Source organism: Dromiciops gliroides, chromosome 3 (genome assembly GCF_019393635.1).
Source record: "Dromiciops gliroides isolate mDroGli1 chromosome 3, mDroGli1.pri, whole genome shotgun sequence".
NCBI lineage: Eukaryota > Metazoa > Chordata > Mammalia > Microbiotheria > Microbiotheriidae > Dromiciops > Dromiciops gliroides.
Genome location: NC_057863.1, coordinates 307435333 through 307579511, shown reverse-complemented (window position 1 = coordinate 307579511; position 144179 = coordinate 307435333). Strand labels below are relative to the sequence as shown.

General features: G+C 38.4%; 2 protein-coding genes across 11 annotated transcripts; both read right to left on the bottom strand.

Moving 5' to 3' along the window:
- Positions 1-47517: 47517 nt before the first annotated feature.
- NXPE3 (neurexophilin and PC-esterase domain family member 3) lies at positions 47518-83297 on the bottom strand. 8 transcript variants are annotated; one of them, XM_043998890.1, is made up of 8 exons: positions 82763-83152; positions 80432-80512; positions 78888-79135; positions 75486-75765; positions 62822-63576; positions 60910-60983; positions 54281-54487; positions 47518-48205 (listed from the first exon to the last, which is right to left on the bottom strand). In XM_043998890.1, exons 4-8 carry the CDS (start codon positions 75576-75578, stop codon positions 47655-47657), a joined length of 1680 nt encoding a protein of 559 aa, XP_043854825.1. In that variant the 5' UTR covers positions 75579-75765; positions 78888-79135; positions 80432-80512; positions 82763-83152; the 3' UTR covers positions 47518-47654. The 8 variants fall into 8 exon arrangements, with proteins under 8 accessions (XP_043854825.1, XP_043854828.1, XP_043854827.1 ...); XM_043998893.1 differs by lacking the exon at positions 80432-80512 and adding an exon at positions 78831-78833 and having other exon boundaries at positions 79001-79135; XM_043998892.1 differs by lacking the exons at positions 80432-80512; positions 82763-83152 and adding an exon at positions 83184-83297.
- Positions 83298-94460: 11163 nt separating this feature from the next.
- On the bottom strand, positions 94461-128544 carry CEP97 (centrosomal protein 97). 3 transcript variants are annotated; one of them, XM_043996680.1, is made up of 11 exons: positions 128435-128489; positions 122047-122183; positions 121283-121441; positions 119817-119918; positions 118050-118163; positions 117302-117468; positions 109508-109672; positions 108348-108481; positions 105972-106749; positions 103272-103347; positions 94461-100716 (listed from the first exon to the last, which is right to left on the bottom strand). In XM_043996680.1, exons 1-11 carry the CDS (start codon positions 128478-128480, stop codon positions 100009-100011), a joined length of 2586 nt encoding a protein of 861 aa, XP_043852615.1. In that variant the 5' UTR covers positions 128481-128489; the 3' UTR covers positions 94461-100008. The 3 variants fall into 3 exon arrangements, with proteins under 3 accessions (XP_043852615.1, XP_043852614.1, XP_043852616.1); XM_043996679.1 differs by having other exon boundaries at positions 94462-100716; positions 122047-122189; positions 128435-128544; XM_043996681.1 differs by lacking the exon at positions 128435-128489 and adding an exon at positions 121643-121688 and having other exon boundaries at positions 94462-100716; positions 122047-122170.
- Positions 128545-144179: the final 15635 nt, after the last annotated feature.

Genomic DNA, 144179 nt, shown 5'->3' with positions numbered 1-144179 from the left:
CCAATATATAATTGTCTACCTTATCACTTTGTTTATGGAACTGCAACATTAAGACTTTCCTAAGTCAAATCAGTGTCTGTCAATAAGTATTGATTAGGGGCAGCTAGGTGGCACAGGTGGATAAAGCATTGGCCCTGGATTCAGGAGGACTTGAGTTTAAATCCGGTCTCAGACACTTGACACTTACTAGCTGTGTGACCCTGGGCAAGTCACTTACCCACCATTGCCCCATAAAAATAAAAAAATTAAACTTAAAAGAATAAATATTGATTAAGCACCTATTGTTTGCCAAGTACTTCATTGAGCTCAGTGGATACAAGGAAAGGCAAAAGATGGTCTCTGCCCTCAAGGATCTCACAATCTAATGGGAGAGACAGCATACTAACAACTAAATACAAACAAATATATATGGTATTTATTGGAGATAATCGACAGACAGAAGGCACTAAAATAAAGGAAGCTCAGTAAAGACTTCCTTTAAGAAGATAGGATTTAGGGGCAGCTAGGTGGCACAGTGGATAAAGCACCGGCCCTGGAGTCAGGAGTACCTGAGTTCAAATCCTGCCTCAGACACCTGACACTTACTAGCTGTGTGGTCCTGGGCAAGTCACTTAACCCCACTGCCCCACCAAAATAAATAAATAAATAAATAAAAAGAGAGGATTCAAACTGAGGCTTGAAGGAAGCCAGGGAAGTCAAACAGTGGCAATGAAGAAGTTTACTCCAGTCATGAGGGTCAACCAGTGAAAATGCCTGGAACTGAGAGATGGAGTATCTTGTTCATGGAAAAGCCAGGATGCCAGTGTCACTAGATTGAAGAGTATGTGGCATGGGGGCATAAGATATGAGAAGACTTGGGAAAGGTCGGGACGGGGAAGAAGAGAAGGGGAATGTTTGCAGGTAAGAAAGAGCTTTGAATGGCAAACAGAGGATTTTCTCTTTTATCCAGAAGGTAATAGGGAGCCACTGGAGTTTATCGAATAGGGAAGTGATGTGGTCATATCTTCACCTAAAGGAAAATTATTTTGATAGCTGAGTGGAAGATGGTCTGGAGTGGGGAGAAACTTGAAGCAGGGAGACAAACCAGCAGGCTATTGCAATAGTCCAGGCATGAGGTGATGAGGACTTGTACTAGGGTGGTGGCAGTGCCAGAGGAGAGAAGGGGGCATATGCAAGAGATATTGAGACAGTAAACTGCTCTGTTTCAATTAGAAAATATTAATACGCTGGTCATATATATGAGACACATATTGAAAATGAAAATGTGTTATGATTAGCCTTAGCCTGATGAGCTAATGTTCAGAGTTCTATCATGAAATGTTGCAAATAAAAGAACACACCTACTTGAGGTATGACTAGATTTTTCTATTGCATCTTTCCTGAGATTGTATATAAAGCAGTGTAGCAAACTCTTTACTTTTCATTTGGGTACTTCCTGGTCTTTAGTTTACAAAAATGAACATTAAGCATAATAGTGTTCACTGTGTCCAAGAGCCCTGATTTCATCTGTGTGTGTGTACTCCCTCCACTAATGCAGATTACATTTTCTTTCTTGTACCCTTCCCCACCCATCTGCTCATGGGAAAACAAGAGACTGTGTGACATAGTGGATCATGTGCTGGGCTTAGGTCAAGAAGCCTTGGCTTCAAATTCTGCCTCTTACACTTATCAGCTCTGTGGACATGAGTCCTCAGTTTCCCTATCTGTAAATGGGGGATAATATATTAATCTTATTATAACAACAATATTAATAATAGTATGTAGTACATAATAATGTGTAAAATTAGGGCAATATTATCTACTTCACATAGTTACTGTGAAGCTCAATGAGATGATAGATCAAAAGACGTTGAGAGCTTTGAGATGTTATATAAATATCAGCAATTATTGCAGTTATATGGCCTCAGGGAAGACAAGAAATCTCCTTGAGCCTCGGTCTCTTCTTCTTTAAGATGGGGATAATAGGGGCAGCTAGGTGGTGTAGTGGATAGAGCACCGGTCCTGGATTCAGGAGGACCTGAGTTCAAATCCAGCCTCAGACACTTGACACTTACTAGCTGTGTGAGTCTGGGCAAGTCACTTAACCCCAATTGCCTCAAAAAAAAAAAAAAAAAGATGGGGATAATAATTGCACTAAGTGCCTCATAAAGCTGTTTTGAAAATCAATGAGATACTGTACATAAAAGCTCTTAGTAATTATAAAGTGCCATACAAATGTCAACCTCTACTGTTATTATTTGTTACCTTTATTAAGAAAGTAAAGGTTAAGTTTATCTTCAGTGTCTCATCTTTCTTAAGTTCTCCATTTCTTTCACACACACACACACACACACACACACACACACACACACACACGCACACACACACCCCTTGCTGGCTGGCCCTTTTCTCATGTTGCTCTCTGCACAACCTTCCCAGCCTGCCAGTACCAGCAGATAGATGTTCAGCAACTCTATGTGGGTGAGGAAGGCTTAGTGAACAAATGACTCCATGTAGTCCTTGTGCAAACAAAGTATCACTTTGCTACTTGGGAGCTCCCTGGAATCCATGTCCGTCTTCCTTGCTTACTCATTGTTTTGTGGCCCAATGCTTGGCTAACCAGTTACAGCTCCTGTTCTAATGCTCTCAGTGTTTTGTTCCTCATGTTCCACACTCCACTATCGTGACTGAGATTTGGTGAACACTCCCTGCCCTGGGATTATGCAGTCATTTTAGAGCCAGAAGGAACCTTAAAAGGCATAGAGTCCAACCTTCTCATTTGACATGTGAGGAAAGTAAGGGATAGAAAGATTAGGTAACTAACTTAAAGTCACAGAGTTAGAAGGTCTTTCTGACTCTGAGTCTAACTAATACTCACTCTATCCACTGCACTACCTTATTCCTTCTTTGGTATTTCAAACCCTTCCCTACTCATTCAGACCCAGACTCTAAATGCTCTTTAGATCTTGACATAATTGTTTGTGCCTCTTCTCCACTACCTTCCTTATATCTCAAATCCATTTCCCTCTCTGTAGTCCTTCCCTACCAACAAGATGGTGGGAACTGCGCCTTTCCTCCTGAAGCTGCCAGTGAGGGGAGGCTAATTGCCTGATAAAATAGCATAAGTTCAGGTTGAAATAGCAGTCTGCAGACAAGAGGCAACACTATAAGCTGTACTGTGGCTACCATGACTTGAAGATGTCAGCTTCCATGGACAAGCTGTAGCTGTTAAAGAAGAAACTGACTGAAATAAAATAAGTCTGAGGTTTTACCTCATGCCTACCAGGCTGGCAAAGATGACAAAAATGGAAAATGATAAATATTGGAGAAGTTGGGGAAAGACAGGCATACTAGTATATTATTGGTAGAACTATAAATTAGTCCAGATATTCTAGAAAGCCATTTGGAACTATACTCAAAAAATTATTAAGCTGTGCATATCATTTGGCCTAATAATACCACCACTGGGCCTATACCCAAAGAAGATTTAAAAGAAGGGAGAAAGAACCATGTGTACACCAATATTTATTAGCTGCTCTTTTTATTGTAGCAAAGAACCTGAAACCAACAGGGTGCCCATCAGTTGGGGAATGGCTGAAGAAATGGTATGTGAATGTAATGGAACACTTCTTATGCTGTAAGAAAGGATGAAATAAATTGTTTTAGAGGAACATGGAGAGACTTATATTTACTAATGGAGAGTGAAGTGAACAGAAACAGGACAACTTATACTATAATAATTGCACTATAAATAAAATCAACTTGGAATGACTTGAGAACTATGATTTGTGAACAGTGACTGACCACAACTCCAGAGGACCAATGGGATCAAGGGAAGGAAGGGAAGGGAAGGGAAGGAACTGCTTGAGTTCTCAAAGGAAGAAATCTAAACAATCAATAGCCATATAAAAAAAAACCTTCTGATACTAATAGAGAAATACAAATTAAAACAACTCCAAGGTTCCACCTCACACCATCAGATTAGAAAAAAAAAAGATTTAAAAAAAAAAAAGAAAAGAAAGTGACAAATGTTGGAGAAGCTGTAGGAAAACAAGCCCATTCTGCATTGTTGGCAAGCCTGTCAATTGCTTTAGCCATTCTAGAAAGCAAGAGTCATTAAATTATGCATATTCCTTAATGTAGCTATACCAAGACCAGGAATATACCTAAAGAGATCAAAGGGAAAGGATCCATATGCATGAAAGTATGTACAGCATCTTTTTTTTTGGTGTGTCTACAAAAAACTAGAAACTAAGGGAGTGTCCATCAATTAGGAAATAAAATGCTGTTGTGCCATAAGAAATGATGAAACAGATGATTTCAGAGAAAACTGAGAAGAGTCATATGAATTGATACAGAGTAAAGTAAGCAGAACTAGGAGAAAAATGTATACTATAACAACATTATAAAATAAACAACTTTGATAGACTTAAGAACTTTGGCCAATGTAATGACCAGTCATAATTCCAGAGGACTGAAGAACTGTGCTACTCACCCCCTGGCACAGATGTGATGGATCCAAGAGAAAGTCAGAAACATACATTTTTGGACATGGTCAATGGGAAATGTGTTTTGCTTGGCTATGCATATTTGTTACAAGAGCTTTCTTTTTCCTTTTTAATTCTTATTCAATTGTGGGGAGAAATTAGATGGGAGAAAAAATAACTAACAACAACAACAAAAAAGTACTTGTGTTTTCAGACAGCTGACTTGATGACCTTTACTTGTGTACAGCCTAATTCATCTCCCAAGCTATCAGGGAATGGGGTGACTGGGAAGAAGGTCTCCCAGAGTTCCTGAAATCACACTCCCTAGTAACCTCCTACTCTTCCTACGTATAACTCCCTGGCCTGCACTTGTGTTAGCAAAGTATAATTTTGGGGTTTGTTTCTGACCCATCATTAGTGTATAAAATTACTAATAAGGACACTTCCTCTACCAATACAAATCTGCAATTGCTCTGCAAGTTATAGTATTAGAAAATTACCTGGGATAATGATTGCCCCAGATACACACCCAGTATTTATCAGAGATAGGAGTTGAACCTAGGTCTTTCTGACTTCAAGACCAACCCTCTAGGTACTATGATAGTTCAGATTAAAAAACATTCTAAAATAATTTCTACTTTCTCTTGGATATCATGCCAAACTCCCTCAGTCATGGGTTAAAACCTCCTCTCTAAACTGAGGAGAAAATTTTAAATTAGAAAAACTAGCTAATCTGTGTTGAATACATTTAATAATAACTTGTACTCATGTGTGGGCACATGTGTATTAAGTAATGTCCAACTCTTCATGACCCAATTTGAGATTTTCTTGGCAGAAGTACTGGAGTGATTTGCCATTTCCTTCTCCATCTCATTTTACAGATAAGGAAACTGAGGCAAACAGGGTTAAGTGACTTCCCTAGGGTCACTCAGCTAGTAAGTACCCAGGGCTGGATTTGAACTTGTAAAGATAAGTGTTCCTGATTCTAAGATCAATGCTCTATCCACTGCATGCCTAGCTAGGCAGAGAGTAGGTACCTAATAAGTTTTTGATTGGTTGAGATATAATATACATATAGTTTACTTATATATGTGTCTGTCTGTACATATATATGTACATAGCAACATTTGCTTTTCAAAGAATTTCTACCCTATTACTTTCTCCTTTTTTGCATATGTTTCAACTATCAAAAATAAGAAAAATATTTTTCAAATTGAATAAGAACCCCCCCCAACAATTCATCACTCCCTTATCTTTAGTAAACTTGACTAAAATGTCTGATTAATTATAAAATTACAAAATCACAATGTTTAAGAGATTACGATAGATTTCTTTCTCCAGACAATTTACTCACTGACAGCAAGTAACTCTACCTGTCTGAAACTGTTGGCTCATCTCCGAAAAGAGAAGTTGGATTAGGATAATAGATTCAGCGCTGGAAGGAATTTTGGACATTATCTAATCCCACACCTTCATTTTACAAATGAGGAACCTGGCCCAGAAAGAGAGAGAAAATCGCCCAAGGTCACACAAGCAGTTAAGCAGCAGAGTTGGGCCTAAAAGACAGCAGCTCCTCTGATTGCAAATCCAGTCTCACCACTAATCACATTACAATAACTGAGATGATCTCTCAGGTCACATTCCATGATATGATATGATATGATGATATAAATATATTTATACTTATTTTAGTTTTGAGCTATTGTACAAGTAGATTACCTGTTTCATAACTGACTCCGGAGTGAGAGGAGCTAGGTTCAATCCCACCTGTGACACTAACTCATGGGCTAGAATAAATCACTCAACTGCCATAGGCCTTCCTTGCCTTATCTATAAAAATGAGCATATTGAACTAGATGTGTTCTGAGGTACCTTCCATTTATTTCTATGTCTATGAGCCTATTATGTGTCAGGCCACTTGTTATAATGCTAATGGTTGTAATGCTTTGGGGGAAAAAAATCTCTGCTTTGGGATAGGAGGGTGCAAGATTTTCTTGCACCAGGCTGTCTCTGCTAAAGCCACACTGCATTACTTTTCAGAAATCTTCAATACGACATGATTGCTAGTCACGTGTCATTTTCTGACCACTCCCCAGCATCTCTAGACCTCTGGCATCAAGAGATAGGAAAGAAATCAGCCTGAGACACTATCCCTTCCTATAACACCCCTGGGCCTCACCTGTTTCACAGCTGACCCAGAGGCTGGCTGCTCTGGTTTGCCCTAGGGTGTCTACGTGGGTGAGTGAGCAATGTACCCATACAGAGCCAGTGTTCTGGGTAACTGTGTTGCCCTAATTTGGGAGGTGTCACCTCCTAGTCCCAAAGTAAGGGTTTGGCATGCCTCCATAGTGGAGGAGGTGAGGTTCAAGGCATCTCCCATGCAAATGGATGGAATGACCACAGACTAGAAGCTGAGGGTGCCAAAAGTAGACTAGCAGCCTCTCAGGACTATCATTCAGTACTCTTGCTATATAGGCCCAGAGACTACAAATTGCTGCAATGGAGTAAGACACCTGGTTGAAGATAAAAATCCATCTCGAAGGTCAACTCACTCCTAAAAGTCAGCTGTTGAATCTGCTATGACCACTGAATCTGATATGAATCGGGAGTCAAAGCAAAAAAAAAAAAAAAAAAAGGCAAGTAAGTAAGCCAACAAAAACAGGGACTGCAGCTTGTTATCTCTGCTTCCTGACCCTTAGAACCCAGCACAGTGGTTTGCACAAAGTGGCTGCTTAATAATAAAGTTTTCTAGCCCTTTTAGGGTATGTTGAGTGCTTTCTTTATAACAATTCTGAAGCAGGTGGGGAAATTTACTATTTTACCCCATTTATAGATGAGGAAACTGAGGCTCTGAGCTTAAATAACTTTCCTATCATCACCCAGAGATTCCTCGTACTAGATTTCTGAACAAAAGCAGGTACTGTCTCTGTGCTTTGTACAAAGTAAACATTTACTAAAAAAAATAAAGGAGAGAAAAAAAGAAAAAGAACCACTGAAGCATTTTATTTAAAAGGACAGAAGAGAATAGAAGGAAACAAATAAACTGGGCAGCTTTGAAAATTACATGTTGAATTTAGTATAGTTGTAAAAAGAAAAGCAAGCTCTGCATAATAGAGATTTTCAGCTTCATGTACAATAAATCCTCCTTTGGGGGCAGCTAGGTAGCACAGTGGATAAAGGACCCGTGTTCAAATCCAGCCTCGGACACTTGACACTTAATAGCTGTGTAACCTTGGGCAAGTCATTTAACCCTCATTGCCCCACCAAAAAACAACAACAAAAAAACCAAAACAATGAATCCTCTTTTTCTACTTTACCTTGTATTATATGGAAATGTTCATTTTATTTGGTGTTTGTTAAGTTGATTAAAAACCAAATTTAAAATTAAGTAGAAATTTCAAGGTTTGTGTATTTTAATTAAATTGAAGGGCAATTTAATACTGGAATGAGTTAACAAAGGAATATGGAAGCTCTTTGTTTTAGATCTGTGTTTTATTTACAAATAGGAACCTCAAAAGATACAGGAGCAGTGATGGAAAGGTGAAAAGATGATAATGAAAAAGGACAGAGAACATATAGTCTGTCTAAATCATCATGATTCTGTCTCAACTGTGAGCTTCAGACCTATAGGAGAGAGACACATATTATTGTATTTTATAAACTTCCCAGAACACAAATGGATCTTGTCCTTTGGTTTTCCCCCAGGTTAAAGGAAGTTTTAATTGTGGTTTGGGTGTTTTTCAATCATGTCCTACTCTTCATGACCATTTTTCTGGGGGTTTTCTTGGCCAAGATACTGAAGTAATTTGCCATTTCCTTCTCCAGCTCATTTTCCAGATGAGGAAACTGAGGTAAACAAACAGGACTGTGACTTGCCCAGAGTCACATAGCTAGTAAGTGTCTGAGGCCAGATCTGAACTCAGGTATTCTTGTGCCACCCAGCTGCCCAAGGGAAGAACAAGCTTAATATTAGCAATTAGCTGTCTAATGTGGGATGAGTCTCAGTTCATGCGGCCTTCTCTATTGCTTCCCCACCTCCCAAATGCAGAGAAATTCCTCTGTTAGAGTAGAGCTAAGACAGCAGAATAAAAGTAGGTCCTACCTGGTGGGAAGAGAAGGGCTTTACTGGATAAAACTCATGATGCTCACATTTCAAGGTGGGGGCCAAAGAAACCTGAATCTATAGCCTTCTTTTCTTACAGTGGTCTAGACCAGTAGTGTCTAACTCAAATAACAGTATTCTTTCCAAGCTCTCCCAACACAACCCTCAATAGTAACTTTTAAAAAATGCATCTAACTAAATTTTGAGCAAAAAGTGATATTCAATCATTTTTTCCATCCAAGGGCAGCTTAGGAAGACAGAAAGGTATACAGACACTGTGGTGGTAAAAACTAGCCAGGAGTCTGATGGTGTGGAAGTGGTACTAGCTATGTGGGCCTTGGAAATGGTGGTAGCAATGGCAAGGGTGCACTGGAAGACAATAAGGGGTTCTGAACTCATGGTCAGAAAGAGGTTCCAGGGGATGCCAGTGTTAGCACTGGGTGCAAGATCAGGCACCATTTGGTGGTTCTATCACCCAGTACCCAGTACCAGGTCATTGTTGCAGCTCAGAAAGGAACAGTTGCAGTCATGAGGGAGCAGGGGTTGTACTTGGGTAAAAGCCAAAGTGCAGAACAGGAAAGCAATGCCAGACTGCTCCTCAGATCATACCACTTTAAAAGCCTAAATCTTACAGGCTTCCTGACCTAGCTGTGAAAGCAACATAAGGGCATAAAAGGCTAAAGCTAAGGCCAGTCATCTTCCCCAGAGGTAAGCAGACCCCAAATCTAACATAAAATCCAAAGAACTAGGATGGGGGAAAAATGAACAAACAACAACAACAAAAAAGAACCTTGACCATAAAAATCTTCTTTGGCAACTTGGAAGCTCAAGACACAAACTTGGAAGAAGAGAATGACTTTAAAACATTTACAAGCAAAGCTTGAAAGAAACATGCAGATTGGACACAAGCTAAACAAAAATTCCTAGAACTAAAGGAAGAGTTTGGTTGTTGTTGTTTTTCTTTAGGAGCACATAAAAAATAATTCTAAAAGTCAAATAAAAATAGAATAGAAAAAATGATTTAAAAAGAAAAGAAAAAGAAATTTTACTTATGAAAGAAAATTGCAAAAATGTCATTAACTTGGTAAAAGAAACACAAAAAATACTGAAGAAAATAACTCCTCAAAAGCAAAATTGGTCAAATGATAAAAGAGTTACAAAACCTCACCAAAAAAAAAAAACCCTTCTTAAAAATTAGAATTGGTCAAGTGGAAGCTAATGACACCATGAGACATCAAGAAATAATAAATTTTTTTTTGAAAATCAAAAGACTAAAGAAATGGAATAAAATGTGAAATGTCTCCTGAGGAAAAAACAACTTACCTAGAAAACAGATATAGAAGATATGATTTTAATAATTGTAGGGCATAAAAACCTCAAAAACAAATGAAGAAAAGCAGAAATTTCTTTTAGACAATAATGTAATAAAAATTACATTCAATAAAGGGACTTAGAAACATAAATTAAAATTGTATTGGAAATTAAATAACCTAATCCCAATAACAAGTCAAAGAACAAATCATAGAAACAATAAATAATTTCATTAAAAAATGACAATGAGACAACATTCCAATATAGGATGCAGTCATAGTAATACTCAAGGGAAAATTCATATCTCTAAATGCTTATATCAAAAAAAGAGAGAATAGATCAACCAATTGGATATGCAACAACAAGAACAAAAAAAACCCTTAAAAAACAACAAATTTTAAATCCCCAATTAAACACCAAAATAAAAATCCTGAAAAATCAAAATAGAGATTAATAAAAATTAAAGTACAAAAAACCACTGAGCTATTAAATGAAACTAGGAGTTGATATTATGGGGAAAAAGTAATAAAATAGATATACTATGGCTGATTTGATTTTTAAAAGAATATCAAATTGGGGGCAGCTAGGTGGCACAGTGGATAAAGCACTAGCCCTGGCTTCAGGAGGACCTGAGTTCAAATTTGGCCTCAAACACTTGACACTTACTAGCTGTGTGACCCTGGGCAAGTCACTTAACCCTCACTGCCCTGCCAAAAAAAAAAAGAATATCAAATTATCAGAAGCAAAAATGAGAAAGTTAAGTACACAACCAATGAATATTAAATTAAAGCAATTATCAGGAGCTATTTTGCCCAACTATATACTACCAAGAATAATCTTTACAATCTAAAAGAATATAGGCAACAAGGAAACAAAGCTATCACTCAGTGTAGATGATATGAGGGTTTACTTATATAACCCTAGAGAGTGAACTAAAAAAATAGTCAAAACAATTCATGCCTTTAGCAAAGCTGCAGGATAGAAAATAAATCCATACAAATCATCAGCATCTCTATATATTACTATCAAAACCGGTGAAAAAAGATAGAAAGAGAAATTCCATTTAAAATAAATTCAGATAATGTAAAATACTTGGGAATCTACTTGCCAAGGCACACCCAGGAACTAAATGAATGCAATTACAAAACATTCTTCACACAAATGAAAATAGATCTAAATAATTAGAGAAATATTAATTGCTTGTGGGCAAGCCAAGCAAATATAATAAGAATGACAAATACTACCTAAATTAGTTTCTTTATTCAGTCACATATAATCACACCACCAAAGAATTACTTCATATAGCTAAAATAATAATAATAAAGTCCATTTGGAAGGGGAAAAGGTCAAGAATATTAAGGGAATAAATAGAAAAAATGTGAAGGAAGGGAGCAAGGCAGTACAAGATCTCAAAGTATGATACAAAGTGATAATCATCAAAACAATTTTATACTAGATAAGAAATAGAGTCGTTGATGAAGCAAATGATTAGAAGCAAATGAACACAGTAACCTAGTGTTTGATAAACCCAAAAAGCTCCATTATTTGGGGCAAGAATCCACTATTTAACAAAAACTGCTGAAAAACTGGAAGGTGGTCTAACAACAAAATGGACATTTGAAGGGGAAAGAATTATTTATATTGGGGGAAAGAAGATCAAAGACTATTGTCTGAGTTGGATGGGATCATGATAACTGACAAGAGAAAGAAGGAAGGGCTACTCAATGCTTATTTTGTCTGTGTCCTTTGCCAAGAAGAATAACCGTTGGACACGAAAGGAAAGAATAAGTATGACTTGAAACCAAAAAATAAGTAGAGTGATAGCAAAACAGCACAAACAGGTATCAAGTAATTAGGTCCAGATAAGCAAGATAACCTCAGGTACTGAAATAATTGATAGCTATGATTATTAGAGCCTAATCAATTCTTTTTTAAAGATCCTGAAGAAGTGAAAAGGTTCTACAGGATTGGAGGACAAATAATCTGATTTTTTTTCTAGTGAGAATAGTCTGCATATTAGACTGCAGATTATGTTAGGTTATAGAGCCTGACTTTGATTCCTGGGAAAATTCTAGAACTGATTATTAAGAAATGACTTGTAAAGATCAGGAAAGGAATCAGAGATCACAAAAAGCCATCACAGATTTAGTTTCCCCTCCAAACTCCCTCTTCCAAGACACTCCTTTTCTAAGCCTTCCTGTTTCAAATGTGTCACCAGGGGCAGCTAGGTGGCACTATGTATAAAGCACTGGCCCTGGATTCAGGAGGACCTGAGTTCAAATCTGACCTCAGACATTTGACACTTACTAGCTGTGTGACCCTGGGCAAGTCACTTAACCCCAATTGCCTCACCAAAAAAAAAAGCAAATGTGTCACCATTCTAAATCCTCACTTTCCCCCATCCCACATATCCAATCAGTTGCTAAATCTTGCTCTTTCTGTTTCTTCCACATGTCTCACGTCCAACCCCTTCTTTCTATTTACCTCAGTTTCTGGACCTCATCATTCCTTGCCTAGATTATTGCAACAGCCTCCTAATTGTTCTCCCTGTATCACATTTCTCCCCATTCTAGTCTATCCTACACATTGCTGCCAAAGTGATTTTCTTCCAATGTAGATCTAACTATATAACACCCCTACTCAACTTTGGTGGTTCTAGGATAAAATATATTCTCCTGTTTAGGTTTTTTGTTGGTTTTTTTTGAGGGGCATTGAGGGTTAAGTGACTTGCCCAGGGTCACACAGCTAGTAAGTGTCTGAGGCCAGATTTGAACTCAGGTCCTCCTGAATCCAGGGCCAGTGCTTTATACACTGTGCCACATAGCTGCCCCGTCCTGTTTAGTTTTTTAAGCCTTTCCCTTCCTAGCCCCAGCCATCTTTCCAGCCTCAATCTTCATTCCTCCCTCCTTCCCCCACACTCTGCAATCCAGCCAAACTGGCTTTCTTTCTGTTCTCATACATGACACTCCATTTCCCATCTCCATGACTGAGTACTGGTTGTTCTCCCATGTCTGGAATGCACTTCCTCCTCATTTCAGCCTCATAGAGTATCTGTCTTCCTTCAAGATTTAGTTCAAGCACCATCTTCTATGATAGCAGCTCTCAAAGAATAGTCCTGGGACACTCGGAGGTTCCTGAGATGCTTTCAGGGGATCGATCCACAAGGTCAAAACTATTTTCATGATATTAAGACATTTTAATTCATAATTCAGTAAATATCACCAGATATAACCCACATAAACAATAACTTTTGGTGGGTAGGGAATCTTCAATAACTTTTAAGAGTATAAAATGGATACTGAGACCAGAAAGCTTGACTGCTGCTGATCTAAATCATCCCCTCTTCCTGATTATTTTATTATTTTTCAGCTTTCATGACATTACTATCTCTTGATCTTCCTGACTATTTGACCATTCTTTTTTCAGTCTCCACAGGGATACCATTGAGGACCCACCTTCTGAACATGGGTAGCTAAGTGGCACAATGAATAGAGGGTTGTACCTACAGTCAAAAAGACCTGAATTCAAATCCAGCCTCAGACACTTGCTACCTGTGTGACCCTGGGCAAGTCACTTATCTGCCTCGGTTTCCTCAAAATGAAGATAATAATGGCACCAACCTTTCAGAGTTATGAGGATAAAATTAGATAATATTTGTAAAGAGCTCTGCAAACTTTAAAACATTATAGAAATGCTAGCTTTTATTTTGGATATCCTCCAAGTCTCTATTCTGGGCCTTCTTATTTTCTTTACATTCTCTCCTAGTGATCTCATCAGCTCCCATGAATTCAACTCTAATCTCTAATTAGACGATCACCAAATTTATATGGGTTGAATCAAATATACATTTAACTTATGCAGGATCTAATCCAACCACATACCTTGAATGAGAGGGGGAAAGGAAAATGGAGAGGAGAGGGGACCATCATCCCACTGAGTGACCATATGATCTAAAGTAGAATGAGAAATATGAATATGGAATTCCCTCAGTAAATACCAAGTTCCCACATTTCTCATAGTGTGAGCATCTCAATTATCTGAGAGTGATACCAGAAACTTCTATTCAACATATCCAACTATAGTCCATTCTTCTTAGGCTAGTATAGCTAATGAGAAGGACAGCCTTAACTGGCTTTCTGAGCATTCCTGCTCTACAAGAAGGTCCCTGCTAAGGTTCCCTGTGATTTCTTTATGTTATCTCTTGCTTCATCAGAAAAAAAGAAAAAAAGCTATTATGCTGCACTGTAATCAACCACTAACATAGATTGTCCCTAAAGTCAATGCTGCTTTAATATTAATTATGTGATATTAAATTTTAATAATTTCAAAAGCATAAATGCTATAAATTTATTTTTAAAATTTTTAAATGTTAATTATTTAAAATTGTATTGTCTTGTGCTATAGATTTCCCTAGTCAATTTTTGAACCTCTTAAAAATTTTCATCGGATACTGCTTAATGACTAAAAGGATTACATTTATAATCCTAAAATAAAGATCATCCAAAGGATGAAGTTTTGATGTATACGTGACAGTTTTGAAATTAGCACAAAAGAAAAACTCAAATAGAGATAGATCAAATGACCAAGGTAGCCAAGCAAGCTCATCTCTTGTGATCCACTTCTCTGAAAAGCATCATCCAGAAAATTTTATTAAAATTAAAATTTTATTATTCAAAATTCATAAAACTAAGTAAGTATAAATAAATTTCAATAATTAAAAATTAAAATTACTTGTCCAAGTTTGTAACATGTATACTTCTGAAATTATTAATGCTTGAAACTGCACTAAGAGTTTTGGGACAATGTGTACAATCATTATCATAAGTATTATATAATCAGTTATATATGAAGTGCTGTTAAGAGTACCCCCCCCCCGCCTTATTTGATATGTCTAAGTCTTCCATTTGAAGAGCAGTAATGGCCCCTACCTGTCTCTTGGTCAATAGCTTAGCTGGGTGTTGTGAAAAATAAAATTAATATCCAATTGTTTCCATAAAGTTCATCTGCTCTCCAATAGACTGTCTTCTTTTAATTCTCACCTTAATGACCTTGGGGCAGCTAGATGGCACAGTGGATAGAGCACTGGCCCTGAAATTGGGAGGACCTGACTTCAAATCTGACCTCTGACACTTACTAGTTGTGTGACCCTGGGCAAGTCACTTATCCCCAATTGCCTTAAACATCCAGGGCCATCTCCAGTCATCCTTTTATATATCTTGCCAGTGAACCCAGAAAGCTCTGGAAGAGAGATTGAGGTTGGTGACTTTGCACAGCCCTCCCTCACTTAAATCCAATTCACTGTAAGTCATGACATCACTTCCCAATGTCATGGTCCTCTTTGAGAATGAAGGACAAACAACAACAATATAATGCTTTCACTTTAGAAACTCTCTATATATGATCCAACTTCACTTTATCTCCAATCCAGCATCATAAATTGCCTGCTAGACATTTCCACCCAGATGCCCTGTGAGCATCTCAGACTCAATGTGTCTATTACTGGACTCTGAAATCTCCCCTAAAACCACCTCTCCTCCAAGCTAGGGATACCATCATCTTTCCAGTCACTCCAGGTCATAACCTCAGAGTCATCTGCAAATCTTCCCTCTCACCATCCATATCCAATCCCAACTCTTGTTGGTTCTTCCTCCATACCAATTCTTGCATCTAGTTCCCCTTACTTCTCACATTGCCTCCACTTCTTACCTGGATGGTGGCAAAGCTATGCTCTCTCCAATCTGTCATCCACATATCTCCTAAAATAGCTTAAGTTAGAAAATGTCAGTCCCCTGCTCAAAAATTTTCAGTGTTTCTCTATTGCCACTAGGATAAAATATAAATTCCATAGTTTGGCATCTGACTTCAGTCTATCTTTCTAATCTTATCTCCCTTTAATCTCCTTCTTATATTTCCTTTTCCTACCAAACTGACCTATTTGTTGCTCCCCTTACAGGGTGTAACTGATTGTTTTCACAAAATTATTTCTATGTGTTGTCATCTGCTTACAGTCAATGACCAATATATTCAGCTCCTCTCAAAATGATTAAGGACTTGTTTTATATTTGTTTAATATAAACCTTTGATTGTTTGATTCAAATATTCTGAAAGCTGGACCTTCTATGTTTACATTATTTAGGGTAAGATTTCTATCCCCACATTTTCACCAGTTCTTACCACTCAATAATATCCCATTGCATTTACATACTACATTTTGTTCAATTATGTCCCACTTAGTTTCCAGGTATTTGCTACAAGTGCTGCTGTTAACATTTTTGTAGATAATAGTTTTCTTTAACTTCTTTTATCTCTTTTGGTTATAAACCTAATAGATGCATTATTAGAACAAAGAATATGCAGGTTACTGACTTTTCAAGAAGAATTCCAAATTGCTTTCCAGATTGGTTACATAAATCCAGAGCTCCACCAGCAGACCATTAGTGAAAAAACTTTTCAATTTTTATGTAATCAAAATAAATATAAACAAACCTGAGATCAAAATTATTGAAATCAAGTTATTGACTTTACAATTGCAGGTACATTAATCATTTTCCTATATAGTTTTGATAATAGAACTTTATGAGAGAAACTTGCTGCAAAAAGTTTTTTCCCCCCAGGTAACTGTTTCCCTGCTAAATTTAGCTGCAATGATTTTGTTTGTGCAAAACTTTTTCAATTTTATGTAATCAAAGATTGTAAACCATCTCTATCCCTTACTTGATCAGGAACTCTTCCCTTCTTCAAAGTTGTTAAAGGCATATCCTTTCCTGTTCATCTAATTTGTTTATGATGTGACCTTTTAAAGCTAGGTCATGTATGGATTCGGAGCTTATGGTAGTATAAGGTATGAGATATTGGTCTGTACCTGATTTCTACCTAATTACTTTATAGTTTTCTCAGCAGTTTTTGTATAATACAGAATTCTTACCCCAGTATTTGGGTTCTTTGAGTTTATTAACTCAAACATAACCTTCTACAGGAGGCCTTTAAGGTTCCTTCCTCCACCCCAGTTCCTACAGCCTTCCTTTCTCACATTATCTTCCATCTACTCTGCATGTATCTTGTATATAATTATTCACATTTTCTCCCCTACTATAATGTACACTCCTTTGAGGAAGAGATTGCTTTTGTCTTTATTCATCAGCACTTAGTGCATTGTCTGGTATATACTAAGTACTTAATAAATTCATTTTCATTGGCTAATTATTGACCACAATGCTATCATGTTTGTTCATTTATAGATATTATGTTCCTAATCTGATCCACTGGTAAACTTTTTTACTTTTTTTAACCAATAACAACCAGTGTTGATTACTCTTTCATGGTATAGTATAGTATGTCTAGACCCTCATTCTATCCATTTCTTTTTATTATTTCTCTTGAGATTCCTGACTTTTTGTTCCTCCACATTAATTTTATCCTTCCTGGGCCTCAATTGATTAGCATAGTACTGAATAAGTAAATTAATGTAGGCAGTATTATCATTTGTATTGCACTAGCCTGGCTCAACCATGAACAATTAACATCTCCAATTATTCCGGTCTGTATTTATTTCTGTAAAGAGTGTTTTGTAGTTGTAGTTCATTTCATTACTGCATGTGTGCCTTGTTTGAACTCTCAAATATTTCATGTAGTTTGTAGTTAAATGAAATTTATCTTTTAGTCTTGTACTATTGGGCTTTGTTGATAATATACAGAAAAGAGGACAGTTAGTGTGGGTCTACTTTTTTCCATCAATTTTTGAGTTGAATGTCTAAGGATTTCTAGATAGATAACTATATCATTTTCAAAAACTAACAATTATGCTTCTTCTCTGCCTAAGCTTGTTCCTTCAACTCCTAAATGAGGTTATAAGAAATTAATTTTATCTTGTTATTCATTCTTGTCTTTCTTCTCTTGTATTGTAGCTAACCTTTGTAGTAATATATCAAATAGAATTAATGATAATAAACATTCTTGCTTTAACCCAGATGCTATCAGAAAGGAGTCTAGTATTTCTCCATTGCCTATAATGCTGTCTTTTGGTTTTAAATAGAGACTATTTGTCATGTTAAGGAAAGGTCTATTTATTCCTATGCTTTTTTAATGTTTTAAAAAGAAATCGGGGCAGCTAGATGGCGCAGTGGATAGAGCACCGGCCCTGGAGTCAGGAGTACCTGAGTTCAAATCCGGCCTCAGACACTTAATACTTAACTAGCTGTGTGACCCTGGGCAAGTCACTTAACCCCAATTGCCTCACTAAAAAAAAAAAAAAAGTAATCACTTTTACATTTATTTTTCCTAAAGTTTTTTCTGCACATATTGGTATAATTGTGCAATTTTAATCTCTGATAATATAGTCTATTACATTTGTAGTTTGGGAAATATTAAACCCACCTTGCATTCCTGGTATAAATCCAACTTAGTCATAGTATATGAGGGTTTTTTTATATGTTTCTGTTGCTAATATTTTATTCAGTATTTTTGCATTGGTATTCATTAGCAATATGGTTTTATAATTTTCTTTTTCTTTCTTGTCTCTCCCTGGTTTATGTATTACTACTACTTTTGTCAAATAGAAAAAAATTGATAGTATCATTTCTTTTTCTATTCTTACAAATAGTTTATATAATATTGGAATCAATTATTCTTTCAATACTTGGTAGAAATCATTTATTAATGCATCTAGCCCTTGAGTTTTTCTCTTTGAAAGTAATCAGTTTTGTTGGCATTTAAGTGGACAAAAGAGTTTATAATAATTTCCTTTATTTCATATTCATTTATTGTGAATTCTGCATTTTTATTTTTGATACTAGTAAATTAGTCCTCTGTTCTCTTCTTTCAAATCTGAGTAAGTCATAACCTATCTATTTTTTTTTTCAAAAATTTCTCCTAATACAAGTTTTTTGTTTTAAAATCTCTTCTCTGATTTACAATTTTTCTATTTTGGTGTTCTATTTGGAGCTTTTGATTTGTTGTTTTTCTAATTTATTAGTTATATACAACCTGTACAACTTCACCTTTCTGTGCCTCCATTTTCCTCATTTATACAATGAGGGGCTAGATTAGATGGCCTCTAAGGTTCTTTCCAGCACTAAATCTATGGTCCTATGAATTGAGTCAAGATTAGTCATTTCTTTATGTTTAACATGATTGCATATGTACAACCTATATCAGATTACTTGCCATCTTGGGCAGGGGGAAAATTTGGAATTCAAAATCTTATAAAAAATGAATGTTATGGGGCAGCTGAGTAACACAGTGGATAAAGCACTGGCCCTGGAGTCAGAAGGACCTGAGTTCAAATCCAGCCTCAAACACTTGACACTTACTAGCTGTGTGACCCTGGGCAAGTCACTTAATCCTCATTGCCCCATAAAAAAAAAAATGAATGTTGAAAACCATCTTTACATGTAATTGGAAAAAATAAAATTCTACTTTGAAAAAATATTGGGGGGGGCAGCTAGGTGGTGCAGTGGATAAAGCACTGGCCCTGGATTCAGAAGTACCTGAGTTCAAATCCAGCCTCAGACACTTGACACTTACTAGCTGTGTGACCCTGGGCAAGTCACTTAACCCTTATTGCCCTGCAAAAACAAACCAAAAAAAAAAGAAAGAAAAAAAATTGGTCATTTCTTACTTTGAAATATCTCTCATATTATCTCACCTCTCTTTTTGTTAAAGAATAAAATCATTCTATTTAGTTGTAGATTGTACTATCTTAACCCTGAAAATTAATTATAACTCCCTCTTTCCACCTCTGTTTAAAAGGAGATTTCAAAAAACTTCTTGACTTACTATCAGTGAATCAGACATCTATAAGTTTCAGATATGCAGTGTTATGCTTTAAAAGCTTTTAAAGCTTAAAATCACACTAAGACCTTTGGGACACCCTCTATAAACACTATGAGGGGAGGTCAAGAAAAAATGTTGGACCAATGTTTTTGGAAATTATTATTTTCTACAGATCTAGCTATAAAATATTGCACCATATTATCAAGACAATACTAGGAACCTCCTTTTCAAGTACACTCATCACCAGTGAAGATTATACTCCATCCACGCTTTTTCTGGCATGATTCTTATCCATGACCTTCTATAAATCTCCAGAGAAGATCTATCCAATATACTTGAGTCTTCTAGATTCCTGAATGTTTTGTAGAGATCAATGAAATACTCAGACTGTTCCAGTGTGATTTCTCACTCTTACTACACGACCTCCTTTTTAGTCATACATGAACTTTATTATGTCTTTTATACTACTTTTTGCTTACATGTCACCATTGCTAATTTGCTGTAGCCTATCCCCATCGTGTGTCTTCCCATTGCCATTTGAGACACCCACAGTTTTGACTCATAAAATTACGGTTTTCCAGGATAGAATTATATAGCATCCCTTGGGGAATATTCATATTCAATGTTCTGGTGACAGTACTGAAGTCTCATAAAGCTCCAGTCCCTGACATACATCCAGCTGCTCACAGGACAGCTCACTGTCATTTCAAAAATAAATTCCCAAATCCAATCCAATCCGGATAGCCTTTTGTGATTACTAAATAATCCCTGAAAATGAAATGTGATTATGGAAATATAATCCTCTATCATGAATTTTAAGAAATGGCAGCTCTAAAATGAGAAAGCTCTCCATTCTGATTATATTTAATATTCATAAAATAAATTCCAATATTTTTTTCTTTTTAATTCCTCAAAATATTATAAAATGTTACCTATCATTAGCAACACACACATATTTTGCAGTGGAGTTAAGGAACACTTGTGGCTCACTCAAAAAAAATTTGCACTGTTATTTATTGATAATTTATAAAAGTTTGAGGTTTAATTAGCATCATTACCCAAGTTTTTCTATTACAGTAGTTCTAACCTCAAGTAAAAATGTGAAGTAAGCTTTTAGCTTATCTTTAACCACCCTCACTCTCCATATGCTTAATATAGGAGCACTGGACATGGAATAGGAAGACATGAGCTTGAGTCCTGATTCTAATATTTACTTAACTGTGTAAGCATGGGTGAATCATTTACCCCTTCTAAGCCTTATAGGAAAAATGGGTATAATAACATTAACAATAACCTGGAGTTGTTGTGAAGATGTAATAAGATAACATGTATAGAAGCACTTTGTAACCAAAAAGTACTATGTAAATGTAAGTGATCATTATTGATATCATCATCATTATATGATACCACTTCCCTTTTCCAGGTCACATTCTTGTTCTATCTGATCCTGAACACTGTACAATATTCTTAATATCTTTTATATTAATATATTGTTCAAGTGTTTATGTTAATATTGAAAGCATTTTGATAGGAGCTACAAATAAAGTCCCTTCTTTCTGAATTTAAAAGAATCATAGGAATGAAAAAGTCCCTGAAAAGTCATCTAATATAGTTGTGTCAAACTCATATAGAAACAGATCCCTGATGACTGCAGATTGGCTTTGAAAACCACAAACTAACATTATCTATGTTGTATTGTCTTTATTGCTTTTGTTAAACAATTCCCAACTGCCTGACATCTCTGATTTGGTATAATCATCTCCATCTTTGGGCAAGGGCTCAAACACAAGAACTAGTGGTGTTTCCAAAGACCCCAGAGAAGTTAGGAGTGTTATAGGGAAAGATTGAAGTAGACATTGGCATAGGTAACATCCATGATCTCGTCCCATTCTTGAATTTTCTATTCTTTACAACCTTTATTACTGAGAATCACAGAACAATAGAATCTCATATTTGGAAGGGACATACATCATAATCATCTAGCTCAACCCATTCTTGAAGCATGGGAAGTGATAGTCAAGCCTCTACTTCAAAACCCCTCATGAAAGGAAACCAATTCTCTCCCAAGGAAATTTATCCCACTCTTGGAGAGTTCTGATTATTAAGAATTTTTTCCTCATATCAAGTATAAATCTATGTCCCTAGAACTTGCATCCATTGTTCCTAGCTCTGCTCTCTGGGGCTAAACACAATAAATCTAATAATCCGTATTGTACATCTCAGCCTTTCAAATGCTTAAAGCCTACAATCATGTCTCCCTCCACCACCACACCCCCCCTACCTCTACCAGCCTTCTCTTCTTCAGGCTAAGCATTGTTAATTTCTTCAATTAATCTTTCTATTCCATGGATCCTAATCTCCTTAACATCCTGGTGAAATTCTTCTGGACATGCCTAGGCTTGTCAATGTTCCTCCTAAAATGTAGCTCTCAGAACAAATCAAAATAATTCCACATGTGTTCTGACCAGAATAGATTGCAGCAAGATCACATTCTCCTTAATTCTAAACTGGTCAGCTTTAAGCTGCTCTGTCACACTGTTGATTCATGATGAATTTGCAGTCCGCTCAGATACCAAGATATTTTTCACACAAAGAAAACCATGAGACTTTGCCAAATGCTTTGCTAAAAACCTAGCATTCTATGTATGTCATTTATTATAGCAACCCTGCCTAAAAGGAAATGAAGTCAATCTGCCATGACCTGTTCTTGATTTTTAAACTTCTTTTCCAATTAAAAAGCATTTCTTTTCTCTCCTTCCCATATCTCACCTCTCCGGTCCAAGGACTAATTAAAATAACACCGTTGTAAAAAATATGCAGAATCAAGCAAATTAAATTCCCACATTGACCACATCCAAAAATGTATGCTTCATTCCACATTGAGTCCATCACTGCCATGTCAGGAGGTAGGCAACATTGGTTTGACCACCTCACCTCTTGCTTTTCTAAATAATCATAAACCACTGTAGATTAACCATAATGACCTGCTGTTGGGCCCAAGGAGCTGGGGAATGACCCCACTTCCTCTCTATATCTGTTCTGGATTCCAGACATGCAGTTTGCCTGAGCTCTAGCCTCTAATGAGAGTGAGGATGAACTCTTTTTTTATCACACTCTTGGATTCATTAAGTCCCCTACCCTGCAAGGGGGAAAATTACTTAATCTTCAGGTTTAGACTCATGACTAGGATTTCCCCAAAAGAGGGAGTTTAAAAGATGTACAATATGACTCAGATATGGGATGGGAATTTATACACAGAAGTAATGCTAAACAGAACACTCACAGAGTGTTACATTTGGCAAAAACAAAGTAGGATTCAGTAACACCTTATAACTACTGTTGAAGCCCACTGGGAGGGTGAGACTTACTCCTCATCAGAAGTCTGGAGGCTGCTGGTTAGGCATTTTACTTTTTACCTCAGCTCTATGCTGAACTCCATTAGGTAACCTTATGCCTGGTCCCAAATTGGTGGCAAAATGGCCAGACTTGGGCTAATGTTTTTGTTGATGGCTGGTCTCTCTAATACAAAAGCTTCCCCTGCCATGCCACCAACCAGCTCCATTCCACTAATCACCAATCAATCAGTAAACATTTATTAAGCACCTACTATGTGCCAGGCACTGTGCTAAGAACTAGAATTATGTCTACTCAGTCACATCCAACAATTCTGGGGGTGCCAGTGCCATTGGGTATACTTTATCTGGGCCTGGTGATTTGAACTGACTGAGGACAGCTAAGTGCTCTAATCCTGAGTTTCAATTTCTTCATAATCATTATTGCTCTATTTTTCCAGGGTAACAATAATTTTCTTTGGTAGAAAAAAACAAAAGACAATGACCAATATGGTAATGTTTTACATATTCATACATGTATAACCCATATCTGATTGCCACCCCAGGATGGGGGGGGGGGAAGGGAGGGAAAGAGGGCTAAAAATTGGAACCCAAAACTATAAATAAAAATGTTTATTATTTTTAAAATAAATTAATTTTTATTTTTTAAAAAAGGGAAAAAAGTGAAAAATTGAGTAACTCTGCCATCATGGCATCCACTCTGAGCAATGTCCCTTCTTTGATTTTCCTCAAAAATAGTCCTAAAAATGTGTTTAAATCTCCCTCTTTTTCTTTGTCCTTTGTGTATCTAGGCTCCATCAGATGCGTGAGACCTTGTGTCTAGACTAGATAGATCATCTATAGTAAATGCCAGACAAAGCAGAAGACAAATACAAAATTCTAGCTCAAGAGGAAGCAGTCCTTAAAAAAATTAATTAATTAAAAATTTTAAAAGATGAAGCAGTCCTTCAGACACTGTATAGGAAGACATCATTTTTTTTAACTTTGTAAAGAATTGTTATTTGAGGTTTTTATGACCCCATCTTTTGGCTAAAATTTTTTTTAAAACCTCACCTGGGGCTCCACAAACGGCACGGTGCTCCACCCACTGGTTGTAGCCGTTGCCATGGCTTTGGCACCTCACATCATCACCACTCACTGATGCCTACATGGGCCTGGCAAAATTATAATTATTGGAAGCCCAGTGAGGGCAGTCATGTGACTGTCAGAGCGGCCAGCCAATTGGCCAGCCTGGGGTCTGCTGGGAAGAAGGGAGGTTTTTCGCCATTCTAGCTTGAAGCTGGAAGGCAACAGGACGTTGCTGTGTGTTTTCAGCTGATTCCTGGGCGGTGATATTGTTCAAGTTGTATAATTTCCCTTTCCCCATTTTATTTCCTTTCCCTTGATCCTACTGATCCTGTTTGTGTTTTTTTAAGTTCGTTCTTGTTAAATAAATCCTGCTGTTTTGAGGAAGGCTGTCTCCTTCCTTGCCCCAATATTGCAGCAAGCCGCTTAGCTAACAATCCCCAATTAAAAATTGGTCCCTACAAATTCCCCATTCTCCTTCATAAATAGAAAGTTGGGAATCAGGAGCAAGCATTGGGTAAGCTATCCACAGTTTATGCTCAAGGAAGCTACTATGTGAGGGAGGTGGCCCACTCAACCCTGCAACAAGAAGTATGGAACTGAAGAAACTCTCTCCCAAGCCCTTAGTTCCTCACAGGGAAGCAAATGGATGGAAGAATAGGGGAAGGTGGGCTCAATAGAGTAAACATCTCTGTCTACAATTCTAGCTGTTATGCCCAAGCTGGTACTTAAAAAGAGGTGGTCCCTGATCAAACCAGTCAAACAATCAAACATTTATTGAGTTCTTCCTATGTTTCAGGCTCGAGATACAAAGAAAAAGCAAAAATAATTCTTCCCCTCAAGGAGCTTATATTGTAATGGAGGAGATAACATGTACATAAATTAGTATATAAATAACAGATAAAGCAGTTGGAAGATCCAAAACATTGAGCCACCACTATCATTATACCATCATAATTTGAATCATTTGGGTTGAATAGCTTATCTATATTAAAAGTCCCCTTTAATGATGTGGGCACCAATATGTTAAAAATCAGTATACATATTTTGGGGAGTAGAATTATCAAGCAGTAAATAACAATATAGTTAACAGTTATTTACAATTTCTTGGAGCAGCTAGGTAGTGCAGTGGATAAAGCACTAAGCCTTGGATTCAGGAGGACCTGAGTTCAAATCCAGCCTCAGACACTTGACACTTACTAGCTGTGTGACCCTGGGCAAGTCACTTAACCCCAAATTACCTAATAAAAAACAAACCTAAAACAAACAAAAAAAAATACAATTTCTTAATGGGTACTTCTGTTTCTTCTTGCATGCTTCTTTTTCTTACTTTTCTTATACTGTTTATACTACTAGAACCCTACTCCATTCCTTGATTTTGATATAAGGTGACCCTGGGTTTTTGAAGGCTGTGCCTGTGAAGCACAAGCTATGGCAGATTCTGCTATGCTAGAAAGACTTCAAATGCAGTCCTTGAAACTCCTCTTCCTAATGTCTCTTTTGACGTGGAAGGCACCTCCACATCTATGTTCACAGTCTGAGAAGCAGCTTCACTCTTCCCTCTCCCTCATCGCTCACCAATTGCCATTGTCTATCCTTCGTGTCTGAACTGCACTTCTTCCTCATCTCTGCCTCACGGATCCTCTAGCTTCCTTCAAGAATCTGTTCATCCGGCCTACATGGTCTTTTCTGATCCCCCAGCTACTAGTTCTCTCTGATCCACTGAAATTACCTTATGTTTACTGAGTATAGACTTTGTATTGACTTACATGTACATATATTGTTTTCCCCATACTATAAGTATCTTGTAGTCAGGAAGTGTCCAGTTTCTATATTCATTCTCCAGTACCTAGCACTGTGCAAGGCAGGCATTTGATAAAGGAGGCTTGCTGATGGATTGATTAATTTACTTTAATTACCAGAATAACAAAGGACAGAAAGGCTTAGTGCCAGTAGGCTAGCCACTAAGTGACAAATTCTTGGGCTGTGCCAACACTATTAGCCCAGCCACTCAGTTTTGTAATGAAGGAGTTGATATAGGAGGTAAAGAAGGGGTTAACAGACAAACCTAAGATCTGAGCTCTAAGAAGGATTCAGACCCCAGTTCTGAAAGAGATTAATGGATAACTTAAGACTTGGGCCCTCATCAAAGTCAGGGCCTAGGTTCTTGTTAACTGGTACCTGGAGGTCTGGCTCCTATTAATTACCCCCATTAATCACCACCCACAACAAGAACATAAAGAGACAAGTTATAGAGATCCTAAGTGATAAATGTTAATACCCAGAAACTAGGCCAAAGAATGAAAAACACAGGGATACTCTGAAGTTGAGGTAATATGTCTAGGAAAGGCCAAATTTGTCCCCAGATTCACCTTATGACATGTAAACCCCCAAAACACACCTCCAAGGAAAAAGGTACCTGCCTCGGGGGTTGGCTTAAGCCCCCAGGAACTCCAAATTAGGATAAGCCATCCCCTGTACCTCCATAAGGTGGAGATTATTATAATGAGACTAATAATCAATTTATCTATACTATAAATATAACTCTCTTTTCTTTCCCTATTTGAGAGACACCTCCATGGTGTTCTCCCTGTGGTCACTCAGAGTATTGCAATAAAACTTGGGAAACTGAGTCACTGAGTCTTTTAATTCTTTTGGAACTCCTCACAATCAATCTGATCAATTAAACTCACCCCGCATCAGAGTCATCCTTACTTTTTACTTTCTCTTAGACTAATCGGTTTCCACATCTTATCCATTCTACCACCATCACGTTTCAGATCTGTCTCCTTCTTTCCACTTATGCAGTCACCCCTCTGATACAGGCCCTCATCACCCATCACCAAAATTACTTCAATAGTATCCTAATTGGTCTCCTTGTCTTAAGCTTCTCCCTTCTCTAGTCCATCTTCCACAGTTGCCAAATTGATATTCCTAAAGCAAAGGTTTGACCACTTCTCTGCTTAATAAGCTCCAGTGTCTCACTACTGTTTCTAGGATAAAATATCATTCTTGCATTTAAAACCCTTTATCATCTGCCTCCAGCCTTCCTCTCCAGACTTATGACAAATTACTTCCCTTTATAGACTTTGTTCTAGTTGACCTGGTCTGCTCACAGTCCTTCAAACACAACATTCCATTTCCCATCTTTCAATATCATGTGCAGCTTTGCAAAGTCTGTCCTCCATGTAGGATGGTGCAGTAGAAAAAGTAAGATGGGTTTGGGAGTCAGAGGGCCCAGGTTCAACGCCATTTACTACCTCTGTGATCTCAGGCAAGTTCCTTCACTTTCTAGGGCTTAGTTTCCTCATCTGTAAAATGAGAGGGTTGGACTAAATGACCTTTAAGGTCCCTTCCAACTCTAGATGTATCATCCTGTGCTTGAAACGCAGCCTTTCCTTACTGAACCTCCTAGAAACCTTGTTGATGTTGTTGTTCAGTCATTCAGTTCTGTCTCATATTTTCACGATCACACCAAGCATTATCAAAAGTTTTACTATCATAATAACCTCAACTTATGCACCAACATCTATTGCCTAGGTCAATAGTTGAAAATATAAGAGAAATGCTACAACAAGCTGTTAGACCCTCCCAATTAAATCAACATAGACTTTAATTCTCAGAGACTTCATTGTAAAAGTATACATAAGATGGCAAAATTATGTTGGAAAATATGGCTTATAATTAGGAAATGAGAGACCAGAGACTTATAGACTATGCAGTAGCTTCATATTTATATATTATGAATACTTTCTTCTAGAAAAGGATTGAGGTGCTGGTCATGGCAAACATAAATAATATCTTCAAAAATGAAATTGGTTACATATTAAGAAAGAGGAAGGAGCAGCTGGGTGGCACAGTGGATAGAGCACCGGCCCTGGATTCAGGAGGACCTGAGTTCAAATCTGTCCCAGACACTTAACACTTACTAGCTGTGTGACCCTGGGCAAGCCACTTAACCCCAATTGCCTCACCAAAAAAAAAAAAAAAAAAAGGAAGTGATTAGTCACTGAGAAGGGAGTAATTTATGAATCATTTGTGTACTGGCATCTCCTTATTGAGGAAAAAAATGAAACCAATGCCAAATTATAAGAGAATTAAAAATCAAAAGTTATAACATGCAATTAAAATAGTCCCAACCTGACCTTTAAAAATAAGCTATTGTTGCTGAGCAATGGGAAATGGATAAAAGAACAGGCACTAACAGAGACTACCATTTCATCCAGAAGAAATTTAACCAATGTTCACAATGTGGGTATTTTTAAAAGCCTGGAAACAACCACAGCCAGCAAACACTTAATCTGCTTACCAGACAGAGATAGCACCAAAAAACAACCCCAGTTTAAATTACAAAGTCTTGTTGAATCTTACAGAGGTGAAAAACTATGAATAGTACTGCCTTATAAAACAGAAATAAATGAGGAGAAAGAGTTTACTGAAAACTTGCTGAGATCCAATTAAGTCAAGTCATCCCAGGATCATGTAAGAATGAAACTATAAGAACACAGAAAATGAAAAAGATCTTTCAATATTTCTATGACTATTTTATATAATCATGACAGTAAAGACACCTCATTGGGATTATAACATCACAGTCCTAAATATGTTATATGAGGAAATAGAAATGGCAGTAAAGACAATAGATACAGTAGAAACAGCTAAACCAGACCAAGTTTACACAGAGGATGTCCTCGTAGGAAAGGATATACTCTGGAGCTAATTCAAGGACCAATTCTCAAGATATCTGAAAAGGAGAAGGATAAGAAATGCTTGGAAAAAATCATGGACCTCAATACTACCAACAAAAGGTAAATGAGGAAATATCAGTAACAGACCCATATGCCTACTTTTTATCTCTACAAAATTTTTGTGATAAAAAACTACTTCAGTGGTGTCAAATTCAAAAAGAAATGGAGGCCACTAAACCACATATGAGGATTCCTGCAGTCACATATTGATTTAGAAAACCATATATTAACATTATCTATGTTCTATTGTATTTTGACTTATTTTGTTAAATATTTCCTAATTACATTTTAATTTGGTTCTGGGCAGGGATGGGGCCATAGGCTGCATATTTGACACCTCCAAAATTCTAAATATATGTTAAGAGCATATTTGATGAAAATATAAGCAGTAAACAAGTATTAACAAAATTCAACAGTAGACCACATCTTTATTGTCACACAATTGACCAAGAGGAAGAAACTACAAATATCCCACTGTGTTAGTAGTTCAACTTTTTTTTTTTTAATGATTCAGTGGAGCAAAATGCTTGTTTTCTAACAAGACATCTTCAATGTATATATTAATATCGTACCAGTTTTCTTGATAGATGCTACAACAAAAATAATGCCACTTTGATTGTCCTACGATTATCAAAATCAAATGAGGTAGGGGGCAGCTAGGTGACGCAGTGGATAAAGCACCAGCCTTGGATTCAGGAGGACCTGAGTTCAAATCCAGCCTCAGACACTTGACACTTACTAGCTATGTGACCCTGGGCAAGTCACTTAACCCTCATTGCCCCACCCAAAAAAAATATATATATATATATATATATATACAATGAGTCATAAGGCAGGACAACACAACTTCAACAAAAATATTTGTCCTATTCATAGGGATATTTCTGCACAGAATCCAAATCAAAGAGAGATTTCCTAAATTTTCACTTTCCCATATCGAATCAGCTACAAGTCTTGTCCATTCTACTTCCACAATACTTCTCACATCTGTTCCCTTCTGTGCACTCTCATAAGTCTAATTCATCTCTCATCCAGACATTTTAACAGTTATCTAGTTTATATCCCTGGAGCAGCTAGATGGCAGTGGATTGAGGGCTGGGCCTAAAGTCAGGAAGACGCAAGTTCAAATCCAGCCTCAGATATTTACTAGCTGTGTGACCCTGGGCAAGTCACTTAATCTTGTTTGCCTTAGTTTCCTCATATGTAAAAAGAGTTGGAGAAGGGAATGGCCAACTACCCCATTATCTTTACCAAGAAAACCACAAATGCAGTCATAAAGAGTTGGACATGCCTGAAACAACTAAACAACAACAATAAAATTGATATCTCTATGAACAACCTGTCCCTTCTCTCCTTTCCAACCTATCCTCCACACAGCTGATCCAGAAACTTCGGGGGCTCCCTATTGCCTCCAGAACAAAATACAAACTCCTCTGTCTGGCATTTAAAGCCTTTCACAATCTGGCTCCAACCTATCTTTCCAAGCTGACTTTCCTTCATATACCCTTTCTGCCAGCCAAACTGCCCTATCGGCCATTCTACATCCATGACATTCAACCTCTCATCACTATATCTTCATACAGGCTATTATTCCCTGTGCCCCCAATGTTCTCCCTTCTCACCACTGCCTCTTGGAACCCCTGGACTCATTAAGGCTTAGTTCAAGTACCATCTCCTAAAAGAGGCCTTTCCTTATTCCTTATTCTCTCCAATACTACAACCAGAAATTGTTTTGCATTCATTTAACACTATACACGCCATTACTTACAATAAAATGAAAGGTCTTTGAGGGAAGGAACTGTTTAGTTTTTATTTGTGTATCCTCAAAGCTTGCCATAGTGCCTGACACATAGTAGGTGTTTCCTGAATTGAATTCAATTGAACACCAGAAATGTCAGTAACTTGTATTAAATTAATGAGACAACCTAAGGTGGGTTGAAATGGTTAGGAATAAAAGAGCATCAGAAGTGAAGATAGAGGGAAATTTTATTAAATACTCATGTGCCAGGCACTATGCTAAGCACTTTATAAATACTGTTTCAGGGCCAGCTAGGTGGCGCAGTGGATAGAGCACCAGCCCTGGATTCAGGAGGACCTGAGTTCAAATCCAGCCTCAGACATTTGACCCATACTAGCTGTGTGACCCTGGACAAGTCACTCAACCCCAACTGCCTCACCAAAAAAATAAAATAAAATAAATCCTGTTTCAATTGATCCTCACAACAGCCCTCTGAGGTAGGCTGGTATCATTATCCCAATTTTACAGTTGAAGAAACCGAGGCTGACAAATTAAGTGACTTGCCCAGGTCACACAGCGATTGTGTTGCTGAGGCCATATCTGAACTCAGGTCTTCCTGACTCCTGACCCAGTGCTCTATGCCCAGCTGCCTCCAAGAAGACAATAGGAAAAGTTTTTAAAGAGGGTGTTAGACATTGACTTCCCAGTTTTGCCTGAGGGCAGCATTGATTGCAGCACTGTAAGTTCAATAACAACAGAGACTATGGCTTCTCAAAATTTCCCATCTCCCCCAGCACCTAGCACAATGCTTTCTTTCTCAAAAACTCAAAAAACACTCAAAGACTTATTTGGATTTGTGATCTCATCAATTCAGGACTTCCCTCCAATAATGCAGATAGTAAATCATCCCTGCCTGCCCTTTCCACATGACTCTTTTCTATGTCCTCCCATAAGTTCTCCAGAAGGGGTCCACCCAATATGCCATACATTCCTCTGACATTTTGAGTACCAATGGAACGCTCAGGCTGCCCAACTGTCATCCTTTGTTCTTGATATGAACAGCCTGTCTTCTATTCTTATCATACAGTTTCCTGATTGAAATCTTTTTCTTTTCTTTTTTTATGACATCTTTTACTCCTCTTCTTTGGAGTTTCCGTTTGCTGTTTCAGCCTTTGTTGGATCCAGTCAATACTTAATACACGTTTATTGAATGAGTTGAATTGAATTTCACAGGCACTCATGCCATTGGCTGTAGCTTCCATGACTCTTGGATGTTTTTATAAACTATGTTTCAATAATCAAACAATAGCAAAGAACATCAGTGAAGAAGAGTGGTATTTCATAAGCATTGGTAGAGATAAAAGCATCATCTTCATTTCACTAAATGTTTAACAACCTACTCTCCAAAAGATGTGCTTTTAAATTTCAGTTGCATTATTAACATCTTCTCCATCACTTTAAGCCCAGACAACAACAAACTATAAATCAAGCCCTGATTTGTAGCTTTTCCCTTGTGTAAATGCTCACACTAGAATTTTAACAATCAGCTCTCCTGCACTAGTTCAGGCTGCCTTCCTACAGGCCTTATTGATTCTACCTTCACCACTTCTGTAGTATTCATCTCCCTTTCTCCTTTGAAACTGCCAGTGCTCTGGCATAGGCCCTCATCTCCTCAGGCCTGGCCTGTTGCAGTAGCCTACTGGTTGGTCTCCCTCTCACAAGCCTCTCCCCACCCCAATCCATCCATCACTCAGCTAGCAAAGAGATATTCCTAAAGCTCAGGTCTGACCATGTCATCCCCTTCCTGAATAAACTCCAGTGGCTCCTTATCACCTCTAGGATGAAACACAAAACCCTCTGTTTGACATTCAAAGCCCTGCATGATCTAGCCCCCTTTTACCTTTCCAGGCTTCTTCCACCTTCCACCCCACCATGTATCAGTCATCAATTCACCAACAAGACACTCCATTCCTCAGCTCTTGGCATTTTCTCTGACTGTTTACCCTGCCTGGGAAGCTCTCCTCATCTCTGCTTCCTAACTTCCCTTGAGTCCCTGCTGAAATCCCACCTTCTAGAGGAAGTCCCTCCCAATACTTAACTGCTTCACTCTCTTAATTATTTCCTATTTATCCCGCATATAGCTTGTTCATACATATTTGTCTGTTTGATGTCTCCCCCATGAGTTCCTTCATAAATTTCTAGTAGGTGCTTAATAAATGCTTATGTACTGGCAGTTTGACACATAGTAAGCACTTACTAAGTGCAGCTGGGTGGTGCAGGACTTGGAGCCAAGAAGATCTATCATTGAATCCTCCCTATACAATTAATTGCTGTGTGACCCTGAGCCAGTCGCTTAATTCTTCTGTGCCTCGGTCAGTTTCCTCATCTACAAAAAGAATAACAACACCACCTACTTCACAGGCTAGTCATGAGGACCAAATAAATGAGTTAATAAATGCCATGCATTTTTTTGAACCTTAAAGGGCTCGCTAGCTGTTAATACTGTTGACTTGATACATCTATAGAAGATACTCAATTCTACTTCTACATGTGTACATACATGTACTACTCCTTCAGAGAGGAGTAGCTAAGAATATACATACCAGAGTGAAAATTTAACCAGTATTAAAGGTAAGAACAAAGTCATATCAAGTTATATCTCACTGAAAATATTTACCTTCCAGAAAATACAGAATTTTGGAGTTGAAAGGTTATCTCAGCAGCCATCTAGTCCAACTTGGGCCCCAGAGGACTCCCTGCTATAACATCCTGGATGAGTGGTCATTCAGTTTCTACTTAAAGATCTCCAATGAGAAAGAACCCAGCACCTCTAAAAGTATCTCATTCCACCTTTAAACAACTCTAATTATTCAGAAGTCTTTCATGGGATCAAGCCAAAATTCTTCTTGTTTCAATTTCCATCAGCTAATCCTAGGTTCTACCTTCTAGGGGAGGGAAGGGGAAAGGGAATAAACATTTATGTAGCACCTACTATGTGCTAGGTACCTCCAATAATGCAGATAGCGATCCATCCCTGCCTGCCCTTTCTACATGACTCTTTTCCATGTCTTCCCATTGTTCTCCAGAAGGGGTTCAACCAATATGCTGAAGGCCTTACTTTCTTCTGACCTTTTGGTTTGGTTTTTTTTTTTTTTTTGGTGAGGCAATTGGGGTTAAGTGACTTGCCCAAGGTCACACAGCTAGTAAGTGTCAAGGGTCTGATGCTGGATTTGAACTCAGGTCCTCCTGAATCCAGGGCCAGTGCTCTATCCACTGCACCACCTAGCTGCCCCTCTTCTGACCTTTTGAGGGTACTGATGAAACACTCAGGCTGTCCAAGTGTCATCCCCTGTTCTTGATATGAACAGCCCATCTTCTATTCCTATCATATAGTTCCCTGATGTACTTTTTGGACAAATATTATCTCATTTGATCCTCACAAGAACCCTGCAAGGTAAGCACTATTATCATCTCCATTTTAGAGTTGAAGAATCTGAGGTGAAGTGACTTGCCCAAGGTCACACAGTAAGTATCTGAGACCAGATTTGAACCCAGGTCTTCCTGACCCCAAGTCCACTGCTGTATCCACTACACCATTACTTGCCTGAATCTCTCTAGGGTTAATCAGACCAAGTTTAATATTTCTTCTGCAAGGCAGCTCATCTATGGTTGAAGATAGCTAGTGTAATCACCACCCTGCCTCACTCCCTTATCAACTGTTCTTTGAACTAATCCTCATATGACTTGGATTTAGGGCCTTTCACCATTCTGGATGCTCTCCAACTTCTCAATGTTATCTTCAACTGTGGCGCCCAGAACTAAACACAATACCCCAGATGTGGTCTGAGCAGTCTAGTGTACAGAGAAGGACCTGCCTCCCTTCATACAGTCCAAGATCACATCAGGGTTTTGGGTTTTTGGTTTTTGGTTTTGCTACCATATCACAACTAAGTCAGACTGAGTTTGTATTCCACTAAAACCCCAAGATTTTTCTTTTCAAATTGCTATCTAACCATTTCTTGCCTATCTCCTTACCAAGGAAGCTTCTAGGTCTGGGATGGCTAAAGGAAGATGGTACTAGTTGGGGGGGAGGGGGGAAGCCAAGAAAGCTCCCTCCTCTACATGTCTTTTTCCTTCTTTCTATTACCGTTTAACCTTCATGCCAACACACTTTCAGCTTTCCTCCTGAATGAATGTCAACCCCCATCCCTACCCTCAGGGGAGGAAGCCTATGCTGACCCTCCATTCTTCTCTCCCTTCCCAACGGTCATGGAACTAAACCCCCTAGCCCCTTGACTCTGGGTAGACATAGCTACACACAAGCTGGCAAAATGGGAACTAGCCACAATGAACCTTTTTTGTTGAGGTGGGAGTCACCAACTATGATTACTCATTCATAATGCTCACCCTTCACACACCTGGGTCTTGCCATTCACCCTGCAGCTATGGCCTGGAAACCCAGGTTGCCATCTGTTCTACCACTCTACTCCCCAAACTGCTAGGTTTTACCATCTGTCCTGAAGTAGAATCCTTTGAAACCCAGGCCTTTCCCTTGTGCTCTCCAAAATGCTGTAATTTGCCAGCCATGCTAACCATGCACACTAAGTAATTCTGGACCTTGACACCTACCCTGCAGCTATACTCTGCTATATTTATTGTCTTTCCCTATTAGAATATAAGATTCTTGAGGGCAGACTATCTTGCTTTTATATTTGTATCTCCAGGACATAACACAAAATAGGCAACATTTAATAAATGCTTTCTAATTCATTCATTCATCCTTTACATCTGAAGCCGATTTTTTTCATCCAAATGTAAAACTGTATGTACATTTATCTCTATTGAAATTAATCTGATTATATTCACTCAGATGCTGCAACTTGTCAAGATGTTTTTGGATCCAGTGTGCAGTTACCTATCCATCCCAGATTTGTGTCACAGGCAAATTTGATGAGCATGTCATCCATGCCTTTATCCAATTCACTGATTACAGTGGCACAAGTCCACAAACAGATCTCTAACCACTGATGAGTATGTACTCTTTGGGCCCAAGCCATTCAACCAGTATTGAATCTGTCTATTCATATTGTTGTCTGATCAATAGCTCTTTGTTATTTCTAAAAGAGTAATATGAAATATGGTCATATTTTACATAATTGCACGTGTATAACCTATATCTGATTGCTTACCACCTAAGGGTAGGGGAGGGAGGGAAGGAGGGATAAAATTTGGAGCTGGAAATTTTAAATAAAAATGTTTATTATTTTTAAAATTTTAATTTAATTTAAAAATTAGTATGAGATATTTTATCAGATGCTTTGCTAAAACCTACAACATGTCCTGATTGATCTCTTCGTTTAGTAAATCTATTAGAAAAGAAAATAATGTTACTCTGGCATTGACTAGCATGATAAAGCCATGCCATGCTAACTTTTTGTAATCACCGCTTCTTTTTCTAGGTGTTCACTAACCATCTCTTGGAAGAATGCCCTTTAAACATTCACAGTAAAATTTATGACTGTGATTGTTTACAAAAGTTATGATTTATTAAAAACTATTCCCAGTGTTCATTTTGAGGAATAGACCAACAGATACCCAGGAAGTGGCCTACTCTGGCCTGATTAGAAATCATCCATTGCTTTCACCCTCAGAAGTTCAGCAACAGGCCAATCAAGCCACAAGATGAAGATCTACTGTAAACCTTGGGGGAAACCACCATGTGAAAAGCAGTAGCCAGCTGTTAACCCAAGGGAAGCAGATCTTATTTCTCAAAAACAATCAATTTTTGGTCTAGGAATAGTCTAGATTAACAAAGTTCTCAATCCCATAGTTCTCCCATTTATTTTTCCTATCCCTTTAACTTCTCAGATTCCATAAATCCAGATAGAAGGGTTTTCAACCACGAGGTTATCCTCTATTGATAAACAACTAAGCTACACTGGAGATCCTCAGCATCTTTATTCTGAAATGAATGCTGTAAAAAACAAATTATCATTATAGGATATGTTCAGAGAATTTAGACAATTTCAGCATTAGAAGGGCCTACCCACAAAGGCCATCTGCTTAAAGAGGAGGAACCCAACTCCTGAACATCTGTGAAGTTCACCCACCCTGAGGATTGATTATTCAGAGAACTTTTCATTCCAGGATAGTTTCATACCCTGCCCTATAACAAGAATTCTCCTTGGCTGCTCATTTCTATCCACTGTCTACATGCTCATTACTTTAAGCAAAATTTCATTAGAAAGATAGAAATGCTGCCCCCCCAAATCTTATAATGCTGTTTACATTCAAATTTAAATGATTTGGGATAATCTAAAGATGTGAATAACTATGATTTTTCTCCTCTATTAATGTGAATAATTAAGGTCTTAGAAATTCTGTTCCCCCTCTAAGCCACCAAACTATTTATTGCCTGCCTTCATGAAGCAATAATACTTTACCTAGTCAGGAAACTTCTCTTTAGATCCCAGTTTTAACATTAGCTTGTGTTTGTTAGCCATGGTGGTCATGAGTTATTATGGCAGCCAGGTGGTATAGTGGATGAAGCACTGTAAGTGGAATCAGCTGATCTGATTTCAAATCTGACCTCAGAGATTGTACGACCTTAGGCAAGTCACTTAACCTCTGTCTGCCTCAGTTTTCTCAACTGTAAAATGGAGATAATAATAGCACCTAATTCCCAGGGTGGTTGTGAGGATCAAATCAGATAATATTTATAAAGTGCTTAGCACAGTTGCCTACACATAGTAGGTACTTATTAAATACTTGTTCCCCATCTTTCCCCACCCCAACAATTTTCATTTCTTGGGCAAGGAATCTTCCATCCAGGAAATTCTTCCTTATTTTATATTCTTATTATAAAGGCAGCTAGATGATATAATGGATAGAGCATTTGACCTGGAAATAGGAAGACCTGAGTTCAAATCCAGCCTCAGACACTTACTGGCTGAATGATCCTGAGCAAATTACTTAACCTCTATCTTCCTCAGTTTTATCACCTGTTAAAGAGGGCTAATAAAGGTGGCACAGTGGATAGAGCAGTGGCGCTGGATTCAGGAGGATCTGAGTTCAAATCTGGCCTCAGACCCTTGACACTTACTAGCCGTGTGACCCTGGGCAAGTCACTTAACCCCAATTGCCTCACCAAAAAAAAAAAAAAAGAAAAAGAAAAGAAAAAGGGGGGTTAATAAAATATCAACTTCCCAGGGTGATGAGGATAAGATATTTGTAAAGCATTTTGCAAACCTTAAAGTACTATATAAATACTGGCTATTATTATTTTTCAAAGGATAATTTAATGAGGAACGTGTTCATATAGATTATTGTCATGATTGTGAACTGGTAAATCACAATCTCTCTTATTTATAAAATAATCATGGGGAAATTTGTCTCAAACTTCACAGAAGGATTATAAGATTTATATAATAATGCCAGTAAAGAAAGCACTTTTAACTACTCAATTTTTTTAAAATTTCTCCAAAAATTCACACTTTTTCAAATTACCACACACTGTACAAAAAACAGATGTCTTCCTGTATGGCTATGTCTAAAGACATTAATTATATCACTTAATATAAACAAACTATTACGTTATTGTACATTCATCCCATTTTCTTTCAACCAGCTTCCACTGTCTCCCATCTTCCCATAGCCAATAGGAGCAGATACAATTGGAAACATAATCTAAAATGTGAAGTCATTCGTTAAGCATTTCCTACAAGTCTGCCTCCCTTAAGTCTTCTTTTTACACACACACACACACACACACACACACGCTCTCTTCAAGTAACCATTATTATAGGAAAAGGTAGAAAAAGATTAGTATTTAAGACATTTTTAAATACTTGCTCTATATAAAAACAAAACAATACCTTCATGTCTGAAGAGTCAAGTCATAGATATACGTAAAAACCAAGAATGTGTTTCCAGGTATAATCAGCGATAATAAGCCAAATATGTGCCAGCAAGAAAGATGATCTGAGTTTCCTTTTGAGGTTACATGATAAGCGGCAGCTGAGCCCTTTTCTGCTAGTCGGCTCGCTTGCCTAACCTTGTGTCAAGAAGAAACTGATCTCTGTTTCTCTTTATATTATAGAACTATCTTAATTCACCAGAAGTTGTAAGAACGGGTCGGGGTAGGGGAAGTTCAGGGTTAGTCTGTACAACAAGGGGCATCCACTTATGTATAAATTACTGCGTGGGCTAACAGGACGGGTATGGAAGGGAGGAGGGGATGCGATAGACTCGGACTTTTTCAGCTAAGTGGAAATTCCCAAGCTGGTACTGAATGAGTATTGGACATTCCCCCGTGGGGCTTGCTAGAAAACCTGGACTGGAACAGGGTTGCAAGGGAGTCAAAGAAAGCTATTGTTCAAAGTATTTTTAAACTGTCAAAATTTGATAGTATTCATTCATCACAACTTCATTGGGATTCACATTCATTTTGAGTTTCATTATTCTGTACATCATTTTGAGGTTGCCTCTGAAAGTCTCTGCATATCATTGCCAAAAATATCTAAATATGACTGAATGACAAGCAAAGAGGACTCCCTTCTATGCCTTAATTGACAATAATAATAGCTAGCCTTTATATAAAGCTTTACGGTTTGGAAAGCATTTTGCATATGTTATTTCATATATATTAGAGGTGGTACACTGGATAGAGAATTGGGCCTGGAGTCAGGAAGACCTGAGTTCAAATCCAAGCTCAGACACTTACTAGCTGTGTGATCTTGGCCAAGTCACTTAACTTGTATGCCTGAATTTCCTCTACTATAATAGGGGGACCAAAACAGCACCTACTTCACAATTGTAAGGATCAAATGAGATAATATTTGTAAAAGTGTTTAGCACAGTGCCCAGTACATACTAGGGACCATAGGAATGTGTATTCCCTTCACCTTGTCTCATTTGTTCTTTGTGACAACACTGTGAAGTGTATTGTAACAACACTGTGAAGTGAATATACTATCATTACTATACCTATTACAGATAGGAAACTAGGGAAGTTGAAAAGTAGAAGACCAAGAACTTTTTAAGTGATTCATAAATCAGTAATCCTGTTTGTGATACATAATAAAAATAATGTTCTTCAATAGTACCCACTTTTCGGAGTCACAACAATTATAGATCAGGGCTTGATTTGGCTAGCATAGAAGACTTGGGAAGGGACTTCTTGCTAAATTTGTTTCGGTGCTGTTTCTTTTTCCTTTTGGAGAAGGAAAGAGGTTGGGGGGACTTGATACTGTAATATATATTGTATTTCCCCCTTTTTCTTAAGGCTGGAAGTAGGGTCTTTTTTGTGTTGCAATCAGGCTTTGTAACCACACAGGAAATGATGCTGGGTCCTTGTACAAAAACGGTCATCAGTAGCTGCTTACTGAGGCTTCCTTTATACTTGAAATGGGCCAGCTTCCTCTTATTTAGCCCAGGAATTTTAAAGCAAAAGATGGATTCAACTATTTTCACTGTTTAAATATAAAAATATTTCAGTTGTACTGTCGGTCAACAGGCTAAATTATCCAGTAGGTAATATTTGTCTTTACTGTTCCCCACAATCCTTTAATGTGCCCCTCCCTAACACATCCCTCCCTCTCCCCCTACCCCAAACCAGGGCTCCTTCTTATACCCTCCAACTGTTCTCCCTCTTCTGAAAAGAGGGGGAAAGGTCAAAACTAATTTATACTAAGGTGCTAATGATTATGTGTTACCTCTACCAGGAGTAGATCCTTTTTTTTTTTTTTAAGTGAAGCAATTGGGGTTAAGTGACTTGCCCAGGGTCACACAGCTAGTGTTAAGTGTCTGAGGCTGGATTTGAACTCAGGTACTCCTGACTCCAGGGCTGGTGCTCTATCTACTGCGCCATCTAGCTGCCCCAATCCATTTTTAAATAATAGGGAGACACCAATGTTTAACACAATTCCTTAGAGTAGAATTTCAAGTACTGGAAACAAGACAATAGAAGAGAGGCTTGATAACAGGGGTCTTTCTGTTCTAGTTGCTCTCTCAGCTCTAATCTTGTCTCTGTCATATCCTAGCCATGTGATAGCAAACCAGTAATTCCATAGCTCAGTGTCATGAATTAAAGGATATAAAAATAGATCTTTTAAAAAATATGGGGGCAGCTAGGTGGTATAGTGGATAAAGCACCAGCCCTAGATTCAGGAGGACCTGAGTTCAAATCTGACCTCAGACACTTGACATTTACTAGCTGTGTGACCCTGGGCAAGTCACTTAACCCTCATTGCCCCACAAAAAAAGTTTAAAATATGGTTTGAGAAAGATACTATATTTGATGCCAGCTTAAACAATATTCTCTGCACATATGTTTTTTTTTTCTTTTCACAATTTCCCTACTGGAGGTAAAAACCATCAGAGATATTAAATATTAGAACTGGAAGGGCCTTTAGAATTCATCTAGTCCATTCCCTTTATCTGACAGACAAGAAAACTGAGTCCTAGAGAGGAAATTCAAATGACATACCTAAGGACACACGGTTAGATAGTGGTAAGGCTAAGCCCAGAACCCAGGTCTTTTAATTCTCAATGAACTATACATTGAAGAATACCTAAAAGAAATTTGAGGTAGTCAAATCTCCGTGGCCTGATATCTTAGAATCTGTACTGTTTTAAAAGATCTTTAAAGAGCTCCTGGAGGAGCAGGTGAGTATCTAAATGATCTCAGAGAGACAGTACACAGTCTACTTTCATCTTAAATCTTTACAGGGAAAGATGCCAAGTCCAGTCTGGTATTATTTCTCACTAAATCAAGAAGTTATTAAATAAAAACAAATCTCTTAACTCATGAAGTCAGTCCATTCTGAAGATTTATATGAACTGATGTAGAATGAAGTGAGCAGAACCAAGAAAACCACATGCACAAGGACCACACATTCCATCTCCTTACGCCAGGCATTTTAAGTGACCGTTCCTCATTCTTGGGAGTCTCTCCCTCCTCATCTCTGCCTTCTGGCCTCCTTCAAATTCCAGCTAGAATCCCACCTTCTACAGTAAGCCTGTCCCAATCCCCTTTACTTCTAGTATATTGCCTCTGTTGATTATTTCCATTTATCCTCTCTATGACTTGTTGTACATAATTTTTCCCATGTTGTGTATCCCATTAGGCTGTGTGCTCCTTGAGAACAGAGACTATCTTTTGCCTTTCTTTGTATCTCTGGTTCTTAGCACAGAGCCTAGCACATGGTAGGTACTAAATAAATGTTTATTGACTGACTGGCTGACTAGTTTAAATGGAAAGAACAACAAGCAAACAAAAAAATTGAAACTGAATGTCATGCAATTAATATGACCAAGCTTCTTTGCTGAGGTGAACGACCTGCAGAGGTATGGAAAGGCTCATATTGATTGTCAAAATCAGTGAGGTGCTGATTAAGTTTTGCTAACCTGTTTTTCCCCCACTCTTTCTTCTTTATTCATTACAAGGAATGGATTACTGGATAGGGGATGGGGGGACATATATTTGGAAATAAAGGTGATATAAAACAGTGTATCATTAATTTTTAATTTAATTTAAAAAGAATGCTAGTTTAAGTTCATTCTAACTGAAATCTCTTCCAATTTAAATACATTTTTAGCTAAAATACTTTTGTTTAGTTCTCTTCAGATAGGGTGATCAGTAGCATCTTCTTCATATGCTCTAATAATCAAATTACTTTTTAAAAAATCTAACAACCCCCATTTCCCCCAACATTTCTGCATAAGACCAATTCAGAAGAAATAATAATTTACTTTGCAAATCTGAAAACCAGTTATTATTCTTCATGTTTTAATTGAATTGAGTAACTATTGGATGAATTCACTCTCTCTAGTTTCTCCATACCTTTGAAATGCAAGGTTATAAGTGGTGTTTTAATAAAGGTCAGAGATTATTTCATAACCTTTACACAATCTTTTTCTTTCTGCTATCAGTATCTTGGTATGTTTGTTGGTTGGCCCTTCCCCCAGGAGTACTACTACATTGCTGACTATAAAGAGATGGTCTATCTTGCACAGCATTTAAAGGACACAGCCTAAAAGGTTACTGGCCCCAAATGAGTTTATCTCATTAATTTTAAAAGTCAGTATATGTCAGTGTTATAATTCATATGATTCAAAGGTTTAAAAAAAAACAATTAAGAATAAGCTGAAATAGCAGCCTTTTATTGCCAAATAGCAGAAGGTATAAGCCAGGCACATAAAATTTTCTGCCTCAAAAGAGATTGTAGTTTCAAACTTCAATCTGGTATCCAAAATAATAGTCATAATTAAAAATAAACAGTATTTGAAATCTATGGAATTTGTCACCACAGCTTTATGGAAGCTTTAAGGAAGGGTCAATCTTTAAAAAGTCTAAAACTTGAGAATATTAATAATAAATAGCAGCCATTGGTCATCTGTTGAGTAAATTACTGTGACAAATTTAACTGAATCTATTAAATTGGACACAATCACACACTTGCAAGCATCAATTTAGAGTATTTGTTTTTCAATCACTGCCTTCACATCATCAACTTTCTTTTGCTTCAGTTCTCTGATGATAGCATATTCGGCATAACACAAAAAGAGAAAAGAGTATATTTTTTCTTATTTAAAAGATCATTAAAAAATTTTTTGACTTTGAATAAATAAAAATAAAACCTGGCTTTGAAATTTTGACTGAGCACAATGGCTTTTTCAAGGCATTTTACTAAGAGATCAAGAATCTCTGCATCTTCCAAACACAATGTAGACCAAAGTTCTCCAGTATGCTCAGAGAAGACACAGAAACCATATCTAAGTCTAATGCTCTAAGATACTGGAAAAGAACATTCACTCATTTCATTCAGGAGTGCTCAACTATCCCTGATATGTAGATTAGAAATACTCCTTTTGCAACCAAAGTGGTCTGTTCATCACCTAGACCAGTTTACATATCACACTCTTGAGAATAGCAGTGCTCTTCAAAAGAAGCTTTTCTGAACAAATATGTTAATTATCATCTCTGGCAAGTGTTCTTAACTTGGAGTCTGTGACTTTTTTTATATTTTGATAGCTATCTCTGTATAATTGGTTTCCTTTCTAATCTTATGTATTTTTTTTACACTTGAAAACATTACTTTGAGAATAGGTCCAGGGGCAGCTAGGTGGCACAGTGGATAAAACACTGGCCTTGGATTCAAGAAGACTTGAGTTCAAATCCAGCCTCAGACACTTGACACTTACTAGCTGTGTGACCCTGGGCAAGTCACTTAACCCTCACTGCCCTGCAAAAAGAAAAGAAATCAAAAGAAAAGAAAAGAAACAAAGAAAGAAAAAAAAGAGAGAGAATAGGTCCAAAGGCTTCACCAGACTGATAAAGGGGTCTCTCTCTCTCTCTCTCTCTCTCTCTCTCTCTCTCTCTCTCTCTCTCTCTCTCTCACACACACACACACACACAGTTAAGAACCCCCCCTGCTCTTTGGTCACAATGTTGATGGGGTAAATGGTTACTTGTGACATTATTGCCATTACTTTGAGATGGTATTCCCAAGGCTAAGTAAGGTATGAATTATAACCTGAATTTATCAAAGCCCTCTTTATTATAATATAAAGCTATTATGTAAAGTATAGCCTTTTTAGTCATTTCTCCAACTGTAGCTTTCATATGGAGTGAAGGATGAAAAATAAATCTCCATTCGATTTAATGCCAGCTCAAAGAAGGAACAGCATACACAGGTGGGTGGAGAAATCTATCTTGCTATTAAAGTAGGGGGGAGGAGACAATATAAGGAGGGGGGAACTAATAGAAAGGAAGGCAGATTGAGAGAGGGGGTGGTCAAAAGCAAAACACTGGTGAGGAGGAACAGGATGAAAGGAGAGGCAATAATATAAACAGAGGGGAAATGGGATGGAGGGAAATACACAGTTAATAATCACAACTGTGAATGTGAATGGGATAAACTCTCTCATAAAACAGAAGCAGATAGTAGAGTGGATTAAAAACCAGAATCCTACAATATGTTGTTTACAAGAAACACATTTGAAGCAGAGAAACAAGCAAAATAAAGGTAAATGACTGGAGCAAAACATATTATGCTTCAGTTAAAGTTAAAAAAAAAGCAGGGATAGCAATTATGATCTCAGACAAAGCAAAAGCAAAAATAGATCTAATTAAAAGAAACAAAGAAGGAAACTACATATTGCTAAAAGGTACCATAGACAAGTAATAATTAAGTAGACAATTAAGATAATTAAGTAATATCAATACCAAACATATATGCACCAAATTTCTAAAATAGATGTTAAATGAGTTACAAAAAGAAAAGAAATAGTAAAACTATACTGGTGAGGGACCTCAAATTTCCCCTCTCAGAATTTGATAAATCTAACCAAAAAATGAACAAGAAAAAAGTTAAGGAGGTAAATAAAATTTTAGAGTTAGATATGATAGACCTCTGGAGAAAACTGAATAGGGATAGGAAGGAATGTGTTGTTGTTTGTTCTTCATTCTCAGAAAGGACCATGACATTGGGGTGATGTCATGACTTGCACTGAATTGGATTTAAGTGAGGGAGGGCTGTGCAAGTTCACGTACCTCACTCTTTCTTCCAGAGCCATCTGATTCCAGTGGTAAGATATACATCAGGATGACTGGAGATGGCCCTGGATGTTTTTTAAGGCAATTGGGGTTAAATGACTTGCCCAGGGTCACATAGTAAGTAACTGAGGTGAAGTTTGAACTCAGGTCCTCCTGACTCCAGGCCCAGTGTTCTATCCACTGCGCCACCTAGCTGCTCCAGAAGAAATATATCTTTGTCTCAGTGGTACATGGCACCGACACAAAAACTAATACAAGAACCTCATAATCAAATGCAGAAAGGTGAAATATTAACTATATCCTTTTCATACCATGATGCAACAAAAATTACAATTAATAAATGGCCATGGAAAAATAGATTAAAAATTAATTGGCTGCAAAAAAAACCAAACAAACAAAAAAACAAAAACAAAACAAAAACAAAAAATAATAAAGGGGGCAGCTAGGTGGCGCAATGGATAAGGCACTAGCCTTGGATTCAAGAGGACCTGAGTTCAAACCCAGCCTCAGATACTTACTAGCTGTGTGACCCTGGGCAAGTCACTTAAAAACCCCATTGCCCTGCAAAACAAACAAACAAACAAAAACAAAAAAAAAAAAAAAAAAAAAAAAAAAAAACAAAATTAATTGGGGGGGGAGGCAGCTAGGTGGCACAATAGATAAAGCACCGGACCTGGATTCAGGAGGACCTGAGTTCAAATCCAACCTCAGACACTTGACACTTACTAGCTGTGTGACCCTGGGCAAGTCACTTGACCCTCACTGCCCTGCAAAAAAAAAAAAAAAATGTAATGAGAAACTAAATAATCTCATCCTAAAGAATGAGTGGGGAAAAGAACAAATCATAGGAACAATAAATAATTTCATCAAAGAAAATTACAACAATGAGGCAAAGTATCAAAATTTATGGGATGCAACGAAAGCAGTACTTACGGGAAAATGTATACCTCTAAATGCTTACATCAATAAAATAAAGAGCAGATCAATGAAGTGGGCATGCAACTAAAAAAGCTAGAAAAATAACAAATTAAAAATCCCAATTAAACACCAAATTAGAAATCCTGAAAACCAAAGGTGAAATTAAGAAAATTGAAAGTAAGAAAACCATTGAACTAATAAATAAAATTAAGATCTGGTTTTGGGGGGAGGGTTGGTTAATTTGATTTTAAAAAAAGAAAGAAGAAAACTAAATTACCAGCATTAAAAATTAATAGGGTGACTTTACCACCAATGAAAAGGAAATTAAAGCAAAAATTAGGAGCTATTTTACCCAATTGTATGCCATTAATCTAACAGTCTAAATAAAATGTAAGAATATTTTTTAAAAGTATAAATTGCCAAGATTAACAGAAGAAGAAATAGAATACTTAAATAACCCCATTTTAGAAAAAGAAATTGAACAAGTCACCAGTAAACTCCCTAAGAAAAGATTCCCAGGTCCAGATGGATTTAGAAGTGAATTCTAGAGGCAGCTAGGTGGTGCAGTGGCACCGGCCCTGGATTCAGGAGGACCTGAGTTCAAATCGGGCCTCAGACACTTAACATTTACTAGCTGTGTAACCCTGGGCAAGTCACTCAACCCCAACTGCCACACCAAAAAAAAAAAAAAGAAGTGAATTCTACCAAACATTTAAAGAACAATTAATTCTAATACTGTATAAACTCTAGGAAAATAGGCAGAGTCCTACCAAATTCCTTTTATGACACAAATGTGGTGCTGAGACCTAAGCCTGGAAGAGCAAAAACAAAGAAAACTGCAGACCAATTTTCCTAATGAATATTGATACAAAAATTTTAAATAAAATATTAGTAAGGAGATTCCACCAATATATCACCAGGATCACACACTATGACCAGGTGAGATTTATACCAGCAATGCAGGGCTGATTCAATATTAGGAAAACTGTTAGCATAATGGACCTTACCAATAACAAAACCAACAGAAATCATATGATTTTTCTCAATAGGAACACCAGAGATCATAGGAATAAATGGAGCTTTTCTTAAAATGATAAGTAGTATCTATCTAAAACCATCAGCAAGCATTATCTACAATAGGGATAAGCTAGAAGCCTTCCCAATAAGATCAAGGGTGAGACAAGGATGCCCATTATCACCACTATTATTCAACATTGTACTAGAAATGTTAGCTTTGGCAATAAGAGAAGAAAAAGAACATGAAAGAATTAGAATAGGCAGTGAGGAAACAAAACTATCACACTTTGCAGGTGATATGATGGTATACTTAAAGAATCCTAGAGAATTAAATAAAAAATTACTTGAAATAATTGAACAACTTTAGCAAAGTTGCAGGATATAAAATAAACCCACATAAGTCATCAGCATTTCTAGATATTGCCAACAAAGTCCAGCAATAAGAGATAGAAAGAGAAATTCAGTTTAAAATAACTGTGGACAATATAAAATACTTGGGAATGTACCTGCCAAGACAAACCCAGAAAGTATATGAACACAAGTACAAAACACTTTCCACAAGATTTAATGCCAACAATCCCCCTAAAAGGATTCCCAAAAGGGCAAAGCTAAGTCTTCGATGGACACACAAAAGATAAGAACATGTCAAGCTGGTTCTTGACAATTACTACATCTGGATGCAGTTTGTGAGGCAGGTAATGGGCGAGTGTCATCTCCCAGGCATCCACTAAGTACACGCCTACCCCCGAGAACATCTTCCTTAAAATGGTGTCAAGCTGAAAGGAGAACCAGTCGCTGTTGAAAAGGCTAACCTCAGGCCCCAGTTCCTGGACATTGGCTGTTCGGATAACTACCACTGTCTTCGGGCTCCGGTCCAGGAGTCGGATAATTGCACGGCGAATGCTCCTCAGCCGCCGGATGTAAACTTCTAAGGGGAAAGTGCTGAAGTGCGACCATATGGCTATGCCCACCACAGTGCTCCTCCCTCCCACAATCCTGTTCAGCTCATTGGCCACATAGTGTAGCTCGTTGCTTAAGACAGTTGTGAATCGGATGGGAGGCCCATGACAGCGGTACCGTAGCAAAATGTTGTGTTTCAAATCCACTGCGAGGTAGGGGCCCACATTTTTAGGACTGCCCAGGTTAAACTCCACCAAATCTGAAACATATATTTGCATAAGTAAGTTCAATGATAAAAATAGAAAACTTTTCTCTCTTACCCACTTGACTAAAGGAACCTTATCTGAATGAAAGCAGAATAGAAATAATCATCCAGGAACCTCAAAAATGTAAAGGGGAAGGGTTTGTTTGGATGAACTTTGACATAACTCATAATGTAACTGAAATAGTATACATTTATTCACAAAGGAAATGGAAGAAGAAAACATTTTACCTGGATAGTATAGTTGAAGGAACATTTGATTTGCAGTGAAACAGCCTGCTTTCAAATACCAGTTCTGCCATTTATTACCTATGTTACCTTGGGTGAGTCATATAAGCCTCAGTTTTCATATAAAATTATAAAATTTTCCATATAAAATTATAAAATATATAAAATTAACAGGATGGTATTGTCAATAAACCTCTGAGGTCCCTTATAGTTCTAAATTTATGATGCTACAAACCACTTTAAACCTATTACTTTATTACTCTAGCATAGTTGGAACTGAATTTGCTTTAAAAAAAAAAGTTCCATTGCCAGAAATATAACCACTGAGGTTTTCTGCATCAGTGGTTCCTTCTTGGAGGGAGGAGAGTGGGGAGGGAGCTAATTTCAGTGCAACATTGTCCATTGTCCAGGAATCTTGCTTTATCAGGTCATCTCTGTATTCAAGAAAATCAGCCTGGTACTTTCATTTCAATGTCCCAAGAAGCAAAATGTAAGCTTTATAAGTCAGCCAGTCAACAAGCATTTATTAAGCACCTACTATGTTCTGTGTCAAGCACTTAGAGAAACAAAGAAAGGTAAAACACAGTCCCTGCTTTCAAGAAGTTCACAATTTAATGGGGGAAACAATATGTGCACAAACATGTAGAAACAAGACAGCTACAGGACAAATTGGAATTAATCAACAGAGGAAAGGCACAAGTATTAAGTAAAGGCAGAGGATTAGTGCTGGGTACACAGTAAATGCTAAGGCACTGCTCATGAATTGAAAATGGAGGAAAGGAGAAACTGGAGAATAAAGAAATTATGGTACATTAATGTAATGGAACATTACTATGTCATAAAATATAATGAATATGATGAATTCAGAGAAGCAAAGGAAGATACAGAGTGAAATAAAGAGAGCCAAGAAAATAATGCATACAATGATTACAATCCAATAAATGGAAAGAACAAAGAAACTGAATGCTATTGTGCCTATAATCATCAAGCTTGGCCCCAGAGAACAGTTGAGAAAATGGCCCTCCTTCCCTTCATTACAGAGGTGAGGGGTTACAGGTGTGCACTATTGCATATCCTAGCAGACATGGTCAATGTCCCATTGGTTTTGCTGAGCTGCTTTTTTTTTTCCCTCGTTCTTTTTTATTCTTTGTTACAAGAGCTGGCTTGCTGGGTGCAGAGGGAGGATATATTCAGAAATGAAAATGATATAAAAACAAAAGACTAAGAAAAGAAAAGAAAATGGAACAAAGAAGCAATGACACCTCTTTCATTTGTTCATTTCAGCCCAGTTAGCTTCTCAGACAAGTACAAAAAGACCAACAACTCTCAAGCTAAAAGAAATACTTTCCTCTTTTCCAGTTTCACCTTACCCTTTTGTCACAGTCCACTTCACATACTACCTCAAAACCTCAGATTTCCCCAGCCCTCAGCAATGGCACATTCCTCCTCTGAATCCCTCAAATAGAAGAATTCTTAGCCTGGGGTCTGTGAATTTTTTGTTCTTATGAACTTGTTCTTTTAATATATTTTGATAACTGTATTTCAGTATAATTGTTTTCCTTTGTAATTCTGCTTATTTTATTTTATACATTTAAAAACCTTATTCTGAGAAGGGGTCCACAATAACATTTAGTACCTACATCAATTTTTTGGTGGGGGAAGTCACTGAAAATAGGCTTTATTTCCTCTATTAAGCTCCCCAAATTACCCAGCTCTTCCATTTGAGTTATGGAATCTTCCTTACTCTCAGCCTCCCTTTTGGCAGTATTCATTAAGTCAATTTCAAGCTCAACAGTGTTCTGTGACCAAATTAGCTTAAAAAATGTTGTCTTGGGCAATCCTTGGCCTCTTTTAAACCTGTCACTTAATTCATTACTTTTTAATTGCCAGTCACTTAAATGGAAAAAAAGTTGACAGCCTCCAAAACTCATAAATCCCATTTTTCCTTTTGAATGGGCCCTGTCTGATTACTAAGATTAGGCTTTACCTAGATAACATTTGGTGACTACAGAACACAAAACCAATCAAGACAGCTAGGATGCTTTTCAGTCATCAAAGAAAGGATCAACAAGTTTTCAAAGAAAGCTAAAGGCTAAGTACCCATAATCTCCAACTGGGCCTGGGCTGTGACAATCTACTTTGTTCAATACCTGGCATCTGTACCTTAAGCAAATTTCCAGTATAGATAGTTAATGTTTCTTGATGGTTTTGATTCATTTTTTTATTCATTCAACAAACAGCACCTATGTTAGGTACTGGGGAGAAATGCAGTCCCCAAAAGAGGTGCTATGGAATAGCAGAACAAGTACTGGCTCTGAAACCCAGAGACCAGGGTTCAAATGCAACCTCCAAAGCTTTTTACCTGTGTTACTTTGGGCAAGTCACTTAACTTCCCTGGGCCTCCATTTTCTCATCTGTAAAAATTAGGTTGTTGGACTTACCTCAGATTTCTTCCAGTTTTGGATTTGTGATCCTATAGGCCTCCATAGAATAATCTATATATTATCATGATAATAGTGATAATCTATCACAAGACATGTGGCACAGTTAGATTTAAAACAAATTAAAATATGAAACTTTTATAAAGTGTTATAAGATCAGATATTCAAGAAAATTCTCTCAGCTGTATAAATCAGGAAAAGCCCCATTGAGGAGAAGGTATTTGGTCTGGATTTTGAAGTGTGCCTAAGTTGTTAACAGACCGAAATGAGGAAGGAGGTAGGGAATTCCATAGAGAATAACATAAGCAGAGGTGGGAAAGCATGGAATGTGTTAGAAAGATGGCTGGAGCCTAGAGGGTTGTTGTTGTTATGTTGTTTCAGTCATATGCAACTCTCTGTGACCCCATTTGTTGTTTTCTTAGCAGAGATACTAGAATGGTTTGCCATTGCCTTCTCCACCTCATTTTACAGATAAAGAAACTGAGGCAAGCAGGATGAAGTGACTTGCCAAGAGTCACACAGCAAATAAGTGTCTGAGGCCAGATTTGAACTTTGGAAGATGTCTTCCTGACATCAGGTCTGGCACTATCCACTGTACCACTTAGCTACCCAGAAGCATAGTGTACATGAGAGTCAAGTCTGAAATAGCAGGTCAGAGCCAGGTTGTGAAGGGTATACAATATAAGGTAAAGGAATCTGCTATCTCCGACAGGTAATGGGGAGTCACTGAAGGTTGATAAGCAATGAAGTGATAATACTGCTTCAGCATCAATTGTCATTTGGGCAGCTAAGTGACACAGATCAAGCTCTAAACTTGGAGACAGGAAGACCCGAGTTCAAATTTGGCCTCAGACACTTACTAGTTATGTAACTCTGAACAAGTTACTTAACCTCTGTTTGACTAAGTTTCCTCACCTGTAAAAATGGAGATGATAATTCCTCCCAGGGTTGTTGTAAGGATCATATGAGACAATATTTGTAAAGTGCTGAGTTAGCATCGTGTCTGGCACATAATAAATACACATAGTAGGTCCTATGTAAATACTTATTCCCTTCACCCCCTTCAAGCCTACACCCCTTTGTGCACTGGAAAGAGCAGTCTGGTACCTGTGAGTAGGATGGATTAGAGAAAGATTAGACTAGAGACAGGGAAACCAGTGAGGAGACTTGCAATAATCCATTAAGAGGCTGATCTATGATGGTACCAGTGGAGTGGGAATGACAGATGTGAGAGATGTTTCAGAGAGAATTGAGAGGGAAAAGTGATTAGTGATTGATTAAGGGAGTGAATGTGTGGGAGGGAGAAGAGAGAGGAGTAACACTGTTTTCCCCAGCTCTGAACTCTCGATTTTGTGCTCTATGAAACTAGACTAGGCAGTATCACTGTTTTAAAAAAAAAAAGCTTGAGTTTCTTTCTCCTTTTATGGTAGCATCTACTTCTTCCTTCCCTTTGTAAAAAATAAGTTAGTAATCACAGCTTCTTTTTTCCCAAGCAACAGAGAGTATGCCCCTTTCAATAAGCATTCTGATGCAATACATTAAATGATGACCATACACATAGAAAGAGCTTCATAACTAACCTTGGAATTCACTTTTTTAAAATACCCCCAAGCTATCCCCATATTCGATCTCTGAACACACGGATTTCACCTAACCCATTTAGCAACTTACTTCATGGAGGTTTCCAATCACCCAAAGCACCAGGAGGCAAGAACAAAAAAGACATGTGGCTGGCAAATAAATAAAGTTACTATGCCTAGCCCTGATCCTGGATAGATGCTCTAGGGTCCTTTGGTAGAATGCAGAAGCCAGGAAGATTTCTCTAGTACACACTAGTCCTCCCTCGAGCTGATCTGCAGCATCAGGGCAGTTGAAAAGGAGACAAGATAGTGGTGGTGGGTCATACTGACAATTTTGCCCTCATGGCCACCAAGAAACTATGTCAATCAATCAATCAACATTTATTAGGTACCTACTATGTACCAGGCACTGTGATAAGAAATGGGGATACAAAAAGAGGCAAAAGACAGCCCCTTCCCTCAAGAAGCTTAAAATCTAATGTCAATGCCTTTCCCTGACTACTGGCTTCCCAGGTAAAGCTTGGAACTGAACCAATCAGAGGTCCGGAAGAAGCAATGGGAAGTGCCAACATTTTTCACATAATTGAATCACAGAAGCTTAGAGATCATCTGAGAGGCACTGGAGTAAAGAAGAAAGAGCACAGGACATGGAGCCTAAAAATTGAGTTCCCATCCTGACTATAACCATGGCTGAATCATATAACATTTCTGAGCCTCAGTTTCTTCACTTGTAAAATGAGGGTGATGACCCAACTACCTCACAGTGTTGTTGTTGTGGGGCAGAAATTAGGTAGGTGTGGGTTAACCCTCCACACTCTCACAACATCAGACAGGAATGTTGTATGCAAGAAAGTTGTGACTCCACACCTGGGGCAACTGGGTATAACTTTGCTGTCAGGTGGGCTGATCTGACACCCAGCTGTGGGCCCTTTAGTTAATAGAGGAGTAAAAAAAGGTTTCTGAGACTTTGGTGAGAAGCCCCTGAGACCCCAGAGAATCTCCTTCCTGACAACTTTTTTATTTTTGTAAACTTTCTTGTCAGTGGTTTTTATCTGTTCTTATCCTTGGGACTGTTTTTAAAAACCACCTAGAAAATTGCTTCCACCTGACAGTATCAGAATGGTTTTAGTAAAAGGGTTGTTTGTTTAAAAGCTCTGGGTCTGAGGGGTCCCCTGCACCAGAAGTAGGCTACTAAGCAAACTCCCCCCACCACCACAGTTGTGATAAGAAAAGCATTTATATACAATAGAAAACTACATGCATGTGAGGAACTGTTATTATTTTTATAATGATTTAGTCCAGTGCCCTCATTTCAAAGAGGAAGAAGCTGCCTTTTTCAAGGTCAGAGATCTAGTTGGCAGCAGGGCTAGAATTAAAACCCTGCCCTCCCTGACTCACAATCCATAATCCTCTGTACAATATTGTATCTTCCCCTAGTAACATCAGCTGCCAAACATTTTTCTTGGACAAAGACTAGATAACGCCAACTATTTTCTGGTTTTTTAAAAACCATTTTTACTGATGCCTTTTGTTTTTATATCACAATCACTTCCCAATATCCTCTTCTCCCCCTCCAACCCCAAGAACCCTCTCCTGTATCAAAGAAAATCAGTTAAGTAAAACCAACTAAGATGTTAATCTCTTCTTGCAGCACACACAACATTCTGCACCCATAGCCCCCCACCTCTCTAATGAGGAAAGAAAGCCATGGCCTTTCTAGCCTACATTAGTGCTTTCCCCACTCCACCCCCCAAACACCTGGGTATATGCACAATTATTCTCTGTATCTCAGACGTATTCCTTAGAAAAACCAAAGTACCAACCTGGAACAAATGTGATCAGATAGTCAAACCACTGCCTTATGGTAGAGTCACCAAATAAATAGATCATTTTCCCTTGTAAGCATTCTGTAATGTTGTCAGGTTCATTAAACTGGTGCATCTTGAACTTTCTAGGCTTCCACTGGTTTTTGTAATAATAACCAGAAGGGAAGTTTTCCAAGTTTTGAGAGGGTTCAGGGTCATTTGCTTCTGGAAAGACAAAAGAAAATCCTTGAAAATCTCCTAGAAACCAGAACAAAAATATTCCCAGGATGATGACATAAAAGTGCCAATATACATGTAACTTTTTATTCCTGCTGTAACACCTAAAAGAATCTCCCGCTTCCCCAGCTTTGTCCAGTGACACAGAAGGCTCTGCACTGCACACAAGTATTGTTCTTAATAGAAGTTACAGATTCGAGGTGAGTATGATGATGCTCTTGGGAGAAAGGAAGACAAAAGCAGCTGAATTTTTCCTCTGGGTATATACATTCTCATGATGGTCAAAGGAAATGGAAGAAGATCAAAAGCAGCAATTATGTGAATATAAGCATCAGATTCAAAACACTTGAGAGGCACTGCATCATTTCTCACCAGAGGCAGATGCCAATCTATACAGGAACTTTATAAATAGATAAGTTGAATCGCGGAGAAATGATAGAACTAGTCCACAGCAAACCAGTGATGAGGGTACAGAGATGTATCTTGTAGTCTGTCCATTGTCCAACGTTTTTTACATATGTAGTCTATCACCTGGATTATTGCAATGGCCTCTTATCTAGTCTCTGTGCTTCCAGTACAATTTCCATCTAATTTATGCTATACACACCTTACGCATTGGTCCTTTTGGTGTATGGGAAGAATCGTATCACTCCACTGCTCAAAACCCTTCAAAGGCCCTGCATCATCCACCAAATATACATCAATTTCCTTAGTACGGCACTCAAGACCCTCCACAATCTATCGCCAGTCTATCTTTACAACCTTCAGTAATCCAGAGAAACTGGACTACTCATGCCCTCACCATATATATATATATATATATATATATATATATCCCATGCTTTCCTTTCTATGCTCATCCAGCTTTACATAATATTCTTCTTCCTCCCTCCATCTCTGCCTCTTTATATCCTACTCATCCCTCAAGGTCCAGATCAAGTGTTCCCCTTCAGGGAACTAGAACTAACCTAGAACCAAGTAAGTTTCTAGCTTCAGATGACTAAAGAAGAATATCAAAAGAATAAATTTCAATGTATTTAAAAACAAAAATGTTTCCAAGACATTTTTTATATTCTCTTGGATTTTTGCTGAAGGTTTACACTTGATAGCTTATATTACTCATTCAAATATAGTTGGTTTTTTGGGGGGGCAATTTTAAATTCTCTTTTACATCATTCCTTTCTAGAATTGAGTTCCACATTTGAAGACACTCTGAATGTCCACCCACTGTCTAGTATTTGAAATCCATATTCTTATGAGTCAGCAAATAAGATGTAAATATGTCTCCTTTTGTAGAAAAAAATGTATAACTGCTAAACCATTATCTAGAGCTCTTGGTACCATCTATGGTACTTAGAACTCTTCTGTTTCTCACTCTTTCCAAATAACATTAGCTAAAGATGTCCTATTTGCCAGGGCATATATTTAAACATCCTCCTTAGATATCTGACCGTTCTTCACAGGTTCAGAATCTAAGTTTACACAGCAGGTATCTAAGGTTTCACACAGGTTAACTAGAGGCATTGTTCAGGAGGAAGGCTTGTTTTTCTTTTATATATCAGATGCATTGTTATTAAGAATACTGCATTTCACATTGGAAACAGTAACTATTTCAATTCAATGTTAATTATATTTACTATTAGAAGTAAGTCAAGCAAATCAAGTACTGTACATGACACTCATTCTTAAGGGATGTGACAATGACAGAAAAGTGAAAACATATGCCTACATTGCCCCCCTATGGTCATCTGATGTCAAATTCCAGATGCAATATTATTTCAAACTGTAAATAGGATGTGATTCATTTCTAAGTCAGCTATTTAGAACTCAAGGGGGAAAATCCCAGAGTAAGGTTGTTAAAGCAATCAGGATTAAGTGACTTGTCCAAGGTCACACAGCTAATAAGTATTTGAAGTCACATTTGAACTCAGGTTCTCCTGACTCCAAGCCCAGTGCTCTACTCATTGAACCATCTAGTTGACCAGAAGAATACAGTTTTAAGTAATGGTTAGGTTCCAAAGCTATTCCATAAAACCCTATTTAACATATAATATAACTGAAATACAGATAAATGTATTTTGTGGAAGAAATTTTGAACATATTTTCCAGGGGCAAATTTATTAGCTAAATTAATTCTAAGTGCAAAATTAGACTCTTTTTGAACATGGCCAATATGCAAATTTGTTCTGCTCATCTATACATGTTTATAATGTGTTTTGTTTTTCTTGCTTTCTCAACAGTACAGAGAAGTGAGAGAGGAGAGAGAGAAAATGCAGATCTGAATATAAAATAAAATTTAAGAAATTAATTCTAAGGATCTGTGCTTAAAGAGATAAAAATCAAAAGTAGCAGAGAGCCATCTGACCTTTGAAAAGCTGGGGTTTTAAAAAAATATTTAATAGCTCTCTACTTAAACTATTTTTGAGCTTTCATTTATATGTTTCAAGAACAAAGTTAATTTTACTATCAAGATTAAGCAGGAAGACAAAACCCAAACAACAGTTTTATCACAAGAGTGACAACTTTGGATACATCCTGGAGAACTATCTCCATAACCTGGTCAAAACATGGAGAAAGGGAAGCAAGCAGTGCTAGGCCCAGGGTGGCCATTACACTAATAATAGAGAAGCATGCTACCTTTCCAGGGTATGTACCTACTACATGACAGAAAATCTCCCAAACCTTGCTAAACCTGCTGGGCAAATACTCACTTCTGGTAATGCAAGAGAAAGATCATGATGCTCACACCGAAAGGAACCTAGCAACCACTGGTGAGGAATATAAAATCCTGCACTGAAAATTGCAGGCTGAAGGGGCATGGGTGTCTCATCTGTAAAATGAGCTGGAAGACCAACCACTCTAACATCTTTGCCACAAAAACCCCAAACAGGGTCATAAAGAGTCGGACACAACTGAGAAACAGCAAAAAGTTGTGTCCTCCCAATAGAATGTAAGCTCACTGAGGACAAGGACTATCTTTCATTTGTTTTTGTATCTGTAGCACAGTAGTTCTCGTGCCATGAAGAACTGTGGCACCTTTAATATTTAAGTCGGCAGAGGAACACTTCTGGAGATAAAGCTGCAATTGTGAACTTTCCAACACCAGGCCAGGAAAAGCAGGCAGCAAACTACCCCTCAGAGTGGGGGGGGGGGGGGGCGGGGGTGGAGGCTGAGGAGTGTGGAATTCTCTGGGGAGAGGGTTTTTGTGGTACATCTCTTAGGAATCACCATCCTAACACCTAGCATAATAATGCCTTGAACATAGAACATAGAGAGTGCTTTATAAATTCGAACTGAATCGAATTAAAGGCTAGCCCCCAGCCCAAGCTGAAGATCAGACACTCACTCCACAGAGGCTTCTGAGAGGCAGTGTATCTTCTAGATACATTGGACTTTCAGGCTTGCTTATTTACTATATGCCAGGAACTGTGATAATCACTTTACAAATATTATCTCATTCAAAGAAACTGAGGCAGACAAAGGTTATATTACTTGCCCAGGATCACTTGCACAACTAGGACTGCCTGAGGCTAAATATGAACCCAAGTCTTACTGACTTGAGGTCCCCATTATTCTACCAATTTCACCACCTAGCTACCTCAAAGAAAACTGGTTGCTAATCCCTCCTCCACCACTAATTCTGTAGGCAAGAAACCCATCTGAATTTTCACAACTGTAGAAGGAAAAGGGTTCACTCTAATGTCCGTTCCAGTGACAATATTCCAGGATTCTATGATGGCATGTTCTGACACCTTTCTTGGAACAATTCTAGACTTTGTCTAGTTCTCCTGACCCAACTTGAGGGAAACACAGTAGGTGTACCCTAAGGTTAAGACCAAACTTGAATGAACTGGCTATAAATAATGTTGTGATCCCATGACCAGTATTCTAGATTGTATAGTTTCTTCCAAGTCACTGATTCATGAGGATACATTAGTTTGAGTTACAGTGCTCCCTGGTGGTCACCAGAATGTATGTCATCCAGGTAATTCCAACCAAGCTCCTTCTTACTAAAATTGACTATTCTAGTATGCGATACTTCTACTTTGCACCTGCCATCTCCATTTATATTTACTGCCAACTTCTCATTTACAAAATTATCCTATTTTTCTTCATCCAGGTTTGGTTCCTTCATCGAAATTCCCACTGTTCCCTTTACCAGTTCTTGAGGTAATGTCTGTCCCTCCTATTAAATAATAAATACTTGGTAGACTCAGTGTCTGAAACCTATAGAAATTCTCATCACAAAGCACTTAATCATTCCAAAATTTAGACTCCTCTCAAGGGATTTCCTCCCAAAGCCACCTATCAATATCGATAAGAGATGCCAGTCTCTTCCAAACTAAATAGGACATATAATCATAGAAAACCAGAGATGGAAGAGGTCTTTGGGGATGTCTAATTTGACCCCTTAATTCCATGTACTCATAGTGGACAGAACAGTTATTATGCATGGCCTGCAGGCAATTCCATCTCATTGCGGATAGTCACTGGGAAACAGGAAGGAGAAGTTTACAAAAAACATATCAATCTAGGTACTGCTGGGAGGAGGTGGTGAGAGAGGGGATGGAGGTGGTCAAAGAAGGGAGACAATGGAAAGAGTGAAGGAGTTTGTTTACCGTGTGCGTGCGAAGTTCACTGTAAGCAGGAGGACAAGAAACCCAATTAATGAGTGAATCTGAAGCAGGGAAGGTCCTATTAGAGATCCTATTAAGTGAGGAGGGACACTGAAGAACCCCATTAGAGAAGGCATTTGGAGGATCTGTCATGTGGGAAGTGAACAGCTTGTGAGAGAAAAAAAAAAACAGGAAAAAAGCATCTTAATGAGGGGAGAGATTAGGTTGAACCTTTTGGGTAAAGATATCTAGTGTGAGAAGAGAGAATTTTTTTCTCCAAAGGCCTTTTTCAGAGAGTTTCATTAATGCCATGGCAGTCACCAATCACCCTTCAAGATACCAATTAAACTCTCATCCAAGACAGATTAGATCAGGATTTCCTGGGTCCTTTCTGCCCCCCCCCCAAAAAATGAATACTAACCCATTCTCATTAATGTTAAGCTTTATTTGAATTATTCCTTTATCAACAGAGCTTACCTTGCTGTATAATAATTTTCCAGCAAAACAAAAGTTGCTCATGAGTACATGAGGAAACAGCTGAGAACATCCCATATGTGTTATCTGAAAACTGGTCTGAAATGATCACAGTTATTGTTTCCATGTTTCCTTGAGTGTTTACAGATACTTGGGGAGTGGGACACATCCTTTTCTGAATTCAGATAAATTGTACCTGTTCACCCTCCCCCTCTCAACTTGGAAAGTCCCAATTTTTCATCCAATTAGAAATCAGATTACCTAATATTATATTGTTCCCTTAATTAATTGGTCTTATTTGATTGTTTTTAATGTATAAAAGTCTTTCCCCCCTGAATTCAAGGTCTAGGCCTAAGCTGAGGAAGTCTGGTCCCAGTTTGTTGGGCAATTGGCATGAACTGCTTAATAAATTGATATGTTCTCTATTCCCAGAGAAAGAACTGATGGTGTCTGAATACAGATTGAAGCATAATTTTTTTAACTTTATTTTTCTTGAGGTTTTTCGGTCTGTTTTCTTTCACAACATGACTAATATGGAGATGTTTTGCATGACTACACATGTATAACCTATATTAAATTGTCTTCTCAAAGGCGGGGGAGGGAGGAAGGGAGAAAATTTGGAACACAAAGTTTTAAAAATGGGTATTAAAAATTGTTTTTATATGTAATTAGGGGAAAATAACATACTAAAGAAAGATAGAAAAATAAATTTATATGCTCAGAAGATTGGGGGAAAAAGGAAACAGTCAAGGATCTTTGTTACATGTGATATTGGGCATGACATTAATACTCATGTGTCCTCTTCCACAATAAAATCTGCCTCTTCTAACATATATGGAAGCTCCCTGGATAATATCCTCTTCAAAATCTCTACAACTAATAATACCTATGTTAAATTAATACATTTCATTTGTTAGTGTCTTTTGGGTTATTTTCTTTGACTAGTAATACTCTCATTTTATATGCTACCTTTCCTTGGAAAATTTCCACTTTTCTACATATCTCATGAGTACCTTCAGATACTCAAGTGGAACAGAAGAAATTAAGATGCCTTCCATATAAAAATAAACAACAAAACCCAGAATGAATAAAAGGCCTAGACTGTTTTGTCCTAATTAATCCTAAACGCTCTTTTAGTATCTTCACTTGTATCTTTATTTGTGCCCACAGAACAAACAACAAATTAATAGAGGGAGGAAAAGGTTTTATGACAGCAGTGAAAAAAGAGCCCCAAGTAAGTTAAATTTTAAATCCATATTCTATTTTCTGTGTTCGAGTTAACAATTAACAGTAATGTCACTAGACTAATTTCTTCTTTACCTTTTATTCCTAAGGGAATCACAGTCACCCAATCAGGTCCACTGGAGCGAATTGGTATTTTGATATTGATATCACTTGAAGAGGAAGAAAAAGAATTATGAGCTGAGAATGGCAAATATTTGGTTTTTTTCCCAGTTGCTAATCTTCAATTGCGAAGGCAACAAAGGCATGGAGGTTAATTCACAGAACATAATTTACAAATGAAATATTAAAACATAACTCTAAGTAATACAATCAATAATCAGCTGGTTTTTAGGATGCATTTTGAGGGGTGGGGCAATGAAGGTTAAGTGCCTTGCCCAGGGTCCCACAGCTAGTAAGTATCAAGTGTCTGAGGCCAAATTTGAACCCAAATCCTCCTGAATCCAGGGCTGGTGCTTTATCCACTGCGCCACCTAGCTGCCCCCCTTAGGATGCATTTTTAAAATAACTTGCCCACAGTCAGATAAGAAGAAAGCACTTGGTACACCTGGGATCTGAACCCAAGATTAAAGCTACAAGTCCATTTGTTTCCAACAATAATTATTATGATAATGATCAAGTCATCTTAATGTAGCATTCTGAGGTTTTCCATGTGCTTTCCCACACGTAGTGCATAAAGCTAAGCAGTCTTTTAAAAGTAGTTCATTCCATTTTGAGGATCAAATAGCAAAAATGGCCCCTTTTTTTACATTTAAATGGACAGATACAGTTGAAAGGATAATAGCTTTGGAATCAGACGACCTGGCTTCAAATTCCATCTCTGTGACTTACTATCTGTGATCTTAGGCAAATCTTTGAACTTCTCTGGGCCTCAGTTTCTCATCTGCAAAATGAGAAGGAAGAGGAAACTAGATGACCTCTAAGCTCCCATCTAGTTCCAAATCCATGACCATAGAGAGCAGTGGTCTCCCAACAACTATAAAGTAGCATAGAATGAGGCACAACATATTTTAGAAGATAGCAGGAATTTGTTTTCCATATTTGTTACAAGGTTTTGTTTTCCTTTTTTTTTTTTCAGTAGGAGTGTGGTGGAAGGGAGAGAAAATAAATGCCTAATGACTGAGAAAAAGAAAATTTAATTTTAAAAAAGAAGCTGACAGGCACAAAATCTGACTCTAATTTTTTTTTTTTTAATAAGGTAATTTGAGACAGCTAGGTAATACAGTGGATAAAGCACTGGCCCTGGATTAAGCAGAACCTGAGTTCAAATCTGGCCTCAGACACTTGACACTTACTACCGGTGTGACCCTGGCCAAGTCACTTAACCCTCATTGCCCCACAAAAATAAAGAAATAAAAATAAATTATTTTTTTTTTAAAAAGGTAATTCCATTTTAGTGACTAGCTTTCTCCAACTACCACCAAAGTCAATCTTCCTTTTCTCTTCCCACCATTAAACAATGAAGGGCCAATGAAGGAATACTGACCTATCTCTCGGCAAAAACCAATATTGATATGCTTTGCAGACAAATTATTTTCATATGCACAAATATCAAATCAGTAAGTATATATAGGGGCAAAAAGAGAGTAAATGGATTTACCAAGATCCATTTAAATATCATAAAAATAGGTAGATATACATATATATAAAGTATACATATATATGTATAGCTATCTATACGGATATGTACATATACATATATGTATCCATGTGCATATGTGTTTATATGCACGTATGTAGTTATATAGTAATGACTATAAATCTGGATGCACCCTCCTTGCTTACCTATTATTTTAAGCTAGGTATGGTGAGATTCTAGGAAAATATAACCATAGCAGAAAAATTATTACTAAAAGTTATTGCTAATAATTATTACTATATTAGTATAATAATATGTTAATAATCATTACTAATAATAAAAAGTGGAAATAGTAGATTTATAAAGAATGGGCCCAAATCAGAAGTAACTGCTCTGATTTATACCACATACCTTTGGAAAAAAGCACTTTCTGCCGTAGTTAGAAGACCCTTGAGGTACCCTCCTTTGTAATGGTTGATTCTGCTGCTACAAGGGAGTTTTTTTGGTTGGAAGCAAAACCAGGGTTCTCCAGTGTAGAGATCTGTGAAGTTACACACAGGCAGGTTTCCTGGTAGACATACATTGCAAATGGTGGTCTCTGAAATCCTCCCTGAGCGGAAGAGACTTTTAAAATAAACTCTATCTGGCCTCACCTCCTGCAGATGCTGAAGGACTTGAATTGCTTCACTGGGGTGAACCAGAACTATAGACACGGTCACCTTACCTGGCCAAAGCAAAGTAAAAAAAACTTTGTAGAATCCATTTTGGTAGTCTACAACTCTCCCTACTGCACCCGCTTGAAGTTTGGGTGAGTGGATTCTGGCCTGTAAGTAGTCTCCACCATACTTTTTGGGCTTTCCTTGGAAATCTTGTACTTGAACCAGCACTTCAAGCTGGCTCCCCACCTTGAAGAATGTTCCAGAGTTCAATATCACAAAATAGCTAGAGGAGGGGTCAGTGCTCTTCACAAATGGGACCAAATCCGCATAAGGCTCATGGCTCTGCAAGGCTGCCAATAAAGAGTCCTCTTCCAAACGCTCCCTCTTGGACAAGGTTTGATGTTCATAACCACAGTAGGGCTTTCTGCTAACTCCTGTTGCTTGAGAGGAAATATCCTGCCCACTACTATCAAGGATGGTAGCTGAAACACTTTCATGATCCAAGTGCTGAAGAGAAAAAAAAAAAAAGAAACAAAAGAAACAACAAAAAAAACCCTTCCTTATGTTCAGCCAAGTAAAACACCTCTAACATTGTTCAGGTTCAATTTTACAGTAATATTAATACATTTTGGGGAAAAAACTATTGTGTTTGAAAAGAGGATTGGTGGGTTGAATAAAAGGAATGTCCTGAGTTTAAAATGTCTACAAGAGGAGGCAGCTAGGTGGCACAGTGGTTAAAGCACCAGCCCTGGATTCAGGAGTACCTGAGTTCAAATCCGGCCTCAGATATTTGACACTTACTAGCTGTGTGACCCTGGGCAAGTCACTTAACCCCCACTGCCCTGCAAAAAGAAAAAAAAATGTCTACAAGAGGTCCAGTTTTATGGGGTTATCTAATATATTACTATTAATTCAAGATGGGAGAAAAGGAATGGAATGTCTACCACCACCCTTATACTGGACACCTGTAGAATAAGAAAATGTTGAAACTTAGGTTAAATGCCTTGTTCAAGGTGATACAGGTAATAAATGACAGAAGTGATATTTTAACCCATGTCATTTCATTCCAAATCCTGCACTCTTTCTACTAACTATATATGCCATGGTGCCTTAAACCCACCAGGGTCATTTTCATTTGTGATCTATGATTTGATGCTTTATTTATATACACAATTTAATTTTTAGCTACTTGGGGATTACCTGTCTCACAAAGGGAATATGGAGTTTGTTTTGATCAAATGCAAACCAGCAATAACCCTGGTTCTTTTTTTCTTGGCCTAGCTTTTCTTGTGAAAAACTGTCTCTGCTCTAATTACAATTGACCCTACTATAGCCTTTCATGTCCCTTGACTGACCATCCCCTGGCCACTACTTACTAGCTCCCTGCCTGTGACATCAGAGGTAAGTGATTAGTTAATCATAGCCCAGGTGAGATGTCCCTGCCCAGTCACATAGCTAGTTGTGACAGAGCCCTGGCTAATACCAAGCTCTTTATATTCCAATGTAAGTATTATTATCATTAATAATTTTTAAAAATACATCTAGAAGCTAAGTGATAATAAGGCAGAAACAGCATGAATATGGCATTGGACTTGGAGTGAGAAAGACCTGGGTTCAAAACCTATCTTGAATGCTTAGTAGCTATGTGATCCTGGGCAAATTATTTAACATCTCTTTGCCTCAGTTTCCTCACTGTATAAAGAAGGAGTTAGATGGAATAGGTAACCCTGGCTTTTGGGGGAAAGTGCATTGGGAACTGAGAGAAGAAAATTAGGGCTTTAGTGAATTACCACACTTTCATTCATGTCTGGGACATGATGGAATTGAGTCTAAGGAACTTTTTCCATTGCCTTTTGCTCCTATTTTAAGTCTAGCATATAACTTTTGGAAAGGATCTCAGTATTCACCTCACTTTTAGCTATTGTAAAGCCTAGCATTCTCCAAAATCTTTGGCTTGAGTTACAGTCACACGGTCTAGAAAGAAACATCAAAGCCTTTTCAAAATTTGAAGTATACCATTAATTATATGACAGAGCAAATTCAATCATCCGATAGAGACTGCCTAAATATATGGGACACATCACAGAAAATGAAGAAGAAAGGAAAAGAACAAGAAGAGCAGGTAGGAAGATGAGAGGGAAGGCAGAGTATATGGACTAGAACTCAAGGGAGCACAGGATTGATCACAGCTTTAGAAATGGGAGGGAACACAGAGGTCATGTAGTCCAACCCCCTTATTTTATGGATGAGGAAACTGAGGCCCAGATAAATTAAATGACTTGTCCAGGGGGTGATCCAGATGTTCCTGATGTACCATGCTGACCAGAAGGTGGAGGAGAAGGAAGCTATGGGGGACCTAAACTTTCCTAGTTACCAAACAAACTAAAATAATTCCTGGTAATATGTTAGCTAGTGAATGTGATATGGACCCAGAAAAAGTGAAACCATAAAGAAATGTAAAAACAGATCTTCTTAAGACTGACCCTTAAGTTGTGGTATATGAATGTAATGGACTACTATTGTGCTGTAAGAAACAAAGAGCAGGAGGATTTCAGAGAAACCTGGAAGGACTTACATGAACTTATGCTGAGTGAGAGGAGCAGAACCAGGAGAACATTGTACACAGTATCAACAACATTGTGTGTTGATCAACTATGATAGACTTGACTCTTCTCAGCAATACAATGGTCCAAGAGAGTTCCAAAGGACTCATGATGAAAAATGCTCTCCAAATCCAAAAAAAAAAGAACTATAGAATCTAGATGCAGATTGAACCATACAATTTCTATTTTTTTGTTTTTCTTTTTTGACGTTTTTCCTTTTTGCTCTTATTCTTCTTTCACAGCATGACTAATACAGAAATATGTTTGGTGTGATTGTACATATCTAACCTATATCAGATTACTTGCTGTCTTGGGGAGGGAGGAGGAAAGGGAGGGAGGGAGAAAAATTTGAAACTAGAAATCTTATAAAAACAAAGGTTGAAAACTATCTCTATATATAATTGGAAAATAATAAAATACCTTTATTAAAAAAAAAGACTGACCCTTAAAGACGTTGGATAACCAAGGAAACAGTTTTGCTCAGATGATTCAACACATGATAAAAGCAACCATCTACTCCCACCTATACTATGGCCAGCCCTAAAAATAGGTAAACTCCTATCCTACCTGGTCAATAGGTGGCATAATAGATAGAGTGCTAGACCTGATAATCAGGAAGACCTGAGTTCAAATTTCACCTCACATCCTTACTAGCTGTGTGACCCTGGTCAAATCACTTAAAACCTCTAAGTCTCTGTTTTCTCGACCGTAAATGGAGATGGCAATAGCACCAACCTCACAAGGTGGCTTTAAGGATAGTGTTACATAAATATAAGATATCATCATCATCATGCAGAGGCCCCAGGGATGCCATATTCACCTCCTCCTATAATAATGCCTCCAAGGTGGTTACTCATACCTGGAGAAAGCCTAGCCTGTTGACCTAAGCAGTCAGTCATAGCTACCCAGCTACCTAAATCCTGGAAATATTTTAAATTCAGGTGTAATCCCATGGATACTAAGTAAATGCCCTGTTGTCCAATGGGGAAGTCTCATAATGTCCCAGGTCCCAGAGCCTTCCTGGAGAGTCCAAACTAAAGACATTATAGAGGTTTTCTTCCTTTTAGGCCAGTCTTGAGATGGTCCCCTGGGAGTTCAAAAACCAAGCAAACAAATTATAACTAGAAGGTAATTAATGCCAGAGAGAGGAATACCAGTAGCTCAAGGAAATAAGGTACTGTTAGAGGAAAAAAACACCACCTGATAGCCCATTGTGAGGAGGAGGAGGCAGGAGTATTCTTTCAAGGGAAGAAAGTACTGCAAAGTCTGTATATTGCAATAAAATAGTATATCTTAGATTCCCTGGGAGAGAAATCTCACTCACAGTAAATACCTGAGTTTGTATATGTATATCTATATTTTTCTTTCTATAGCTAGCTAGCTAGATATAGATATAAATATACACATACATGCATACATATACACATACATACACACACACAATATTCTTGATAATGTGGGTCACCGAAATATAATTCTATTTTTGAAGGGAGAATGGAGTGGGAGAGGGGAAGGAAATTGAGGTATTTTGCACCTCATTTTTGGGGAAATGTAAAAATTTTCTTGCAATAGTTTCCTTTCTGTCCAGAGAAATTACATTTACTCTTTCGAAATTTTTTTTAATTTTTTTTTTTTAGTGAGGCAATTGAGGTTAAGTGACTTGCCCAGGGTCACACAGCTAGTAAGCATCAAGTGTCTGAGGCCGGATTTGAACTCAGGTACTCCTGACTCCAGGGCCGGTGCTCTATCCACTGTGCCACCTAGCTGCCCCTACTCTTTGGAAATTTATATTAACACTTCACTGTGCTAAAATTGGTTGAAATCACAGAAATATATTACATGAAAGCTGCCCTTCTCAAAATACATATAGTTGTGATGCTTCATTCATTCTCACTTTGATGGGCATTCTGATGGCCAGACTACTGGACCTGGAGTTAGAAAGACCTGGGCTCCCACCTCCCCAATCTGAGTCTAATTAACTCTGTGACCTAGAATGTAAATTATACTGTGAATTGGTCTAATGATGAACCTCCTAGCAAATAGAAATGTCTGTAACTGGAATGGGCTGTCTTAGGAGAGAAGTAACCCCATCCTAGGATGTGTTCAGCAGAAACTAAACGATCACATGTGAGGCATATTGGGAAGTGGACTTGTGCTTTAGTTTTGTATCACTCTTTCAGTGCTGATATTCTATAATTCTTTTAATGGAATTCTATGATTTTTTCGTTTTACTAGGTCATGTTGGCTTACAGAATCTACTTGGACAGAGTCTCATTTGCTGAGTATGGACAATAGGGAAGATAGGTGGATAAAAGGTGGCAGGGAGCTATTCTGTTTACCAGTTGCCCTTACAATTGAAATTCCAGAAGTTTCCAATGCATGACACTGTTCATATCCTGGACAAGCTAACCTCATTCTGAAAGTAAAAATGTTCTACCGCAGTCTTACGAAAAGCCCTATCTACTTTTCTATTCGTTTTTATCATATCAGATTTTTCTGACAGGATTTATTTCAAAACACTTATCCTCCCCTCACCCCAATCCAATGCTCATCTCAAATGTTTTTAGGATGATTAAAGATTTTATTTAATGTACATCCCAAAGATTTAGCAAATACTGGCATTAGGATTAACAGCACATTTCCATGTTCCTTTCTAGCTTTAAAAAATGTTAACTTCACAAAACAAACAAAAAAATAATGATACGGTACATCTGTTTCTCTGAACATTTCCAAAACATTCTGGCAGCACTGTAATAAATGATCCTTCAAGCAAGGCTAGCTCTTCATTTCCTTAGGTATAGGCCATCTGAATTGACTGATGATGACATCTGTAGCATAAGTTCTAATTCTCTAAGGAAAATTTTGCAAAGGCTTTCTCTCATCTTCTCTGTCCTTACTCTAGCCAGTCCCTCCATTCTCCCCAAAAACACTTGAGGACAAGGGTTAGGTTCTTAACCTGTCTTGGGGTTCTTAAGCTTTTTGTGTGATGGAGTCTTTTGGTAATCTGGCAAAGCCTATGGATTCCATCTTAGAATAGTACTTCTAAATGAAGAAAATAAAATAAAAGGATTATAAAGGGAATCAATTATATTGAAATACAGTTGTCAAAGGAGTTTTAAAAATAAACTTTGGGACCCCAGGTTAAGAACTCCTGCTCTGACCATCTCCCTTGGGGCTACTTCCTATTTGGAGACCACAATCATAGATAGCTGGGTTGCTGAGGAGGTTGGTCTACCTATTAATGTAATCTTCCTTTCCAAGGATATCCTCTAGGGCTTTTTGTCATACCCTACTTGTCTTAATTGGTTTTTTGTTGTTGTTATTGTTGACTGAGGATCATACAGCGCTTCAGAGGCATTATTCTGTATGTAAATTTTCACTTTTTAACTACAGAAACTGTAGGAAGTTGGAATAAAAATGTCCTAACATCAGACCATATCCTAGAAGTAGCATTTTAGGATAAATCATATTTTCTTGTTATTTGCCTTTTTTCTGGTTGTTGTTTTTATTTAATGCATGAAGAAATAGAATTCTGGTTAATTGACAGCCCTGTTAGTAGGATTCTATGTAACTGAGGTTTTCCATAATATTATTTAGATTAATGGATCTAAAGTATGAGTTGCTAGGTTCAGATTCCAGATTTAGCACTGACTACTGGCATGAAAAGACATTTTAGTTTACTCATCTATAAAATAAGGGATTTGCAAAGCTATCTATTGCCATATGAAAAAATGCTCTAAATCACTATTGATTAGAGAAATGCAAATTAAACCAACTTTGAGGTACCACCTCACACCTTTCAGATTGGCTAATATGACGAAAAAAGGGAAATAATAAATGTTGGAGAAGCTGTGGAAAAATTGGAACACTAATGCATTGTTGGTGGAGTTGTGAACTGATCCAATCATTCTGGAGAGCAATTTGGAACTATGCCCCAAAGGCTATGGGACTGTGCATACCCTTTGACCCAGTAATACCACTAACTAGGTCTGTATTCCATCATTAAAAAGGAGAAAGGACCCACATGTACAAAAATATTTATAGCAGCTCTCTTTGTGGTGGCAAAGAACTGGAAATTGAGGGGATGTCCATCAACTGGAAAATGGCTGAACAAGTTGTGATATATGTATGTAATGGAATACTATTGTGCTATAAGAAATGATGAGGAGGGAGATTTCAGAAAAACCTGTAAAGACTTAAGTGGACTGATGCTGAGTGAAGTGAGCAGAACCAGGAGAACGCTGTACACAGTAACAGCAACATTGTATGATGATCAACTATGATAGACTTAGCTCTCCTCAGCAATACACTGATCCAAGACAATTCCAAAGGACTCAGGCTGGAAAATGCTTTCCACATGCAGAAAAAAAGAACTGTGGAATCTGAATGCAGATTGAACCATATTGTTTCTGCTTTGGGGGGAGGCGGGGTTGAGGTTTTTCCCTTTTGTTCTGATTCTTCTTTCACAACATGACTATTGCAGAAATGTGTTAATGTGATTATAAATATATAGCCTATATCAGATTGCTTTATGTCTTGGGGAGGGAGGAGGGAAGGGAGAGTGGGAGAAAATTTGGAACTAAAAATCTTATGAAAACAAATGTTGAAAACTATTTTTACATGTAACTGGAAAATAATAAAATACTTTTATGATTTAAAAAAATAAAAAATAAAAATGGATGTTAAAATAAATAAATAAATGGATAGAAAGGGGGTGTGTGTGTGTGTGTGTGTGTGTGTGTGTGTGTGTGTGTGTGTGTGTAAAATGAAGGATTTGGCCTAGGACTGGGATTATTAACCTGGAGTTCATGGACCCCAAAGGGATACATGGATAGATTTCAGGAGAGCCATGAATTTGGATGGGGAAAAATGCATCTTTATTTTAATATAACTGGTTTCCTTTGTAATACTATATATTTTATGAATTTAAAAACATCCTAAAAAGAAGACTATAGGTTTCACTAGATTGCCAAAGGAGTCCATGATAAAACAAAGGTTAAGAATTCCTGGATTGGGGCAGCTAGGTTGCGCAGTGGATAGAGCACCGGCCGTGGAGTCAGGAGGACCTGAGTTCAAATCCGGCCTCAGACACTTAACACTTACTGGCTGTGTGACCCTGGGCAAGTCACTTAACCCCAATTGCCTCACCAAAAAAAAAAAAAAAATTCCTGGATTAGGCCATAAATACTTTGAGATCCATATCCTTATCCCTATCCTAATACTGTCTGGATGATCTGATGACACCTCGCGAGCTTAGCTACATTTGTGAGTGTGGAATCTGCAAAGCCTGTTCCCTTACAGCACAAATATAAACATTTTAATCAAGGAAAAAAGAGACTATCGAGAGATTGAAAATTTCAAGGAAATGAATCCAATAAGAAATATATCATTTTATATCTTACTGAGGGCATAAGCATTTTTACCACCAGATTCTCACAAGAACTATCTTAACAATCTGGATGTTCCCATTTCACAAATGAATAAGATCTCTTAGCAAAGATTACTCACTCAGTTAGTGAAAAGGAAAATGATAGACTGCAAAGTCTGTGGTTTATTGGTTGCATCACCGTCACTTACACCATAACCAACCTAAACTAAAAAATCTGTGTGGTGAAAGAAATTCTATAACTAAAATGATCGCTATGATTGACTTAGCTCTTCTCAGCAATACAATGATCCAAGACAATTCCAAAAGACTCATGATGAAAAATGCTATCCACATCCAGAGAAAGAATTGATGGTATCAATAATAAAATATTTATATGGAAAAAAAGAATTGATGGTGTCTGGATGCAGATCAAAGCATACTATTTTCATTTCATTTTTTTTCATGGTTTTTTCCTCTTGCCCACCTTCTTTCACAATATGACTAATATGGAAATGTTTTATACATGATTGTACATATATAACCTATATCAAATTGTTTGCTGTCTGAGGGAGGGAGGAAAGGAGAGAGGGAGAAAATTAGGAACTCAAAATTTTATTTTAAAAAACAAAATGTTAAAAATTATCTTTACATGTAATTGGAAAAAGTAAAATACCATTTAAAAAGTCAAAAATAAATAAAAATTAAGTAAAGTTCCACTGGGGCCAGAGAAAAATCCTCAAATAGCCAATGAATGAAATCAAGAGGGCTTTATTACTTTCAGAGTATCTATGAATTATCAGCTTCCAGATCATGGGATCATAGATCGAGAGTGAGGATTTTAAACTTTTCAGGGGAGGTCATGGACCCTTTTGGCCATGTTCTGAAGCCTCTGGACCCCTTCTTAGAATGCTTTTAAGTACATAAAATCTATAAGATTTAAAAGAAACCAATTATATTGAAAATAGTTATTAAAAAACAAGGTATCCCAAAAGTCTTTGTCTGATTTTTCAAGTCTCATTAGCTCAAAACTTCATCATCTTATCATATCTGAGGATTTGAAGAGTATGGGATAAAGAGGTGTCCATCAGGAGGTACCCAACAACACTGACAGATGCAGAGATTTTGCCCAAATTTTTGGCACTCGATATCTTATTTTAAGGTTGAGGTGCCAAACAATAAATAGTTGTGTCAGTCAGTTTTACTTTAGTAAGTGTAGTTTTTAAGGTATTGAGCCATAAAATTTCACTAAGACTTTTAGGACACTGTGTTTTTTAAAAATAAACAAATTAATGAACTGTCACAGGGTAAGAACCCTTGATCTAGAGCAGTAGTGTCAAACTAAAAAACAGAGGCTACTAAACCATATGGAAGGATCCCTGTGAGCCTCATATTAACTTAGAAAACCACATATTAACATTATCTAGGCTATACTATGTTTTTATTTATTTTCTCCAATATTTCCCCATTACATTTTAATCTGATTCAGGCTGCATTTAGGAGTATTGTGGGCCATATGTGGCCACGAGCTGCATTTCTGACATTTCTGATCTAGAGGGTCATAGAGCAAAAACTGGGGACCACCTAGCCCAATCCATCACTTTGTATGTTTTTTGGATTTTGGTTTTTTTGGTGAGGCAATTAGGGTTAAGTGACTTGCCCAGGGTCACACACCTAGTAAGTGTTAAGTATCTGAGACCAGATTTGAACTCAGGTCCTCCTGAATCCAGGGCCGGTGTTCTATCCACTGTGCTACCTAGCTGCCTCCCAATCCATCACTTTGTAGGTGAGAAGACCCAAAAAATCCAGGATTTGAGCCCTGGTCCTCTGATTCCAATCTAATACCCTTTTATACTACACCATGAGATAAGTAAGAGAAAAGAAGAAAATAGCAAAAAAAAAAAAAAATTAGAATGGTGCTGTACAAACTGGTCTGACCACAGCAAACATAAATTCCATCCAATCAAAACGTGAGGTGTCATCATTTCTTTTGAAACACACAATTAGAGTTACCTATTTAACTAGATGCCTGTGAACAAGATTGAACAGAACATAGGAAGGAATAAGGTTTTACAAAACAATACCCAAAAAATCCCTAAAAAGGAGACTACAGACAAAGCTTAGGAACCTCTCCCTTGTTTTAATTTAAAGAACAACACATTAACCTACTAAGCCACAAGTGAGGACAGTGAGAGATGTCAGACAGGTAGAAGAAATGGGTCTGATTTTTATAGCCACAAACAAATTCAGAATGTAGAAAGCCGGTAGACATTTTTAAACTCTATTCAAGTATTAGCCAGAATTTACTGAAATTAAGGGTTGAGGTAATCTACTAATTGTGAATAGTTAAAAACCCCTGTCCCAAAATGTCACACAGCTATTAAGTATCTGAGGCCAGATTTGAACTCAGAAAGATGAGTCTTCCTATCTCCAGGTCCAGTGCTCTACCTAGATGATGTATGTGTGTTTATAATACTTTATAAATATATTTAAACTCTATGTACACGTATGTAAACTAAGAATTTGAGGTGACCAAATAAAAACTAGAAATGTTTTTGTTTTATTCAATAGAGGAGCACCTCCTTGTTCACCTTTGACCAGACTGAAAAGAGGCATTAAATAAGGAATTATATGTAAATTTATATAGATAATATATTTATAGATCTACATATTTATATGTTCTTTATTCACATATATTTGAATTTATGTATTTTTTTAATTAATACATCAATACATTAAAATCAGATAGTAATTACACTGTAATCTAGTTCAGACCTTACTCAGGAGTATTGTGGGTTGCATAAAGCCAGCAGGGTGCATGTTTGACATTGTTGTTTTAAGTGCCAAGTGCTAATTATAGGAGACAGTGAACAGAGTTATAGGACACCACCTTAATAATGTGATACAGGAGGTTTATAGACTATAATAGTAATAATAATAACAAACACTTATGTAGCATCTTAAGACTTGCAAAGTGTTTTACTCATTTGAGTTAAAAATTCAATTCTGTGAGACAGGTACTATTATCATTTCCATTTTACAGATGAGGAAATTGAGGCTTACAGAGACTTGTCCAAGGCAACAAAGCTAGAAAGTATATGAGAGAGGATTAGAATTTGGATCTTCCTTACTCTAAGTCTACTGTACCACCAAGCTTGACAGTATGGAAGGACATAACTCTATGGCCATCTATTTACAAAATATTAAAAAATTATTAATAATAGCTAGAATTTACATAGCACCTACTATGTGCCAAGCACTGTGCTAAATACCTTACAATTATTATCTCCTTTCATGTTTATAATAACCCTCCCTTAAAATATTAAGAAATTATATTATTATTCTAGTTGAGGAAACTGAGACAAACCTACATTAAGTGAGGTCACACAGCTCATGTCTAAGGCCAACTGCAACAGTCTTAGTCTAAAGTCTTCCATCTCACTTGAATCAGAGACATAATCAGTTGTTCTTGAATAGAAGGCAATCAATTTCAGGGAAGGATCATAATTTCTTGAAATTAAGAATTTGAGGTGACCAAATGAAGACTAGAAATGTCCCTGTTTAATTCAATAAAGAAGAATATCCTTTGTTCATCTTCGGCCAGATTGAAAAGAGAGAGATGGTTGGTTTCAGGAAGACAGTTTCCCTAAGGGCACAGTCTGCATTAACATATTACTGTTGTTCTGTTTGGTGATTTAAAAAAAAAAACCTAAATTAAAACTATGTACCTTTGTTTCACTTTGCTGTGGAATTCTGGGTTTTTGTTTATTTGTTTGTTTGTTTTAGGATCTTTATAAAATAAGTGGAAATTGCTGTGGAAGAAGAGAATTCCAATTAACAGGGAGAAATGTTTTCACACAGTGGTGAAAACCACTCTGTCATTCTTAGAATTCCTGCCACTTTCAGTTACCCTACTACCCTTTCACTTTTACAGAATGTAAATATGGTAATTATTTGTTCTACTTTCATTGTTTCTCAGTTTTCTCCATGTCCCTCTGACCTCTGCCCACATCACTGTACAAATCAGTTTAGTCAATCCGGGGTTCCCAAATACCTCCAAGACCAGGGAATCATATGACAAAGCACTAAATGAAGAAAGGTGCTTAAGAACACCTCTGATGATAAGATAAATATAAAATAAAATAAATCTTAAAGCAAAGAAATGCAACCAGAATAAGTTATCTCATGACCCTCTCATTCTCCCACACCTATGGGTCACGACACTATATGGGGCTGCATAACTGAATATGGGGGTCACAAAAATTTGGCAGTAAATGTTTGATTTGTATACCTGTTTTATATACCTACATACCCAGGGTAATGTAAAAATGTCTTGGGCAAAAAGGGGTCACAAGTGGAAAAAGTTTAAGAAGCCCTCCTCTAACACACACAATTTATATCCCAAGAATCTTTGGGTATCTGTTTTGTTGAAATGATATAAAACTCACCTCTAACTGATTAACATTGAGGACTAGTAGCACAATGGTCAATGCTGCCAGAAGACAGCAGAAAAACCATGGTTTGCAGAAATTCGTCCACATTGTCTGCTTGTGTCTCCATCAGTCATGGTGGACACAATGCTGCCTTTGTTCCACAGAGGTCAGTGTCATTGTTTCTCAGGATTACAAACAAACTTCACGTTGCTTCTCTCTGTTAGCACATTTAGAATTCCTTGTGTTAATGGGGAACTAGAGTAGATTTAAATAGCACATGTCAGTCACAGAACTCCTAAAGGAGAAATAAGAAAGAAATATCAGTAGCAGAAGATTGAAATTGAGGTAATATATTATCTTTTGGATGCTTCTTGCTTTCCCATCTGTTATCTCACTTTATCCTTATTGCTGTTGTTGTTTGTCCTTCATTCTCAAAGAGGACCATGACATCGGGGTTATGGCACAACTTGCACTGAACTGGAGTTAAGTGAGGGAGGGCTGTGCAAGGTCACCAACCTCACTCTCTCCTCCAGAGCCATCTTGGTCCAGTGGCAAGATATACATCAGCATGACTGGAGATGGCCCCAGATGTTTAAGGCAATTGGGGTTAAGTGACTTGCCCATGGTCACACAGCTAGTGTCTGAGGTCAGATTTTGAACTTAGGACCTCCCAACTTCAGGGCCGCTGCTACATCCACTGTGCCACCTAGCTGCCCCCAATGATCTTTACAACCATGTGAGGAAAGCAGCATAGGTGGATAGGAAGTGGAGGCACCAGTTTTATCTACTCAATAGGCACAGAAATTGAGGTGCAAAGAAGTTATGATTACAAAATAAATAAATCATGGAGGGACATTTCACAGAGAAATATTTCATAGTGCACAAGCAAAATGAAAAATCAAATAAATACCCATGTATTTAAATTATATACAAGCAAACAATTCATTTCATTTCAGAGTGACGAATCATAAAAGCTGAAGTAGGCAGGGGTTAAAAGATAGCTTAGGGGGACAGCTAGGTGGCGCAGTGGATAGAGCACCGGCCCTGGAGTCAGGAGTACCTAAGTTCAAATCTGGCCTCAGATACTTAACACTTACTAGCTGTATGACCCTGGGTAAGTCACTTAACCTCAATTGCCTCACTTTAAAAAAAAAAAAGATAGCTTAGATGTGAATCTATATAGCTCAGGTCTCAACAAATCAGAGGTAGTAGGTAGCCTTAGCAATTTTATGATTATCTGATAGTTTCCCTGCAGACAGCTAGGTGGCAAACTGGATAGAGTGCTGGGCCGAAATACAAAGGTGTGTTCAGACCCTAGCTGTGTGGTTTATGTCTGCCTCAGTTTCCTCAACTGTAAAATGGGGGCAGTAATAGCACTTACCTCACAATACTCTCATAAGGATCAAAGGAGATAATATTTGTAAAGCATTGTGCACAAAGCCAGGTTCATAGTAGGCATTTAATGAATGCTTATTCCCTCCCTTTCCCTCTACAAAACCATTAGAATAATCTACTGAGGGGACCCTTCATTAAAATATAAGAAGGGAAGAGGCAGGCTGAGGAAAAAAAAAATCTCCAATAAATAATACCTTTCCTGGATTTAAAAAAAAAATTCCAATCACATCACTGGCTAAAATTTGATGAGAATATAAATGTCTCTGTGATATTTTTTATCATTGGCTATAAAAAGACCTTGATTAGGTGGAGCAAAATTCAACCTTAAAGCCTCTTCTCCAAAAAATGTGTCTCCCATATGATAATTATATAAGATTTTTTGAAAGACACAATGGGAAAAACTTTATTTGATAGCCTGATTATTACAAACATAATCAATCAATCAATCAATCATTCTAACAAACAGTGAAAGTCACAATAACATCAAAAGATGTAGGAAAAGCCAGGGTCAAAGTTCATCATTCATATACATTAAAAACACAAAGAGGAATAACAGTAACTTGTTCTTATTTCAAAATAACAGACAGTCTTTAAAACCAAAAGCTAGTATTACTAATAATGGAAAAACAAACTTCTTAATAAAACCAGGGGTAAAGCAAAAATACTCTAATAGTGCTGGCTACAGCAATAAGATAAGAAAAAAATGTACTATCAGGTCAAAGGCAAAAAGAAGGCAAAAGTCTTATTATTTCCTGATGAATACTATTTCTATGAGTTTATTATTGCTATTTCCAATGGATTTATAGTTCAAAGAACCAAGTTTAAATCCCACTTGTATACACATGCTTGCCACTATCATGAAGGATGTCCAGCACTAAGTCCAAATGGAAGAGGGACTCCCTGATTGAAGTCCTGACATGAGATCATCTTTGTGGATGATGCTGTCTGCCAAATGCCTCAAACCCTAAGAAATGATACTTTTCTTAATGAAAGCAACAGTCACTCAAAAGAATTTGACCTAACTATTCACATAACCAAGTGAAATGCACAATGACTCCTGTCCAGACTATGCTATATAGATTGATGCTACAAATCTCACCTGGGCCCTCACAGTAGCAAAGCAATCCTTTACAGCTCCCTAATTGATTTAGTATCCCGTTCACCACAATGGCTTTCCCAAACCTTTCTATCCCTTTCTCGACTCCCACAGCTCCCCCTCCTTCTACTCTCTCAGCTAAGAACCTTATTCCATATTTCACTTAAAATAAATAAATAAAAGCCTTTCACTTCCTCTTTTTCCATGGTCCTCATCTCACAGCACTCACATCACATACCTTCACCCACTTTCTTTGCCTCCACATATGTTTTACGTGAAGAGGTGGCCATTCTTCCTTGACAAGGCTGACTGCTCTACCTACAAAAGTGATTTCATTCCATCTACTCTTCTCTGGTAGAATTCCATCATGGCTCTCTCTCATTAATCTCGTTGTCTGTTTCACTACTGCCTACAAACATGTCCATATCTCCCACATTGTCAAAAAATCCTCACTTGATCTGTCCATCCCTGCTAGCTGTTATCCTATATCTCTCTTTTTCATGACTAAACTCCTTATGTGAGATTTCTACAATCAGTGCCTCCACTTCCTATCCAGTCACTCGATTCTTAATTCTCTACAATCTAGCTTCCAACCTCATCATTCAATTGAAACAACTCTCTTCAAACTTACCGATGATCTTAGATGCCAAACACATGGACTCTTCCTTCTTCACCTCCCTGAATGCTCTGACACTGCTGAATCCCCCATTGTCCTGGATAATCTCTTTTCTCCATGTTTTTGTGACAGATTTCTCCTCATTCTCCTCCTGCCTATCTGCCCACTCCTTCTCAGTCTCCTTTGCTGGATTTTCATCCAGGTCATACATACTAACAGTGAGAAAGACAGTCTCTGTCCTCAAGGAACTTACATTCTAATGGAGGAAGAAAACACACAAAAGAGCATTGAAAAAGGAATTAGGGGGTACCTGTTCACAGGCATGATGCTGAATTCCAAAAAGTCAAAAGCACTGCCACCAAGGGTGTGGGAACTGGCTGGCCTGGGCTCCTCTCCAAAATGGAGACCCTGGGAGGAACTCACCAATGGGAGAAGAGGGCCAGCATGACAGAGAGATGCTCAAGGGTGAGAAGGCCTCAGGGGAAGGATGGATATTCCAGGGTAAAGAAGCCCCAGGTTCTGAAGGAAGTTCTGGAGTGAGAAAGCAGCTGAGACATCCTGAAAGCAAAGTCCAGGGAATTTGTTATTATCATCATCATCGACATCAATCATCATCACTAAACATCTTTATTACACTCCCAAATTTTGACAAGGCAGGGGTTTTGAGACAGTCAGTATTAGGCTTTCTCAAGAAGGTCTCCTGCATATAGGTAGTCTGACCACCAATTCCACTCCAAAAATCAACAGGAAGTTCCAAGCATAGCCAAAATACACTAGATATCCAGAAAAAAAAGGGACAACAGAGAACCACACGTGACTCCAGGGGCCACATTCCCAAGGTCCTGCTCTCTGGGAAAATGAGAAATGCTCATATCAGAGGAGGTTCCCCCATCCCTTTCCTAAATCCTGGATCTAGAGTTGTTCTCCCCCAGAACAAAAATCTAAATTGTCATAAAGTTCCATGACAGTAGTTATTCGCTAATTATGATCTCTCCTCCTCAAATTGACACACTCCACTCTGCCCCCAGCTTGCCATGGAGCTGACCCAGTTCACTACTCCCAGTTCACCACTGTGACCAGCCATGGTGCTGATCCCATTACCCTAGGCTGCCACAAATTTTTCAATAATAATCTTATCATCAACGATAACAATTGTTCCTCCTAGCTTCCTGCCATCTGAAAAAATGCAGTGTCCCATCTATCTATTTTCCAAATTAATATAAAATTGTTGAACATGATGGGAACAAGGGCAGATCCCTGGAGCCCCAGCTTGTGTTCTTTCCAGAGGCTGCCTCTTCAGGATGAGTGAACATCAGTAAAGACATATGTGGGGGATCCTCAAACAGTTCCTATCCCTGTAAAATCTGAGGGGAAGAGGCAGCTAGGTGGCACAGTAGATAAAGCACCAGTCCTGGAGTCAGGAGGACCTGAGTTCAAATCCAGCCTCAGACACTTGACACTTACTAGCTGTTTGACCCTGGGCAAGTCACTTAACCCCAATTGCCTCACCCAAAAAAAAAAATTTTTAATCTGAAGGGAGGATAAGGGCCCTAATGATATAGGAGAAGTCCCAGGTCACACTGTGGCCCAGGAAGTACCCTAACCAGATATTCTCATCCACCATTTTGAGTCTTTACAGATGACTCTTAAAGACTTTTATGTAGCTCTTTGGGGACTTCAATTTAGGTACATCCTAAAACCAGAAATCATTGACCTATGGCAGCATTTGTCTTATCTTTTCTCCTCTGCATCTGGTTACTACATTTTGGATTTTACTTGAAAGCAAATTTTGTTAAGATTTTACCTAAATGATAAGAGATTATACTACTGGTGAGTGAAACATACAAAGCTAACCTTGGACAAAACTGTAGGGAGATTATGCTTCTTCCTTTTGGTACCATCCCTCTCAGGTGGCCCCTTAAGATAACAGGATTTCTGCCCCCGCCAAAAAAAAAGATAACAGGATTTCAAACTGGATTCGTTGTTTCATGGAAGAGAGATTAGACAATCTGGTTGGCCCACAGAAGAGAACAATAACAAATAAATAAAAGTTATAGGCAGACAACTTTCAATATAATATAAGGAAGGCATGTAATATAATATAATATAGTATAGTATAGTATAGTATAATATAGTATAGTATAGTATAGTATAGTATAGTATAGTATAGTATAGTATAGTATAGTATAGTATAGTATAGTATAGTATAGTATAATGTAATGTAATGTAATATAATGGCAGCTAGGTGGTGAAGTAGATAGAGTGCCTGGGGCCTGTCAGGAAGACTCATCTTCTTGAGTTCAAATACAGCTTCAGATACTAACTAGCTGTGTGACCCTGGGCAAGTCACTTAACCCTGCTTGCCTCAGTTTCTCCTCTGTAAAATGAGCTGAAGAAGGAAATGACAAACCACTTCATTATATTTACCAAGAAAACTCCAAAATAGGATCATGGAGAATCAGACATGACTCAAAAACAAGTCCTAATAATAGAATAGGCTGACAAATGGATAGTCAGCTCCCTGCCACTTAAGTATTCAAACAGACTGGATGACATATCATTGAAAAGATTTGTGTTTCAGGTGAGGGTTGTACTAAAGCAAGAGCTTAACCTGGCCTCTGTGAACTCTTTTTTTAATATGTAGTTGTATAACTGAATTTCATTATAATTGGTCTCCTCTGAAATTGTATATATTTTATTATATGCATTTAAATCCATTACTCTGAGAAGGGGTCCATAGGTTTTACCAGGCTGCCAGAGGGGTCCATGACACACACAAATAAATAGGAACCCCCAGACCAAAGGATATCAGAGGTGCCTCTAAAAGAACTTACTGCCCACCTAAAAATCTCTTTCTCTCTCTCTCTCTCTCTCTCTCTCTCTCTCTCTCTCTCTCTCTCTCACACACACACACACACACACACACACACACACACACACACACACACACACACGATAATGGGCAGACTGAGGAAATAGACTAATTAAATTAAATAGACAGTACAATTTCATAATGATATATGGGAATAGCACGAAGAGTCTGGGCAGCAACAAGATTTGGGTTCCAGTCCTGCCTCTTTCCAGACAATATGTGTAATCCATTACTCTTTTGGCCTCAGTTTCTTCTTATATATAAGGAGTGTGATGGGGGGAAAGGAGTTGAAGAAATAATCCCTATGGTTCCTTCCAGTTCTGGATCCTATGGCACAGCACTTTTGGAGAGAGGAGGGAGATAGAACAATATAATATGCCTCCCGAATTCTGGAATAAGGTCAATTAAACTTGAGCAGGGTTCTAGGAGTCCTTGGTGGTGGCAGGTCCTGCTAGTGGAGGTGGGGGAATCTGACAAAGGTATGTGAAGGATAGTTCAAATCCATATCTCCTAGGATGGCACAGGTCTCCCCTGCTCAGTTCTTCTTACACATTCTTGCATTCGCTCTTAGACACACTCCCTTTCAAAGACCTCTGTCACCAACAGCAAACCCACCATTAACCTCACCCTGCTTCCTCCAAGGGACAACTCTGCTTTTAGAAAAACAATGTGGGCTAGGGCACGTGTGTTTGCCCTAGAGAAAACAGGCAGAGGGGGTTCCCGTTGCCAAAGATAAAAGGAAGAGAAGGTAATTAGGGGAGACCATCCCGGGGAGGGGGGGGGATGGTTCCGAAGTCCTGGCCTCCCAAACGGTGTCCTAAGGCCTGCCTTCATTCCACAATTCCCTGCTCCCGTCCCCTTCCTCTCCTCCAGGGGAGTAGTAAAGCCGGCACTCTAGCCCCCCCTTTTCTCAAGATCGTACTATAATACCAAAGGAAACCACCCACGCTCCGCCTAGCAGGAGTGTCACCCGAGAGGCGAGGTTCTAACCACCAGCCCTCCTCCGCAGCCTGCCCTGCAGCAACAGCAGCAGAAAGCGGGCCCCGGGGACTACTTGTGCCCCCCCCCCAGCCCTGGGAGACTGGACCCAAAAAGCAAAAAAAAGGGGGGGGGGAGAAAGCTGAGGGGAGTCTCTAAAGGCCGCGATTAGGAAGAGATATGAGGCTGGGAACCGCAGAACGAGCCGGAGAACTCAGGGAGTTTGCATATGGGGGCTGCGAGTGAGGGGAGGTCGTAGAAGGGAGAACGTGGGGTGGAGAGGAGGCCGTTTAAGAAAAGCTCTTCCTCTGCTATCTTGGGGAGCCGCTACTCACCACCTAGAGCAGCCGTTGCAGACGCCGCTGCCTCAGGGGGGTCCCCAGCTCCCATTCCTCCTGCAGCCTCTCACATAACTGCTGGCAAGCTCAGGTGCGGCAAAAACCAACCAGGGTCGCGGGCAGGGTCAACCCAGAGATTCCCCAGCCTCCAACCTCCTTCTACTTCCCGGTATCTCAGCTGCTGTGACCCCAATACGTCTCCCCTCACCAGTCCGCAGTCAAGCATTGGTCGGGTTCGGGAGGGGAGGAGCTCGAGACAATGATTGACAATCGTGGATGAAGCTATGAGTCCTAGTCTGTCGGTCTGAGGCTGGGAGAGCTTTGATGATGATACTGCTCTTTCTTCCAGCCCCGCAACCCACACGACCTTCCCTCCTCCCCTTGAAACTGCCTTTACCAACAACTCCCGACCTCTAACCTCCTGCTGCTGCTGCAGCGTTGCCTTGCCTCTTGAGGGTAGCCGCTCTCTGTGTTCCCTTCTCTGGACTCCGGGTGTGTCCATCATCTCATTCTCACCCTCGGGACGTTTCAGGGTGGACAATTGGGTTGTGCTTGACAGGCGGGGAGGATCGTTATTTATACCCGAAAGAAACGCATCTCCTGGTTGCATTCGTCTCCATAAGAACGAGCAGCTTATTTGCTTATTGCAGATTTAACCCCCATCCTACTACCTCCCCAAACAAACACGAGTGAGTGGTCAAGTCATACCTTAGAGCTCAGAGAGCATCTTTTATATCACCGTTTTATAGATGAGGAAACAGCATCTTTTTTTTTGTGAGGCAATTGAGGAAACAGCATCTTTTTTTTTTTTTTTTTTTGGTGAGGCAATTGGGGTTAAGTGACTTGCCCAGGGTCACACAGCTAGTGAGTGTTGAGTGTCTGAGGCCGGAATTGAACTCAGGTCCTCCTGACTCCAGGGCCGGTGCTCTATCCACTGCGCCACCTAGCTGCCCCTACAGCATCTTCTTTTGATCTGAAGTCAGTGCTTTTCAACATGTCTTCTTTTTTCTGTACTTTGTTGCTTACTCTTGCTATACTTTGGTCAGGAATTGTACCTAGATGACTTGACAAAATGGATCTAAATCCCTTTTTTAATCCTCAAGCAATCACAAATTCTAGGTAAATACCAATAAACACTAACAAGTATTTATTACTAGTATAAGTAGCACTACAAAATTAAAACATTTTGTCTTTATAATGTAATTTAAATTTTAACAAAATCTAACATTGAGAAATCTCTCTTGGACTCAGGATCCTGGAAAATGCACCTACTTCCTTTCTCTAAAGGGCCTCTCTACTGTGGTTCCAGGGACTTTGTCTTGACCTGGTTCAGTCTGGGGAAAATTTCCTCTCTATTGAGAAGAGTGCTAGGTTCTCTTTTCTCATACTCTTTCATTGGTGCCCTGGGGATAAATTATTTAAAGTTTAGGTTTTGGCTCATATATACAAGATTTCCCCTAATGGGAGCATAGAAAGGTACTCAGTCTACAATGTGAATCTGGTATGGGATAAATATTTTACTCCTATACACAAAAGAAATACTAATCACAACAGACAAAGCATGCATTAACAAAATGACTTAAAGAAAGGTTTAACAACTTGACTACAGTTATAATCAGCTGACATGCTAATATGTAAGTAAACCTCACCAGAACATGAAGCAGCTTTTAGTACTTCTAATTAGGCATTTTCTACCTCAAGAAGAATATTTTATCACCTACTCAGGAGAGGAAACACAAATAGAAAAAGGCAATCAGTCCCAGACCCAAGTTCATCGAGTTGAGTTCCTCCAAGTGGGAATAATAATAGAATGAAGGGAAAGAGCTCCACCCATTCTTTTTTTTTTTTAAGTGAGGCGATTGGGGTTAAGTGACTTGCCCGGGGTCACACAGCTAGTAAGTGTTAAGTGTCTGAGGTCGGATTTGAACTCAGGTACTCCTGAATCCAGGGCCGGTGCTCTATCCACTTCGCCACCTAGCTGCCCCATCCACCCATTCTTACCATCCCCATCATGGGAAGTCTAGAGACAGAGCACCCTACTTGCAAGCAGTCTGTGTCTCCTTTTAACTGTCAGCACCCTACCTTTGCCACTACCACTGGCCAGGGTGGGGGCAGGGACCAAGGAAACACATCATACCATAATCCTTTCAATGCTGAGTCAGCATTTAGCCAGAAGGGGGTCCCAAAGCTCCTAGTGTGGTCAACTAGAACCAAGAACGTCAACTTTGAGCATGCTACATGGTATACCTTTCGTCACAAAAATAAGAGCAAAATAGATTTGCTTTGTTGTTCTCAATTGTGTCCAACTCATGACCCCATTTGGGGTTTTCTTGGCAGAGATAGTGGACTGGTTTGCCATTTCCTTCTCCAGATCATTTTACAGATGAGGAACTGAGGCAAACAGGGGTAAGTGACTTGCCCAGGGTCACACATATAGGAAGTGTCTGAGGTCAAATTTGAAGTCATGAAGAGAAGTCTTCCTGACTCCAGGCCTAGTGCTCTATCCACTATGTCACCTAGCTGTCCCTTGTTCCCTTTGTACCCCCTTGATCTTTTGTACTTAAGATGTTACATTTATCTTTAGAATTGTCAAGGTGCTTTATAACTGCTTCCTGCTGTAAAAACTAAACCAATAGGTTAAGGAGAACAGTAACACCTTGAGTATAATAATGTAAACAAAAACAACACTAAAACAAAGTCTATGACTGATAGAGCACCAGCCCTGGATTCAGGAGGACCTGAGTTCAAATCCAGCCTCAGACACTTGACACTTACTAGCTGTGTGACCCTGGGCAAGTCACTTAACCCTCACTGCCCTGCAAAAAAAAAGAGAAAAAAAAAGCCATGATAAAGCTTACTTTAAGGAAAAAAATAATTTTAACAGATTTTTATAATAAACTGATCATTCTGTGAAATCCAAGGAGCATATGGAGTACAAAATTGTTTACTCATCAAAAGCAGAAACTTATTCTTCTCTTTCTGTTATATTCCCCAATAACATCATCAATAGTGCTGTGACTAGATAGATACATACATACATAGGTAAGTAGGTAGGTAGATACACAGATACATAGGTAGGTAGATGATAGATAGATAGATAGAGAGATAGAGAGAGAGAGAGAGAGAGAGAGAGAGAGAGAGAGAGAGAGAGAGAGAGAGAGAAATAGCTGTTCTCATTTTTATATCACCTAAATTTTCCCCTCTATTGCTTCCTTTCTGTTCTTCCAGGGAACCATCCCAGATAAGAAAGAAATTTTTAAGCGGGAAAAAAAGAGAAAAGAGAAAAATAATCAGTAAAACTTAACACTACATTCCAAAAATCTGAAAATAATATTCAATGCCAGTGTTGACATACAGTATGTGGTCCTCCTGCCTTCTCTGTAGCTTCTAATTGGTTATAACTAATAATAATTAGCTTCCACTAAAGTCCTCTTCTGAGGCCCCATCATGGCATGGATATGATTCCAAATTCTCAAGGCTATGAGAGAAGAGTACAAGTTCTGACAGGTCCCTGCCACCTGGAAAAGTTCCAAGTATGAATCCTGTGACAAACAACTGTGTGTGTCTGTAATCTGAGAAACAGCCTGGTTAAATTCAGAGCATCTCATCACCAGGTTGGCTGTGCTACTTTGTAGTATCTCATATTGCTCCATGCCTGGTACTCTATAATTTAGTCCTATTAAGCTACTTTCCATCCCTTTCTGCCATTCTTCATGTTCCCACCTGTGCCTTTGCTCAGACTGTTTCTTTCCTTGAAATAGCCTCCTTCCCACTTCACCTAATTCCTAATTTCCCTTTAAGGCCTCACCTCAAATGCTATGTCTTCCTAGTAAAACCTACCCCTTCAGGCCTTACACAGCACTTTATTTTGTAATTATGTGATGTACTTACTTCTAATATTATAGATTATTTGGTATCTGTATTTGCCTTAAATCCCTACTAGATAGTAATCTCCATGAGGCCAGGATGTCTTATATGTAGCATCCCTACCTATATATAAGCTTCTCAAAAAAAAAAAAAAACCCTGCCCTAGATTCAAGGTAATCTATGCATCTTCATCCACTCAAAACTATAGTTCAACCCTCACCATCTACTAGTCAACAAGAAAACACAATTCATTCATTGAAAAAATGTTTAATGTAAGAAAGGTGATAATCAAGCATTTACAGATAGAAAACTAACATTTATATAGCATCTACAATGTCCCAGGAATTGTGCTAAGCACTTTATAACTGTTATCTCATTTGATCCTAACAGCTCTGGGATTTATGTGCTATCATTATCCCCATTTTAAAGATGAGGAAACTGAGGCACACAGAGGTTAAGTGGCTTGCCCAGAGTCACACAGCTAGTAAATGTCTAAAACTAGATTTGAGTTCAGATATTCCTGACTCTAGGGCCAGCACTCTATCCACCGAACCACCCAGCTATCTCAATATTTCCCACATAAAACTGGGGCATACCCTCTAACAAATATATTTGCCACAAGTGGAAAGAGTGGTCACACCCACACAGGGAACACATGTGAAAGGGCACACATATGTGGCCAGTTTGCATCAACGGAGGGACAGATATGAGGAATGTATGTGACTGGGGAAATGTAGAGGAAGACCTGTGGTTAGGGTAAATGAATATAAGGTACATATATAGGGAATATGTATGGCCAGAGCATATGCTCAGAAGGTCATATACTTAGGAAGAATGTGTGGCCAAAGTACACACATAGAGGGGCAACTATCTTTCAACTTCTATAAGATCAATGATGACTTCTGGTGATGTCATTATGTGATTTTTACTGGACCTTCTCCCTACTCGCCTTGATCCCCACTGGTTCTGCCACACTTGGACTGGGCAGTGCATGTCTCTGTGGCTCCTTGCTGCTTTTTTTTTCCTGAGTCTTTCATCTCTGATGCTCCCAACCTCTCTTCCTTCACTGGCTATGCTCATCTCAACTGAGGTGCTTACATCTTACCCATAAGGTGGAGGCCCCCCCCAGAAAAATTATCCTAAATTCAAGGTAATCTGTGGGTCTGTATCCGCTCGAAACCATAGTTCAGCTTTGACCATGTTTTGTTTTTTTTTATTAGTCAGCAAGAGAACACAATTCATTCAATCAAAAAAGTATCTTTTTTAGCCTAGAGACCAGAGAGAGCTATTTTAATGGTAAAGGCAGGCCTAGTCACAAAAGCAAAAAAAGATACTCAGCACTTTTCCTTTCCATAATGACAGAAAGACCAATCAATTCCCTGAGTTTTAGCTGCTCACCATTTTTCTTTCTAGGAGAGAGATCTGTTGTCGGGTCATGGGCCAATGCCCGAGGATCGGAGATGATTAATAATTGACACGTCAGCATCATATTATGTGTGAACAACTGTGTGTGTTTTATTATTGGGACAGCTGAGTATTTAAAGCAAAAAACCACAAAGAAATCAAATAAAGTCTCTGCAAGAATAATTCTAAGAGAATAAGAATAATTTTTCAACCTTTCAGCCTTGACATGTCAGAACTTGTTCTGGGCCTAAACAGAGCAAAGTTTGTACAGCCGATTCTTTGGACCCTGGGAGACCGGCCAAGCATTGTCTCTGGAATATCTTGCTGCTTCAGTGACCATGGCCCAAGTATGGGAGGGGGAACTCAGTCAGAGGGGCAACAGAGAGCCTTCTGGGTTCTCCAACAATCTGTCATTTCCCAGATTCTTAGTCTCTAGAACCTAAACTCTTTTAGAATGCACACAACATAGTCAGCTAATTAAACCTTCAGGAATTTAATCTGCCTTTTAACCTACTCCCTAAGGTTAGCAGGACCAACATCATTGTCCCAAGCCTCTATTTAACTTATGATTAGAAATTCCTTGTAACTCCTTTGAATCTATTATTGGGTTTATCCCCCAAAGAAGCCATTAATAATTGTTACAAAAGGAAATATGGTTAGTCTGCCATGAACTGTTCTTTTTTTTAATTCAATTTTATTTTATTTTCAATTACAAATTCTCTCCCTCCAATCTCTTCCTTCCTCATCTGAAGAAAAAGAAAAAAGAAAGGAAGAAAATTACAAATATATACAGTCCAGCAAGCCACATCCAAAAGAAGAAAATTGCTTCAATCTACACTATGAGTCCATCACCTCTCTATCTGGAAGTGAATGGTACATTTCATCATAAGTCTTCTGGAACCATGGTTGATTCCATTGTATTAATCAGAATTCCTAATTATTTTGAAGGTGTTTTTCTTTACAGTATTGTTTATTTTGTTTTGGTTTGTTTTGGTTTTTTTGTGAGGCAGTTGGGGTTAAGTGATTTGCCCAGGGTCACACAGCTAATAAGTGTCAAGTGTCTGGACCGGATTTGAACTCAGGTATTCCTGAATCCAGGGCTGGTGCTCTATCCACTGTGCCATCTAGCTGCCCCTATTGTTTTTATTGTATAATTTGCTCTGATTCTGTTCACTTTTATCAGTTCATACAAGTCTTCCCGGGTTTTTGTAAAACATCTCTGTCATCATTTCTTATAGTATAATAGCATTCCAACATACATATACCATAAATTGTTCAGCCATTCCTCCAATTATTGAGTACCCCATCAATTTCCAATTGTTTGCCACCATGAAAAGAGCTGCTATAAATATTTTTGTACACACGGGTCCTTTTTTTCTTTATCTGATCTATTTGAGATAAAGACCTAGTAGCGACATTGCTAAAACAGCAATCAAGATGACTCATTATCAGTTCAAATCTGGCCTCAAACTCTTATTAGCTATGTGACCCTTTTAGCAAGTCATTTAACCATTTTTGCCTCAGTTCCTCTTTTGTAAAATGAGCTGAAGAAGGAAATGCAAACCACTCTACTATCCTTGCGAAGAAAAACCCAAATGGGATCAAGGAGAATCAGACACAACTGAACAACAACAAAGTGTTATTGCTGGGTCAAAGGACATGTACAATTTAGTAGCTTTTGGAGCATCATTCCATTATTACTTTCCAGAATGGCAAGATGAGTTCACAACTCCATCAACAATGCATTAATTTACCTATTTTCCCTTAGCCCCTTTGGCCTTTGTCATTTTTTTTTTTGCCAACTTTGCAGATAAGATTAATGGATGTGAGGTGGTATCTCAGAGTAGTTTTAATTTGCATTTGCAATTATTAATGATTTAGGGTATTTTTATATGGCTATTTATGACCTAGATTTCATCCTCTGAAAACTATTTTTATCCATTGATTATTGATCAACTGGGGAGTAAATCTTATTCTTATAAATTTGAATTAGTTTCCTATATATCTTAGAAATGAGACCTTTATGAGAGAAATTTGCTGCAAATATTTAGTATCTCAATTTCTTGCTTCTCTTCTAATTTGAGTTGCATTGGTTTTGTTTGTCAATTGGTTTAAATGAACTGTATACATGTACAAAATAAGAGAAATAATTAGATAATAGCTCAAGGAATTGCTGAAAATACCTACTACAATCTGGTATTACCTCTATTTCATATGGAAATTGGGAGCTATTTGGCATAAAGACAACAGTGGGGTTGACCAAATGGCCTCATACCTTGAGAAAACCCTGGCTTTGAGGGGTAGAAGTGCATTGGCAGCAAAAGGAAGGGGTTTTTTGGTTTTTTTTAAATATTGTAATGTGAAGTTTTGTTATTCTTTTTTGTTTTTGTTTAGCACTATTTTGCGTATGGGAATAAAACGTATGTTATACCTGATTTATATCATACATTTAGCACATTTTTACTGGCTCCTTTTGGGGGAAATCCTAGCCACCAGCCATAACTCTAAGCTATAAGTAAACTTGTTTCTAGGATGCTGGGATGGGGTTTTTTAAAGCCAAAGAGTATGAGAAAAGGCAAACTAATTTTTTCTTATTAGAGGCCATTCTCTCTAGTATTGAATCCAATTAAACTGCATGGCTGGGTCCAGAGCACAGGGCCCCTTTAGTGGATAATGGAGTCACAGTAGCCTGACTCCTAAAAGCCTGGCAGCAATTCCTCAGTGTTAGAGAGCACTATGTTTTTGTTTTTGTTTTTGTTTTTTAAGTAAACAACTAAGGTTTCCTAGTAAAATTTTCCTTTTAAAAGACTGGAGGCTTGCATTCCGATTCCAAGGTCAGAAAGGATATAATAAAAACATGTATCCACTCCAATAGAAAGTCTAGGTCAAGAAGAGGTATACTGTCAGTGGGAAAAAAAATAGATTTGGAAGCTAATAAGACTGGGAGCTCTGTGTATGAAACCATAAAATGTATACTTGTGATATTTTCAGATGACAAAGCTGGAAAGAATAACTAACACAGTGAATGACAGAATTGGGAATCTAAAGAAATCTTTATGGGGAAACCTAAAAAAGATGAAATTTAGTAGGGATAAATGTGCAGTTCCACACTTGGGTTCAAAAAAATCATAAGGGCCGGATGTCATTACAGTTGGTTAGGAGCAATGCTTATGAAAAATATCCTAGGGGCAGGTAGATAGCACAATGGATAAAGCACCGGCCCTGGATTTAGGAGTACCTGAGTTCAAATCTGGCCTCAGACACTTGACACTAGCTGCGTGACCTTGGGCAAGTCACTTAACCTTTGTTGCCCAGCCCCCCCCCAAAAAAAAGAAAAAGAAGAAAAATACCTCTTATTTACACCATACATATCTTGTAGGTACATGAAAAATATCTTGAGGTTTTGATTGGACTACAAGCTCACTATGAATCAACAGGAGGACATGGTAGACCTAATGGTATCCCCAGGTGTATTGAAAAGTAGCATCCAGAACCAGAGGTATGAATTGCACTCTTCTCTGCCCTGAGTGTTGTGTTCAGTTCTTGGAGCCACACTTTAGGAAGGATATAAAGAAGTTGGAGCATTCTAAAAATGGACAATCGGGATTATAAAATTAGAATGTTTAGCCTAGGGAAAAGACTTAGAAACATGACAGGAGTTTGAGCATTTGAAGGGCTATCCGTGGGGAAGAGGGATTAGACTTGTTTTGTTTAGTCTCTAACAGAACTAGATGTAATGAGTAGAAGTTATGGAGTCAGTTTTAAACTGGATATAAGGGAAAACTTCCAAGTAAAAGTGAAATGGGCCATCTCAGAAAGTAATGGGTTTCCTTTCACTGGAGGATGACCACCAGGGGTTTGTAGAGGGTCAGGATTGGGTTGGACTCGATGGCCTCTTAAGTCCCTTTGGACTCTTGGATGCTTGATTCTAGGTGAGTGGTAGAAAGGAATATGTGGTAGAGGAAGGCTGATGGGAGAGAAGTGGGAATCCAGGAATTCAGCAGGTTCAGGATACCACAAATTCCTAGACCTAAATTCTATCATAAAAACACAATTTCAAGCATTTATTTAGAATAGTCTTACCTGCTGGCAATGCAACCTAGGAAAGAGCACTAGGCTATTAAGTGTAACAATTGGAATGAGCCACCTGCTAGAGACTTACTGTAGAAAAGCTCCACCATGAGGAGAGGGCCTCTGAGGGCAAGGCCATGCGGCTTTTCTTTGGCTTCAGGAAGTGACGTTTGCTTGTGGGAGGAAGAGGGGGCAAGGCTGGTGCTCTTGCTCTCTTTCTTCAGGACTCTGGTTGAGAGTGGAGCTAAAGATGTGCTCTCCCTAGGCCTTTCTCTCTCTCTTCACCAAATTCTTATTCTCCTTAATAAATGCTTAAAAGTCTAAACTCTTGCTAAAGCTTACAATTTATTGGCGACCACTCATTAGATATTTTAGACAGACTAGCTAGAATTTTAGCCCCTTATATAGGAAACTGGATTATATTCAAATAGCAAGTTGCACATAATAGATTAGCAGTTTCATGTGCAATCATTTTTTAAATTATACTAAGTTATGGAAATGCTGGTTTTATTCCATAAATTAAAAAGAAAATAAATTTTTACATTTTTAAAAGAAAACTGAATTCAAATTTCAAGACTGGTATTGCCTGCATTATCACAGAATCTTAAGAGTGGAAACTGAGATGGGAAGGACCATTTTATCCAAATCATACAAGATGCTCTACAAGATGCTAAGTGGTCTTTCAGCCATTGTCTGAAAACCACCAGGTAACAGAAGCCCACTACTTCCTGAAGAAGTCCATTCCACTTTTAGGTCACTGTTAAGTTTTCTTTGTCTCATGTCTAAATTTAACTCTTTATAAACTCCACCCGTTGCTCCTAAATATGCCCTCCAATGCTAACAAAACTTATCTAATACTCCTTCCATGTGGACAGCAATAATGTCTGTTCATTCTTTCTCCTTTAGACTGATCCTAGCTGACTTTTTAAACTGTTTCACCATCCTAGCTGCACTCCTCTAGATTTACCCAATTTACCAATGTCCTTCCCTAAAATGTGACATCCGGAACTGTACATGACACTTCAGATATGATCTGATCAGGGCAGTAGACTTATAGGACTATCTCTTCCTCCATTCTGAAAAACAAGCCCCCTCTCAACGTAGCCTAAGATTAAATTCATTTTTTTGGTTACCACATCACACTCTTCACTGACATTAATCTGACCCTTCAGTAACTAAGTTACCTAACCTATATAATGATTAAGTAATAAGCCTTCTTACCTAAAGAATTGTCAGGAAAATTTTTAAACAATAAGACATATTTGAAAGTGCTTTGAATTCTTCATAAAAAGGACAGAATGTGTATTAAAATTCTATTACACAAATATACAATACTTATCAACACATGTAGTTATTATATACCTGTCTCCTTTCCTTCTACAGGTTTATGTAATATTTATTCTTGACACTTCCTATGTACTTTTCAGTTACTCTGAGAAGTGTCACATGTCAGTTTGCAAGACTACTTCCCAGTAAACATCAACCTCTATTACTGTACTGAAGCATTCTGTAAAAAATAAACCTCAGTACAATACTATATATGCAATTTGTTTTGTATAATGTATTTCCTTTGAGGCATCAAGGCAGCAAAGTGGATACAGGGCCAGGCTTGGAATCAGGAAGACTCATCTTCATGAGTTCAAAGCCAGCCTTAGACACTTATTAGTTGTGTGACCCTGGGCATATCTCTTAATCCTGTTTGCCTTAGTTTACTCATCTGTGATTTTTAATCTATTCTGCTATTTCCATTTTATGGGTGAGTTCATCCCATTCACATTCAAAATTATAATCACTATTTGTTTTGTTTGTGTTTTTGCAGGGCAATGGGGGTTAAGTGACTTGCCCAGGGTCACACAGCTAGTAAGTGTCAAGTGTCTGAGGCTGGATTTGAACTCGGGAACTCCTGAATCCAGGGCTGGTGCTTTATCCACTGCGCCACCTAGCTGCCCCATAATCACTATTTGTGAATTTCCCTTCATCTTATTTTTACTTTTTCCCTTCTCAGCCTCTTTTTACCCAATCCCCATTAATTTATCTTCTCTCCTTACCCTTTTATTCCTTATTTTATCCTCCCCTTTAAAAGTCACTCCCTTATTTACCCTACCCTCCTAATCTTAATCAACACACCTTTCTAAAAGTCCTTGCCCCTTGCTTCCTCTCCAACCCAGATGGATATTTCAATTATTCCAATATTACTAGCCCTCCACTCCCACCTATTTCCTCTATATTAGTTCTTCCTTCAATGCCCCATTTTTATGAGAATTTCTCCTTTTAACAATTGGCAAAGCACTCTAGTATCTTTCCCAAGAAAACCTCAAAAGGGGTTACAAAGAGTCGGAAGTGACTAAAGCAACACAACAATTATCCTTTAATCATTAGAATCATGAATAAGAATCATTATTATTCATTTTCAAAAACTAGTCAGATTAAGAATAGAAGCAAAGATACAAATAATTTATTTTAAATTAGAACCTCAGAAATACAAACTAAACATTTAAGCACAATTTTAAGTTAGCAGTCAAAAAAAAAACACCACACACTATAATCACTTTAACCACACACTATTTTCCTACTGATTTTAGAAACCTAAAAATAAACCACAATCAGATTAATTTTTAAAACTTTATTACCTACATAAAACACTACTCCCCCAAAACCAAAGAAATGGAACTGTAAAATTAACAAAGCCATGATAGCATGATTCTGCCATCAATGGAGTGAATAAGATTCAGAGTGGTATGCAAGGTAAAAAAGCACCTCATTTTTGGAAAAATACAATTCCATACATGGATACTCTCCAAGGATACCTTTCACTTTTTTTTTTTTACTATTATTTACTTTATTTATGAAATTTTAATATGGCACAACAGGTTCCATCTTGGAAAGCAAACTCAGAAAACCTTTAAAGTGTTTTTGACTAAATTTTCTCTTTTACTCTATGACAAAGTAGTCATAAGCTTTACCTAGAAGTAACTTCATGAGGACAGACTACAGTATAGCAAATCTACTTCAACTATATATATATAATTATCAAAATAAAAAATTCACACATTAAATAAGCAAACCATCTTTCCACTTGGTTTATGAATGGGTCACTCATCTTTTTCATGCCGTATTTTCATGCTGTATCCATTTCCTAGGAATATCTTGTGTATTTTTATACTGTATCCATTTCATTTTTTAGATAGTATAGCTTCTGTCCTTTTTGTCTATCTTGAACTGAAAGCACTGTGGTATTTAATGTGCTCCAAATACAACATAAAAACATCAAATGGACCACTACAAATTAGACAATTGCTTAAGCCCAATTCCCGAAAACATTAACAAAAGTGGGAATAAGACTTGGAATTAAGTAGATACATAGAAACACACCATTACAGAGGGGTTTGTTTTTGTTATTTTAACAAAAATATGCCATACACACACAAACCCCATTTTAAAATATTACTATTTGCCAGATCAATGGTATCTACCATAATTGGAGGAAAAAAGTTATCTTCAACCTCACGAGAATAGTTTTGTCAATTATTTACATTTCTACCTGTCGCATGCAGGAGGCTTTATTAATCAACTATACAGAATCAAACTAGCTTACATGTGTTGACTAGCCTGACGAGTGCTTTCTGTAATAATTAGTATAATTTGGACTTTCACACCTAGTTGGCTCAGTAAACCTTGAGGTTTAAAGTGATCAAATTCCAAGATTCACTATAAGATCTTTATACTGATCAGCAACATGCCACTTTTTATTATAATTATTATTTGATTAAGGTACAATTATATTTCATCATGGTATCAAGATGACCCTGGGTTCTCAAAATCATAGCATAAGCTCTAACAGTCCCTTCACCAAGCTGGAAGAGCTTCTCGTACAGGCCCAGCAATGTACATTATCCAAGCACTAACATAGCTAAGTTCAGAGAGCTGACCATCAAAGGATAATTTTTTTTGGCCCCAGCAACTTAGGAAACTATTTACTAAGTAAGATGTGGGGATATCTCAGTTGATAGAGGGAATACCTATTTATACTGATGAAATTACAGATCCTTGAGGTATAGAAGAAAGGATCCTTTGCTAAACTTTTACAAGGTTAACACTTTTTTTATAACATAATTAATGTTACTTAGAAAAAGAAATCAATCACTAAGTGCTTATTTTGTTGTTGTTGTTGTTTTAATAACTGCTCTTCGTTCAATGGTAGAACTTGTTTTCCTTTCAAACACAGAGAGAAAAATGAAAATAGGGAAACCTTTTGTCTGTCTACTACTCACTGCTGTAAAGTACAAAAATTTTTGTCAAAATTTTAAACCAAATCCCAGTAAGCTCAGTTGTTTATAATTGTTTCTAATGGATATGTACTAAATCTGTATAATTCTACACTGAATGGAAAAAAAATGTAAGTGAAGTGAAGCAATATTGCTGAACTGCCCCTAACCCTTGACTAAAACACTTTAAAACAAGGTTACCATATTCAAAGAACAAATTCTTTTACCTATCGTTTTCAGCCAACTACCAAGCCTTGTTAAACTACACTAGCTTCTTAATTCAACCTATTACACTCTGTGACTCTGAAACCAAAAATTTTATATAGTTTTTAATTATTTTAAGCCCCTCAGGATATATTAAGCTGGTCCACACATTTCCTACATTCTAACTTTAAATTACTTTTAATCTCAACTACATGCAAGAGAAACTGTAAAAGTCCAAAAGGAAAAGAGGAAGAGATGTCTTAATATTCTTGTACTTCAAAACTTTAGTAAAAGGTAAAAGAGAAATGAAAATATTACCTGATACGTATTTTGCTAAATTTTCATGAAATTAAATTCCTCTAAAAGTTAGTTATGAGTAGTGAAATTCATGTATCAAAAGAAAGAAAATAATGCAGATTAATTAATGTTAGTGTAGAGAGAAGCTTAGCAAAGAAAAAGGTCTGAGTAAGATAAAGTCTGATTAGGTAATACTGAAGTAGGAAATTTTAGCAGCTTTTATGGAAAATTTTAATGTAATGAGAATTAGGACTTTGGCACTAGGGCAACACAAGGTGGTTTTTCTTTAACTCCTGGTGGGAAACTAGGCACTTAATTGTAAAAATAGAAAAATAGGATGCATTTAAGAAGAAATGTAAAATGATCCATAAAAAACAAGTGGCATTGTCCAAAGGCTGGAAAAGCTTCAATTATTGTGTAACAAGTGATCAATAAGACATGTTATCACTATAGGATAAAAAAACACCTAATAAGCCCACTTGACAACTACAAATATATTACTACTATGTTCACTTTAGGATTAGACAGCCAAAAAAAGCAGATGGAAATTTTCCTTAGTAAAACATTCTGGATCCAAAGAATTCTTAACCTGAGTGCTACTTATTCATGAACCCAGAAAAAAATAATTCCAGCATAAATATATCAATGTTAGCAGTATTCTGGAAGGTTTCAGTGTTTTTTTTCCACATAATTTTAGAGATTGGATTCCCAGTGAGTTACAGGGAATGACAAATAGGTCTTTAACTTCTAATTTGTCTCAGATTATTTGAATGACATCAGAGTTCTAAATGGTTATAATCCTAGAAATCTAATTAGGAAGTAGAATCTGTAGCACAGTTTAGGTGCCTCCTAAAGTTTGAGGTACCTCCTTGTCTTCCACAGCTATTAGTGCTCTCTTCCTCCTGAAATTACTTTTTATATACTTCGTATTTATTTACTTGTGTATATAAACTCTCCCAATATAACGTAAACTTGAGAGTAAGAAAGTTGTCTCATTTTGGGTGTCGTACCCATAGGGCCTTACACATATTAATAGATGCTTTATACAAGGCTGTTAAATGGAAATGAATCACAACTCTTAACATTCCATGATTCTGTGTGCTTGTGGTTAAAAGATATTACAACATTTTTTGACGATTTTCCAACACTTAAAACATTTCCCCAAAGTTAGATTATCCTTGTTTTTATTTATGTATTTACTTTTGAGTACTTCAAAATAAAATATTTTCTTTGTACATTTGGAGAATTTTTTAACCAGATAAAGGGCAAAAGAAATGGTTTCCCCACCACCACCACTATTAATTACTCTCCAAAATGTGGGACTTTTAAAAAACCATAAGTGGGAAAGATTTCCCTTAGAGAGAGAGAAAGAGAGAGAGAGCGCGCGCTCAAGTTCTTCAATCAGTATACACCTTCAAGTCTGAACATGCTTTACCTCTAAGAGCATAATTAAAAAGGGAAGAGTATATGGGCCATCTATCAATGCCCACAGCCAAATCTAAGTACTAATTCCTCCCTTCTCCTCCAACCCTCAAAAAAGAGGGAGAAAATTTCCTATTTAAATAGAGGAGAAGAAGTATGGTATAATGGTTTAAAAAAAAAAGAAAAAAGGAAATATTTGGAGTCAGAATATATAGGTTTGGGTCCTAGCTCTCATACTTAACTAGCTGTGAGACCTTGGGTAAATCATTTAAAGAAACAGATTTCACAAACAGATTTATCTGTAAAGTGAACGTAATTTGAAAAATTTCAGAATTCTGATAAACATAGGGATCAATAGTCACTTCAGAGGACTAAGTGTAAAGCGTGCCTTAAGCTTCTCAGAGAAGAGTGCCGGATGAGAGCAGAACAAAGCATGTTCTCAGCCATGGCTAATGTGTTGATTTGGCTGTACTTATAGACTACAAGAGAGAGTTATGCTAGGGGGTGAGGGATCAAGAGAGAAGTGACAGTGACATTAAAAAATATTAATCGAGTATTTACAAACAAAATAAAATAAAATGGCTTTAATAATATTTCTGCTATCTCCAAATCCAACCAGCATTTACTAACTCCCTACTACATGCAAGGCACTATGCAGGGGATAAAAAACAAAATTTTTAAATGAGGTTAATGTGAGGAAAGTGCATTGTAAAGGGCCATGTAAATGGGGGCTATTATGTAAAATATCCAAAAAAGGACACAATTGGGAAACAGGTCAAGAATGGTTAATAATAAAAAAAAAAAAACTGATTCTAGTATGTTTGGTTTTTTTAATCAAAGAATAAGAACACATACAGTGGTAATATTAACAAATGGATTGATCTTTGTGCTTGCTTGCTTGCTTGCTCTCATCTGAGAGAAGGATTTTCTATTATTGCTTCCTCAGAGTAAGCAGAGCTTCAGGGCTGGATGAAACACTTCACTGTTGAAGAACATGCTCTTTTAAGGATATTTTGATATTCACTAAAGATCTGTCTCTTAAGGCAATTAATCATCTTTACCGAAAAGATTCTGTAGTTTCATTGTGTCCTCCTGGATTTGCTTGCAAAGGTTTTTCCCTGACTCAAAAGGAGAAAAATCAAAGCAAGGCTGGAATCTTCCTGCTATAGTCAGAAGGCAAAGCAGCCAGCTTTTTGCTCCCCTCTGAACAGTTTACTGTCCTGTACATACTGGTTAATTGCATTTGATTTCTTTTTATAGAGAATGCATTACATCATTCTTTTCCACATTAACAAAAAAGAGCAGAGGTTCTCTAAAATAATGCAATAACCATTTAGGTAAAATTTCCTAAATTTGAAGAAGCTTTAGTTTAATTCTCTTTGGAAGAAAACAATCTTAGTACATTTTACAAAGGAAAAAGCTATTTTGATACAGCTCAATTATTAAGAAATAAAGTGCATACAGCTTTCAATATAAATATTATTCAGCATCATATAGCTGAGTGCTTGAACATACAAGATTAGCAAAATGCTGTCAAAACAAAGCCTCAATATGATATGTGAAATCTGGAAAATAAGAGATGAGAATATAAATTCTATATAAATTATGAAGTTTTGTTGTTTAAAAAAAACACACACCTGAAAGAAAATATAAGGACAAGTGAAAATTAGAAAGAATTAAGTAATTCCTCAGTTTTCCATGGCACCAGGCATACTATACAGCAATGCCAACGGGCAGCACCTGAAATGCAGAGTCACATTCTGATTGATGAGCTTGAACTTCTGCATCTGATTTACAAGTGTCTGGTGTCTGACTGGTTTCATCTTGCAAAGGAGCAGCTTTGTTATCAGCTATATTAGCAGCAGCAGCTGAATCAGACAAAGAATATGAATTTGGGGCTGAAGTAACTGGAAGGCTACCATCATCTTCTATGCCATCCTCAAGCCTGGTCTTCTCATCAGCATCTTCTAGCTGCCGCACTGAAGTTAAATACTGTTCCAGAAGACTATTATCCTGTTCATTATTCAAGTTCTCTTTGTTCCATTCATCGTGCTCTTCACTGGCATCCCCTGTATCTGTATCTTTGAAATATCTAACTGTCTCTAAGGAATTTCCCATTAAAGAACTTTCACTCCCTCCCATGGAACTCTTTTCAGAATCAAAGGAATACTGCAAGTGAACTTGTTCTGCAAGGGAGGAGTGAAAGCCAGAGTCTGGGAATTCAGGGATGACTTTCTCCTGGGGAGCTTCAGCATCTGAAATGAACCAGTCAGAAGCACTGGCCAAAGAGGGCTCCTGACTCGAAATAAATAATGGAGAAGACTGGGAGGACAACAGGGTACTAGAGACTGGAACACTACACTGCCAGGCAGAACTGAGGTGCTGGTTCACTGTCTGCTGCCAATCTTGTAGCGATCTCACCTGCAAACCACAGAAGGAAGTCTCATTATAGAACAGGAGGCTCATGATTATGCAGCGGGCTTTAAAACACAAATATAGGGGCAGCTAGGTGGCACAGTGGATAAAGCACCAGCCCTGGATTCAGGAGGACCTGAGTTCAAATCCAACCTCAGACACCTCACACTTACTAGCTGTGTGACCCTGGGCAAGTCACTTAACCCTCACTGCCCTGCAAAAAAACAAAAAACAAAACCCCACAAACATAAACTACATCAGCAGGGCATGCACTTAAGTTACTTTTCCTGTAATTAAAAAGGAACAGTGTCTATGTCCAGTTAGCCCAGTTAGTAATGAAATTGTAATGACTGAAATGACACCACCTGCTGGAGACTTACTGTAGGAAAGCTCCACCATGAAGAGAAGGCCTCTGAGGGCAAGTCTATGAGGCTTTTCTTTGGAGTCAGGAAGTGACGTTTGCTTGTGGGAAGAAGAGGGGGCAAGGCTGGTGCTCTCGCTCTTTTTCCTCAGGATGCTAGTGGAGAACAGAGCTAGAAATGTGCTCTCCCTTTAATAAATAGATGAATCTAGGCCTTTCTCTTTCTCCTCACCAAATTCTTATTCTCTTTAATAAATGCTTAAAAGTCTAAACTCTTACTAAAGCTTATAATTTATTGGCAACCACTCATTAGATATTTTAGACAGACTAGCTAGAATTTTAGCCCCTTACAAAACCAAGTGGTGAACTCAGTGCAGCTGAGGGCCCTGTCTGTCATGTTTAATGATCACAGAACATACTCCTGGTTTTTTCCACATATTTACAGTATGAGCACCCTAGTCCCAAAGGGAATTGGATGAGAGAACAGAGATAAATCAAATGGAAAAATAATTCAAAGGGATAGTGGGTCACTAGTATTATCTTTCTATATGAAACCAAATATACACCTTTTACAAGTGGGAGACAAAGCTATTAAATGTGTTAGAGTAAATCCAGTGAATGAAAGCAGAAAATAGCATATAATGCCATACTACAACCATGCTTTTGATGTGCAGGCACAAAGAAGAGTTTCCTAAATGTTAATCAATGACAGAGTAAATGTGTTCTCTGAAAATATCTCAGTAACTCCCAGCTCATGGTCACTAGACTCTTAAATCATATGAAGATTCTAAAAAGCCTATATAGGTCAAATTCCTGCTATAAATTCCATCACAAAAAGGTTCCAAGTCTTAGATGATCATCAAGCAGCATTAGACACAGTACAATTTCAGGATAGAAAATAATTCAGATGGTCTCCTTTAAATAAGAGTCAACCTATTTTCATTTGACAGAACAGCTTATGCTAATTTCTAGAGACATACAATCATGTAGCCATTTAAAAAAAAAAAACCTCAACTTGTAGTCAAATGTAAATTAAACAGAGTCCCACAAAGTAGCTTGATACTCCACGCAAAAAATTCCTTAAATTTGGTTGTTGCTGATTCTTGGAAGGGAATGATGGGAGTTTTCCTTATAAGTACATTCTACCTATCAGTCAGTGCCTTGGTCAACAAACTGTGGCAGGCAATTACTACCCTAACCAATATCATTTTAACATTCGTTCATCCTATAGTGAAAAATATCTACTGTATACATAACACCCTCCTAGGCACTAGAGGAGATACAAAATTCAGATAAAGTACTTCATAAAACATACAGAGAGATAAGATACAAACATGGATAATGACACTACATAAGATTAGCTGGTAATTGAATTGGAAAGATATAAAACAAAGTACTACATGAAGTGTGAAAAGGTAGGGTTATTATAGACAAGAGGGAGGGAGAAGCAGTGTTTGTGATGGTGGTTAAGGAGGCTTCATGGAGAAATCTGTATGTAGGTCGCAGGTAAAAAGATAGACAGGAATTAGTGTAAGCCAAAGCTGAAAATAAAAGTGTGTTTAGAGGGGAGGAAATAAACTTTTTTGCCCAGAGCACAGAATAGGAGGAATAAGGGCAAAGTGAGATAATGACAGAAAGGGTTGATGGCGCCAAACTCAGAGTGTCTTGAGTGCAAGGCAGAAAAGTCTGAGGATGTGGGCCTGAAGTTTCAAATAAAATTATAATCAAACCTTGCCCCTGTAATGTTGTTCTGCCTAACGGCATGTTTTCATGAAAGCTATTAGCCATTTCCCTTCTCCTTTGAATTTCTTTTTTTTTTTTTTTTTTGGTGAGGCAATTGGGGTTAAGTGACTTGTTCAGGGTCACACATCTAGTAAGTGTTAAGTGTCTGAGGTCAGATTTGAACTCAGGTCCTCCTGAATCCAGGGTCGGTACTCTATCCACTGTGCCACCTAGCTGCCCCTCCTTTGAATTTTATCTTCATTTTTCTCAAATTATTCAGAAAAAATTTTTTTTATTTAAATAAAACTAAAATGTCACCCACTGAATCCGCTACTCCCACACAGGAAAATAAATGGCAATTAAGGCACTTGCTATCCCTAATCTTTGCAAAGGGTAGCTAAGGTGCCAGGGTGTGCAGGCTTACTCCTTCTTCTTCTCTCTGAAATGTTACAGTAAAAGCAACAGAAGGGAGTTTTACCTGGTTCCAAAGGAATCTGACAGCCTCTTCTTGCACAAGCTTTTGAATATGCTCTTCATCTCTTTCCTTTTTCAATCTACAATTCAAAATGTTCAGATTACTGACATAAGGCATAGAACTCTGAATTTCTGGTTAGCACAGCCAATGCAGACAGTTTCAAGAGATTGATTTTCTAATAGCCCATTAATGAGCTTTCTACTTCTGCGCCTCTTCTAAAATGAACACCCTAAATGGAAGTAAAATAGCCATGTGAACTCCTAGTAAATATGAATTAACATTCCAGCCAACAAATAAAGATCTTATTCACTTCCACATAGCACTCACTGGGTAGAACAGTAACACAATCACAGTAACAATAACAACCAGAATGTCATGCGTAAAACAAAGTACTAAGTATTGTGGTAAGATTATTGGAATTTGGCTGACTGACTGGGATGAGCCATTGGCCTTGATCCAGACACATGGTGGTAAGAAATGTTACAGATCACATAACTGTCTCAACTCTGTATTATATAAAAGAGGGGAATGTAATATAATACATACATATATGTATATATATGTGTGTGTGTGTATATATATATATATATATATATATATATAAAGTTTGAGTATGAGTTATATTTTGAAGAACTCTCACTGTTTAATTTGATCATTGACAATGCTATACTAAGGATTAGTGAAAATCTAGCAGTTCAACAGCTAAAGAAGAGTCCAGAGACAACCAGAATCCAGACTAGAGTCCAGTTTTCCTGATGACATCTCAACACTCCAAGAAGATCTCAAAAACTTTAAATGAACAGTTTTGTTTTGTTGAGGTTTTTTTCTTCTGTTATTATATACACCATTTGTAATATGTATTCTCTGCAGAGGCCCTCCCTCTGCAGACAGTGTCAAAGAATGGGTTCATGAGGGACCGCCCCTCTGGGCAAAATTTCCCCTTTCTCCCTTTTCTATATTGTTATTAACATATTGTTTATTAGCATAGGGTATTATATTCTGTTATTTTTTACTGTTTCATCAAGGAAACACCCTGTGTTCCTCAAAGAAACAAAGTGGGGAATGTGATAAGATTATTGGAATTTGGCTGACTGATTGGGATGAGCCACACTTGTCCTGCCCTGAGTGATGTGTGCTGCTGATGTCAGCAGGAGAAACCACTCTCCACAGGCAGTTTTGAAGGACCTCCCCTTTTGGGGGAGGAAGAGTAAATGCTCACTGAGGGGAGTCTCAGTCTCTTCCAGAGTGACTCTCTCTTCTGGTAGAACAAGAGAGCAGCAGCAGAAGATGAGTCCTGCGGGCCCATGGTGAGTTAACATACGAGCCCTGCTCTTTTGAATTAGCTGAACTGGAAGCAAGTTTGGGGATTTTATAGACTTAGGTTAGAGTTAGAAGGGTTATCCGTGTTTCTTTTTCCCTATTCCCTTATCTTTGATTTTTATTAATTTCACTTTTGCTGTTTATTTTATTCTCATTAATAAAACCTGATTCATCTGTGGAAAAGAGGCTGTTAGGCTCCTTTCTTATTGGCCTGGGAGAAATATCTAAAAAGGCAGTTCGGAGGGGAGGGAGGTTTGAACCCAGAGGTCCCTCATTATTTCTGGGACCCCAATATTACGGTGGGCCACTCAATTAACTCTCTCTATATTAAATTTGGCCCTATCCTTGTAAGAAACCGCTTATAAAAGTAGCAATTCAGTATTCTTCTGTCCCAACTAATAGATGCTGAAAAGTGATATGTACAATTTTAAACTTGACCTCTTTAAAATTAATGAAAAGTGAGGGGCACCCTTAATAAATATAATTATTCAACACAAACCTATAAAATTTTAACTGTTTTGTCCGATAACGTAAATGGATTGTGTGAGCTATGAAACTTAAGAAAGGGCTCTGCAAACTTTTAAAGTCTATTAAAGTGTGACATTATTGTCATTAGTATTATTGCAGAAGCCAATCCAACCAATAATCATATTTATTTTCTGAAAAAATTCCAGCATCTTCTGGCCTCCTGCTGTTTTGACACTTATTGTCTGTAAGCCTTATGCTACCTCCTGGTTTTATTTCCATCTCTCCATCCAGAATCTAAGAGAATACAAGCTCCCTGAGGACAAGGGCAAATCATTTCAGTCACTCTGTCCACAGCACCTCTCTAAGTGCCTGGCACACAGTAGGTGCTTAATGTTTGCTGAATGACTCTGACCCCTTTGAAATCATCTTTTCTTGTCCTTACAGTTCTTTTGCATGTCCAGAAACAAATAAACTTTTAATTTTCAAGGATATGTAATTTCACTTTTGTGAAAATTCATTCTCTTGCCCCAGATCACAAGCCCTCCTATGCCTTAGTAATAGGTCTTCATGAGCTGCTCTAAGAATTTTATCACCCTGTAGCCAAAACTGCTAATGAGTTTGTTCAGACTTATTCAGGCCAGCTTTGGTTAACAGACACAGAGTCTGGGCTGGCCCACATTCAAAGCCTACACAGCATGGTAAGACCTGACAAAACATATATTCCTGTGACACAGCCCTGAAGGGTTCAATTATCTGTATATCACAAAGAGGCATCAGAAGAAAACCTAAATGTAGGTTTCCAAAAAGGAAATCCTGTTGTATCCCAGACACATCATGATAACTCAAATCTTCCAAACCAAAATAAGATCTCTATTCACAAACAGGGGGCCACCAGAAATTGAACTTTCCACCCACCTCCTCATTTCTTCCGTTAAGCAAACAATGTGCTCTTGCATCCTCCTCAGCCGGATTTCATAGCGTACTTCTTTGGCTCGTGGATGGTAGTTCCTGATGTAGAATCCCCTCCAGCAGGCCTGGAGCTTGGTGGCTGCATCATTCATTCTTTGAAATAAGGTGGAATCTTTGTCCAAAGCAACAGATCCCTCTGGTAAAGGCCTGCAGGGAAGTTCTTCTGAAATGATCTGAGACAATGCACCTTCATGAACAAGCTGTGCACTGGAAAGCCTGAATCCACCTGTCCCAGGAAAGGCTATGTGGGAATGACTAACACCATCCCTTGAGACATCACTTGCTGTGGCCAGCTCAGGGCAGAACAACATTCCATCTCTGTCATTGGTCTCTGGGTTTCCCTCACCATTTGCTGATTTAACAGAACTTTCTTTTGAAACCCACAAAGCCTTTTCTACTTCCTTGTCCACATCCTGTTTTTTCATTTCTTTCAAAGATTCAATCATAGCACCATCATCTTCCAGGTCCAAGTTTATACCATGTAATCTCAGTTCAATAGTAGGAGATACAGGGGATAATCCTGAAGCAACAGGCATAAAAGTAGACTCTGAAGAGAGAAGACTACAGTTCAGCTTGTCTTCATCTGTCTGTATGTCTTCTAGGTGTAGGTCATTTCGAGAAAACCTTGCAGTCTGTACTGAGGCTGCCAGGTTACTCTTAATAGCATATAAGTGATCTTCATGAGCACTTGCCCCAACCCAAGAATTTACTTGAATGACAGGTTCTAGAAAAAACAGAGTTTCATTTGAATTTGAATAGTCCATTTTTAGCTACAAATTCTGCATTAACATTAAGTATGTTTTAAAAAATGAACAAGCAAATAACAGTGATTCCCCATAATATTCCTCAAATCCCAAACCAAAAATCTTCTAAAAAAACAGTGCCTTCATAGTTCTTAATAGTCATCAAAGGGCAGCTAGGTGGTGCAGTGGATAAAGCACTGGCCCTGGATTCAGAAGTACCTGAGTTCAAATCCGGCCTCAGACACTTGACACTTACTAGCTGTGTGACCCTGGGCAAGTCACTTAACCCCCCACTGCCCCGGAAAAAAAAATAAAAAACCAAAACAAACAAAACAAACAAAAATAATAATAGTCATTAAAATATGTAACCAGAATGTTGTTTCCTTATTCCAAAATAGTGATGCTGTTAAACATTTTTTAAATAATTTAAAGTAATCAAAGGATAAGAACAGTTCTCAAAAGAATTGCAAACAATAATCAACCATAAGTATGATCATTCCAAATTACCAATAAATGAAATACAAATTAAGAAAACTCTGAGATTTTGTCCTATACCCAGAAAATTAACAAAAATGACAAAAGAGAATAGCCAGAGTTGGAAGGATTGTGGAAAGTTGGCCACATTTCACGGACTCCTGGAGCTGTATGTAACAAATATGCCTATCATGAAAACAGATTCCAGCACTGGCCATGTCCAAAAAATATGTCTCATTCTGCAGTCGGAGTCCATTATTTCTGTCAAGAAGTGAGTAGTATGCTTCAATATGGGTCATAACAGTCAGTCATTGCATTGATCAGGGTCCTTATGGCTTTCAAATCTGTTCAGTGTTGTTACTGTATAAATTGTTCTACTTGTCCTGTTCACTTCATTCTGTATCAGTTCATAAAAATCTTCCCAGGTTTCACTGAAATGGTCCCTTTCATCGTTTCTTATGGCACAACAGTATTTCATTACATTCATACACCATCATTTGGTCAGTTATTTCCCAACTCATGAACATTCCCTTAGTTTCATTTTTTGCAACTCAAAAAAAAAAAAAGAACTGCCATAAATATTCTTGAACACACAGGTCCTTCTCTTTCCTTGATCTCTTTGAGGTATAGGCCTAATAATGGTATCGCTGGGCTTAAGAGAATATACACTTTAGTAACTTTTGGGACATAGCTCTAAATTGCTTTCCAGAATGACTGGACTAATTTACAGCTCCATCGACAATGCATTAACATGCCTGTTCTACTGTAGCCCGTCTAGACATATTGGTTAGTTTTGTTGAATTGGGTTTTTTTCTCCTCACTTTCCTATACTCTGTTATAAGGAACAACTTGCTGGACAAGGGAATGAGAGGGATGGTTTTGGAAATGAAGTTGACATGAAAACAAAAGCTATCAAAAAAAAAAACCCAAAAGCTATCAACAAAATTTTAGAAGAATTTAGAAATAGAAAAGATTGATCTATGTTCTCAAACCAAAGCCCTAATAAAACCCAAAACATATGTATATGTATTATGTGTATGCATGTACACATAATATGTACATTTTTGCCACAGGTACCCTTCACAGAAGCACATGGGAATCTTACCACTTTCCAGAACGATTTGGCCCCCTGGAGCTGGATCCGAGTGCTCTGGTGCAATGGCTACCTCTGTTTCACTAGCAGTTGAAGATGAAGACTCTTCATTTTGGTTTTGGCACATCAACTGCCTCTGGTGAAGCCTAAAAACCAGTAATATATCAATTTTAAATTACAGTTTAAGGGGCGGCCAGGTGGTGTAGTGGATAGAGAACCGGCCCTGAAGTCAGGAGGACCTGAGTTCAAATCCGGCCTCAGATGCTTAACACTTACTAGCTGTGTGACCCTAGGCAAATCACTTAACCCCAACTGCTTCACCCCCCCCCAAAAAAAAAATTACAGTTTACAGGGGGCAGCTAGGTGGTGCAGTGGATAAAGCACAGGCCCTGGATTCAGGAGGACCTAAGTTCAAATCCAGCCTCAGACACTTGACATTTACTAGCTGTGTGACCCTAGGCAAGTCACTTAACCCTCATTGCCCTGCCCCCCCCCCCCCCCGCCCAAATTACAGTTTACATCTTGTGGCAGCTCATTGTTTCAGACAAGGTAGTTTCCCCATCCCAACACTTCCCAAATCTCAAAGCCTTATCTTGGAGAACTAAAAAAGAAAGGCTAGAAATAATTCTCCACATGGTACTTCTATACACAAAACCCTTTAAGGCTTTACCCAGTAACAACCAGATCTCTACATATGATATGACAAAATATTTTCTGTTATCTTCAAAAGCAAATATTGAAATACACATTTGTAAACATATATTAATTAGGTAAACAATACCATAAATATGTACATATATCCATGCACACATACTATCTTATGCATATGTATGTGTATGTAGCTCCTGTTCCCTCTTTGCCTACTCAGACCTCTTCCCCATTAGCAATGAAAGGCAATGAGGCCCCTAAGTTTTATGGCTGGAACCATATGATGGTGTCTCCGCTTCTGTAACCCTAACAGTAACAAGTCTTGAGTGCCCAGTAATGGAAGGTGCAACACTTGGGGTCATCAGCCAACAAGTATTTATTAAACACCTATTATATGTTAGACACTGTGCTGGGAACACTTTCACCACATGTTGGAATTAGAACTACTAATACCACATGGCTATGAGCTGAGAATGTTTTTTTTCTTTGGAATCCACCAGCTGCTACAGTTTTGACAAGCTCACCTTTGTTTGCTCAGTATCTTCTCCAGTTTGGCATCCTCCGCAGTTTGAAGGCCCAGAGTAGAAGTAAGAGGACAAACAGTTGCCAGATACTGGACCAGCTGGATATGTTGACCAGGTCGATAGGATCTTCCCTTGCCTTGACTGTAAAGCCACTCAGCTTTCAAACTGAAAAGAGAATGAATGAAGAATAGTCTAGGATAGCATGGCCCATTGTGACTGCTGACCTTCTCTTCAAGCCTCATTCTCATCTTATGACATCAAAACATGCTTGTACCAATGCAGTAGTAGTACAGAAAGATCAAATGTCCAGAATATGGATAAAGGCTGAGAAGAACTATGGCTCTTGGAGTCTTTGGCTCAGATTTTTCATGCTAACTTCTAAAAAAAAGTCTTCCTCATTCATAACAATCACAAGGAGTCTTAAAAACTGTCCTATCTGGTTCACTCACATTACTAAATTACATTTTTTTTTAAATTTTTTGAGTGAGGCAATTGGGGTTAAGTGACTTGCCTAGGGTCACACAGCTATTAAGTGTCAAGTGTCTGAGGCCGGATTTGAACTCAGGTACTCTTGACTCCAGGGCCGGTGTTCTATCCACTGCGCCACCTAGCTGCCTCAACTAAATTACATTTGAAACTATATTTCTATCAGTAAACAACATTAATATTGATGGAAAATTTTGGAGTAAAGACTTATAGTGGAAAATGCTCTCCACATTCAGAAAAAGAACCATGGGGTCTGAATGCAGATTGAAGCATACTATTTTCACTCTTGTTGCTCTTTTGTTATTGTTCTTGTTTTTCTTGAGTTTTTTCCCTTTTGTTCTGATTAATGTGGAAATATGTTTAACATGATGATAATGTATAACCTATATCAAATTGCTTGCTGGCTTCAGGAGGGGGGAGGGAAGAGAGGGTAGGAGAAAAATTTGGAACTCAAAAAATATCTTTACATGTAACTGAAAAAAATCTAAATAAATCATTTTAAGGAAGAAAAGAAAAGAAAAATTTGGAGTATTTTTAAAAATTTTTTTATTTTTTAGTGAGGCAATTGGGGTTAAGTGACTTGCCCAGGGTCACACAGCTAGTAAGTGTTTTACTGTCTGAGGCCAGATTTGAACTCAGGTCCTCCTGACTCCAGGGCCAGTGTTCTATCCACTGCGCCACCTACCTGCCCCCCAAAATTTGGAGTATTTTTATGGCAACTCTGCACGAAAACAACAAGGATGGAGTTCTATCATTTTGACACAGTATATAAATCTATTCTCACTCTGAAAATTATTTCAAAGATGCAAAAGCCCTGTTGAGTCTTTGAAAACATACAATTTATATCCACATGGCCCCCAAAACATATACCACTTGTCCACTAGAGGCTCTGCCACAGACCGAGGGAAAAGATTATTTTCCTAATTTTTTAAGACTCCTAATATACACAACTGCAAATATATTGGCCTCTGGGACATACAATACAGTCAACTTAGTTCACCATGACCTGTCTTCATGCTAGGATAGAAAACGTGGTTCTAAGTTTTGTGGTTGAACTAAACTAAACTGAGGTGACTAAGTTCTGTTCTAGTTAACTGTCAAGATTAATGTGAAAAAGTTCTCTCTCTGTTCATAAAACAGTGTAATTATAGGATCTAACATTTATGGACCTACAGTATCAGCAACATAATGAGAAAAACCACATCTTACCTTACATTATGTTTTATAGTTATAAAGAAGACTGGTTTGCCTTCAAGAAACTGCAAAGCTCCTTTAATAAACCTAAATTTCTCCCAGAAACCAAGGCCCATCTTTTTGAAGACAGAAAGGAAACACAGTACTACACATCATTAGAATGAGCACTGACTCTGGTGTCCAAGGACCTGTATTCAAATCCCACTTTTGGTGACCTTCTGTGACCTCAAGCAAGTCATTTAACCTCCTTGAGTCCCAGCTTCCTCAACTGTAAAATAAAGGGGTTGCCTTGGATTCTTTCTCATGTCCCCTAGATCTAGGACCCTATGATATTCTAATGGGGATGTAAGTCATAGAATATCATATCCAAAGAATCAAAAATGTATATCACTAAGAGAATAATGGAGGAGGCACAAGATAGGCATGATCAGGCTGCAGTGCATAACAAATACAGAGTGAAAAAGAGGAACCTCAGCAAAGGATGATGTCAAGGAAATGAATGATCCAACAAGAAGATGGGCTGGCCATCAGGCAATAGCGAAGGGAAAGTCAATGGGATGCACATGTGCTCCAATGGCATCCCGACAACGTGAGGAGAAAGTGAATGAGTTGTTCAGCAGCATACGTGACAGGTCTCCTGGGAGGAACTCCTGGGAGGATGTGGACAAGCACTGCACAAGATGGTTAAGCTAAGATGGACTGAGACATGCATCACTGAATGAGTGAGTGGATGAATGAATGAGCATTTATTAAAGGCTTACCCCATGCCAGTCACTAAGTGCTAAATACAAATACAAAGGGTAGATGGACCCTGCCTTCAATGAACTTACATTTTAATAGAGGGAGACAAGAGGGTATTTTGGTCTGGGAAGTCAGAGGAATGGTAAATGGAACCATAGGAGTAAAGGAATTGATGAGAGGCCAGATCCACTAAAGTATGTGAAGTATTTACCAGTGTTCATTCCTTTTCCTCCTATTGCAAGCTCCCCTAGTGCAGGGGGACCATGTCTTATATAAGCATCCTATGGTCTTAGGATCTGCACAGCAGTACTCTCTCCACACAGATTATCTGATATATATAAAATATGTTAAGAGAGACAACTCACAACAAAGAATGTCTTTTCCACTCCTTTTTAAAGATATCACTGTTCTCTAAAGTTTTGCTCCCAATATATTCCAAATTTAAGAACATAAGGTCTACTTTGGGGATAATTGCTATTAAAGTATGCAGCAGAGGTATCTATTGTATAGAAAGAGCTCCGAATAACAGTCAGGTTCTGGTGAACTCAAGAGATAACACTCTTGCTTATGCTTAAAGCCTCAGCCAACCATCAATATCAGCAATTCTGAGACACTCTACTATTTACAGTGTCTCAGGTATAATCACGTAGCCAACATTCTGACCGCTTGAATCTATTAAGGAAATTTAAAGAACACTAAAGAACTGTTGCTTTTTTTTTTAATAGTGGAGAGTTGTAGGCATCAATTAACAAGCATTTATTAAACACCTATTATGGGTTAGGCACTGTGCTGGGAACACTTTCACTATACACTGGAATTAGAACTATAATACCATATATAATACCACATGGGTGAGTGTTTTTACACTTTTTACAAGAACCTGTATGTTCTTGGCAATACCAATTAACCTGAGCGCCTACATCAACAACTCATTCCCAGGTTTATGAGATCTGAAGCAGAAGTGTAGAAAATGAAAATGGTTTGAAGGTTTTATTCAGCTTATTATTTCTTTTACTACCAGACTCAAGATTATAAATGGATAGTTTGCTTCAAAGAAAAAAAGAAGAAAAAAAGCCCAATAATGGCCCATCTAGCTATATAAACATATTCAAAACAATACTGCAATCATTGCAGTTTTGAACAGAATGTTTCGAGAGAATCCAAACCGCACCCCCCCTCAAATAATTTGGAAGTGCAGACACTTAGACTTTGCATAATTATGTTCTATTTTCCTTAAAGGCCCCTTGAGCTTCAATTGATTTAAATGCTCTCCAAAATCCCTACCCATGAACCCTCAGGTAACATGGACATGAGAATGTTACTGACATAGTGAGTAGAAGAAAAAGGGGGAGGGGGCAGCTAGGTGGCACAGTGGATAGAGCACCAGCCCTAGATTCAGGAGGACCTGAGTTCAAATCCAGCCTCAGACACTTGACACTTACTAGCTGTGTGACCCTGGGCAAGTCATTTAACCCCAATTGCCTTACCAAAAAAATAAATAAATAAATAAAGGAAAGCAAGCTGTACCTAGAGGACATTTGCAGTTTCATGTATAATCACTGTTTGCTCTTCTACCACATATATGCAAATACCTGTTCTATTTGGTGTTGGTTAAGTTCAGAATAAAAGTAGAGAAGACAGGGGCAGCTAGGTGGTGCAGTGGATAGAGCACCGGCCAGGAGTACCTGAGTTCAAATCCGGCCTCAGACATTTGACACTTACTAGCTGTGTGACCCTGGGCAAGTCACTTAACCCCAATTGCCGCATTAAAAAAATACAAATAAATAAATAAATAAAGTAGAGAAGACGACAAGCCATTGTTTCTTCTTTTCTTGCCCTTTTTGGGAGGGGTGAAAGAAGGGGATAGTGAAAGGAGGAGAAAGGGGAAAAAAGAAAAAAGGAACGAGAAGGTAACCATCCACGCCTCAGTAATCCCCATTCAACTTCCCATTCCAGAGCACTACTTTCCTTTACCAACTACTCACCACCTAATCCTTTCGGACCCCTATCCCTAACTTACTCCTGGTTCTGTTGGAACCCTTGATCCCTATTGCCAACACAAGGTTTGTGGTGGATAGAGGAAAAGGAAGTCCTCAATTTCCACTGTCAAGGTTACAAGTTGGAACACTAAGTACATTTTCCCAGGAAAACACATTTATATATGATTGTTAGGCTCAATAGTACTGTACTTTAATGACAATATAGGTAGGTTACAAAGGCTTCTGTGGAGTGCCCTGGGGAGCTGGGGTTTTGCAGAAGGAAGGAAGGAAGAAGGGAGAGAAGAAGGGAGGGAGGAAGGGAGAGAGAGGGAAGAAGGAAGGAAACGTATTTTTAAAGCACCTACTGTTTACCAGGCACTGTGCTAAGTATTTCACAAATATCATATGATCCTCCAAAAGCCCAGTGAGATGGATGTTATCATCCCCATGTTACAGTTAAGGAAACTGAGACAAACAGAGGTTAAGTAAGGTTAAGGGCTGTTAAGGGGTCCCCTGAATACGTCTTTTTGAGTTGCCATATTTTCCAGAAACACTGGATCCAGAGCATGCAGGGGGCCCTGAATGTGTCAGGGATGAAGCTCCCCCTGAGCTGACATAATTTGTTGTTGCACCCAGCTGGACTTCCTGTGTGTCCTTGGGATGCAAGACAGGTGCCAACCAGTCTGCATCAGGCTAGGATAATGCTTGTGCAGCTGGGGTCCTTTGCAGATAAGCAGACCCTCCTATCTTCATAGTCTAGCAGTTCCCATGGGAAAAGAATGAGACTTTTGCCATCACCTTGTTCCTCCCTGTGGGGAATGGCCTCATCTTTTTTCCCATCTTTCCTCCTCCCATATCAAGCCCCTTACTGGTATCCCCACCTCCCTTTGTCCAGCTATTATAAAACTGTAAACTTCTGTAAAAACGGGGATCCCATTGGGTTCCCATGCATGTTTGTTTCTCTTGTAATAAACCTGGTTTTCACATATGTCTCATGACATGATCACCTGTCAACAGTAATAAAAAAATCTAACATTTATATAATGCTTACTTTGTGCCAGGCACTGTGCTAAGAGCTTTACAATTATTATCTCATCTGATCCTCATTAACAACCCTGGGAGGTAAGTGCTATTTATTATCTCCATTTTACAGGAAATTAAGGCACACAGAAGTTAAGTGATTTGTCCAGGGTCACACAGCTAATACTGAGAGAAAATCTGAACTGGTCTCTTTGCTGCAGTAAAGAAGGATACCAATAACTATAGATTAAAAGTCACATATGCTGTGTTCTACTTATACAAGATACAAATTTACACTAAATATTCCCATGTTTCATACTGTTTTTCTTTGCAACTATACCGCAATTCTAATATATTTTTTAAATCAAATACACTTGTATCCATCTAACATTACTTTAATGCCACCTTAATGTTTTCATTTCCAATTGTAACATTAAGCCAACTAGCCCAGCTCAGCCCCCATTCCAATTTGTCCTCCCTACCAGTGTAGCCCAATCTCTAATTCTCACTCTCCAGGGCAAACTCTTCCTGAAACCACCTGGGCAGTTCTGGAGTCCCACTGGGCCTACAAAGCTTTATTTCTATAGCATTGCTCCCAGATAAGGCCTTGTCTTTTGTGGAATTAGTCAATGAAATTAAGCAAGGTACATCTGTGGAGTAAGAAATCTGCAAATCCTGGTGGGTGTTGGGTGTCTGGGGCCGGATTTGGGCTCAGGTGCTCCTGGTTCCAGGGCCAGTGCTCTGTCCACTGCACCACCTAGCTGCCCCTGGAAACACATTTTTTAAAAAAAAATTTTTTCTCTTTGACAATTCCTCAGTCTGAAGTTTTAGGAGTTTTTTGACTGTTTTCTCTCACAACCTAGCTAATGTGGGAATGTTTTCCATGACTACTCATGTATAAGTTATTTTGAAATGCTTGAGTTCTAGTGGGTGGGGGGTGGGAATGGAGGAGGAAGAGAAGTTGGAACTTTTTAAAAAATTGATGTTAAAATTTGTTTTTACATATATTTTGGAAAATAAAATTCTATTCAAAAATAAATAAATAAATAAAATTAAAAAAAAAAAGAAATCTGCAAATCCAGAGAGAAACTATCTTCTATATCTAGTACTTTTTTACATATACTATAAGAATTCTTTACATGTCTCTGCCACATAAAATGGGAAAATGTTGAAATACACAGAAGAAAAAAATCCTGAAATGGAATTTGATGTTCAAATTAACAAAATGATTAAAAAAAAAAAGAATGCAAATTTCAAAACAGCTAAGGAAGAAACACAAGTTTGGCGGTCCTATCTCTCTCTTTTCTCTCTCTTTCTTTCTCTTCAAAGGTTTAATCTCCCCATCTCACTTGGGCTAGAATTGCAGGGGATACTCATGGACCTGATTCCAATACAGGAAATCTGACTTTCTCTATTTCCTTAGCCACCTTGGTTGTCCCACACTCCCAGAGCTTCACCATACTGCTACCAAACTATGAATCTCTGATTTACATAGTCCACTGTAGCTCGGAACTCCTGAGCTCAAAAGATCACCAAGCTTCAGCCTCCCTGGTAGCTGGGATTACAGTCATGTGCCTATTTTCTTTAAACAGATATAACACCTGAATGTGAAAATAAAGTTCCACATCCCATCACTAATTAAAGCCCCCTGCTCCCTAAAATAGCTGAGGTAGAAAATTGATTAAAATCACTGCAGTTTTCAAGTTCTCTGTCCAATTTAACTTTCATCATAGGCTACAGTCAACATGATTCTGCAGAGACATCACTATACTGTCAAAGCAAAAGCCCCAGGGATATTTTTTCCTGTGGTTCCAAAAAATATTGATTTAGTACAAAGCTCTTATTCTTCTCTAATTTATTTTGCTTGACCATAAAAGTCTACCCTTAATGCCTCACTCAAAGAAAATCCATATTTAACCAATAGATTAAAACTAAATTCATCTATACATCCTCACAAAATACTCTGCTCATTAATATTCACAGAGTATCTTGTGCTGAGAAACAAAAAAGAGACAGCAGTGAATTCTGATTTCTTCAAGAAATAGAAAATATAAGAAATAGTAACAGCTACATTCTGTGCCTAGGAGTACCCACTGATTGTTAATGTTAAATGTACTGAATCTTTTATAATAACAAGACCCTCTATAGTACAGAATTTGTTATAACATGTCTAGGACACAGACCAGTGTGACATAGTACAGGAAAAACACCATTAACAGAGAACCATAAATAGTACCTAAGTAATTTTTCAGTGACTTTCTTTTCACTATGTGTATTTTAAGAATTGTACAATTTATCCATTTCCAGTAAGCTAAGAATAAAAAGCCTTTTTATTCATTTCTATGATGTGTGATGCTAAAGAGGTTATATTCACCTTTCCTTTTGAGAAATCACATATCCATCTAGGACTTTGAGGTTTAAGCACCAGCTGACAATGTATGGCCGATAGTCAAAGCCTGGAATGGAAGGTGTGGCCATCACACAGGGATTGTTCATGATTGACAACTGTTCCAACTCAGAAAGGGATGCCAAGAAAGAAATCTGGAACAAAAGAGATCTTTGTTGAAACCAAAGAACGACTTAGTGTCAAGCACTGGATTTCTGATGATTCACATCTTAACAAAACTGGAGAAGGCAACAATTCCTCTATTGTTCTGAAAATAGGCCATCCTCTGCTCTATCTACTAACTTTAAAAAAATCAGCAACAATATGCCATCTGCCCCTGCTGTACTTGGACCTGGATTATCCCTTAGAAAAGTATCATCTATCAGCTTACCTGGCACAAAAAAACCCAGAGTATTTGTAAAAAGCATCTATGGTAACTGAGGGAAAGGTATGTGCATGGTATCAAACTTCTTTTACCCAGATGGTCACAGATTGATTATTATGGGTTTAACATATTAAAGTGAAAGAAGTCCAATTCTACACTGATATATTGTGATAAAGGCAGGGGATGGGAGGGAAGAGAAGAAAGAATGAAATCACATATGAGAAGTAAAATTGATTTTAAAATTCCTCCAAGGTGCTGAAAATATGGAACTAACATGATCCCACTCTACCCTCTCTAGTGGATTTTTTTTTTTAGCTCTCTCCTCCATATAAATGGTTATCAAATATATACCTCATTTAGGTCTCGTATTTCATTCTCTGCCAGTGAAAGGATAGCAAGGCTTCGAGGTAGACAAGCTGGAGCCATTCTAAGAGAGGTGATGATGTTTCCATGTAGCAGGAGAGTCTTTAAAACAAGACCAAACAATAGATACCAATTAAAATGGTGCAAAAGAAAATTGACTTTGGCAGTATTGCAATATTGTATAAATTTGATACAGAGATAGATTTAGTTATACTGTACAAAGCACAGTTATAAAATGTTAGCTCTAGAAATAATCTTAGCTAGTCCAACCCCATTATTTTACTGATAAAAAAACTGAGGCCCAGGATTTTCCCAGGGTCTGTGACTTGCCCAGGATTATGCAACTGATTAGTGACATGCTATGAGATTTATAATTGCATCTTAGTGATTTCAAAATACACCTAAACCTTTATTTCAAATCAAAACAGAAAAACAAATGCATTAGAAAAATCATGGGCAAAGTAAAATTTCTCTAAATATATTACTTGGCAATTTTAGTCATTTTTTAAAAAAATCAAAGTACTTGATCAATTGGATGCATGAAAGAAGCAGATAGTAATTCCTAAAGTTGGGATGATGTGTTGATCTCAATTCAATAGAAATTAGTGGGGGGAAAGCCATTTTAATTATCCTAAGTTTATTAGACCCTATTTTCATCTATTATCCTAAAATCTGACTGCCTCAAATCTTTTATGATAATTACTAATAAAGATGACTTCTACTACAAAATGTGTGATAATTGAGCTAATGTTACTGTCTTCAAGGTTGAATGACTCCACCAGCTACTAATGATCCAAATGAGGTACAAAGATGAAAAAGCTGCCTTGGTAACAGTCTCTAAAAAATAGTGATTTCCAACTATTGCTTGATTTCCCATTACCCTTGAAGGTCTTATGAAAAATGCAATCCATCTACAAAGAGAGAACTGATGGTATCTGAATACAGACTGAAGCATAATTTTTTTGTTAGTTCCTTTATCTGAAATTTTGTTTTTGTCTGTTTTCTTTTACAACCTGGCTAATGTGGAGATGTTTTGCATGACTTCTCATATATAGCTTATATTGAATTGCCTGAATTCTTGAGGTGGGGGGGGAAGAGAATTTGGAACACAAAGTTTTAAAAAAAATTGATGTCAAAACTTGTATTTTACATGTAATTTGGGAAAATAAAATTCTAAATATAAAATTTTTTTTAAATATTTCCCATTACCTTCCACTCCATAAAAGTCCCATAGGGCATATATTTATCTTTAAAAAGTAAAGAAAATTAATACTAATCTTATCTTTAAAATTTGGGGGTTTTTTTCATTAATTTCACAACATTGACATAATTGCAGATAGCTGGAAGTGTCACAAAACTAGATTTGGGAATCATTGCTCTAGAAATTCAGCCAAATTAAGGATTTAACATTGTGGCCTAAAGGCCAATAACAGTAATTGGCTAGTGAGACAGAAATGCCATCGTGTGTAGACGAGAGATAAACATTATCCTTAGTTGAGAAAGGCCAACTTTTTATCTTGTAAGACCAGGCCTAGACATTCATTTCAGATACAATTGAGGGAGTGGTGGAGATGGAGAAAGGAACATAGAAAAGGGAAGAAGCATTCCATAATTCTAGGAATTATGGAAATCCTCATTTTAACACAGTTTATTCTTCTTACATATAAGCATGATTTTTTACTGATCAAATCATTAATTCTCAACAGAGTCATTTTCAGATCTCAAAGAAACCATGAGGTCAGGGGGCATACTTACCTTCAGAGATGCCAGTTTAGAAATATCACCTATTTGGGATATGTTATTGTCTGATAAATCAAGGTGTTGTAGAGCTGTGCAGTTAATGATCTGGTCTATAGCCTAAGATGAGAAAAACATGCATTATATTAATTCAAGCATGAGCCCCATAAAATAAAACAGTTCTTTAGGTCACAACTACTAGAAGTCTCCTCTCCTGACTCCTTCCCTAATTATTGGAAGCAGGGGATCGAACCTGGTAAAAGAGGGGACAGGAATCTAGGAGATAATCATGCCAATGCAGTAGCTTATGGAGTTGGCCTTGGAGGCAGGAAGCCCTGGGTTCAAGTAGCATCCCTGACACATTGTGCTGCAGTGACCCTGGGCAAATCCTTTAACTTCTTGGCACTTCAGACAACTCTCTAATACTATGAGTGGAAACAGTATGTGGAAACACTAAACTTTGTTTAGCTTGATGGTCATACCAAAGAAACTTAGTTTGTTTTTTTTATTACTATGTATTTTTATTGTGGTTTTTAAGTACCTAGGTATTTGAGTACCCTGAGACATGTCATGCACTGTCTTACCAAACACTTTATTTGGTATTTAAGTTCAGAATACCAAACACTTTCCTACCAAACAAACTTGGTTGAGAATACTAAACATTAAACACCATGATACCAAACACTTTATTTGGTATTTGTTAAGTTCTGAATAAATTTTTAAAAAATATTTAAAATCTAAAATTTGCAGAGAAGGCACTGATCTAAATGAATAGAAGTTTCTCACCATGAACTGAAACCACAAGTCCAGTGAGAGCGAGAGAGTATGTGTGTGTGTGTGTGTGTGTGTGTGTGTGTGTGTGTGTGTGTGTGTGTGTGTGTGAGAGAGAGAGAGAGAGAGACAGAGACAGAGAGACAGAGAGAGACAGAGACAGAGAGAGAGAGAGAGAGATTGATTTTGAGAGACAACACACAATGGACTCTCATATTGTGGCAGGTTTAACAGGGGTTTAAGAAAATGCTAGAGCTAAGACACTTAGGCCAACCCCCCTCACTTTGCAGATAAGGAAACTAAGTCCTAAAGAAATGGAATGACTCACCCTAGGTGGCTGGCAGCAGAAGCAGCACTAGAATTCGGGTCCCTGGCCTCCCTCTCCAGGGCTTACCCCTCACTATGTTGTGTGAGCCCTCAAGTCATTTCTATCTGAAACTAATTTATCTGATAAAGCCTTAGTAGATTTGATTCGAATGCTGACAAATCCCTTCTCTGAGAATTTTGATTTTAACGTATCATTTTATGTCTTTTCATTGTGGTTTTTTTAAGTAACTAGATATTTGAGTACCTGGGATATGACATTTACCATAAAGAGAGGAAAAGTAGCTTGTTTACTTCCATTCAAATGACATCTAAAATAATGATTTATTCAAAGGTTCCTACTTTTCTAGTCTCTAGATTTTTTTTTAAAGGGAAGAAAAACTGTTTACCTTCAGATTATTTCCTGCCAAATTCAGCCATTCTAAGTGTACTAGCTCCTTCAGTCCCTCCACGTAGCCGATACTATTATGAGGCAGATTCAGAACTCGGAGCTGAGTCAGTTTGGCCACACCCATCATCCGAACCAGTCTATTATTGGCAACTGACAACTGTGTAATGACCAGGAAAAACACATTATTCTCAGCAATGATGTATACAAATTTCAGGCTGACTTTAAAATACACACATACACACACACGCACCCCTCCCATCTACAGTTATCCACAATTCAAATCTTACACTTATTTAGTTCTTTCTGTTTATATGTTTTAAAGCACTTTTCAAAGTTTTCTAAACATTATATGGTATACCTTGTGGTTTTTTTATTTCAAGCAAAACAAAATGGAAATGGAGAATCTATAAACAAGATACAGAACAAAATGGAACAATGTTATATAGACCAAGAAAATTTTGCATAATAAAAAAGCAAGTTTTTATCTATATACTGAGAATGGGGCAGGGAGAGAAGGGGGTTACCTCAGGAATACACTCTTAATATCAATATAATTATTTTTGCTTTAACAGAAACTTTAGTCACTTTAATAATTTTTTCCCAGCCTAGTGTAAAGTTGACATGGATGTTTTCATTATAAAAATAAGCTGGTCTTGCTTTTTTAATATCTGCAGTTTTCCAGGGCAATATTGTGTATATATGTAAAATATGCAGAAATTGTTCCTAAATCAACCATTTCCCCAAGTATCACGTAATACTAACCTGTATTAGTCTTCTGCATTTCTCAAGATTTTCCAGTTTAATAATTTGATTTTTATCAAGAATCAAAGTATGTGTATCAGCATCACAGGACAAATTTGGACCCAATTTCTGTAATCCCTGGCCTGACCAATCAACCACTGCACCTTGAAAAACAAGGGAAGACTGTTAGAAAATAAAGCAATAATCATTTTGCATAGAGCGATTAGTTTTCGAACTAGACTGAGAGCAAAAGTCATACTGGCTATCTAAGCTGAAAGTGAACAGGGATAAAAGTGAAGTGTCAGATTTAGGCTTATGGGAAAAGACATGAATTTTAGATGACTAAAAATGTTATGTGGGCCCCAAGTAAAATGAGTCACAGCCCAATACAAGCTTAAGCTATATTATGAGAAGTACAGCATCCAGAACAAGGGAAGAAATCCCTCCAACGTAAACTGGATTACTCAACCCCAGTCAAAATCTTGTGTGCAACTCTGAGAACCATGTTTTAAAATAAACACTGATGAACTGAGGGAGTCAAATACATGTTATATAGGAGCAGCTGAAGGAACTGGGGATGTTTTGCCTGGAATAGGGAAAGCTGAAGAGGAAAATAATCTTCAAACATCTGAAAGGCTGTCAAGTAGAAGAGCAATTAGACTTATTTAGCTTGGATCAAGAATTAGGAACAAGGATATCGTTAATAGTAGGCAAGCTTGAGCTTAATGAATCAAAGAACCATGGGGAAACCAGCTGCTCTGTCCAGACATGGCTATGACCTCCAGATCCCAGAAGGATCACCCTTCCTAACAATTAATTAACAGTACTTTTTTTTTTTTTCTGGTAAGGCAATGGTAAGGCCCCTTAACAGTACTTTCATAGAATGAAAGGCCCTTAGAGCCGTTCATCAATAGATAAATGATCAAAGAATAATAAAAAGGCAGTTCTCAAATAGGAGAAATCCAATCTACCAATAACCATATGAAAAAAATGCTCCAAAGCACTAATAATTAGACAACTACACATTAAAACAACTCTGAGGTTCCAACTCACATTCATTGGATTGGCAAAGACAACAAAAAAATTACAACTGTTGGAGGAGCTATGGGAAAACAGGCCCACTAATACACCGCAGAGCTAAGAATAAGTCCAGCTCTCCTAGAAAACAAGTTACTAAACTGTATACTCTTTGACCTTGTGATACTACTATGAGCAGAGATCATCCAAAGAGATTGAAAAAGGAGGAAAAGGGTCCATAGGTACAAAATTATTTTTAGTAGTTCTTTTTGTTTAAAAAAAAACAAAGGGGTGGGGGCAGCTAGGTGGCGCAGTGGATAAAGCACCTGCCCTGGATTCAGGAGTACCTGAGTTCAAATCCGGCCTCAGACACTTGACGCTTACTAGCTGTGTGACCCTGGGCAAGTCACTTAACCCCCATTGCCTTGCAACCACCCCCCCAAAACCAAGGTGGGGAGGGGGGAGCAAAGAACTGGAATCTATGGGGATACATATCAACTGGAGAGTGGCCAAAGAATTATGCTATATAAATGTAATGAAATACTATCAGGCTGTGAGAAATGATAAAAGGAAGAGGTTCAAACAAACCTGGGGTGACTTGAATGATCTGATACTGAGTTAAGTGAGCACAATTTCTAGAATAATGACAACAATGGAAAGAAGCATGACTTTGAAACATTTAAGAACTTTGATAAAAATGCATGATTCTAGAGGAACAATGATTTAAGCCTGATTCCTACCTCTTGGGAGAAATGCATTTTCAGATATAGTCAATGTGGGGGAGCTGTTTTGGTCCACTGTATCTGTTATAAGGTTGATTTTTTTACCCCGTTTTCAGTGGGAGAGGGAAACAGTAGGAGGGAGGAGGCTATAGATAAGGTTATCCAAAAAGAACAGAAAAAGAAAAACAGGTCACTGAATTTTTTTTAAACGTGCAATAGGCCAAAAGTAAACACAAAAATAGAATAGATTTGAAAGTTCTATGTCAAATTTGCCATATATTTAAAAGGAAAAGCAAGCTGTATGTGATGAGGGATTTTCAGTTTAATGTATATTCCTCTTCTTCTGTTTTACTCTGTATGTGGAAATGCTCATTTTGTGTATTTAAGTTCAGAATTTTAAAAATGAACAAATGGCCTTATAAGATATTACATCCTTACTTGAAGCAGCTAAGTGGAGCTGCTTTATGAATTCAAATCTGACCTCAGACACTTACTGTGTGACCCTGGGCAAGTCACTTAACCTTGTCTGCTTCAGTTTCCTCATCTGTAAAATGAGCTGGAGAAGGAAATGGCAAACCACTCCAGGATCTTTGCCAAGAAAACCCCAAATGAAATGATGAAGAGTCAAACACAACTCCAAAACAATGGAGCAGCACTATTTTGCTGGAAGTCCATTCCTCAAGTAGAGGCTAGATGTTACAGAAGGGATTCACGCTTCAGGGAGATTGTGCAAATTACCTCTAAGGTATGTAGCAACTCTCATTCTAAGAATTCAGGTAATCTTATAAAGAACAATGTTTTCTTTCAATTACTCAATATTCCTTAGGAATTAGCACCTTACTACCTGACATGGGCATATTTTTGCCAAGCTTCTAAAATGAAGTATTTTTGGCAACCAACCCCACATAATTTTGAAACATCTCCATATTTTGTGGCTTCTAAATAGCAACTTAAAAAAAGTCACCAGAGGGGGCAGCTAGGTGGCGCAGTGGCTAAAGCACTGGCCCTGGATTCAGGAGTTCAAATATGGCCTTAGACACTTGACACTTACTAGCTGTGTGACCCTGGGCAAGTCACTTTAACCCTCATTACTCCGCAAAAACAAAACAAAAACAAAAACAAAAAGTCACCAGGGTTAAATGGAAGCAAAAGTCAAGTATTTCTCAATTAAATAAATATGCATTAGATGTTTATTACACAGAGTTCACTGCACCACAAATCTAATTTACCTTATACAACTAAAAAACTATTCCCAACATCCACCTAGCTAATTTACATGGAGAAACCTGAGGACTGATATCTTTCTGGGAAAATTTTTTTAAATTGCTAGTTAAGCACTAATGTAACCCCTTAGCACTTAAGTCATTCCGTCAACAGCTACACAATTCCTCAGCCATGTATAAAGCCTAATCCTTTGGGTACTTATGCCCTTTTGGTCCCTAAAATGGCTGTATCAGTTGCTATATAATCTATTTGATAAGAGAGGACTTGTGAGCTAAGCCACCTTTAAAATGCCATAATAAATTTAAGAGGAATGGCTCCGAACAGCCATGGAATTGAGAGGTAAGGGAATAATCAGTGCTAGATACACATAGATAACTAATAAATACTAAATGGTTTATTATAGAGCCAAAGATAATTAGGAGTCAAAGGAAGCTTAGAGACCATTTAGTCCGGCAAACTCATCTTTTTAAGTTTTTATTGTTGCCTTTAATTTTTGCACTAGTTATTGCCCAATATACCATCTTCCTCACCAAGTGAAATCTCCCACGTAACAAAGAATAACAAGCAATTAAACAACAGTGACAACATCTGATGCCATTTGCAGAATTCTGAAGGTGTAGCCTTCTACCCTCTGCTAAAAGAAGGCAGTTCCAGCCTCCTCATTTTATAGATAAGAACACTGAGGACCAAGGAAAGTAAGAACACTTGCTCAAAACTGGGAAGTGAAGATAAATTGCTTCTAAGACCTTGCAGACAATCTCAAAACTTTTTAGAGCTTCAGTTTCTCCATCCACAACATGGGCTAAATTTGCCTCTCTGCAGTATGTCTTCTATTTCCTCTTGCTTGTTGCCTAAACATTGGGCATTGTCAGAAGTGTGCTGTTATAACAACTGGCTCTCTAAAAAAGAAAATGCACCCTAACAAGCATTTCAGTTTTACTTGAATAATTACCATTTTCTCTAACATGTTCTTAGGTCTAAATAATCAATAAAATTATAAACCAAGACCTGATTTATGCCTAAATGCTCACACTGAAATTTTAACAATTGGCTTGAGAGCCAGTTCCAACTAGCTCTAGTGCACCTCTGACATTTGAAGCTTTGAATTTTACTACTGACTCTTTTCTTGGATTTTTTTCTACTGTGAACTTCTGGGCATCTCAACTGCTTTTGATTTTCCTTCATTTTAGCTTCTTTTACCAATACAGACATACTGCTTTTCCAATCGTTTTTAATTTAAAGTACTTTGGATTAGATTCACCAGACACCTAATAAATTGTTACCAGCCTTCGTCAGTAACATTCTACCCCCAGCAAGCAGTCATCCCTTTTATTTTAAGCCATGATCCAAAAATCCAAATCCCATTCTCAGACACCACCTTCTTACTCAGCTGTTAACTTTCCAAATCATGTTTCTTTTCTGCATATGTTGCTTTTGATGTAGAATAATGAGGAAAACATGCCCATGTTTAGCAAATGGTTTTGTAATCTTTAACAATATTTTCTGGGTTCCTTCTCCTAGCGCTATTTGTACCCACATGAATCACAAGTGTGTAGTGGTCATCCATTCTGACAAGATTAGGAAGGTTCTCTGTTGTTTTGGATACTTGTCCCAGGAAGACAACAGACCTCTCTATTGTTGTTTTCAGGTCAAGGAATGGCTAACTCAGAACTCCTGGTTGATTACCACCACTATTTTTCTCTCATTCCTCTGACTTTTACTGGATGATTTCTCAGCTGATCATTTCTGTAACTTTACTTTATCTTGCCTTGGAGGACAAAGAGCCACGTTTCCCTTTAAGCACACCTTTCTCCTCTTCAAAAAGAGCCTTACATTTGTTGATTTTAATTCCAAGTATAAAGTTGTCCCTTTTCTTTCCCTTCCTCCATGTGACATTCTTCCACTATCCAGCCTCCTGGATAATATTCAAGTTTAAAGGAAGGACCTTATTTTGTCTATTACTCTTCTTGTGATATTTAAAACAAGGGCAATGGGAGTTAGAGGAATGTGGACATATTTTCTGTCAACTCTAGGGACAGGGATGAAATGATGGAATGAAATGGCATCAATTAGGTTTTTCTAGGCATAAGCAATTGACATAAATTGGAACAGGCTAAAGTCATGCTTTCAAATTCACACAAACTGTGGCACTCACTGCATGTATTCGAAACATATTCTAAAGGAGGGAATAAGTCCCCTAGGGTATATTTACTTGAAAGGTAGGAGGAGAGAAAGTGAAGATTTGCCCTCTCCACAAGGGTGTTAGTAAACAAACACAGTATGCTTGTCAAAATCACAAATAAATTAGGCAATTATGAGAAGACTCATTATGCCACAGCCAAAGAAGACACGTGAGGTTTAGAACCTACTCTAACACTGGGATCTGTGAGGAAATGGAAAAAAACTGGGAGGGGGGAGCACCTGGAGAGACGCCAAGCTGATGGGCCTCAAAGGCAGTTTTTGTTGTTTTTAGGGACAGCAGGAAGAGGGGAAGAAAGAGGTCTTCAAAGAGAAATTCTGCCTATCTTACCTACTTGCCACATGGTGATGAATTCTTCAGTTATGGCCATCTCTCAGGTTATGATTTAGGGGAGATGGAGGAGGGAAAGGGGGAAGAACTGTATGGTATTCTCTCATCACAAAAGTCTGAACGATGCTGTGGAACGAGCGCTGGATCTGGAGTCCAACGACTCAAAAACCCTCTAATGGAAAACCTTTGACGAGGGTTGCCTTTCCCTCTTCCCAAGCGGAGAAGCTAGTTATACAATCTCAGCCAAAACAAAGGTGACTGGCCCCACAAGCTGCTTGGGCAAAGGTGAGGATATTCTGGTTAATCATCCCGCCAGCTTGCAGCCAAGGCCAAACGCCAATCCCCTGCACCTGGGGGAGCAGGTGCGTTCATGAGTGATGCTCCCACCCCAGCCCGCCCAGCCCCCACTTCAAAGTCATCAGCCCCCTCCTACGGAGAGACAAGAAGAGACTAGGAGCAGGTAGAATGGGGGGGAGAGGAGGAAGAAGAAAAGACTCGGGGTAGGTAGATGTGGGGGTAAGGGAGCGGGGACGATACTCCTGAAGATTCGGCTTTTGCCTCTGCCCAATCCAGCCCAAGTCTCAGGCAGGAAGGATTCTACCCCAACCCCAAACAAACCAAAGAAGCAGCGGGACCAGAGCGCGGGGCTTAACCAAGCCCCCTGGGATCTGTAGTCCAGCCCCTCTGGCCCTTGCCTTGTTACCGAGGGAGCTCCAGGGCATGAGAAGACTACAACTCCCAGAAGGCAGTACGCCCCGCCGCTCCAGCCGCCAAGGCTAACTGCTGCTCAAGAAAAGACTAACCGAAATGCAGAGATAAAATGGGGAGCCTCCCCAGAGCCTTCAGCGGATAGGCAATAGGTAGATAGGAAGCAGGGTTGGCGAAAAGGTCGACTAAAGGAACAAGGCACTTTTACCTTCTCCTGGTGGTAAAGCTGCGTCGCTCCGCGCCGCAGTCGCCATACTTCCCGCTTGCTAATACCAGGCAACCGACTTCCCGAGGCTCTGTGGGGTATGTAGTCTAGTTGGGCTAGCGCAAAACTACTATCCCAGAATGCACGGCGTCCATCCCTCAACACCCCACTCCCAACCTCCTCTTCAGGATTAATGGGAAGGGAGAACCTATTGCGTCATGTTTGGTAGAGAGGGTTTATTGAATTAAAGTAACACTGGAGTCCAATTTTACATTTGGAAGTGACTTAGAAACAGAGAAAGCATATGTGTAGTTTAGATAATTTGTATATTATTTCCTATTCTTGTTACTTCCTCCTTCTGTCCATTGCCGGAAACAAAGTACATATCCCTTTAAAAATTAGCGTGCTGAAGAACGGGGCGGAACCAAGATGGCCGAAGACCCGCAGTGACTCTTCGTAGCTCTCCGCAGACACCTCCGAATACCTTCAAATAATACCCTAAGACAATTCCTGGAGCAGCAGAACCCACTAAAGGACGAGGTGAGATAATTTTCAAGCCAAGGATGGCTTAGAAAATCGGCAGGAGGGGACTGTTGTACTAGGGTGAGAGTGGATTGAATACCCGTGGCTGGGCCGCGCAGACCCAGCCCCAACCCCAGAGAATCGGGCCCCAGGGGCTTTCGAGTCGGCAGAAGCAGCAACTGCTTCTGGAACTCATCCCACAGACGGTGAGGGGGTCCATCGGTTGGCCAGGGCGAGATTAAAGGGGGGGGGGGTCTCTGCTGATTGGAATCAGGTCACGGACTTGGGTGGGGCCCAGGTGGGGGAGGGGGCGCAGGCCTACCAGATTTTACAGCCACAGTGAAACTGGATTCTTTTCCAGGTTAAAGGGGAAGCAGGCCTGTGGTTGCTTGTAGACCAGAGCACAGGCCAGGAGAGTGAAGAACCCGCCTCTCCTTAAATCTCACCGCTTGGGACAGTGCCCCCTGGAAGCAGTGCCCCACTTTAAGAAGGAGTTAAAAGTCAAGAAATAGGCTAGCAAAATGAGCGGACAGAAAAAAATGCAGGAAGATCAAAATACACCCTCAGCAGAAGATAACAATGCTTCCAAGAAAAAAATGAATCCGCATCAGGCCTTAGAAGCGCTCCAAAGGCACTTTGAAAATAAAGCAAGGGCGGTAGAGGAAAAAATTGAAAGAAAATTGAAAGTGATGCAGGAAAGTCATGAAAAAGAAATCAACAGCTTGAAAAGCCAAATGGAAAAGGAGATGCAAAAGCTCTCTGAAGAAAATAATTGCTTAAAAGTCAGGATTGAGCGAATGGAAGCTAATGACTTTATGAGAAATCAAGACACAAAAAACTAGTGTGTTTAGGTGTAGAATTGAAATCTAACAAGTGCTTGACAAGTCACTTAACCCTCACTGCCCCACAAAAAAAAAAATTAACAAGTGTAAGAAAACCCTACCTTAAAGTCTAATTGCATGGAATTCTCCTCCTTGGTGTAGATTGATTATTCAGTGCAGAGTTGGTGAGAACTTGAGAGAGAAGGGAATCATGATCTGCCTTCCAGCTTAGACACAGAAGACTTGAAGTTCCAAACTTTCTTCATGTCCCTGAAAGGAGAGTAAGTTTTTGGAATGAAGCTTACATGTACAGGAGCCATCACCTCATTCATGTGTCTATCCCCAGTTTTATTACATTAGAGACTTTGGGGAATTTCCCTTTGGGTAAGATCTGGGATTCTCTCTTGGTTGAGCTGAGATTCCTCTCCCCCAGTATCCTCCACTCTGTACTGTGCAATATATATTCTCATCCATATGCTTTAACTGATATCTGCTTGCTGTCAGCATGGATAAGTGGATTTATATGCTATTTGTCATGTATATTCTTTATTGAACTGGCATTTTGGGGGAGGGGAGTCGAGCATTGGAGGTGGAAAGTTTGAAGCACTCCTCCACTAAGGGATAACAATAAGGAACTCGGCTTAAACCCTAAAAATTATTTCCACAGACTAATAATTAGGGGGAAGTGGATGGATATAATTCTAACCCAGACTGCTTTATCTGAGAAGTGGCCAGCCTCTAGCCTCAACCTCCTGCTTCTACTCTTAGCAGGAAAGGAATGGAAGTCTAAGATGGAGAAAGTAGGTGGAGGGAGAGATATCTATTATGCCTCCCTTTGAGCTGCAACAAGACCAACTTATGTAGATGTACATAACCTACGTGAACAGCATACCTACCTTATGGGTGGGAGCCCATCCACAGAAATATGGCTAGAACTTCTGGTTACTTATTTTTGTAAGAAATTGTGTGTTGATTTTGTTTTTGTTTCTTGCCACATACTCCTCTTACATTTAGTTTAGTGAAGTCATAATTTCATCAGTTTGGGAAGTCTGCTGATGTATATTGCAGCCTCTTCACAACTTCTCATTCTGTGCAATTCCTGTCCTATGGAATTCTTTAAGTACTCCATAGAAGCCAAGAGTTTACTTTCTTTTCTTTTTTTTCTTCTTTTTCCTTTCCTTCCTACCTTCTTAAATGAAGAACTAACATCAGCCCTAAGTAACTACCTTGTCAAGCATTGAAAGACTTGTAATTTGTTGGGCAATTTTTTTTTTAATGTAACAATGTTTATCTGCGATGCATTCCCTATACTCTGTATCCTAAACTACACTTCTGGACTTGGAGTCAGGAAAAACTGAATTTGAATCCTGCTTCAGTCACCTACTAGCTGTGTGACCCTGGGTTAACTTCTCTCAGCTTCAGTAAAATAAGTAAAATCTGTAAAATAAGGATGATAATAATAGCACCTATCTCACAGGGTTATGATGAAGATCAAATGAAGAGCATGTAAAGCATTTTGCAAACTTTAAGAGTGGCAGCTAGGTGGCACTGTAGAGAGAGCACTAAGGCTAGAGTCAGGAAGACCTGATTTGAAAGTTGGCTTCAGCCACTTACTGGTTGTGTGACCCTGGGCAAGGCACTTAAGGTCTATTTGCCTCAAATTCTTCATCTGCAAAATGAGGATAATAATATCACCCACCTTCAGGGTTGTTATGCAGATCAAATGAGATAATATCTAAAGTGTTTAGCACAGTGCCTGGCACATAGTGGGTGCTATGTAAGTATTAGCTATTATTATTACATAAAGGACTAATATAATTATCCCTTTCAAATAGGTGTGTGTTAACTGTAGTTAATTGTATTATATATCATCTATATGTTGCTTTAATTGACTGAAGTGTATATCCTTGCTGCTTTAATTGTCTGAGCTATATATCACCTATGTCTTGTTAAAGCAGAAGTTTCTTTATGATCAGAATGTATTTGCTCCTGGGTATTTCTGATGTTTCTTAATGATGAGATTATTTTTATTTCTATGCATTCTGTTATCCTGTTAAAAAATGCTTCATTATCTGAAAATACCTTGCTAATCAGAATAGAGTAAGCATTTCCATTAATTTTATAGGGTTTCTGTAAAAAAAAAAAATCAACTTGAGTTTGTACCAGGGGATGCTGAATTAGCATACTGGCAACACCTACTATCTCTCATTTTTACTACCTGACCAGCTCATACCTTCTTTTATATTCCATACATATTGTACATAAAGTCAACAAAAGAAGGAATCCCCACTTAACAGCAAGGCCCTCTAAAAGTTGTTATTCTCAAATGAAGGCAGTTAGGTAGCACAGGGGATAGAGTGCTGGCCCTGGATTCAAGAGGACCTGAGTTCAAATCTCACCTCAGACACTAGCTGTGTGACCCTGGGCAAGTCACTTAACCCCAATTGCCTTAAACATCCTGGGCCATCTCCAGTATTATCTGATGTATATCTTGCCACTGGAATCAGATGACTCAAGGAGAGAGTGAGACTGGTGACTTTGCACAGCCCTCCTTCATTTAAATCCAATTCAGTGCAAGTCATGACATCACCCCTATGTCATGGTCTTCTTCAAGAAGGAAGGACAAACAATAATAACACCACACTGAGCCCAGAATAGCGCAGCATATCTAATGGGAAATCCACAACACTGAGGAAGAGATGCTTCAACCTAGGGCTTCTTAAACTTTTTCCACTCCAGGCCTCTTTTCCCTGGAGAAATTTTTATGTGACCCTGGGTAAATAGGTATATCAAATAGGCATACATAACCTTTACCAAATTTTTCATGACCTCCACCTTTTAAGCAACTTTGGTCTAACCATCTATGAGAAAAAAAAGCCATGAGAAATGCTTATTGTTCAGACTGTACCATGCCAGTTGGACAGTATTTGTGAGTCAAGGAACACTTGGGGATTATTAAGAGCTATGTATATTAGCCCACATAAGATCCAGCCCACTCTCCTCCACTTATTTAATTCTGGGTCATCGTTCACATGAAGGGCCTGTGGAATATGTGAGTACAGATAGAATAGCTCAGTCAGCTATCTGAGTGGGATATGGTGGACTTAAGTCAGTTCAGACTCTGAGGCTGGAGTCTGGAAAGTACCCAGCCCCCAGTCCCTGTTATTGTTAGACCATTCTGTCTATATTCCATCCCATTGCTAAAACACACCTCTTCTCTTCTCCCCCCCCCCCCAATTGTTCTGTGGCCAAGCAGGAGAGCTGTTTCCCGTTAGAGTAGACCCACCCTGATACTATCTCTCCTTTCTTGCATTCCTAAGCCCTAGCTCCTGGTACCATCTTTTCCTTCTTCCCCCTTGTCCCCTTCTTACACAGGTGGAGTGGTTTCACCCTTTCCCCCAGCTCTCCAACCCAGCTGAGCATGCCTCTACCCCATTGCTGAACATGCGTACTGGGTGAGATAGAATTGGATGTTAGATTGTGAGCTCACTCTGTGCACGAGGGGACTGCCCCTCAAACTTCCATAAAAACCCAACTCATGAGCTCATCAGTGTGCTCATCTCTTGCATGGTTGTTGCCCATTTTCATGAGAATGAAATAAATCTGTCTCTGCTTGACTTGGTGGTGTCCTTGAATTATTTGGGTAAACTGAGGCAATTGTCCTATACACTATCCATTCATAGTTTAAGAAATAAGAATTATTTATTTGGGGTTTGGGGTTTTTTTTGCTATGTGGAGTGCTAGTTGGGGTCCCTTTTGAAAGCCTATTTAATCATTATAATGTGTTAGACCTTTGTTTATCCCAACAAGGGAGAGAAACAACTGAACATCACCCAACATGAAGATTGCACTGCTTTTAATAGCTGTCTCTAATTCTCTAGACATACTTAGGAGACATCTTCTTGAAGGTGCTAACCAAATAGTCATGGCAGTAGAGACTAAATCTTAGGTGTGTGAAGTTAGTGCAATGATTAGTAATATGAATGAAAGGAAGAGAGAATGTGAGTTAGTTGGTCCTAAGGAAGGGCATATAAGAGTGAAAGTGAAGTAGTGGACAGGAGCCTTAGAGTCCCCACAAGTTTGAAGTATGGAAAAGGAAAAGACTTCAAGGAACTTAAAGAAAGTAAATATCACTTGGCCAAGAGCAGAAGCTGATGTACCCCACCTTTGTACTGACTGAGCCCTTAAAGACTTTTTGCATGTTCCCTTGAATTCATACCCATCTGAGAAAACAATAAAAATTTTAAAAGCTGAATGAGGTTCTGTATTTCTGGATGGCACATTTCTAAGCTTTTAATCACTACACAGGAATAAGAACTTAGGGGACACAAATGAACTTGGAGCTTGAGTTATCAATGGCCACAGCTCAACTGCCAGTGACTGTATCCATTACTCAAAGCTATCTACAACCAGCTGGGAAATTTAACCATCCACCAGAAACTGTTCTATTTGGACTCTGAGAAGAACATTCACCATGGCAGGTAAACCTTTTCTATGAATGTCTCCTTGTCCAGTACTTGATAAGTTGAAGATTGTTGAACAAAGTGATTTCTGTGAGTATATATGGTTCAAGGACTTTAACCTTAACTTATAAATAGGTGACCCCTTGTTGGAAATGAGGCTTGGGGCTGTATTTTTCTCTATCAAATAAAATGCATGTTTCTGTAATCAATAAACTCAGAAAAGCTTCAGATTTTGTCTTTGTATCCCCAGCACTTAGCACAGAATCTGGCAAATAGTAGGCAGTTAACAAATCCTTGTTGGCACAAAAGACCTATTACAATAGAGGGAAAGAAGGGAGAGGTGAGCATTATTTCAACCTTATTTTCATCTGATTTGGCTCAAAGAGGGAATAACATACACACTCAGTTGGGTACAAAAATGTATCTTACCCTATAAGGAAGTAAGAGGAGAAAAGGGGAAAAAAGGGGTGAGGTGCTAATAGAAGGGAGGGCAGATTGAGGGAGGTGGTGGTCAGAAGGAACACCCACTTTTCTAAGGGTATTTAAGCATTCAGAGGACCCCAAGGTTTGTCTTTGGGTTCTAAGAGGGCCACTGATCTCAATTTATTATTTGCTAGCCACAATTAATAAGTTGATTATTAATTACCCAGAAAAAATGCTTGTTTATTAGTAGATTGATTCTTTCCCCCTCTCAATCATGTGATTGTAAAGATGTGATTTGTTATAGACAATTATTCATAAAAACATGCCCTCCATATAGGCAGCGTGGTATGGCAGGGAAAGAGCTAGTCTCAGTCGGGAAGATGTGGCTTCAAGTCCTACTTCTAACAATCAGTGGCCTGGACACGGGGAGGGAGAAGTTGTCTCTTAATCATGAAGTGCTGTGTAAAACCTCTGACACTACAAGATGTGCAGAGCAGTTTCTCATATGCATTAGTAGAGAGTCCCCTCTTTGAGTTTCCTAAATCAGGGCTTCTTAAACTTTTTCCATTTGTAACCCCTTTTCGCCCAAGAATTTTTTATCTCACCCTGGATGTATAAGTATATAAGATAGGTATACATAACCTTTTACTGCTGCCAAATTTTTCACAACCCCTACATTCAGTTACATCAGTTGAGACTCACAGTTTAAGAATCTTTGCCCTATGCCAAAAAATTCAGCTAGGTGGCACAGCGGATAGACTGTTGAGCCTGGAGTCAGGAAGATTCAGCTTCCTGAGTTCAAATCTGGCCTCAGACACTTAATAGGCTGTGTGATCCTGGACAAGTCATTTAACCCTGTTTGTGTCAGTTAATGAGCTGGAGAAGGAAATGGCAAACCACTCTAGTATCTTTGCCAAGAAAACTCCAAGGTCACGAAAGTCATATATGACTGAAAGACGACCCAACAACAACAAACCAAACAAATCACATATCCAGACCAGAAAGACTCTTCCTGTATTCTTAAACCTCTTTCTTAAAGATCTTATAGAGATGGAAAAGTAGGCATATGGGGCAGTAGTTGCTAATGCCATCCTCACTGCCCTTTTCTTTAAAGTAATAATACCCTTTGGGGGCAGCTAGGTAATACAGTGAATAAAGCACTGGCCCTGGATTCAGGAAGGCCTGAGTTCAAATTCGACCTCAGACACTTGACACTTACTAGCTGTGTGACCCTGGGCAAGTCACTTAACCTTCATTGCCCTGCAAAAACAAATGAACAAACAAAAAACCACTGATGATCTTTTCCATTCTTTTGTGATCTTATCTCTGAAATCTGCTAAAAATCAATTCCTAATTTATATGACCTAATACAAAGCCTGAAGAAATATGAGAAGACCCCCCCACACACACACACACCCTCCTTTGCAAAGGGGGATGGGGTGGGGAGGATTTCCACAGATGTGGAATATTGCATATAATATCAGATTTCTCAATGTGTTAATTGGTTCATTGAATTTTTTTTTCTATTTTTCTTTTTAAAATCTCTTGTTAAATGTGACCAAGGGATTGTTTAGAGGAGGGATGTGTTATTTGGTCCTCTCAGTTGTGTCTGACTTTTCATTATCCCATTTGATGTTTTCTTGACAAAGATATTGGAGTCGTTTGCTATTTCCTTTTCCAGCTCACTTTACAGATAAGGAAACTGAGGCAAACAGGTGGCTTGCCCAGGGTCACACAGCTTGTGTCTGAGGCTGGATTTGAACTCAGGAAGATGAATCTTCCTGATTCCTAGCCTTGTGCTCTGTCCACTTTGCCACCAAGCTGCCCCAGAAGGAAGATACAAAGGGAAATTTAGGCAATGTAAGAATAAAATGTATCAAATTAATTTTAAAAGTCGATCTCAAAGTTAAAATTGTGCCATTTCCAGTACATTTTTCACCAAATTCAGGAGGACCTGAGTTCAAATTCGGCCTCAGACACTTGACACTAGCCATGTGACTCTGGGCAAGTCACTTAACCCTCATTGCCCCGAAAAAAAGTGCTGCAAAAGGGGAAAAAGCCTGCACATTTGGTGGGGGGGGGGGTGTCAATGAGGGTTAGGTGACTTGCCCAAGGTCACACTGCTAGTAAGTGTCAAGTGTCTGAGGCCAGATTTGGACTTAGGTCTTCCTGAATCCAGGGCCAATGCTTTATCCACTGTGCCACCTAAGGCCTTGAACATTTTTAACCTCAACTTCTTTTGTGTAAAGTATGGAATAAAAGTACATGCAACTAAACTAAAAACACCTGATTGGTTTTATTTCAATTTTTAAAAATTCCTAATATTGTTTTAAGGTATCATGCTGTTAAAAAAGGGAATGAATGGGTTAGGAAGCTATTGGTCTGTGGACCATGTGTTCAAAAGTACTAACATACTGTTAACTAAGCTATTTGGAATTATATAGATATATTTTTAAAAGGGAGAAAGAGCTGCCTCCTCCCCACCCCGGGAAAGTTTAAGGATTCCTTGGGGGTTGTGGTCTCTCATCCCAAACATCATCAAGTCCCATGAGTTTAATGTTCATCTCTACACTAGGAAATAGGGACTGGAACTGTGATTTAATTAGTACAGGAAACTCCCAGATGAGAATTTCCTCTGTAAATATAGTCTGGTACCTTTTCTACAACTAAAGAGTTTTAGAGTTCCCTAAAGCATTGAAAGATTTACTTAGCTGGGATCTCAAATCCAAAATGTGTCAGAGGCAGGATCTGAAGCCAGATCTTCTTGTCTTGGAAACCGGCTCTCCATCCATTATTTCATTCATTACATACATGTCTCTGTAAATGATGCTCAAATTCACATCTCCAGCCTCTCTCTCTCTCTCTCTCTCTCTCTCTCTCTCTCTCTCTCTCTCTCTCTCTCTCTCTCTCTCTGTGTCTCTGTCTCTGTCTGTCTGTCTCTCTCTTCTCTGTCTCTGTCTCTCTGTCTCCCTCTCCCCCTCCCTTCCCCCCTCCCTCCTGTAGTAATACATCTACAGACTTCTAGACATCTTCGCCCAGAGGATCCATAGGCATCTTAAACTCCAAATATCCAGAACAGGACTCACTGTCTTTCTCCCTAAACCTATCTCTGCCTCCCAACTTCACCATTGCTATCAGAAACACTATAGTCCTTATAAACAGTTCAACGACCTAGAGTCATTGAGGCAGCATGTCACAGTGGAATGAAAGTCAGCTGGATTTATAATCAGAGAGCTTTGGTTCACTTCTCATTTCTGCCACTTACTGCCTATGTGACCTTGAGCAAACTCTCTGGGCTTCATTTCTTCATTTTACAGATGAGGAGTCTGGACTAGATGGCCTCTAAGGTTCTTTCCAGCTCTGAATCATTGATCCTGTAGAAGTAAAAGCCATCACCCCCACCACAGGGCATACTCAGAGTTGCATTTGTGGGGGCCAAATTTAATATATGGAGAGTTAATTGGGTGGCTCGCTGAAATATTGGGGTCCCTGAAATAATGAGGGACCTCTAGGTTCAAAGCTCCCTCCCCTCCGAACTGCCTTTTTTAGATATTTCTCCCAGACCAATAAGAAAGGAGCCTTACAGCCTCTTTTCAGCAAATGAATCAGGCTTTATTAATGGGAATAAAGTAAACAGCAAAGGTGAAATTAATAAAATCAAAGACAAGGGAATAGGGGAAAAGAAATACAGATAATCCTCCTAGCTCTAACCTAAGTCTATACAATCCCCAAATTCACTTCCAGTTCAGCTAATTCAAAAGAGCAGAGTTCATATTTTAACTCACCATCTGGAGCTCGTAGCTTCAATGGAAAGAACAGTTTACAACCAGGCTTGAATGACTCGTCTGCTGCTGCTCCTGGTCATGCCACCAGGAGGAAAGGCAACTCCATAAGAGCAGTGAGCTTCTCTCAGCGAGCGTTTAATCTCCCTCCCCCAAAAGGGGAGGTCCTTCAAAAACTGCCTATGGAGAGTAGTTTCTCCTTCTGACCTCAGCAGCATACGTCACTTCAGAGCAGGCCAGGTGTGGCCCCTCCCAATGAGTCAGCCAAATTCCAATAATCTTAGCACACATTCCTTGTTTCAGTTGACAACATGGAAATCTGGGGGCTTGGGGAAGGGAAGAGAACACTTCCAGTCATCTCTGAAGGGTGAGGTGATGAGGGTACCCCTTAATAGCTGCAGAGTCAGAAGACCTGATGACTCAGTAGAAGCATAAAAGGGAATAACCCCATCACATCTCTTTTTTTATTATTTTTAGTGGAGCAATGAGGGTCAAGTGACTTGCCCAGGGTCACACAGCTAGTAAGTGTCAAGTGTCTGAGGTCAGATTTGAACTCAGGTCCTCCTGAATCCAGGGCCAGTACTTGATCCACTGTGCCACTTAGCTGCCCACCACCACCACCACCTCTTGGTATAATTCTCCTATGTGCCAAGCATGTTATTTTGTTTCTAGATTCTTATGAAGCTGCCTTTTCCACATTTATGTTTCCTTTCCTGAGTGCATGGCCAAACATGATTCTTTTTTTTTTTTTTGGTGAGTCAATTGGGGTTAAGTGACTTGCCCAGGGTCACACAGCTAGTAAGTGTTAAGCGTCTGAGGCTGGATTTTAACTCAGGTCCTTCTGAATCCAGGGCCAGTGCTCTATCCACTGCGCCACCTAGCTGCCCCCAAACATGATTCTTGAAGGATGCATTGTACAGACTTGGAAGCCATCTTCTTTTGGGCCTGGGACCAGTGCAAAATTATTTGGTTGGGACAGATGCCAAGCTGGTTGGTTGTAGGTGCAGGTGAACTCAAAGTTCAGAAAGTTTGGGTTTGGAGTGGGACAACAGTACAGATCAAAGCTAAAATGTAAAATGCTCAACCAACAAACCCTTTATGTTCTGGTGAAGTCTAAGTATCTACCTTCTCAACAGATTGTACCAATGGGTATAAGTTGTTATTAAATCTTGTTCTGTTAATGCATTCTTGTCAGTCTATATTGCACATGTCTGTGTGTGTATGTATATAGGAATAAATTACTTGTCCCCAAACTGATTCATTTTTTTGTTTTGTTTTGCCGGACAATGGGGGTTAAGTGACTTGTCCAGGGTCACACAGCTAGTAAGTGCCAAGTGTCTGAGGCCGGATTTGAACTCAGGTCCTCCTGAGTCCAGGGCCAGTGCTTTATCCACTGTGCCACCTAGCTGCCCCCTCCCAAACTAATTCATATTGTAAGTCAAGTACCCTGCCCTCTTTCAGGAGAGGTCCTAGACATGACACCTAAGTAAAATCATTCCAGGGAGGTACTAGGGTAAAGGTTGAAGGAGCCAATGAGTGTGAGAAAAGGGATCCCCTTTATCTTTAGAGACCTGGCTCTCTGGCATTGAACCTGATCCAAATTGTATGCCAAGGTACAGAACAGGGAGTGGGCAAGGTGCCTCCAGTTCCTGTGGTGACCTATCAGCAGTTACTTAAGGTCAGACTATGAACCTCAATTCTTCCCTTTCCCTCACCCTCTCTTATCCAAGAAGTTGCCAAGTTTTGACAACTTTACCCCCACATTTCCCTAAATCATTCCCTTCTCTTCACTTATAACACATCACAAAGATGGTGAAGAGAAGCCAGGAAGTTGCCTGAGTTCTCCCAAATTTCCCTCAGAAACAACATTAAATTAAGCCTCTAAATAGATTCTGGAGCTACAGAAACTACAAAAAGATGGAGTGAAACAATCTTCTGGCTTAAGATAACCTAGAAGGACTTCAGGAAAGGTCTGTCTCACCTGGGCAAAAGGGGAGTACAGCTTAGTGTAGAGAGTGTCTGGACAAGCCAGAAGAAGGCTCTTAGCCATAGCACAGATCAGCAGCTAAGGACCTTCAATCCTAGTTCAGCAAGCTAGTGGCACAGCAGGCTGGTTATGAAGTCCCCAGCTTCAATACAGAGGGCAATCTGTCAGCTAGAGTATCCAATATACAACAGGCACAACTAGGCTGGGCCACCCAGTGCTGTGAGCAAGCTGCAAGCTGCTGAGGCCTCAGAACAGAGAGCCAGTGATCAGGCCCTTGGCCCCCAGCAATAGAAGCTTGGGACAGTGCACTCTGTACCCCAAAAGCAGAGCTCAACTTTAAAAGGCACAAAAGAAGCTAAAAAATTAATAAGAGAAAAGAACCCTCACCATAAAAGGTTACTATGATGACAGGGAAGACCAAAACATAAACTCAGAAGAGGACAATGTCAAAATGCCTACATGTGAAGCCTTAAAGGGGAAGAGGAATTGGTCTTGAGACCAAAAAGCCCTCTTGGAAGGGCTCAAAAAGGATTTTATGGGTCAAATAAGAAAAGTAGAAGAAAACTTGGGAAAAGAAATAAGAGTTATGCAAAAGAGAGTCAGTAGCTTGGAAAAAAATACAATTGGGGGCAGCTAGGTGGCGCAGTGGATAGAGCAACGGCCCTGGAGTCAGGAGTACCTGAGTTCAAATCCGGCCTCAGACACTTAACACTTACTAGCTATGTGACCCTGGGCAAGTCACTTAACCCCAATTGCCTCACTAAAAAAAAAAAATACAATTGAACAAATGAAAAAGGAGGTTCAAAACATCATCACATCTCTCCTAGACAACTAGAATAGCTTCCTCATTAATCTAATTTCTCATTCTCTTTCCTCTTCACTGCTGTGAAATTTATTTTCCTAAAACATAGATTTGGTCATGTCCTTCTATTAAGAAACTGTCAATGTCTCCACATTGCCTATAGACTAAAACATAAATTCCTTAGCCTGGCATTTAAGCCCTTCCACAATATAACAGCCACCTACCTTTCCAGCCTTATTTCACATCAATTTCCTCCAGTCGGTATTCCAGTTAAATTGACTTGCTAGCTATTCTTTGAACTCTGTGCTCTATCTCCCATCTCCATGCACTGACACAAGCTGTTCCCTATGCCTGGCATGCTTCTCGGGGGGCCCCCCGCCCCCCAGCTTTTCTATCTCCTGGAAACTTTGTTTTTATTCAAGGCTAAATTCAGATACAACCTCTTCCATGAATCTTTCCCTGATGCCCTAGTTGTTCTGTCCTTCACATTACCATGTATTTACTTATAGTCTTTTGTATATATTAATCCCAACCCTCCCCCATTGAACTTGATAATATGGAAATCGCTGCTCACAAAAATGAGCAAAAATTAGCTCATACAATTACTTTGCATAACTCAGCTTTCTCAGAGGTAAATCATACACATACCGCAAAGTCCAGCAAACAAATCACATTCATAGAACAGGGAAAAGATTCATGTATGGGAGGGAAAAGACCTATAGAGAGGGAGAATATTAGGGACAGAAATGCAAGGTGCACCTTACATTTTGCATCTTGCTGCAGACATACCTTAGAGAAGAAAAGACAAAGCAATAAAGATACCTTTCCCGGGATCCTGCTGAACTGTTGTTGCTGAAGTATGTTTTAGTTTCTGGTTTGAAAGAAAAAGCCTGAGAACCTCTGAGCCTCTTGACATGAGCTGAGGTCAACAACTGAGCTCCAAGAAAGAGGAAAGAAGGACAAATATCTCTTGAATTTTTCTATAAGATAAAGAAACAAAAAACCAAGTCACTGTTCTCAAAACAAGAAGCCTCAGGAAGAAAGAAAGAACGGGCGAAAAGAAAGAAAAACCTGCCTCTACTTTTCAGAATATATGTATTTCTCTAACTGCACATTATTTAGAAATCATTGGCACTGACTACTTTCCCATGATAGGGATGTCTTAGAAATGTTCTTTGTTTTAACATATCTCTATTTCAGCTGACCATGAAAATATTTGTTTCTTCTCTAAATACACAATCAATCAATAAACATTTATTATGCAACTATTATTTTCCAAGCACTGTGATAAGCAGGGGATACAAAGAGGCAAAAGACCATTTCTGCCCTCAAGGAGTTTATAATCTAAAGGGGGAAACAACATGCAAACAAATGTATACAAAGCAAGCTACTATAAGATAAATAGGAAATAATTAACAGAGAAGAAAGCACTAGAATTAAGAAGGGCTGGGAAAGCCTTCTTTAAAAGATAGGATTTTAGGGGCAGCTAGGTGGCCCAGTGGATAAAAGGAACTGAGTTCAAATCTGGCCTCAGACACTTAACACTTACTAGCTGTGTGACCCTAGGCAAGTCACTTAATCCCAATTGCCCTGAAAAAGAAACAAACATGTTATTAAAAAAAAAAGATAAGATTTTAGTTTGGATTTAAAAGAAGCTGTCGAAGTCAATAGGCAGAATTGAGGAGGAAGAGCAATCAAGGTATGGGAGACAGCCAGAGAAAATGCCAGAAACCTAGAGCCCAAGTATCTTATTTGTGGAATAGCCATGAGGCCAGTGTCATTAGATCAAAGAGAAGTTGGGGAATAAAGTCATAAGACTGGAATCCTTATGGAACACTTAGCTATTTTCTTCAGGGACCAGCTAATTTACTGTGGGAGGGAAAAGAATATCTGGAAGAAACTAATATAGTTTGTATTTTGTCACATTTTGATCTGGGAATAACAGATTCACTTTGAATAGCTTTTTGGGCCTAATTTATTTTAATATTATTTTAATCCTGGGTAATTTTTGGTCAGAGAATTGTAAATTCATGTAATTGATCTTTCAGCTATTTCAGCTATGCTGAGCTATTTATAGTAATGTGGGATAGAATTTGGGGTCAAATTGATTGTGAGTCATCCCAAAAGAATTACAAGACTCAGTGACTCAGTTTCCCAAGTTTATTGCAATACTGTGAGTGACCACAGGGAGAGAACCAGAATAGTGGAAAGGTATCTCTCTAATAAGGAAAGGAAAGACAGTTATATTTATAGTATGGATAAATTGCTTATCAGTCTCATTATAATAATCTCCACCTTGGGGAGGTACAGGGGAGGGCCTGTCCTTCTCATTATAATATTCTCCACCTTTGGAGTGTTTCAGGGGAGGGATTATCCTAATTTGGAGTTCCTGGGGTCCTAAGCCAACCCCTGAGGTGGGTACCTTTATCAGTGGAGGTGTGTTTTGGGGGTTTACACGTCATAAGGTGAGTCTGGGGACAAATTTGGCCTTTTCTGTGCATGTCTCTTTCTGGTTCCCATGGCTAGTTTCAAAACATAATCATTTTTCTTTAGAATTTCTATACCCTTGTCATTTTATCATTGTTATAATCTTCAGGTCTCCTCGGCCTAGGTCCCTCTGTTCCCGTTATGGGTACTGATTTATGTGGGGATGAAAACCCAGCATCCTATTTGTAAGTTATCCATTAACTGGGGTCTAACAACCTTTTAGGCTAATATCTGAATTAGAGCTTGGGTCTTAGGTTTTTCTATTAACCCCTTTTTGCCTGCTACATCAATAGTATACTATATAGTATACTAGTGGGGCCTGTGGTCAGCCGGGTTAGAGGAGCAATGTGGGGAAATAATGATATCTTCAGAAAAGCCCAACAATCACCTTTTTGAGACCACCTCTCCAAACTTTCCCACTGCTCCTATAAACCTTCTGGAACCAATTACATATTTAGTGA

Excerpts from the sequence above, each read along its gene's own strand:
- NXPE3 (XM_043998892.1), bottom strand. The coding sequence starts at position 75,578 with ATGTGGACGAATTTCTGCAAACCATGGTTTTTCTGCTGTCTTCTGGCA. Across the intron at positions 63,577-75,485 it reads TCAATGTTAATCAGTTAGAG|CACTTGGATCATGAAAGTGT; the intron begins GTGAGTTTTATA and ends TTTTCTCTTCAG. Across the intron at positions 60,984-62,821 it reads GAAAGTGCTTTTTTCCAAAG|TGATATCAATATCAAAATAC; the intron begins GTATGTGGTATA and ends TTCCTCTTCAAG.
- CEP97 (XM_043996679.1), bottom strand. The coding sequence starts at position 128,480 with ATGGCGACTGCGGCGCGGAGCGACGCAGCTTTACCACCAGGAGAAG. Across the intron at positions 117,469-118,049 it reads AAATACGAGACCTAAATGAG|ATTTCTTTCTTGGCATCCCT; the intron begins GTATATATTTGA and ends CTTTTGTTCCAG. Across the intron at positions 103,348-105,971 it reads TTAACGGAAGAAATGAGGAG|ATTGAAAAAGGAAAGAGATG; the intron begins GTGGGTGGAAAG and ends TTTGAATTGTAG.